Source organism: Euleptes europaea, chromosome 11, assembly GCF_029931775.1.
Source record: "Euleptes europaea isolate rEulEur1 chromosome 11, rEulEur1.hap1, whole genome shotgun sequence".
Lineage (NCBI taxonomy): Eukaryota > Metazoa > Chordata > Lepidosauria > Squamata > Sphaerodactylidae > Euleptes > Euleptes europaea.
In genome coordinates this window covers 74,029,477-74,173,655 of record NC_079322.1, presented here as the reverse complement: position 1 = coordinate 74,173,655, position 144,179 = coordinate 74,029,477, and the positions used below count along the sequence as shown (strand labels likewise).

At 46.3% G+C, this 144,179-nt stretch overlaps 1 protein-coding gene across 2 annotated transcripts; it reads left to right on the top strand.

Moving 5' to 3' along the window:
* Window positions 1–71,238: 71,238 nt before the first annotated feature.
* CTDSPL (CTD small phosphatase like) lies at window positions 71,239–142,102 on the top strand. Of its 2 annotated transcripts, XM_056857499.1 has the most exons (9): window positions 71,239–71,268; window positions 72,058–72,216; window positions 118,841–118,995; window positions 123,144–123,176; window positions 125,933–126,034; window positions 128,842–128,898; window positions 132,639–132,731; window positions 137,874–138,059; window positions 141,958–142,102. In XM_056857499.1, exons 2-9 carry the CDS (start codon window positions 72,141–72,143, stop codon window positions 142,081–142,083), a joined length of 828 nt encoding a protein of 275 aa, XP_056713477.1. In that variant the 5' UTR covers window positions 71,239–71,268; window positions 72,058–72,140; the 3' UTR covers window positions 142,084–142,102. The 2 variants fall into 2 exon arrangements, with proteins under 2 accessions (XP_056713477.1, XP_056713479.1); XM_056857501.1 differs by lacking the exon at window positions 123,144–123,176.
* The last annotated feature ends 2,077 nt before the right edge of the window (window positions 142,103–144,179 follow it).

The window sequence follows — 144,179 nt, the reverse complement described above, 5'->3', positions numbered from 1 at the left end:
AAGGAGAACAGAGCAGCACGCTCTTCTTGCAGTAAACAGTGAAAGCTGTTGAGCAGACAATGTTCTGGAACATTCTGCCACGGGGAAATGTATTTACGGATAAACAGGTGGAAATGCGCAAGAGGGTGTGCGCTGGTGTGCCTCTTTATCTAGCACATTTAAAAAACCCTGTCCTTCTGCCCGGAAACGGAGTGGAAATGGTTCTCCCTTCCCCACCAAATGCTCACAACAACCCTGTCAGGTAGCTTAGGCTGAGATCTTCCGGACACTGCAGCAATTTGAACCAGGTTTCCCAGATCTAAATAGGGTTGTCCGAGTCAACTCCAGGTTGAGAAATTGCTGGAGCTTTGAGAGTGGAGCCTAGGGAGAGCGAGTTTTGGAGGGGAGGGACCTCAAGAAGGGGTTGGTTTGTATATCCCAATTTTCTCTACCTTTTAGGAAGACTCAAAATGGCTTACAATTAGGGTTGCCAGGTCCCTCTTCGCCATTAGCAGGAGTTTTTTGGGGTGGAGCCTGAGGAGGGCAGGGTTTGGGAAGGGGAGGGACTTCAATGTCATAGAGTCCAATTGCCAAAGCAGCCATTTTCTCCAGGTGAACTGATGTGTGTTGCCTAGAGATCCGTGTAATAGCAGGAGATCTCCAGCTAGTACCTGGCAGTTGGCAACCCTACTTACAATTGCCTTCCCTTTCTCTCCCCACAACAGACACCCTGTGAGGTAGGTGGGGCTGAGAGAGTTCAGAGAGAACTGTGACTGGCCCAAGGTCACTCAGCTGGCTTCATGTGGAGGAGCGGGGAATCAAACCCGGTTCACTAGATTAGAGTTCATCACTCATGTGGAGGGGTGGGGAATCAAACCCGGTCCTCCAGATTAGCGTGCACCGCTCTTAACCACTACACCATGCTGGCTCATGGTTTACCTGTCTGTGGTTGCTAAATTGTATTGATGCATAGTCGTGCAAGAGTATATTTAATTTTTAAGAGCGTTTAGAAAAAGGAGAACGAGCAGAGATTGTATATAGTTGCCCCGGTCAAAGAAAAAAAGGACTGTGCAGATCAAACGAAGGGACGTAGATCCTGGACCGCACCTGACAATCTGTCACCCTACCTGGCCATCAAACAGCAGGGGGGGAACTACTTAACAGGGAAATTAGGGCTTCTCCATTCAGACTTCATTCCATCTTGTTTCGCACATGGATCCATTACTTTTTCTCCTGCTGCAAATTTTCACTTCCTGCGTGCTTACTTAGAGGAGAGGCAAATATTTCACACATATTTCACAAGGTCTGTCGTGCACATTGTGTGCCATAAAACTTTCCTTATCATCCGGCAGAATGGTACAGAGGGAACACCAAACAACGTTTGAGGTGAACATTGTCACTCCAAGAGACCTTGGTTGTCCATATCATCCTGCCAAAGGATTAGGAAGGTATCCCACAGACATCTCTTGCAGTAGGGTTGCCCAGTCCCAGCAGGAGGTTTTTGGGGCGGAGCCTGAGGAGGGTGGGGTTTGGGGAGGGATTTCAATGCCATAGAGTCCAATTGCCAAAGCAGCCATTTTCTCCAGGAGAACAGATCTCTATCGGCTGGAGATCAGTTGTAATAGCAGGAGATCTCCAGCTAATACCTGGAGGTAGGCAACCCTAGTATAATGCCTTAGAGTCCACCCTCCAAAGCAGCCATTTTCTCCAGGGGAACTGATCTCTGTCATCTGGAGACTATTTGTAATGGCGGGAGATCGCCAGGTGCCACCTGGAAGATGGCAACCCTAGTCACGCCACCATCCCCTCACATCACCACCCCACCTGGTCTCCCTCTGGTTTCCTGGCAACCCTGGACTCTCTCCCTCAATAGGGTAGTAATTTATTCAGTTGATGTTTATCCCATCCTTCCTTCAACGAACTCAAGGCAGCATATATAGTCTTTCCCCACCGTTTTAATCTTCACAACAACTGTGTGAGGTAGGCTAGGCTGAGAGGCAGGGACTAACCCAAGGTCACCCATCAAGCTCCATAGCAGAGTGGCGATTTGAACCTGAGTCATCCCAAATAACTGCTTTGAGTTGCCAATCTCCAGGTACTAGTAAAAAAATAGACACTTCTGTGTATATAACAGTTAAACCAAAATTCACACAGAAAACCAATATTCCACGCAATTTCAATAGAATTCCAATATTACCATCATAATGCAGAAGTCATATCAAAGCACAGGCCATAAATTACAAAGTCACATGTATTGTTCACAAGTAGATGCACACAAACAGGTAAGTGTATAGTCCTGGTTATAAATATAGGTAAGTAAACACATCACCATGTATATAATAATTCTAACAATATTTTGTCTTCTTCTTTAGCAACAATATATTCACCAGAAGTCAGACAGGTGAGGAAGACGGCCGTTTCGTTCTTGATCAGTTCCTCAACCTTAATCTTTTCACTTGGTATGTATTTCTTTTTTTATCTTATATGCATGAGTTTAAAATCCCCGTGGGTAGAAGACTGATCCTTCTGCCTAAGCAGGCTAGTATATTCAGTCCATTTCAGAGGTTCCCAGAAAGGATACCTAGATTCAACCTCCAGGTACTAGCTGGAGATCTCCCTCCGTTACAACTGATCTCCAGCCAATTGAGAGCAGGTCAATTTATTTATTTATTTATTTATTTATTTATTTATTTGATTTATAACTCGCCCTCCTCAGCAAGCCAACTCAGGGCGGGTAACATCATTTTAAAAACACAATAACACACACTATAAATAAACATTAAAATCCATAATAAAATCCATAACTGGAGAAAATGGCCACTTTGGCAATTGGACTCTATGGCATCGAAGTCCCTCCCCTCCCCAAACCCCGCCCTCCTCAGGCTCTGCCCCAAAACTCTCCAGGTATTTCCCAACCCGGAGCTGGCAACCCTATAACTGCTAGACAACACAGGCTATCTCTTTGTGGAAAGCATCGTTGTTTTCCTATGGAGGTTTACCACCTTTTAGGACTGGGATTAGGAAGCCATGGTTCCAGGTTCGAGACAGTGGCTGAGAAGTAGGGTTGTCAAAAATGCTGTCTTCCTTGCTTAGAGTAAACAGTATAACTTTAATTACTGGTTATCTCCTAAAGTGCTACAAAAATTTAGAAACCCTGGGAAGACATGGCTAATTAATGAAGGTGAGCCCACGTTGCCAACAATCTTCCTACAACAACATATTTAACAACAAAATAACACAGCTCTGTTTAAAATTCTTGCAGGGAATCAAAGAAAAGCATACAAACCACCTGATAAAGCTTGAGCGAAACGAGTACCAAAGCCCGGCGGCTGGTCACAGCTGTACTTTTTAAACACAAGCTTAAGTCAAGACTGTGTTTATTTACAACATTTTTTAGGTCATTTGTTTTGTTAAGATTCATACGACACTTTGCTATAGTTATTTTGAAATCTGACACAAAACGCTATTATTTGGAAACTTGGGATAAACTTGATTATGTACGATATACTCATAGGCCATTTATGCTTGGTACTTAGCAGAGCGTTCCAGGCTGAAGTGCCCCCCATACTTTTTGGGATTTCTTCACACTGAACCGTCATTCCAGCCATCACTGCGAAGCCGGCACATACCTGCTTCGCATTTCTTAAGAGCCCCTTTAACGCAACCTTTTATATTTGCTCCACCCCCACATCACAGCATTTACTGAAGGAACCATGAAAAATCCAAGCCACGTCTTAGCTATGCAAATGGCCATTGCCAATGGCTATGCAAACAAAGGAATGAAGGAGCAGGCGAGTGGGGGGTGGAATTTCTCCTCTTGGATAGGGACTGTGAATAGTCATTTTAAAGGATGGATTTAAAAAAGCAGCTTTGAGCAAGCATCAAAATCGACCCTGCATAAATGGCCATAGAAATAAGCTTGTTTAATTGGTAAGGCCAATTGGTCAAAGCGCTTTACTCCTCGGTGATTTTCACAGTCATTACTTTTGGATTTCGCTTACCGTGTACTCCCTTCCCTTTCCTCCAGGTGGTGGCTGGAGATCTCCTGGGATTACAAGTGATCTCCCAGAAACAGAGATCACATAACCTGGAGAAAATGGCCGCTTTGGAAGTTGGACTCTATGGCATTATGCCCCATTAAAGTCCTTCCCCTCCCCAAACCCTGCCCTCCCCAGGCTCTACCCCCCAAAACCTCCAGGTATTTCCCAACCCAGAGCTGGCAACCCTACTGAGAAGCCCCACCTCTCTTTTAGAAGTTAACCCCTCTGTTAGGGTTGCCAGGTCCCTCTTTGCCACTGACGGGAGATTTTTGGGGCGGAGCCTGAGGAGGGCGGGGTTTGGGGAGGGGCTTCAATACCATAGAGTCCAATTGCCAAAGTGGCCATTTTCTCCAGGTGAACTGATTTCTGTTGGCTGGAGATCAGTTGTAATAGCAGGAGATCTCCAGATAGTACCTCCAACTAATACACCCCCAACCTACAAGGGGCAACATCTGAACCACAAAGCTAAAGAGGCGGAGAGTACTGTGATCACGTGGGACGTTCCAACGCACTTAACCATAGGAACTATACTCAAGCGTCTAGGACACAATTGCTGTTGGATACTATGTTCCAACTAACTTTGTAGCTTGTGTTAGAAATTGTCATTTCATTGTTACATGATATGATTGTTAATATCATGACAACCTTTTGCCTTACATAAATTATAAGCATTGGTTTCAACACAACAATTGTTAATTTGATTGGACTTTAAAACTGCTGGTTTTGTTCCACAGTACCTGGAGATTGGCAACCCTACATCGGTGGGAGGTTTTTGGGGCGGAAACTGAGGAGGGAGGGGTTTGGGGAGGGAAGGGACTTCTGATAATTTCTGGAACTGTAATACTGCTACCATTTAGAGCAGTGGTTCCCAACCTTTTTTTGACCAGGGACCACTAGGACTTTTTTGTTCGGTGCAGGGACCCCAAGGTTCAAAATAAAAATTCCGATAATTTGAAAATAAACTTTAATCATAACTGTTAGTTAAACATTAAACTTAGAATAATATTTGAATATATATTTTTATAATAGAGAACTTTTAATTGGAAATATTAATTTATTATGGGTTTATAACTTTGTTTTGCGGACCTTAATTTAGTTCTCGCGGACCCCTGGGGGTCCATGGACCCCTGGTTGGGAACCAGTGATTTAGAGGGATAGGATCGTTGATCATGGCTTATTGTAAGTAAGATGAGTCACACACACGCACAAAAGACACGAAGTCGTCTGTCTACTTAATAACTTCACTGCCATAGAGTCCAGTTGCCAAAGCGGCCATTTTCTCCAGGTGGACTGATCTCTGTCGGCTGGAGATCAGTTGCAATAGCAGGAGATCTTCTTGGAGGTTGGCAACCCTACACTCTGTAGCAAAAGTAAAACAAAAGAGGCCCGTACAACCGAGGGAAATTCAGCGCAATGCTTTACTCATCAGGAGCTGGCGTGGGAGAGAGCCCGTGTGAGATGATTCATGAGACACTTCTCAAAATGAATGTTCTGGAAAAGAAATTATAAGGGATCGGCGGGGTTGGTTGCGTCAGGCTGCCTGGCTCAAGTGTTACTCCAGAACAGATGTATGTGTGTGTGTGTGTGTGTGTGTGTGTGTGTGTGTGTGTGTGTGTGTGTGTTTTGGGGGGGATCCATTTTTATTTTGGGCACTGCAGAAACAGACCGCATTACAAACGGCTACTGAGGAAGAATTTCCGACTTTGCCGACTGAAGGTGTCGTAACGATAAATCGGTCAAAACCAGCTAAATATTATTGTCTGGGAGCTCGGGGGGACCTTTTAGGATGACGAAGCCAAAAATTTACAATGGGATTGTTTTGAAAAGGAAATAAAGCAATAAGGGAACGACGGGAGGGAATTTGAAGAAACGTACCGGATGTGGCGCGATTTCAATCAGGAGCCATCAAACGGTTTGGGGAGAAGATCTGGGAATTTGGTTCCAGACCTCAGAAGAGAACTGATCTCTCTCATCCCCTGTCCACACACTTACACACACACAATGTTGGATTGCCAAATCTGGGTTGGGAAATTCCTGGAGATTTGTGGGTGGAGCCTGAGGAAGGCAGGGCTTGGGAAGTGGATGGACTTCAACGGGGAATAATGCCATACAGTCTACCCTCCAAGGCTGTTTTTTTCTCCTGGGGAACTGATCTCTGTAGCCTAGAGATTAGTTGTAATTCCAGCCCCCACCTGGAGATTTGCAACCATACACACAAGAGGCAGGGTTATGAAGACGCCACAATTATTCTGGTTTCAGGGGTGCCATTCCAGATTTCAGTTTTAGGGGGCAAGATTCACACCAACAGTCTAAGGCTCGCAATAGATGTATTTAAGATTAAATTGGGGGAAAGCGGCACCTTTTAAGAATAACTGCATGGTTCCTTTTTAATGCCTTATCTTAACTGCACCTTTATGATCAACAAAGAGATTATTATGTCCACCTTGGGGATGGTATATGGGTGGAAAGGCAGCGTATATATGTTTTAAATAAAGAAATATTTAGTATGTGTGGGCATATTTGGTAGTAGTGCCAATGTGGTATAGTGGTCAAGGGCGGTGGATGGTTTCCCCACTACCTACACACGAAGCCAGCTGGATGACCTTGGGCTAGTCACAGTTCTCTGAACTCTCTCAGCCTCACCTACCTGGTGTAGTGGTGAAGAACGGTGGTTTGGAGCGGTGGAGACTGATCTGGGGAACCGGCTTTGATTCCCCACTCCTCCACATGAGCTGCGGAGACTAATCTGGTGAACTGGATTTGTTTCCCCGCTCCTACACACAAAGGCAGCTGGGTGACCTTGGGCAAGTCATTCTCTCTCAGCCCCACCTACCTCACAAGGTGCCTGTTCTGGGGAGGGGAAGGGAAGGTGATTGCAAGCCAGTTTGATTCTCTCTTAAGTGGCAGAGAAAGTCGGCATATAAAAACCAACTCTTCTTCTTCTTCTACCTTACAAGGTGTCTGTTGTGGGGAGAGGAAGGGAAAGAGACTGTAAGTCAGTTTAATTCCCCTTAAAAGGTAGAGAATGTTGGCATATAAAAACCAACTCCAACTCCTCCTCCTCTTCTTCTTCTCAATCTTCTTCCTCTTCTAATGAAAAGTGCCATCCAGTCACACCCAGCTCAAAGTGACCCTGTAGTGTTTTCAAGGCCAGAGATGTTCATTTTTTAAAAAATTATTCAATTTATACCCCATCCTTTCCCATCGCAAGATGGGAGTTCATTTGCCATTGCCTGCCTATGTGTAGCAACCCTGGACCTCCTTGTTTGTCTCCTATCCAATTACAAACCAGGGCTGACTCTGCTTAGCTTCTGAAATCTGAAAAGATCGGGCTAGCATGGGCTATCCAGGTCAGGGTGTACACACATTTAATTGTTCATAATAATAAGTCACTCTTCTTCTTCTTCCTTAAAGGTAGAGAAAATCAGGGTATAAAACCCAACTGTTCTTATTTTTCTTCCAAAAAAAGCACTCCTTGGAGATATAAGAGGTGAAGTGAAGAGATGGTATCGCTTTACTCTGCTCTGGTTAGACCTCACCTAGAGTGTTGTGTTCAATTTTGGGAACCGCAATTTAAGAAAGATGTAGACAAGCTGGAACGTATCCAGAGAAGGGCAACAAAGATGGTGAGGGGTCTGGAGACCAAGTCCTATGAGGAAAGGTTGCAGGAGCTGGGTATGTTTAGCCTGAAGAGGAGAAGACAGAGAGAGGAATATGACAACCATCTTCAAGTACTTGAAGGGCTGTCATAGAGAGGAGGGTGCCAAGTTGTTTTCCTTTGCCCCAGAAGGTCGGACCAGAACCAACGGGTTGAAATTAAATCAAAAGAGTTTCCGTCTAGACATTAGGAAGAACTTTCTAACAGTTGGAGCGGTTCCTCAGTGGAACAGGCTTCCTCGGGAGGTAGTAAGCTCTCCTTCCCTGGAGGTTTTTAAGAAGAGGCTAGACGGCCATCTGTCAGCAATGCTGATTCTGTGACCTTAGGCAGATGATGAGAGGGAGGCCATCTTGGCCATCTTCTGGGCATGGGGTAGGGGTCACTGGGGGTGTGGGAGGGGGAGGTAGTTTGGAATGTCTTGCATTGTGCAGGGGGTTGGACTAGATGACCCTGGTGGTCCCTTCCAACTCTATGATTCTATGATATGAGGTCCTTGGGAACAGACATCCATGGCCTGCAACTCTATGGGAACGAGGGGCAGCTCTCACCTCATGGCACCCCAGAGTCTCCCCATTCCCAGTGCTTGAGGCCTGCTTGCTCTCTTCTCTGTTGTCACTAGCTGACCCTTTGCAGCAATCCCGCTGCACGGCTGGGCCCCGTTAAAATAGCTGCCCACGCTCAAAGTGAAAGGTTTCTTTCCTGTCTTGTCAAAACAGCTCTCGGCGAAGGAGCCAGTCCCTAAGGAAGCAAACCACAGCGCTGAGACTGATGCGCCAGACGCTGCCGCTGATGCAAGGGGACAATTACATGGTGATCCTGAGACAAAGAGTCCAATGTTTGCCATGGCAACAGAAGCTGTGGGATGTGAGCAGCATCCTGGATCCTTCTTTAGCCCTGTGCTAGCAAAGGAAAGGCCCTGGCCTGGATGACCCAGGCCAGCCCAATTGCACCAGATCTCGGAAGCTAAGCAGGGTCGGCCCTGGTTAATATTTGGATGGGGAACCAACAAGGACATCCAGCATAGCTACGTAGAGGCAGGCAATGGCAAACCACCTCAGTTCGTCTCTTGCCTTGAAAATCCTACAGGGTTGCCATAACTCAGCTGCGACCTGATGGCAAAAAAAGGAAAGGAAAATCCAGCTTCAGCACTCCAAACAGGTTCATGGTGGGGAGAGTTTGGACTGGTCACACCCAACTGAATTTATGCAAACAACGGTTTCATTATTTTTAAAAAGGTAAAGGTCCCCTGTGCAAGCACCGGGTCATTACTGACCCATGGGATGATATCACATCCCGACGTTTACTAGGCAGGCTATGTTTACGGGGTGGTTTGCCATTACCTTCTCCAGTCGTCTTACACTTTACCCCCAGCAAGCTGGGTACTCATTTTACCGACCTCAGAAGGATGGAAGGCTGAGTCAACCTGGAGCCGGCTACCTGAAACCAACTTCCGTCGGGATCGAACTCAGGTTGTGAGCAGAGCTTGGACTGCAGTACTGCAGCTTACCACTCTGAGCCATGGGGCTCACTTATCTCCACCTTTTAAAATACATTTATATCCTACTTTTCTTCTGTCACGGGCTCTGTAGGATGAGCAGTTCCTGGAGATTTGAGAGTGGAGCCTGGGGAGGGCAGGGTTTAGGAAGTGCAGGGACCTTAGCTGGGGATAATGCCAGACAGTCTACCCTTCAGAGCAGTCGTTTTCTCAAGTGGAACTGATCTCTGTCTAAAGAAGATCAGCTCAGCTGTAATTTCAGGAGACGCCATGCCCTGCCTGGAGGTTGGCAACCCCATCTCCCCTGTGCCACAATCCAGATCCAAGCTAGGGCCCCATTTAGCATCTCTTAGGTCGTTTATGCATAGGTACTTTCACTCACGTTCACCCCCCGTCTGTCTAGGTTGTTCCTTTGAGTTATGCATGAGTTTCTCCTCCATTAGAAATGACCTCACTGCCAGCCCTCACAAATCTCAGGACTTCCCATTCCACTGTTAACCCAATTCTTCCCTCTTCCCTGAGCTCAGCCTGGGTGAAATCCCCATGCATAAGGCAAAGCATGGGACACAGAAGCTTGGTTTCTCTCACAGCAAGCAAACAGCTAATTACAAATCAGCATGTCAAGGGGTGGAGATTCAAATACTTCCTGCTTCCTCTGAGTTGTTTCTGAGCAGAAGGCTTTTAAAAACTAGGCTTGGTTTCCCCCCCCCCCCCCCAGTTCCTTTCAAATAGCTGTTTTTTGTATATGTTCTTAAAATGCTTTTTTTATGCAGCAATTGGGTTTCAGGGGGGAACTTTTCTCTCACTACAGCCAATTACAAAGCAGCCTTTCAAGGGGCGGGGATTCAAATACTTCCTGATTTGAGCTTGGGGACTGCTGGTGCATAAACTCCCAACAGGAAAGTGTGGGTCCAGCGAGCAACGAACCTCAGGTATAACCCTCGTGCATAAACAACCTTACTCTTTTAAAAATGCTGGGAAGACTGGCGACCTTACCAGACACCTGGACAGGGCAGCAAGCCCCCATGTCAATTCGGCACTGATTTCCAGCATTAGCCATTAGTAAGAAACGCTTCTCTTAATGAGTCCTCCGGCGCAACCTCATCACATTAATGCCCAAAGCCAAAGAATGGCTACTTCAGATCAATGCGAAATTCAGCTTCCTCACACCTGCAGTGACTGACTATAAGAGACCACACAGTCAGAATTCCCTTGCAAGGATCTAGATGTAAGACTCCCCAGGGCCCCCCTGTCTTGCCAGTTTACATCTGTCTGCAGCTTGTACGTAGCCCTTCCGCCTCCTGTCTTTAGGCCTTATGCCTCATGCCAGCTTTTTCCTTTTCCCCAGGTTTTGTCAACTCCCTGTCTCTCTATGAACACGCATTAATAGGGTTGCCAACCTCCAGGTACTGCAGAAAACTTCAGCTGTGAAAGTCTATGGCAATATATATATATACAGCTCTTATGGCTAAATTGTAGTCAAACACAGCTTCTTAGATATTCATTTGAATATTGTATTTCTTTTCTTTGATTACGTCATTTTCTTTGATTATATACACAAAACGTGTGTATGAACAAAAACTTATACAGGATAGGAAATCACAACATAATGCGGCTTCAAATGCAATATAAAGCCCATCTCTGGTAAAAAGGGGCAGCTTCACTTCTGAGTAGGGTTGCCTGGCCCCTCCTGGCTAGGGTTGCCAACCTCCAGGTACTGAGAGAATAAAAATAGACACCACTGTACAAGTATCAAGAGATTTGGAAATCAGTACAGGAGCGAAGCCAATTTAAACAAAGTGCAAAATTCTTTACAAGCTACCACATATAGTTCAAAACAATACAAGACAAAATGTACAACAAAACCCACAAAATTCCATAAATACATATGTACAGAAGTTGTTTGACATAGTTGTCTCAATTGTGAGTACAAAATCTTCTTATTGAAGGCAAATATTAGGTGATAAGCCAGAGATCATCAGTTTGTGGGTACCCAGGTGTCCCCCCCCCCGGTCACCGGTGGGTAGGGTTGCCAACCTCCAGGTACTAGCTGGAGATCTCCCGCTATTACAACTGATCTCCAGCCAATAGAGATCTGTTCACCTGGAGAAAATGGCCGCTTTGGCAATTGGGCTCTATGGCATTGAACTCCCTCCCCTCCCCAAACCCCGCCCTCCTCAGACTCTGCCTCAAAAACCTCATGCTGGTGGCGAAGAGGGACCTGGCAACCCTATGCATCAAGTTGCCTTATACTGTGTCAGACCCTCGTCCATCAAGGTCAGTACTGTCAACTGAGACGAGCAGCAACTCTCCAGGGTATTTTTGGGAGGTCCAAATACTTGCCAGGGTCGAGACTGAGCGTGCGTGACTGGCCCAGGTCACTCAGCAAGTTTCCATGACAAAGTGGGGATTCGAACCTGGGTCTCCCAGATCCTAGTCCGACACCTTAACCACAACAGCACGCTGGCTCTCAATCCCCCTTTGTAGGACCTACTTTTGAAAGAATTTTAATCTGCCCTGTAGTCTCCCAGCCAAGCCAGGACACCTGCTCTCTTCCCTCACAGAAGTTGGACTGCAAGACACCTTGTCCCCCGAACATCTGAACCCTTCTGAGCAGCTGTTCTGAGTCAGCCAGTCCGCACCAGAGGTTTCACTGCCGCAAGCACAATAAATAGAGGTAACTAAGGGGTGAGTTTAGTATTTAGAACAAAATTGTCCCCGACGGTGAGCACAGCGTGATTGATCTTTGCAGAGGAGGAGGGATGGACCAACCCGTATCAGAGAAGTGCTCAGTGAGCTATTTCGGTACTGTTCCCATTCTTAACGCAAATTCAATAGTGTTGGTTTTTTTCCCCCTAAACCTGTCAGGAAATTACTAGGTACAGAATCTTTCAAAAGCATCTTTCGGGACATTGTGAGACCATCGTGTTTGTGTTGGCAATTGGGAAGCTGTGACTGAGCGGTTAGTTTGCGGGTTTGGGCATTTATTATTTACAAGAGTGGGGAATTTGGGATGTCTTGCGGGGAAGGGGAATCCTATTCCCCCCCCCTTCGTCCTCTCTTCCCCCCTGCTCTGTTCTACTTTTCCCTCTCACAGCTGGCCTGGTGTAGTGGTCAACAGCAGCGGACTCTAATCTGGAGAACCGGGTTGGTTTCCCCATTCCTCCACATGAAGCCTGCTGGGTGATCTTGGGCCAGTCACAGTTCTCTCCGAACTCTCTCGGCCCCACCTGCCTCACAAGGTGTCTGTATCTTTTCTAGGGTTCTGTCGTGAGTCAGCCTGAATTCTCCTCGGAAGAAGAGGAGGAAGGCGTGGCAGAGCAGGGTGATGCACCGGTGGAAGTCTTACCAGGGCGACTGGACCATAGGTCTGAACCAGCAAAGATGACAGATGCAGAAGAAGGTGGTACATATTGGGAAGGAGCAGAGGAACAGAGAAGGTTATCACCTCCAGACCCGCCCAGCCCAGTTAGCCGTCAAAGATCAAAGGTTCGGCTCAGTTTGCAGGAGAGGCGTCGCAGCGAGAGATTGCAGGCAATTGGTCGTAGGTGTTTGCAGGAGTCAACACCAGCGAGTGATGCAGAACAGCTGGCCCGGGAAGGGAGTGAGGAGGAACAGCCATAAATCTTAGGCTGGCCAGTCAGTCAGTGTGGGAACAACTTTGCTAATTGCTGCAAGCTCTGCTGCTCGTGCTGAGATCTCTGTGCTCAGTATTATCTCGCTTAGGTGCCAGCTACCAGCGCCTGCCCTTCTGGTATCCCTGCAGAACCTGGGAGGACCGAGCCTTGACCTTGATGCAAAGGAACTCGTACTGGTAAGTGAACCTGTTCCTTGTTTAGAGTGCTGCCTTGGTTACACACTCAGTCCACCCGCACTACCGGGAAGAGTAAACCGCGACAGGCTCTGCTCCCCCCAGTATTCTCCATCGCTGGGAGTGGAGTCAGAGGCCAAGCACCTCTGCCTGGTCCCTGCCTGTACGCAACACGTTCCCAGGCCTGGTGACTGGCGAGAGAGTCGTGGGTGGGGACGTGGTGGAGGCAGCAACATTGTCTGCACCACTATGCCAGTTCTGTTGAAATACCAGAAGGGGCATAGGGTACCTCTAGGAATTACTGGACGCTCTGTGGTAAAACCATAAGGTTTCTGGCGATTCCTAGAGCTACTCTTTATCACTTCCAGGTATTCTATATCACTCGATATGAACTCTACATCACTTCCAGGTTTTCCCTGAAAGTGACAAAGCAGGGCAGACCGCACCAACTTAAAAAAAAATTCACCTCCACCACTCAGAGGGGAGGGAGCCAGCATGTTATAGTGGTTAAGAGCGGTGGTTAGGAGCGATGGACTCTGATCTGGAGAACCGGGTTTGATTCTCCTCTCCACTCCTTCACATGAGTGGCGGAGGCTAATCTGGTGAGCTGGATTTGTTTCCCCACTCCTCCACAAGAAGCCAGCTGGGTGTCCTTGGGCTAGTCACACTCTCTCAGCCCCACCTACCTCACAGGGTGTCTGTTGTGGGGAGCAGAAGGTGACTGTAAGCCGGTTTGAAGTGGTAGAGAAAGTTGGCATATAAAAACCAACCCTCCTTCTTCAGGGTGTAATGTCTGAGTCCACTTTCCAAATCAGCCATTTTCTCCAGGAGAACTATAGTGAGGAGATCAGCACTAATGTTGGGAGGTCTCCAGGCTGTACCTGGAGGTTGGCAACCCTAGGTGCTCTGTGTGAGGGGACAGTGCCCACAATGGGGCAGTAGTTAGCTCCTCCCTTGCTCAGAATTTGCTGCCTCTCCTGCACTGTGGTAGGCCCAGCAGGATAGAGTCCAATTGCCAAAGTGGCCATTTTCTCCAGGGGAACTGATCTCTATCGGCTGGATAGTACCTGGAGGTTGGCAACCCTAGCCAGGAGGGACCTGGCAACCCTACTCAGAAGTGAAGCTGCCCCTTTTTTTTCAGGGCTGTTTTAACTTCCCAGTGGGTCCTTGGCTGTCTTTCAGACTTTCCCTTGTCCCAACTGACAACTGTGGTTGCCAGATCCGGGTTGGGAAATACCTGGAGATTTTGGGGGTGGAGCCTGAAGAAGGTAGGGTTTGGGGAGGGGAGGGACTTCAAGGGGGGTACAATGCCATAAAGTCCCCCTTACAAAGTGGCCACTTTCTCCAGGTGGACTGATCTTGGTTGTCTGGAGATCAGTTGTAATAGCGGGAGAACTCCAGCCACCACCTGGAGGTTTGGAAATTAGTACAGGAGCGAAACACTGCTTAAACAAAGTGCAAATACTTTATAAATAGCTATGTGCAATAACATACAATATAGGACAATATATACAATAGGACCTACAAAAATCTTTCATAAAAATTCATATTCTCAATTGTCCCAAAACTGAGTACAAAAATTCTTCTTTCACAGACAAATGTCATGTAGTATGATGGATGCCACTAGCAATGGAGGATACGGCCGTTTCAAATTCTTGGCTAATTAACAATCCTTCTTCAGTCCTTCAAAAGGCATCTTGCATAGATTTCTACACATTTTTCATTTCCAAATTGTAGGTTACATTATATATCTCATTATATATCTCATATATCTCTTATATATCTCATTATATATCTCATTAGCTATTTAGCAACCAGTGATATCCTACTAGTGATATTTCCACACTGAGCTTCCTTACCCTACGTGGGATCGGCATCAGAATTTTACCCTTGGTGGGATATATAATGTTATTGCACTAGCTATTTATAAAGTATTTGCACTTTGTTTAAGCAGTGTTTCGCTCCTGTACTAATTTCCAAATCTCTTGATATTTGTACAGTGGTGTCTTATTTCTCCCCCACCACCTGGAGGTTGGCAACCCTACTGACAGCCCCCACACCTCATTTAAAAACAGCAATCGTGTGTGTGTGTGTCCCCAGCTCCAGCTTGCCCCCCTGTGGCTTTTGTCACTGGAAGCTTGTCTGCCTTTGAAAAACAGCAACGAGGAAAAATATGTTGGAGATATGATAAATGGTCTCGTGGGGGCGGAGGGAGAGGAAGCAGAGAGACAGACGCAGAGAGCCAAGTGACAGAGGAGAGAGAGAGAGAAAGAGTGACAGGCAGAGAGACACAGCCGTTCCCACGGCTTTGTAAAGATAAGCAAAGATCTTTCCATTCTTTTTCCCATCGAGGTAGACGTGCGTTCGGCTGCGACTCGGACTTGGGAACGGAGCAATTCTGGAACGCAGATCTCCGGGAGCCCAATCCATCCATTAAGCATTTTGACAAGAGTCCACCCCTGCCCTCCAACCCTCGAGTGACTCAAGATGAGAATCAATGAGGAATCGGAGCTTTTTCAAGTTAATTGGCGTTTCCCTTATAGTGAGAACGCCTTTGGTTTCAGCTGGCCGGCCACCCTCTTGGAACAGGTGTGGCTTTCTTTGAGGTTGTCAGCCGATTAAAGATTGGAATTGATTAACTCTCTTGCGTGTATTGATTAATCAATTCAATTTAAATATATATTAAAAATTGCTAACTCCTCAGTGGAGGTGCCTTTGAGCGCCCTGGCGTGATGGATTGTAAGTGGGCAAACTTACAAGTTAATACAAAGGCTCTCAGCGTTGCAGAAGACACCCAAGTCCAAAACAGCTTCACGGTAAACAAGTTCAAGAACCATCAGCATCACTAGAAGCTTTGATGTTTTACAAGTTAGAGAAACTGCTGCTGTGCCAATCCCACATCATCGGGCATCCCCCAAACCCTGGCATTAGAATAATGCCATGAATAATAATACACAAGTAAGATCTGGTATATTTGAGCAAGGATGTTTGAGATAACAAGGGAGGTATAATTGAAGTGAACAAACAAACGAACAAACAAAAAACTGGTCTATAATGTTATTAACTAAACAGCATAAACTCTTACTACTGTCAAAATAATTTATTTCGTTAGGTCAAGAGCTCTTGAGGAACTGTTTGGGGACAGCACAGCTTGTATTTATTTGTTTGTTTGTTTAATTCATTGATATCCCACCTCTCTCCCCGATGGGGCCCCAAAGCAGCTTACATGATTCTCGTCTCCATTGTTTTATCCTCACAACAACCCTGTGAGGTAGGTTAGGCTGAGAGTGTGTGACTGGCTCAAGGTCACTCCGCAAGCTTCCATGACACAAGTAGGGATTTGAACCTGGGTCTTCCAGATACCAGTCTGTGGTGATGGTGGGGGAAAGTGCCATCAAGTCGCAGTTGACTTATGCAACCCCGTAGGGTTTTCAAGGCAGGAAACGGTTAGCCATTGCCTGCCTCTGCGTAGCAACCTTGGACTTCCTTGGTGGTCTACCATCCATTTACTAACCAGGGCTGACCCTGCTTAGCTTCTGAGATCTTACAAGATCGGGCTAGCCTGGGCCATCCAGGTCAGAGCTAATTAAATTAAGAACCCACTTATTTCTCTTTTTGGCAGTCCACCGTATCCGTACAACTCTCCTCCAGCACCACATTTCAAATGAGTCAATATTCTTCCTGTCAGCTTTCTTCACTGTCCAACTTTCGCATCTATTCATAGTAATGGGGAGTACCATAGTATGAATTATCGTGGTCGCTGGTGGCACTTCCTAACCCTTAAGGATCTTTTCTAGCTCCTTCATGGCTGCCCTTCCCAGTCTCAACTTCCTTCTGATTTCTTGGTTGCCGTCTTCCTTTTGGCTGACGATTGAGCCAACAAATAGAAAAAAGTCTTGAACAATTTAAATTTCTTCATTGACGTCAACCTTAAAGTTGTGTAATTCGTCAGTAGTCATTGCTTTTGTCTTCATGATGATCAACGGTAATCCTTCTTTAGCGCTCTCTGCTTTAACCTTCGCCAGGAGTCATTTCAAGTCTACACTGTTTTCTGCCAGTAAACTGGTGCCATCGGCATATCTCAAGTTGTTTATGTTCCTTCCACCAATTTTCACTCCACGGGTAGCAGCCCCGTTTCAACGAGGTGTTCTCCGTTGCTGCAAGGCCAGGGCATTGGACCAGAAGAACCAGTGGATTCCCCTCCAGTCTCATGATCCTTATTCTCTTCCACACACAAGAAAGCTCTGAACCAACAGGCCAGTGTTCATCAGGTCACTGTTGCCCCTTCTCCTTCCTTTCCGCCGCCATGCCGTCAAAGCCCGCACGCAGAAATCAGCAGCTCCAAAAAGCCTCTTAGCCGTTCCTCCATCCTGGATGAATCAGTGTGCTTTTTCCTCTGTGCCCTTTAAAATCCAAGTGTGTTGTGAACAAACAGCAGATGGCCAATTGAACTGTGGGATGCGTTCATGCTGGAGCTACGGTGGCATCTCACCCAGTCGGGCTGGCAGGGGTTCATGACTGGTGAACATTTGTGGGCTCGCTCACAATGCCGTGGTTCCCTTTGGGTGGACCTGTGAACATAAGAAGAGCCCTGCTGGATCTGACCAGTGGTCCCCCTAGTCCAGTATCTCACACAGTAGCCAGCCAGTTCCTTTGGAGGGCCAACAAAAGAGCATAGAAGCTGAGGCCTTCCCCTGATAAGACCACAAGAAGAGCCCCGCTGGATCAGACCAGCAGTCCATCTAGTCCAGCATCCTCTCTCACACAGCAGCCAATTAGTTCCTCTGGACAGTCAAGAACAGGGCACAGAGGCCGAGGGCTTCCCCTGATAAGACCACAAGAAGAGCCCTGCTGCATCAGACCAGTGAAGGTCCATCTAGACCTGTTTCATACAGGGGCCAACCAGATCCTCTGAAGGGCCAACAACAGTGCATAGAGGCCAAGGCCTTACCCTGATGTTGCCTCCTGGCACTGGTTTTCAGAGGTTGACTGCCTCCAAACGTGGAGGCTCTCCCCTTAATCACCATGGCTAGTAGCCACTGATAGGCCTCCATGAATGGGTTGGAAGCCTGAAATGTTTCCCAAAGGAATTCTCAAATCTTGGCCTTTTCATACTGATTTGTTCCTTTCACTGGTCTTAGAAAATACTATGATGAGGCCCAGGTTCGAATCCCCACTCTGTCTGGAAGTTTACTGGGTGACCTTAGGCTAGTCACACACTCTCAGCCCGACCTACCTTGCTGTCTTTGCTGCACTAAGGTAGGCCCAGCAGGATTAAAGGGGAAGCCCAAATGCGATGCATCATGGGACTTGTTCGGAAGTAGGGATGCCAGCCTCCAGGTAGGACCTGGGGATCCCCTAGAATTATAGCTCCTCTTCTGGGGGTTGGACTAGATGACCCTGGTGATCCCTTCCAACTCTATGATTCTATAATTCATACAGAGATTAGTTCCTCTGGAGAAAATGGATGCTTTGGAGGGTGGACTCTATGGCATTCTATCCTGCTGGGGTCCCTTTCCTCCCCAGGCCCCATCCCAAAATTTCCAGGAGTTTGCCAAACTCATTCCGGCAACCCTACTCCCCATACCCCACCGGTAGGGTTGCCAGGTCCCTCTTCACCATCAGCAGGAGGTTTTTGGGGCGGAGCCTGAGGAGGGTGGGGTTTGGGGAGGGGATGGACTTCAATGCCATAGAGTCCAATTGCCAAAGCGGCCATTTTCTCCAGGTGAACGGATCTCTGTCAGCTGGAGATCAATCGTAATAGCGGGAGATCTCCAGCTAGTACCTGGACGTTGGCAACCCTACAGATGGTGGATTCTCAATTGAAATGTGACCATTGCTTTCAGACTCATGGGCTAAAACGTTGGTGTGATTTACTCCCACCTACAGGCTAGGGTGTCCAGGTCCGGGTTGGGAAATACATGGAGATTTTGAGGGTGGAGCCTGAGGAGGGTGGAGTTTGGAGAGGGGAGGGACTTCAATGAGTCCAATTGCCAAAGCGGCCATTTCCTGCAGGGCAACTGATCTTTATTGGCTGGAGAACAGTTGTAATAGCAGGAGATCTCCAGCTAGTACCTGGAGGTTGGCAACCCTACCCACCGGTGACCGGGGGGGGGGACACCTGGGTACCCTAATGGGAGAACACCCAAAAAGTCCAGGGCTGCTAAGCAGAGGCGGGTGGCAGCAAGCCACCTGTTTGCTCTTGCCTTGTAAACCCTATAAGGGTGCAGTGTCTTGCCGGCTCTTTCCACCAACAGAGATGAACATGTGATTTATTTTACTGAAAAGTACGAAATTCAGCCACTTTCTGCCTTGAAGTGTTTTTCTTCCCCCCTGCAATTCCAGCCAACATTGTTCTGATTTTTTTTTTACATTACTAAATTGTCATTTTATAGTTTCGCTGGGAGATTGGGAATTGTTAAGTGTTACAGTTATTTCCATGTTTCACTGCCTGGCATTGTAGGGTTTTTTATGTACTTCATTATCCCAGTGATAAAAATGGCAAACGATTCTTTAATTTTTCTTTCCAAAAGGCAAACATACGGCACCGAGTGGCGGCGCGGAGCTCTGTTGTAAAAACGGCTCTCGGCTTTACGTTTCCCATAATTCACGCTGAACGTCTAAAAAACATTTTAATTAAGGAGTTCTTACATCCCTGCTGTAAAAATGTTATGACCTACATGTAACAAGGAGTGAAGCAGACAGGCAGAACGAGAGAATGGCTCTGTCTGTGTACATGTGTTAAACGTTCAACTTGGAAAAGTACAATTTTTTACTGTAGGTAGGATTTCCTTCTTTCCTCCCTCCCTCCCTTCTTTCCAACATTTATATGCCGCTTTTCTTCAGTGGTTCAATGCAGCTTACAATGGTCTGTTATGCATGGCTGGTTTGTTTCATGATTGTCCCGGTTCTCTGTCGGGGTTATGCATGATGGAGCCAGATGGACCACAGTAAGTGGTGGTAAAGCTAACAGATGGCTGCCTGATGCCCGTAGTTGGCACACTGAAACATCTGGAAGGAGACGGCCCTTCAAATATGTGGGTCCCAGGTTGTGAAGGGCATTAAAGGTTATAACCAGCACCTGGATCCAGACCATTAAGTTCTGGTTACGTCTGCACTTTCTAAATGAATATCCTGGTTATATTCCTGCACTGCTGGGAGATCCTTACATAAGCCAGAGGTCGAAATTAATTATCAGGAAAATCAAGTCTGCCGGTATCCCATTTGATTCTCTTTTGATGCTTGGGAAAGAGCAAGCATTTAGATCAGTGGTCCCCAACCTTTTTTTGACCAGGGACCACTAGGACTTTTTTGTTCAGTGCAGGGACCCCAAGGTTCAAAATAAAAATTCCGAGAATTTGAAAATAAACTTTAATCATAACTGTTAGTTAAACATTAAGCTTAGAATAATATTTGAATATATATATTTTATAATAGAGAACTTTTAATTGAAAATATTAATTTATTATGGGTTTATAACTTTGTTTCGCGGACCTTAATTTAGTTCTCGCGGACCCCTGGGGGTCCATGGACCCCTGGTTGGGAACCAGTGATTTAGATCGATACGTCAGCGCCTACTAGATATAGAAATGCAGACCCTAACCTCCCTAGCTAATAGACACGGTTCCCCCATGTTTCATGGTATTACTCCCGCTTATGGAGCTGCAGCTTCCTACTTGTCTTATTTGGAGTCACCGGACATTCGCAGAGCTTCCATGCTCGCTAGACTTAACATTCTTCCCTCGGCTATTCTACAAGGAAGATACAAAGGAATCCCTTTTATTGATAGGTATTGTCCATGTAAGACTGGGGATCCTGAACACTTAACCCACGTGCTGTTGTACTGCCAGCTTTACATGAGGCCGAGGAATACTTATATTAAACCCCTACTGCCTAATGATCAGAGTCTTTCAGATCAGCAGTCAGTGATGTACCTTATATCTGATAGAAACCCTTCTGTCACCCAATAAGTAGCTAGTTTTCTCCTGTCTGCACAAAGGATTCGCGAGCAGTTTGTATGTACTTCTAAGTAATGTCCTTTTAATGTAATCTGTTTTAACCGATTTCGTAATTCTGTTTATTGTATGCTGCTGTAAATGCCTAATAAAGGTAATGATGATGATATAACCAGCACCTAGATTTGCACTTGGAATCTAGGCTCGCCAGCCTCCAGGTGGCACTTGGAGATCTTCTGCAATAACAATTGGTCTCCGGACAATCAAGATCAGTTCCCCTGGAGAAAATGGCGGCTTTTGAGGGTGGGCTCTATGGCATTATAGCCCGCTGAGGTCCCTCCCCAGGCTCCACCCCCAAAATCTCCTGGTATTTCCCAACCCGGGCCTGGCAACCTTACTGGAAACAGACTGGCAGCCAATGTAGCTGTTACAACATGGGCAACATATCTTCCTGGCAACTAGCCCATGACAGCCATAACTGGGTCACAGATCCAGTAGGGCAAAAGCCTCAAGACCAATTTGAACATTGAAAGGGAAAGTTTTGCTTATTTTTTCCCCTAAGTCCTCAAGAAAGAAGCGGGTTGTGGATCAGGAATAGTTATTTACCATCCAAGTGAACTCTTAAGGATGGTATTATGAAGTGGTAGCCAAAAAAAGTGTACAAGCAGCAGTAGCTATGACCACAAAATGAGAGGGAGGTAGGATTGCCAGGTCCTTCTTTGCCACCGGCAGGAGGTTTTGGGGCGGAGCCTGAGGAGGGTGGGGTTTGGGGAGGGACTTCAATGCCATAGACTCCAATTACCAAAGCGGCCATTTTCTCCAGGTGAGCTGATCTCTATCAGCTGGAGATCAGTTGTAATAACGGGAGATCTCCAGCTACTATCTGGAGGGTGGCAACCCTAGAGTAAGGGCAGGAAGGGTTGTGTCAGTGCTTGGCTCTTGTTTCCCCTTCTTACATGCCTAGGGTAATGCCAATTGCCCGTTTGGGGTCGGGAAGCAATTTTCCTCCAGGCCAGATTGGCCAGGGTTCGAGGAGGGGTTTTGCTGCCATCTTCTGGGCATGGAGTAGGGGATCACTGGGGGTATGGGGGGAAGGTAGTTGTGAATTTCCTGCATTGTGTAGGGGGTTGGACTAGATGACCCTGGTGGTCATTTCCAACTCTATGATTCTAAGTTACTGAGGCAGATGTTGGCTTTGGACTGGAGACCCCCCCCCCCAAGAGGTCATATAAGAAAATAAGAAAGGCCATGTTGGATCCGAGCGAGACTCATCACGTCCAGCTGTCTGTTCACACAGTGGCCAACCAGGTGCCTCTAGGAAGCCCACAAACAGGGTGACTGCAGCAGCATTATCCTGCCTGCGTTCCACAGCACCTAATATAATAGGCCTGCTCCTCTGATCCTGGAGAGAATAGGTATGTATCATAACCAGTATCCATTTTTATTAGCAGCCATGAATACCCCTCTCATCCATGAACAGGTCCACTCCCCTCTTAAAGCCTTCTAAGTTGGCAACCATCCCCATATCATGGGGCAGGGAGTTCCACAATTTCACTATGCGTTGTGTGAAGAAAGACTTCCTTTTATCTGTTTCGAATCTGTCACCCTCCAGCTTCAGCAGATGACCCCGCGTTCTGGTATTATGAGAGATGGAGAAAAGCTTCTCCCTATCCAATCTCCCCATACCATGCATAATTTTATAGACTTCTATCATGTCTCCCCTTAACCGCCTTCTTTCCAAGCTAAAGAGGCTTAAGCGTTTTAACCACTCCTCGTAGGGCAGTTGCTCTAGTCCCCTGATCATTTTGGTTGCTCTTTTCTGCACCTTCTCAAGCTCTGCAATATCCTTTTTTAGGTGCGGTGACCAGAACTGTACACAGAATTCCAAGTGTGGTCTCACCATAGATTTGTACAAGGTTGACACAACCCTGAGGGATGTTGAGGGGGGGGGGCAACCATCGTGTATTTTTCTCCAGGAAATGACCCAAGACGATGGGAGGGCAAGAGGGATGATTATGGAATGTCTCATTCCTGCTCTTCGGACCCCAAAAGCCTGATTTTTATTGGTTTCTCCCTTGGGCACATCGAACGTATCCTTTTCTTTCCACAGCATCTTCTGCTTCTTTGTGTGGAATTTGTTCATGTAAAATGTACAGTCTTTTCATTCATACTTGTGCGTCAGTGAATCAGCGCTGGATGAAAAATTATTCATAGACATCATCTAAATTTAGGTCCTTGATATAAACAAAATAAAATATAAATGGCTTGCAAAAAAATGTACGACAGGCACATACAAAATAAACAAATGTAGAAAGCCAAGAGTGAAAAGTGGAGAACTGAAACCACAGACAAAAATTATATAAATGGATATTAACAATAATAAATGAAATTAAACTTCAAATGATATTAAACGTCAATGACATAGAGTCCAGTTGCCAAAGCGGCCATTTTCTCCAGGTGAACTAATATCTATCAGCTGGAGATCAGTTGTAATAATAGGAGATCTCCAGCTAGTACCTGGAGGTTGGCAACCCTACGCATGCCCCATAACCCTCCCACCTTCCTGTTCTCAGTAGGGTTGCCAACCTCCTGGTACTAACAGGAAATTTCTTGCTGTTACAATCTCCAGCAGATAGAAATCAGTTCACCTGGAGAAAATGGCCACTTTGGCAATTGGACTCTATGGCATTGAAGTCCCTTCCCAAACCCCACCCTCCTCAGCCTCCGCCCCCAAAATCACCCACTGGTGGCGAAAAGGGAGCTGGCAACCCTAGGTGCGCATGACACCAGCTATGGTGCTATGTCACTTCTGGTAAAAACCCAGAAGTGATATTGGGTTGCTGTAGGGATCACTAGACTCTATGGTTTCCAATGATTCCTAGAGCTAACCTATGTCACTTCTTTTAAAAAAAATGGAAGTGACGTAGTGGTGCATGCTACACTGCTGGTTTTAAAAAAAATTCTCTTGCAGCCACTCAGAGCAGCGGCAATGGGTTCTGGAGGAGGGAGATCCTTGGCACGGATCCATTCCATTAATGATGGTTCGTTTCTCCCCCACGAGGAGACTTTCACTGGTGCAAAAGTCAGTAAAACGCCCCATGATCTGCCGCCAGGAGTGGAATGGATCCGAGGTCATCCCACCCCGGGTACCAATTGCACCAAACCCCTGGAAGAAGGAAGAGCAGGATGCAAACCCAATGAAAGCAATTTCTGGCACGTATCCATTTTAGGCACATTTGAGAAATTGGTTCCTCTGTTCTGCAAATAGCCAAAAGTGAGTCAACCAGCGCCCGCGGGATCTTGGCCAACCTCCGGCAACGTTCCCCACGCTGAATTTTAACAGCGGCACAAATGAGCCCCGGACTACTTACTCGCTGGCGTGCTCCTGGGGGAAGCTTTATTTGAGCTCTGCCCAGGTTTAGCACTTCATGCATGGCTGGGGCATCTCTTGCTTCCTCGTGTGCCAAAAGGGACGAGGTTCCCATTTTGGGGCCTCAGCAGGAAAACAAGGTGACGGAGGGGAAAGAGAGAGACTGAAAACGTCCTGCGTGACTCATTCCTGTGACAACTCTTGAGGCACTTCAAAGAGCTCACATTTTCTTGAAGAAAATAGGACAAGAAGCCCCTCTGAAGTCGGATGAAGAAGAAGAGTTGGTTTGTATATGCCGACTCTCTCCACCACTTAAGGCAGAATCAAACCGGCTTACAATCACCTTCCCTTTCCCTCCCCACAACAGACACCCTGTGAAGTAGGTGGGGCTGAGAGAATGAGACTAGCCCAAGGTCACCCAGATGGCTTTGTGTGGAGGAGTGGGGAAACAAATCCAGTTCACCAGATTAGCCTCTGCCATTCATGTGGAAGAGTGGGGAATCAAACCCAGTTCTCCAGATCTGAGTCCACCGCTCCTAACCACCGCTCTTAACCACTACACCATGCTCTTCTTTCTCCAAAACCCCGCCCTCCTCAGGCTCCACCCCCAAAATCCCCAACCTGGAGCTGGCAACCCTACTCTGGCTAGTATTTTGGATGGGACACCTCCAAGGAATGCCAGGGTCGTGATGCGGAGGCAGGTAATGGCAAACCACCTCTGAATGTCTCTTGCCTTGAAAACCCCTTGAGGGGGTCACCATAAGTCATCTATGACTTGACGCTAAAAAAAGAAAAACAACAGCAGCTGGCTTGAATGGCCCAGGTTAGCCTGATCTTGTCAGATCTCGGCTGCTAAGCAGGGTCGGCCCTGGTTCATACTTGGATGGGAGGCCAACCAAGGAAGTCCAGGGTTGCTATGCAGAGGCAGGCAATGGCAAACCACCTCTGTTCATCTCTTGCCTTGAAACCCCTAAAGGTAGGCTTGCCAGGTCCCTCTTCACCACCAGCGGGAGGCTTTTGCGGCGGAGCCTGAAGAGGGCTGGGTTTGGGGAGGGGAGGGACTTCAATGCCATAGAGTCCAACGGCCAAAGCGGCCATTTTCTCCAGGGGAACTGATCTCTATCGGCTGGAGATCAGTTGTAATAGCAGGAGATCTCCAGCTAGTACCTGGAGGTTGGCAACCCTAGTGATGAGGTCGTGAATCATAAGACCCTGCTTACATTAAGAAGAGGCATTATCAATAATGGCAAGCTCTCGTTTGGCTAAAAGGTGCTTCCTAGGTCTTACTTGAGGGGCCAAGCATTGGCTGTTGACGTCGACAAAGAAGCCCAAGATCCTCGCTCAGGGAAGCTCCATGGCTGGCTCAGCGGCTGCCACATTCTCTCAGTCTAGCCCACCTCACAGGATTGTTGTGAGGCTAAAATATTACTGAGTTTCTCCGAAGAGAGGGCAGATACAAATGCGACTCATGGGGGCCGGCGGTCATTTGTGAGGCTGCTAGAGGGTAAGATTTAGGTCTGATTGAAATGTGATCCTGGCGAGGCACAAAAAGCTCTGCTGTGGGGTTTTGTGCTTGCCCGGTGCCTAGTTTAAAGCAGAATGCTACCCATGCTCAGCAGGCATGTGGTCTTTAATTTTTAAAAAAATATAAATCAAACCCCCAAACAGAAAAAAATTAAAAATAAGAAAATATAACAAAAATGGTGGCATGTCTACAGATAAGCCTCGGAGGAGGAGGAGGAGGAGTAGGAGTTGGTTTTTATGTGCCAACTTTCTCTACCTTTTAAGTAGAATCAAACCAGATCACAATCTCCTTCCCTTCCTCTCCCCACAACAGACACCTTGTGAGGTAGATGGGGCTGAGATAGTTCAGAGAGAAATGTGACTAGCCCAAGGTCCCCCAGCTGGCTTCCTGTGGAGGAGTGGGGAAACAAATCCGGTTCACCAGATTAGAGTCCGCCCCTCTTAACCACTACCCCATCTAAAATACCTAACAGCTATGTGTTTGAACGGTGTCCCTTCTCAAAGTTTCCCAGGTCTACGTCTAGGGGTGACTCTCTCGATTTCCTGCCAATTCAGAGACACGGAGTGCTCTCTTCTGACTGTATGTGAAAGAAGCGGAACAGGAATCCGGACCATGCCACCACCATGATTTCCTTCTGGGACAAATGAGGAAAATTGGTGGGTCTCCGGCTTGCACCAGCTAAGCACTCCACACAGATCTTGCCTGGCTCCGCTTTCCAAATCAGAGGTCTTTGAACGGGGACCTTTGGTTCCGGTCAGTACTGAATTCTCAATGACAAATACTGTTGCTCTCCGTTGCGACATTGCTAGGAACTCTGCCAGGCCACAAAACTGTTGCCAGGAACAAGCCAAAGAAGAATAGTTTAAGTGGGAGTTAGGAAGACAGCCAGCCAAGGGATGCGGAGAAACCGCCACGCTGTGATTAAAGAAGCCCCCGTGGAAGCTGGGCAGAGGTGTACCAGGTCTACCAGCTTCAAGAAATCTTTTTTTTTTCTGGGGGAGGGTCCATATTTGTGGGTTTTCCAGTAGCTTGGCAAGCCAGAAGAACTTCAGCCTTAAAAGCACAACCACACTTAATACTGCTAAGCTTCCAAACCAAATCCTTGTAACAACCAAAAAAGATTCAGGGCTGCCACATTTCATTGATCATCTCTGGGTTGGGAATTACCTGGAGATTTGGGGGAAGGAGCCTGGGGAGGGAGGGGTATGGGGAGGGGCAGGACCCCAGTGGGGTATAATGCCATAAAGTTCACTCTCCAAGTAAGCCATTTTTCACCGGGGGAACTGATCTGTGTTGCCTGGAGATGAGTTCTAATTCCGGGAGATCGCCAGGCCCCACCTGGAGGTTGGCAACCCTAGTGCCCATGAGTGCCATGGTACCCACCAACACCTTTCCTAGTGCCCATCAAGTGTTTTTAGAAAGCTGGCAGGGTCAAGTGGGGCTTTTGCCCATAGGGTTGCCAGGTTCCTCTTCACCGCTGCCGGGAGATTTTGGGGGCAGAGCCTGAGGAGGGCGGGCCTTGGAGAGAGGAGGGACTTCAATGCCATAGAGTCCAATTGCCAAAGCAGCCATTTTTCTCCAGGTGAACTGATCTCTATCGGCTGGAGATCAGTTGTAATAGCGGGAGATGTCCAGCTAGTACCTGGAGGTTGGCATCCCTATTTGCCCAGCATAGCTTCTGATTGACTACTGGAGAGTTGATTGGCTGTGCAGATTTTAAAAAATGTTGCTTTGATGGCAGCTGCCATCATAGTACAACAATCTTCACTGTGAGACTGAAGGTAATCTAAGGTAGCCATTTTATGGTAGCCATTTTGTGGCTATGCCCACCATTCCAAAGGTGCCCGCAGGCTGAAAAAGATTGGGGACCCATAATGTAGACATTGATCGATTTTTAAAAGGCTCATCCCCAATTCATCAATTGATCGATTTTTAAAAGGCTCGTCCCCAATTCATCAATCAGATTTTTTTAAAAGGCTGTTTACTTATTTTCAACACAAGTCCTTACGGAAATGGCAGGTGGGAGATGTAGGGTTGCCAGGTGCCTCTTCGTCACCGGGAGGTTTTTGGCGGGAGGTTTTCGGGGTAGGAGGTTTTCGGGGGCGGAGCCTGAGGAGGGCAGGGTTTGGGGAGGGGAGGGACTTCAATGCCATAGAGTCCAATGGCCAAAGTGGTCATTTTCTCCAGGTAGGGTTGCCAGGTCCTACCTCTCCTCCGGCGGGAGACTTTCAAGGCCCATCTCGGGATCATGCGGCAACACGTGGACGCGCCGATGCGCGTGCACATCACTTCCTGCTTACAACCGGAAGTCCCATTTCGCAAACTCTTTGAGTGGCATAAGGCCCCTCGCTGCTTTGTAGGGTGGGCTTAGGGTTGCCAACTTCCAGGAGGAGGAGGAAGGAGAAGAAGGAGTTGGTTTTTATATGGCGAGTTTCTCTACCACTTAAGGAAGAATCAAACCGGCTGGTTGGCCACTGTGTGAGACGGGATGTTGGACTAGATGGTCCGCTGGTCTGATCCAGCAGGACCCTTCTTATGTTCTAATGAAGTCCTCGGCCTCTGTGCCCTGGTGCCGGATCTCCAGAAGAACTGGCTGGCCACTGTGTAAAATGGGATATTAGACTAGATGGACCACTGGTCTGATCCAGCAGGGCTCTTCTTATGTTCTTATGTAATCCCCCTCACCTTGTTCTGAAGAAGTGACGGAAAAGCCAGATGTCTGGGAAAGAGGAGGCTGCTTTTTCCCTCTAAAGATTCCCCCAGAACCAAAGGGGGTATCAGAGTTCATATCTATGCAAAAACATTTGCCTAAAATGTGCTCGAAGGTGACTTCTAAATAAACATTTCCTTGAAATGGATTCATAAAGAGTAGCGCAATTCAACCGAGTATATATTTACCCTTAATAATGCAAGCTCCATTGACTCACCTTGTCACTCGGCGCAGAACGAAAGGACATCTCCACCTTCATCACGCTGTTGAAACGTTTTTTCTCCAAGCAGCCTAACCCTCTAGAAGAAGGAGGAGGAGGAGGAAGAGAAGGAGTTGGTTTTTTATATGCTGACTTCCTCTACAACTTGAGGAAGAATCAAACCGGCTAACAATCACCTTCCCTTTCTCGCCCCACAACAGACACCCTGTGAGGTTGGTGGGGCTGAGAGAGCTCTGAGAGAACTGTGACTAGCCTATGGTCACCCAGCAGGCTTCATGTGTAGGAGTGGGGAAACCAACCTGGTTCACCAGATTAACGTCCGCTGCTCAGGTGGAGGAATGGGAAATCAAACCACATTCTCCATATTAGAGTCCACCAAATCACCACTCTTAACCACTACACCATGCTGGCTCTCAACTCAAGTTGGGTGCAGAGACAGAAAGTGGCCCAGAGAGAGACCTAACTATTAGGCCCTAACAAAACCTGTAAAAAAAAGAAAAAGATAGAAAAATGGGAGAAACTACAGAGCCATACATCTGAGCAAAGGCGAATACCCAAACCTGAAAAAGGTGAATATTTATTCAGCTTTTTCGGGAAATTGCCTCTTTGGCTTTGAGGAGATGCCCAGGTTTTGGTGTTTGGTAAAACCAAAACCCGAATATTGCTGAAACGGCTAATTTCGGGTTTATTTTCGGTTCGGGTAAATCAATATGCCCCATGGGGCAGAGTGGTAAGCTGCAGTACTGCAGTCCTTCAAGCTCCTTCAAGCTCTGCTCACGACCTGAGTTCGATCCCAACGGAAGTCGGTTTCAGGTAGCCGGCTCAAGGTTGACTCAGCCTGCCATCCTTCCGAGGTCGGTAAAATGAGCACCCAGCTTGCTGGTGGTGAAGGGAAGATGACTGGGGAAGGCACTCGCAAACCAGGGGACCATTATCTTTTTATATCGATATGCACAACCCTACATTGTATGAAGCCACAGTTCATGGGCAACACCAAATACTTTAGGTGTAGGTTCCATCGTCAAACTATAGCATCTCTAGGTAGCAGGTGTTGGAGAAGACCTTTCTCTGCCCAAGAATCTGGAGAGGTGCAGCCAGTTGACAGTACTGAGCTAGGTGGAGGAATGTAGTTCATCATGGGAAACCACGGTTTATTTAGAAGAGAGCAGGGGCAAATAAAAAGTTAAGATTTAATTAATTTAATTTAATTTTGGTTGGTGTAACCGTTCGAACACCAGTTACATCAAACCAATATCTCAGACTGTGGTTTGGAATTTATTTATTACCTACCATTTATTTGCTACAGTGAGGCTTAATCCTGGCTTGGTCTCCATTGCTGTAATGCAAACTAAGAACCAGATGTGTTCCTGTGGGGGAGAGGGGGGTGATGAAACTAGCATTTGTTGAGACAAACCAGGATATGAACGATTATCTGTGCACCAAATCCTGGTTTCAGAAACTAATCTTAGGACTTTTTTGCATGTCTGTTTCCCTTCCGATCACTCCTCTGATAACTCTGGGTCTTTCTTTTGATTATGCATGCCATTTCCAACCGTCAGAGTTTGCATCACTCTCTCCCTGAGTTTCCCCGCATTTTGCCTGCGTTTTCAAATTCGAGATAAAACAGGTCCCTGAAAAACGGGAAAAATGCAAGGAAACGTAGAGGGAGAGTGAGGCGACCACTGACGGTCGGAAAGTCGTTGGAGGGGGGACCACGTGGGGAAACAGCCATGTGTAAAAGGCCTTTGTTAAAAGAAACTATGGTTTTGTGTTACATTTGAACCAGGCCAGTAGGGTTACCAGGTCTGGGTTGGGAAATCCCTGGAAATTTGGGGGCAGGGCCTGAAGAGGATGGGGTTTGAGAAGGAGAGGGAACTCAGCAGAGAATGATACCATCGAATCCACCCTCCAAAGTTGCCATTTTCTCCAGGGGAACTGATCTCTGCTATCTGGAGATGAGTTGGAATTCCAGGCCCCACCTGGAGGTTGGCATTGGCAACCCTACTGGCAATCCCTCAGACCTATTATTCTGCGATTCCAGCTTCCATATCAATGGCCTGTCACTCCTCCTACATTTTGCTGCCTAGTTGAGCTTTTAAGGGATAATCTTGCTGAGTGTGTCTCTCTCTCTCCCCCGCTTCCTTTTATGCCCGCGTCTTCGGCTGCTCCTCGACCTAAATATCAAGAAATGCCGAGTTCAAAGCCAATGTCACCTCAGTTGCCTTTCTTTTGTTAATCCAGAAATTTAAATCGGGTTGTTTATGAGACTGGGAGCCAGAGATCAAAAAGCATTTTCAAACCATCTTGCAAATCGACAACAGCTGTGTCCTGCTTCTTGCAGTCAGGTTGCCTTTGCAGAAGTACTAGACATAGGGTTGCCAACCGCCAGGTGGTGGCTGGAGATCTCCTGCTATTACAACTGATCTCCAGCCGATAGAGATCAGTTCCCCTGGAGCAAATGGCCGCTTTGACAATTGAACTCTATGGCACTGAAGTCCCTCCCCTCCCTAAAAGACACTGCTCCAGGCTCCACCCTCAAATCTCAAGGTAGTTCCAGTCCTGGAGTTAGCAACCCTAGCTCCTGTGTCCAGTTAGGGTTGCCAGGTCCCTCTTGACCACCAGCGGGAGGTTTTTGGGGTGGAGCCTGAGGAGGGCGGGGTTTGGGGAGGGGATGGACTTCAGTGCCATAGAGTCCAATTGCCAAAGCAGCCATTTTCTCCAGGTGAACTGATCCCTATTGGCTGGAGATCAGTTGTAATAGCAGGAGATCTCCAGCTAGTACCTGGAGGATGGCAACCCTACTGCTTAACCAAATACGAAGCCTTCCTCCATAGGGTTGCCAGCTCCAGGTTGGGAAATACCTGGAGATTTTTTGGGACAGAGCCTGAGGAGGGCGGGGTTTGGGGACGGGAGGGACTTTAATGCCATAGAGTCCAATTGCCAAAGTGGCCATTTTCTCCAGGTGAACTGACCTCTGTCGGCTGGAGATCAGTTGTAATAGCAGGAGATCTCTAGCTAGTACCTGGAGGTTGGCAGCCCTACCCTTACCCCTCAGGCTCTGAGCCACTGAGGACCAGATTGTCTAATCTACTTTTGTAAAGGATTTGTCCATCAGGATCGTAAACCAAAGGAAGAGAAAAGAGACGACATTCCCCCCCACCTTCCTTTGGTGTAAGGCAGAGTCGGAGCATGTTTCCTTCCACTCTCCATGATACGCATTACCCAGAAGGCCCAAATAAAAGAGAATTTACGAGCATTTGTCCACGGGCAGCGAGAGGTGCGATCGATTCCAGAGGAGTACTCTACACCGGCGTAATTCACGGCCCTCTTCCATTTCGAAGGCGCTCTCTAATTTCATATCATTATGTTTTCATGCCCCCACACATTCCAACTGTCTTATACGCTGAGGTTTTATTAGGCTCCGTATAATTTACAGCTGCAGGAGCCGCCTTCAACCCGACCTATTTTTAGCGCTTTTTCATTTTAGCATCTTTCCCCCCACTTCCTCCCAATGGAAAGAAGCAGGTTAAAAAAAATACCACACGGCCATGGCATCAGTAGGCTTGCCAACCTCCAGGTGGTGGCTGGAGATCTCCTGTTATTGCAACTGATCTCCAGCGCACAGAGACGAATTCGCCTAGGGGAAATGGCCATTTTGGAAGGTAGACTGTATGGCCTTATGCCCCATTGAAGTCCCTCCCCTCCCCAAACCCCGCCCTCCTCAGGATCCACCCCTAAAATCTCCAGGTATTTCCCAATCCAGAGCTCGCAATCCTAGGCATCAGGTGCAAAAAACTCCTAGACCAATGGAGGGGCCGTGGCTCAGTGGTAGAGCATCTGCTTGGCATGCAGAAGGTCCCAGATTCAACTTCAATCCCCAGCTTCTCCAGTTAAAGGGACCAGGCAAGTAGGTGATGTGAAAGACCCCTGCCTGAGACCCTGGAGAGCCGCTGCCGGACAGAGTAGACAATACTGACTGATGGACCGAGGGTCTGGTTCAGTTCAAGGCAGCTTCATGTGTTCATCTGCTTGGCATGCAGAAGGTCCCAGGTTCAATCCCCGGCATCTCCAGTTAAAGGGACTAGGCAGGTAGGTGATGTGAAAGACCTCTACCTGAGACCCAGGAGAGCCGCTGCCGGATGGAGTAAATATTGACTTTGATGGACCGAGGGTCTGATTCAGTACAAGGCAGCTTCATGTGTTCATGTGTGAGGATTGCGCCATGCGGAGCTGGGGTTGCACCCTGCAGCTGTCGATGCTGCTCTAGCTGCATTGGTCAAAGCCAGCCTCCAAGTCGGGACCTCCTGGAATTACATCTGACCTCCAGACCGCAGAGATCAGTACCCCTGGAGAAAATGGCCGCTTTGGAGGGTGGACTCAATGGAATCACATCCCCTCAGAGTGCTCACCAAGTGAGCCTTGAGGGCGGATGAGGTGCTGCCACAGAGAAGGCCCTGTCTTTGGTCACCACCAGCTTCGCCTCTGCAGGTGGGGGCACAGAGAGGAGGGGTTGGGAGGGGGATCTTAGCCCGGGGGCTGCACAGTACAGGAAGAGGTGGTCCTTCAGGTACAAACATTTAACAAGCATTGTAGGTTCACGTGACAGCGCATCACAAACCACTGTTTTTTGCCGGGCCACAGTTTAATAACCACAGGGTTAGATAACACAGCTTCCAATGGAGAAGAAGAAGAAGAAGAGAGGGTTTTATATGCCGACTTTCTCCACCACTTAAGGAAGAATCAAACCAGCTTACAATCACCTTCCCTTCCCCACAACAGACACCCTGTGAGGTAGGTGGGGCTGAGAGAGCTCTAAGAGCTGTGAGTAGCCCAAGGTCACCCAGCTGGCTTCATGTGGAGGAGTGGGGAATCCAACCCAGTTCACCAGATTAGCGTCTGCCGCTCATGTGGAGGAGTGGGGACCTGAACCCGGTCCTCCAGGTTTGAGTACACAGCTCTAAGCCACTGCTCTTAACCACTACAACAGAACACCTGGATTCATATTAAAACAATTTTGAAAACAATCTAAGCCTGATGCAGGAAAACCATCTGACTCAGCCGGTGCTATTTACTCTCCCTCTTTCCCGGTTCTGTAATAAGTTGGCGGCATTAGACCTCTGGCGAAATCTTTTAATGCCACTATATTAAGCAAAAGGAGAAAACCTACAACAAATAACTGTCAAAGAAGTAAAACCAATAAATTTCTTTAAACATATATGAAAAGATTACTGCAGAGGCTGGTTGCTGCTTCAAGTGTTCGTCAAGAAAGAAGAGGGTGAGGGAGAACTGCTTGAAGCGGGCATTACTTTCTGCTCAAAGTCTGAGCTTCATTACGCCTCTCCAAAAATAAAAAAACTGAAAAACCATTAAGGAAAAGTAGCGTGCCGTTTACTGCACATGTTTAAGATGCTGCTGAAGGCCTTCTCCATTACAGTCTCCGTGGATTCCACCTGCCACTCCTGAAAGCTAACAGTTCCAGCATGTTGGTGAAAGTATGTACGTAAGTGCCGTCAAGTCGCAACTGAGCAATGGTGACCCCAGCAAGGGGATTTCAAGGCAAGCGAGAAGCAGAAGTGTTTTGCCAATTGCCTTCCTCTGCAGAGTCTTCCTTGGAGATCTCCCATCGAAAACGTACGGTGACCCCAGCAAGGGTCTTTCAAGGCAAGTGGGAAGCAGAAGTGGTTGGCCATTGCCTTTCTCCGTAGAGCCTTCTTTGGTGGTCTCCCATCCAAGTACCGACCCTACTTAGCTTCCAACTTATGGCGACCCCAGCAAGGAAGGGGCTTTGAAGGCAAGGGAGAAACAGAGGCAGTTGGTGCCTGCAGGCTGAAAAAGATTGGGGACCCATAATGTAGACATTGATGAAGATCAATTGATTGTTTTTAAAAAGGCTGTCCCCAGTTCATCAATCAGATTTTTTTTAAGGCTGTTTACTTATTTTCAACACAAGTCTTACGGAAACGGCAGGTGTAAGGTTGCCAGGTCCCACTTCACCGCCAGCGGGAGGTTTTTGGGGCAGAGCCTGAGGAGGGCGGGGTTTGGGGAGGGGAGGAACTTCAATGCCATAGGGTCCAATTGCCAAAGTGGCCATTTTCTCCAGGGGGACTGATCTCTATCGGCTAGAGATCAGTTGTAACTGCAGGAGATCTCCAGCTAGTACCTGGAGGTTGGCAATCCTATCAGTACTGTCTACTAAGACGGGCAGCAGTTCTCCAGGATCTCAGGCAGAAGCTTTTCATATTACCTACTGCCTGATCCTTTTAACTGGAGGTGCCAGGGACTGAACCCAGGGCCTTTTGCACGCCAAGCAGATGCTCTTCCATTGAGCCATGGCCCCTCCCCAAAGTCAGATGCAACTTCCAGGCTGGCTTGACTCCCGGCAACCCTCCTTTTTAAAAACAAAAATTTGGACCGAGCCTAAACGTTTGGCTTTGCCTGTCCAGGCCCGGAGCCCAAATCTTGATCACAGTTTGCTTGCCGTCCAAGTTGGAAATAATGATTCATCCAGACTAAGCTGACCAATCGGAGCGCTGGAGAAATGAGACGCCCGCTTGCCAAAAAAGATATTTGAGGCCCTCGCTCTGAAGCTGAAGTGTTTCCAAGTTAAGAAAGTAGCCTGGTAAAGCAACCTCTCTTTCCAGAGATGCTGGCAGCGAACCGTTCAGGCTCCGTCTGCTGTGTTTGCTATTATATCGGGCACAAATAGTCATGTTGCTAAGCGAGGTTCGGGACACCGGTAACAGAAAGAGCTTTGTCGGAAAGGGGGCAAGGGCTTGTTCGGGGTGTGGATGCGTAGTGTGGTTTTCATTTGGTTCAGTCTTTAATCCCTCCTCTCCCCAAAGTCGGGTCCCATTCAAAACCAACTTGCTTAGCTGTGCTTGTGACATTACAAAAAAAAAAAAATAACAACACACTTGCCACTGAAAGACGAACCTGCTCATTCAAGACCCCTAAATTTTTGCCCAGGGTGGCCCAGGCTCAGCAGGTTAGTACTTGGATGGGAGACCACCAAGGAAGTCCAGGGTTGCTACGCAGAGGCAGGCGATGGCAAACCAACCTCTGCTCATCTCTTGTCTTGACCTGGATGGCCTCCATGGGGGATAATACCACAGAGTCCTCTCTCCAAAGCAGCCATTTTCTACAGGGGGGTGGATCTCTGCCATTTGGAGATCCGTTGTAACGCTGAGAGATCTCCAACCTGGAGGTTGACAACCCTAGGATTCTCCCAAAATCATTGTATTATCCCCCAGAAAAGTGCTTGTTTTTAATTTGGAGGGGGGAGAAATCATTGGAACTGAAATGTTTATTTTCCGAGGTGTTCGATTTGCATTGTAAGATAGCGCGTCATTACTTGTGTTTGCTGTGCACCCAGTGCATTTTGGATCACCGACCTGAGCCAATAAATGTTTCACTGCAGCAGGGATCTTGAGGGCTGCTTTGGAAAAGGCTTAAAAACTGCAGCGTGCCTGATTTGCATAAGACCTTGGCTAAGTAAATACTTGGAAGGCCGATGAATTATAAAACGGACGTGGCCCTCCTCTGCTGGCTCGAGCTGAGAAAACTGCAGGCGGAACAAATTATTCTGGAGTGGTCAAGGGAGAGACTTGACAGAAGATTCAGCACTTGGATCTAAATTGCTACTTGACAGCGGAGAACAGAATCTACTCCGGCGTCCTCTTCCTCCCCACTTCGCTGCAGCAAAAGGAAGTGCATTTGGTGACATCACCGCGGCTAACAATTTTAAACATACATGATAAAATCACATCATAAAGCCATTAAAATCAACTCCCCTCCCAAACATGCACCATTAAGACAATTGTCAAAGAGTTAAAAACAGCCATTCTGTGGCTGTGGCCAGCACGTTGGTTAGAAAGGAATAAGGTTGCTACCTCCAGGTGGTAGCTGGAGAGCTCCTGCTATTATAACTGATCTCCAGGCGATAGAGATCAGTCCATCTGGAGGAAATGGCCACTTTGGAAGGTGGACTCTAGGCGTTATACTGCACTGAAGTCCCTCCCCTCTCCAAACCACGCCCTCCTCAGGGTCCACCCCACAAATCTCCAGGTACCCTTGGAAGGTGGGAGCACTGAGGGAATGCCAAACAAAACAAAACAAAAAGGTCTTCACCCACAGGTGGAAGTAGGGTGGCCAGGTCCCTCTTTGCCACTGGTGGGAGGTTGCTGGGGCGGACCCTGAGTTTGGGGAGGGGAGGGACTTCAATGCCATAGAGTCCAATTGCCACAGTGGCCATTTTCTCCAGGAGAACCTGGAGGTTGGCAAGCCTAGAGATCTCCCAGCCCTACCTGGAGGTTGGCAAGCCCATGTGCAGCAGAGGTGAGAACGGGACTGAACTGATTGCAGGCCTAAATAACAGCTCTCCTTCCAGGCCGGTACGCTGCAGGATCTTTTCACTGGTCCATTTCTTACCAGATCTGTGTGTTCATACAAGAAATCCTTTCAAATTCATTGTGGATCTGCCAAGGCTCGGGTTTTGCCGGCGGCATTTCTGGAGATGAATACTCATGCAATCCCCACTTTGCTGTCAGCCGCGGTAGTGGATCCTTTCCCTCCTGATCTGTAGAGTTGCCAACTTCCAGGTACTAGCTGGAGATCTCCTGCTATTACAACTGATCTCCAGCCGATAGAGAGCAGTTCCCCTGGAGAAAATGACCACTTTGGCCATTGGACTCTATGGCATTGAAGTCCCTCCCCTTCCCAAACCCCGCCGTCCTCAGGCTCCATCCCCAAAAACCTCCCACTGGTGGCTTAGAAGGACCTGGCAACCCTACTGATTTGGCTTTTCTGGTAACTGAGATCAGTCCTGACCTTGGTCTTGGTGCGAGGAAGCATTCCCTCCACGGTCTCTTTCTCTCTCTCTCTCTCTCTCTCTCTCCTGTGGAGAAGAAACACCCTCGTCGTAATGAGGAACCCTGAAACCCTCCTGCTCCAGGGCCTGATTTGTGGCCTGAGCAGGTGTCCACTGAGGACTGGCCACTTGTAAATTTTAATGGATGGTCACAATTTACATCGGAACAGGGTTGCTGCCGAAGCATTTTCAGGGTCGTGGTGCAGGAACCAAGGGGCTTTACCTTTGCAACGCAGCTCGCTGGCAAATGATTGGCAATAAATAAGGAGCCCATCTGGGACTGGCCAAAAGGTCTGTTTGAGAAATGGGTCAGTTCATTAGAGGCGACTGCATAGCTGAAAGTGGTGAAGGAGGAAGAGTCTAGGATAGATTGGACAACTGAATGCTTGAACCTTTGCTCCCAAGTTCCTTTAGCAAGAGTGGAGCAAGAGTGGAGCAAGAGTGGAGCAGAAAAAAATGTGCACCCACACACACAAACCACCCTCCATAAAATCGTGAGTTGTTTTCTGTTGCTCCAGAAGGTCGGACCAGAACTAATGGGTTGCAATTAAATCAAAAGAGTTTCCGTCTAGACATTAGGAAGAATTTTCTAACAGAGCGGTTCCTCAGTGGAACAGGCTTCCTCGAGAGATAGTAAGCTCTCCTTCCCTGGAGGTTTATAAGCAGAGGCTAGATGGCCGTCTGTCAGCAATGCTGATTCTGTGACCTTAGGCAGATCATGAGAGGGAGGGCATCTTGGGCATCTTCTGGGCATGGAGTAGGGGTCACTGTGTGTGTTGGGCGGGGAAGATAGTTTGGAATTTCCTGCATTGTGCAGGGGGTTGGACTAGATGATCCTGGAGGTCACTTCGAACTCTATGATTCTTTGCCCTCTGCTTTATTGAACTTTGCAACACTGCCCCGACAGAAGACGGCAACCCAACGTCTGCCACAAGAGAGGTTGCCAGATATTTGCTAATGCTAAACCCGCCAGGGGCCGTTTCACACATTACCTCTTTAAGCGCCAGACTATTTCATATGACTTTTCTGTTTCCTGGCACATTTTTGTATGGTTGCTAGGGCTGCCAGCTCTGGGTTGGGAAATACCTGGAGATTTTGGGGGTGGAGCCTGGGGAGTGACTTCAGCGGGGTATAATGCCATACAGTCTACCCTCCAAAGCAGCCGTCTCCTCCAGTGGAGCCAGGGAGGTGTTTGGGGAGAAAGGCCACACCTAGGATTGTCAGGGTTGCCAACCTCCAGGTACTAGCTGGAGATCTCCTGCTATTACAACTGATCTCCCGCCGATAGAGATCAGTTCACCTGGAGAAAATGGCCGCTTTGGCCATTGGACTCTATGGCATTGAAGTCCCTCCCCTCCCCAACCCCCCCGCCTCAGGTTCTACCCCAAAAACCTCCTGCCGGTGGAGAAGAGGGATCCGGCAACCTTAGTGCGGAGCCTGGGGATTACTGGTTCTTGTAGGTTATCCAGCGTTGCTGTCCTTCAGTGTTACTCCTCTGAAGATGCCTGCCACAGCTGCTGGCGAAACGTCAGGAAAGAAAATACCAAGACCACGGTCACACAGCCCGGATAACCTACAAGAACCAATGAACTCTGACCGTGAAAGCCTTCGACAATATCTGGGGGTTACGTTTGCCAGGTTTCCATCCAGCAGTGGAAGAAAAATAAGTGGGAAAATGACTAATTTCCCCACTCCCCATACTATTCTTATGCTGGAGGCTGTATCTGCAAAACAACACAAAGTTGTTTAAAATAAACACCAAAGAGACCACACTGTATAGCTGAGCCCATCAGGAAGCTCAGTCTTGTTCAGACTATCGGCTATAAAAATATATCCCCTCTTCATTTCAAGAGCTCGAAGCAGCTTCCACGGGGCTCTGAACGGCTTCTCATCTAGGGTTGCCAGGTCCCTCTTCGCCACCAGTGGGAGGTTTTTGGGGCAGAGCCTGGGGAGAGCAGGGTTTGGGGAAGGGAGGGACTACAGTGTCATAGAGTCCAATGGCCAAAGCGGCCATTTTCTCCAGGTGAACTGATCTCTATCGGCTGGAGATCAGTTGTAATAGCAGGAGATCTCCAGCTAGCACCTGGAGGTTGGCAACCCTATCCTCATCTGGGCATGGATCGAGTGTACACCCATGCCCTTTCCACAAAGTTACGGCATCAAGAGTTCTCAGATTGGTTGCCGGACTCCGTCTGGAATTATGGGATTTAGAGGAGGCTGTCGACCACACCGTAAATCCTCTTTCGCTTCTCGCCAATTCCTCTGTTCCCTTTACTCTCCACTTCCCAAAGAGTCCCCATATGTCAGTGACTGGCGTGTCATCCGCCTGACATCTAAGGGCAGACAAATTGTGACTCTATCCATTCTTGGAACCGGGCTGCTGCCTTCAAGTTCTTGGAACTGAAGACGGTTAAAAAAAAATTCATAACAGATGCTCTGCACAAATGTGGGAATAAGGCTTCTCGTCTCAAAGCCACTCATCGTCTTCCTCAATGACTTGCCAGAAAAGAGGGGAGGGGAAACCAGCCAGTTTGAAATCAAAGAGGCATCCCCCGAGGGTGTAGGGCAGGGGTGTCGAACTCATTTGTTAGGAGGGCCGGATATGATATAAATGTCACTTGGTCAAGCCGGGCCAGGCCATGCCATGCCTCGCCAGCACAGATCGAGAGTGGAGGGCTGGCTGGCTTGCGGGCCGGAAGAGAGCTCTCAAGATAAAACCGGTCTCTGAAACAGGGTTGCCAACCTCCAGGTACTAGCTGGAGATCTCTTGCTATTACAACTGAACTCCAGCCAACAGAGATCAGTTCCCCTGGAGAAAATGGCCGCTTTGGCAATTGGACTCTATGGCATTGTAGTCCCTCCCCTCCCCAAATCCCACCCTCCTCTGGCTCCGCCCCAAAAACCTCCAGGTATTTCCCAACCTGGAGCTGGCAACCCTGTACATCGCTCTAAGTGTGTATGTGTTATTTTCTTGAATGGGATGCCCCTCTCTTTGTCTTAACCTGGGAGCTTCCTTCTGACCCCTCCTCTGTGTTCTTTGTTCTTCCCACTCTCTCTGGTCGTTTATACATGGGAGTTTTACCTGAGGTTCGTTGTTTGCTGGACCCGCACTTTCCTGTTGGGAATCTATGCACCAGCAGTCTCCAAGCTCAAATCAAGTCCCCGCCCCTTGAAATGCTGCTTTGAAATTGGCTTCCTTTGTAGAGCTTACTGTCAGAGAACATTCCCCCCCCAGAAACCCCAATTGCTGCATAAAAAAACATTTTAAGAACAAAAAACAACTATGGAGCAATCTGAAAAGGGGGGAGGGAGAAATCCAAGCCTCGATTTTAAAAAGCCTTTTTTCTGCCTAGAAAAAGCTCCCAGGATGCAGGAAGCATTTGAATCCCCACCTCTTTACATGCTGCTTTGCAATTGGCTGTAAGAGAAACCAAGCTTCCGTGTCCCGCACTTTGCCTTATGCACAGGGATTTCATCCAGGCTGATCTCAGGGGACAGGGAAGAATTGGGTTAACAGAGGGACAGGAAGGTCTGGGATTTGTGAGGGCTGGCCATGAGGTCATCTCTAATGGACGGAAAACTCATGCATAACTCCAAGGAACAACCAAGACAGACGGGGAAGCGAATGTGAGTGAAAGTATCCATGCATAAATGACCCATGTGGCTTTTCATGGTGTTACACGTTATCTACAGAGGTCTCCTGTAGAAACAATTGCCCTCATATGTTCCCTACACATGTTACAGATGGCCACAGGTGGTAGGGAAAGTACTCGTTAGATTAGGCTTCTCTCCTTTTGACTGCAAACCTGAATGTGAACAGCATCTACTGTTCTCAGTGGAACAGGCTTCCTTGGGAGGTGGTGAGCTCTCCTTCCCTGGAGGTTTTTAAGCAGAGGCCAAATGGCCATCTGTCAGCAATGCTGATTCTATGACCTTAGGCAGATCATGAGTGGGAGGGCCTCTTGGCCATCTTCTGGGCATGGAGTAGGGGTCACTGGGGGTGTGGGGGGGATGTAGTTGTGAATTTCCTGCATTGTGGAGGGGGTTGGACAAGATGACCCTGGTAGTCCTGTCCAACTCTATGATTCTATGATTCTACTTGAATAAATGTAAGTTTTATTTTTTGCAATATACTTCTTGGGAGATTTATTTCCTGCACTCAATATCCCAATACTCCCTGGCCTTGGAAGCCCCTTGCTGGGGTCCCTGTAAGGCAGCTGTGACTTGACAGCACTTTACGCATGCACCATGGCTCCCAAACAGATGGTGCTGATCATGGAGAAGCAGTGGGATCCGTGGCATACCTGCGCATCAGAGCGCCAGAGCATGGCGGGAGGTCTTGGATGACCATCCAAGTATGTCTCACTGGCATCTGATGTGAAAGGGTTACGTCAGCTCTGGCACAGATGACTGCCAGGATAAAAATACCCACAGCCCTGTCCACGCCTGGTTTGGAGAGGTGCGTGGCTTCTGGAACAGGCCTAGGAATTTGGGTCATGGGGTGAATGACCTCTCGGCTGGTTGCGGCTGGAGAGGGGAAACTTTGAGGTTGTGCCTAGTTTGAATTTCACTCGCTCGACGCTCAGGTCTTACAAGCAGATAGTGGAGGAACGCTGGGCTAACAGCTGTCACAAGCCAGAAGGATACTCGCCTCGAGAGTGCTAGCCAAGTTCATTCAGCGCAAAATGATCATTGGCATGTCATTTCAGGCAAGGCTCAGGCTGGAGAATGTTTCCAGGGAACACAGCTGACGCTGAGAACAGAGAACCAACAAGGAAGGAAAAGGAGGTGTGCGATAAGGAAGGAGAGTGCATGGCTTCATGTGTGGAAGATCCCCCCACTTGGCATCTCCAGTTACAAATGTCTCAAGGAGAAGGGCCTGGAATGATGTCAGCTGGAGGACATTTGAGAAGACAGGCTGGATGAGTGGTCTTTAACCTTACTTTTATTTTGGGAACTATAAAGGAGCTCCCTGGCCCGGATGGTTCAGGCTATCTCTATCTGGTCAGATCTCAGAAGTTGAGAGCCAGCATGGTGTAGTGGTTCAGAGCGGTGGACTCTAATCTGGAGAACTGGGTTCGAGTCCCCACTCCTCCAAATAAGTGACGAACTCTAATATAATGAGCCAGGTTTGTTTCCCCACTCCTCCACGTTAAGCTGGCTTGGTGACCTTGGGCCAGTCACGGTTCTCTCAGAATTCTCTCAGCCCCACCTACCTCACAAGGTGTCTGTTGTGGGGAGGGGAAGGGAAGGCAATGGTAAGCTGCTTTGAGACTCCTTAAAGGCAGAGAAAAGTGGGATATAAAAACCAACTCTTCTTCTCCTTCTCTGATTTCAGCTTGTTTTGGAGGCCTAGCTCCTCCTGTGCCCTTTACATGAAAACAGCAACTGGCTACAGCCAGGAGCAGTGTATACATTGCTGGCTCCCCAGGAAACAAAGCTATTATAAAGTGACCATCAAGCATACTGCCCCAAAAAAGGAGTAATGCACATCAGTGTAGATCCTCCCAACCTGGGACCAGAGCTGCCGGGTTGCAACTTGGAGTTTCTCCTTGCTCCTTTAAATGTCCCACTGAGTCAGGAGTTGCAACTTCCTCCTCCCTTGGCTGCAGTGAGCAGGAGTCAGGGGGTGCAGCAGAACAGGCAGGGAAGGGGATGCCGATGTACTGACCAGAGGAAAACATGCCGGCGGAGGTGTAGCTCTTTTGGGTCCCAACCGAGAGCAAAACAACAGAAGGAGGAGGAGGAGGAGGAGAAGGAGGAGTTGGTTTTTATATGCCAGCTTTCTTCACCACTTAAGGCAGAATCAAACTGGCTTACAATCACCTTCCATCCCCTCCCCACAACAGTCGCCCTGTGAGGTAGGTGAGGCTGAGAGAGCTCTAAGAGAGCTGTGACTAGCCCAAGGTCACCCAGCTGGCTTCATGTGTAGGAGTGGGGAAACCAACCCGGTTCACCAGATTAGCCTCCGCCGCTCATGTGGAGGAGTGGGGGAATCAAACCTGGTTCTCCAGATCAGATTCCACTGCTCCAAACCACTGCTCTTAAACACTACACCACGCTGGATCTCCATGGCATGCCTGACACGTGCTGGTCATTGTGCAATTGGACTTGCAGTCTGTCATGCGTCAGAGGAACTCACCTTAAACAGTGCTTGTTCGCTTGGCACTGAGGGAGCATTGCTGGGGGGATTGAGCTGACAGTTTCCCTCACACCCCACTTTCACCTGCCAAAAGAATGGAGGGGGCTCTTTGCCCCTTTTCTTTAGCTCCACATGTCCTAAGAATAGCCAACATCCAGGTGGGGTCTGGGCTTCTCAGTGGTAGAGCATCTGCTTGACATGCAGAAGGTCCCAGGTTCAGTCCTCGGCATCTCCAGTTAAAGGGACTAGGCAAGGAGGTGATGGGAAAGACCTTTTTCTGTCTGAGACCCTGGAGACCCGCTGCCGGTCTGAGTAGACAATACTGACTTGGAGGGACCCAGGGTCTGATTCAGTATAAGGCAGCTTCATGTGTTCATGACCTATGAACTGCCCTATGAGGAGCGGTTAAAACGCTTAGGGCTGTTTAGCTTGGAAAGAAGCTTTTCTCCCTCTCTCATAATACTAGAACGTGGGGCGCGGGGGGGGGGGGTCATTTGCTGAAGCTGAAGGGTGAGAGATTCAAGACAGACAAAAGGAAGTATTTCTTCACACAATGCAAAGATAAATGGTGGAACTCCCTGCCCCAGGATGTGGTGATGGCTGCCAGCTTGGAAGGCTTTAAGAGGGGAGTGGACATGATCATGGAGGAGAGGGCAATTCATAGCTACTAGTAGAAATGGACACTAGTTATGATGCATACCCATTCTCTCCAGGATCAGAGGAGCATGCCTACATATTATATTAGGTGTTGTGGTACGCAGGCAGGATAATTCTGTTGGAGTCGTCTTGTTTGGGGGCTTCCTAGAGGCACCTGGTTGGCCACTGGGTGAACAGACTGCTGGCCTTGATGGACCTTGGTCTGATCCAGCAGGGCTTTTCTTATGTTCTTTTGACCCAACTGCAGTTCAAGCTCCCCAGAAAAATTTCTGCCTCTCAGACCGGTTTCTGATAACTTCAGGCTGGGTGAATTCCCCCCGCCCCGGGTTGAAGTTCATGCATCTGAAAGCAGCTTATGAAATCTATGGTGATACGGTCGGCTGGTTTCAAAGTTATGCCGTCGCTGGGAGGAAAAACATAAATCCATTTCTCCCCAAAATGAATAATAAGAGGAAAAGCCATAAAGAAGATGGTGGGGAGAGAGCGAGGGGGGGGGGGAATTAACCTTACTAACTCTGGAGACGGTGGGCAGCAGTTCCTGCAGAGTAACCGTGTTATGAGAATGAATGGGACGCTTCGGACATAAAGGAGTAATGAAGCGGAGGGCCATAATTGCTGACCGAGCGCTGGGGAGCGATATTGGTGACGGACATAAATCTCTCGCAAGGTGAAATGCAGCGGCGACATTCAGGTGAAGGTGGAAATGATTTTCTTTAATATGCTGCTCAAAGGATGCTCCAGCGGCATGATGGATTGGGAAGGTAACAGCTCCGATCGAGAAAAGCGAGCGGCAAAGCAGGAAACTATGCATGGCATAGAGAGAGTGGACAGGGAGAAGCTTTTCTCCCTCTCTCGTAACACTAGAACGTGGGGATCATCTGCTGAAGCCGCCCTGAGCCTGGCTTGCTGGGGATGAGGGCGGGCTATACATTTGAAAATAAATAAAACAAATAAATAAATTCAAAACAGATAAAAGGAAGGATTTCTTCACACGATGCAGAGTTAAATCGTGGAACTCCCGGCCACAGGATGTGGTGATGGCTGCCAACTTGGAAGGCTTTAAGAGGGGAGTGGAAATGTTCGTGGAGGAGAGGGCTAGCCATGGCTACTGGTCAAAATGGATACTAGTCATGATTCACACCTATTATCTCCAGTCTCAGAGGAGCAGGCCTATTATATTAGGTGCTTTGGAACATAGGCAAGATAATGCTGCAGCCGTCTTGTTTGTGGGCTTCCTAGAGGCACCTGGTTGGCCACTGTGTGAACAGACTGCTGGACTTGATGGGCCTTGGTCTGATCCAGCAGGGCCTTTCTTAGGAAGCCCCCCTCCCAGTGCTTCCTTGGGAAGAACATATTAAAATAAAGTAAACTTTACAACTCATCCCAGTTCTCAGGACAAAGGAACCCAAGAACTTTTTCTCCCTCTCCCATAAAATTAGAGCCTAGGGATGTCCAATCAACAGGCAGTGGGTTCAGATTGGACAAAAGGAAGTCATTTTTTAGGAATAACCCAGTGGTGAAATTCACCGTCAGTGGAAATTAGGGTTGGCAACCTCCAGGTGGAGTCTGGCGGTCTCATGGAATTACAACTCCAGGCAACAGAGATCTGTTCCCCTAGAGGAAATGGCAGCTTTGGAGGGTGGACTGTATGGCATTGTACCCCGCTGAGGTCCCTACCGCCCCCAAATTCCACCTTCCCTGGGCCCCGCCCCCAAATCTCCAGGTTTGCCCCACTCAGAGCTGGCAACCTGAGCTGCCCCACAGTTTCCCCGTTACTATCGAGAAAGTTTGGTTGATGTCAAGTAAAGAAGTGGAAAACAGGAACCTGACCAGACTTGCCCAGATGTGGCATGATGCCGTCTACATACTTCCTGTTAAGTCAGCATAATGGCAGACGGCGTGCGAGGCGCGTCAGCTGGGGCGTGAAATGGTTCCCCAGCATGGCCAGTATGTCCTTTAATGGCGCCGTGATCACCTTGGTGGGGGCCATCAAGGACTGGGCTAGCTGGAAGGTCTTCAGCCCGCACATACTGAGAAAAACCGACCGCTGCTTGCCCTCGTTGGCGATGTCATTGGCGTCCATGAAGCACGCAACCTGGTCCGCGTAGCTCTCCCACTCGCTGCGGTTGGCGGAGTCAAACACTTCCAGCGATCCTCAGGTGGCCATCGTAGCAAAGTGTTGCGTCTCAGGTGTGTCGAGGGATTTCAGCAAGGCGAGCCGGACTGCCTAAGTCGCGGAGAATCAAGAGTGATTTCAGCGAGAGTGATTTCGGTACCAAGCCGGACTGCCTACCAGCCTTCATCGCCACTGTTAAGTCCGCATGGGGAGGACACACGAGGTCGAGACGGAGTTCCAGCAACAATGTGTTTATTGAAGAACAGAACAGAACTGGAGAACTCAGTGCAAACGGCCCTGCTTATATGCTCCCTTGGCCGGCCCATGCCACTCCCCCCCGATCCGTGATAGGGGGGAAACAATCCTGGGTTACCAATGGCGCGTGCCGGCCTAGGGCCAATGGCGCAAGCTGGTTTGGACCAATGGTGCATGCAGGACTTAGGATCCTTCGTCCAGGACTCAAGCTCCTAAGTTTCCCCCTGCATGTCGCCTAACTATATACATACATTACACTTCCCTTTACTGCGGGGACTTCCTGCTTAGCATGCAGGGAAAACTCTCCATATGAAAGCAGTCACTGGTCTTTTATGCATGGTTGTTTCGCTCGCCGTCATCCCTCTGACCACTTCGGGTCTTTGTTTCTGACCGCCAGACGCCGCCTCGCTCTCCCCTTGCCTTTTCCTGTGTTTTGCCTGCATTTTTAAATTCGAGATGAAACAGGTCTCTGAAAACACGGACAAAATGCGGGGAAATGCAGGGGGAGAGCGTGGCGACCTCTGATGGTCGGAAACGGCATGCATAACCCTAACAAACAAAGACCCAAAGTCGTCAGAGGGGTGACGCTGAGGGAAACAGCCATGCATAAAAGATCACTGATGTCTTTCACGTGACCACATGAACACATAAAGCTGCCTTATACTGAATCAGACCCTTGGTCCATTGAGGTCAGTATTGCCTACTCAGACTGGCAGCGGCTCTCCAGGGTCTCAGGCAGAGGTCTTTCACATCCTCTACTTGCCTGGTCCCTTTAACTGGAGATGCCGGGGACCTTCTGCTTGCCAAGCAGATGCTCTACCACTGAGCCACAGCCCCTCCCCTTTCGAAGGGGATTAGGCAGATGCTGACTTAAGTTGCCATTGAGCTAGTTGGTGTCCTCTTTCTCTCTCAGCCTAGCCTACCTCACAGGGTTGTTGTGCAGATATAATGGAGGAGGGGAGAATCATGTGCCTTGCTCTGAGCTCCTTGGAGGAAGGGCCAGATTAAAAAGGCGATAGCTGACTGGGAATCTGTGCATGCCTACCTAGAAGCAAGCCCCAGTGAATCCATATCCTTCTGAGTAAACACACATTAGATCAGGTGGGAAGAAGCATTTGAAAAGCAAACTTGCAAATGTGTCCGTTACCAGCACAATCCAGCTGTTCTATTGTGTTCGGGGAACATATAATCTCTTGCAGGCATAATTATATCGTACGTTCCATTTTTTTTTTCTAAAAAGGGTTTTTGCTTCTTCCCTTTTCCCCATTTTCAAATTATGGCAATTGCAGAAGTAGGCAGAGGCTGACAATTCTAGTCAACGCAAGAGAATTTGCCAGTGTTCTTCGGTGTGAGAGGGAGGTGCGTCTTCGGCCGCATTCACACAACCAGGATTCTCCGTTTCCCCTCTCATCGCAGCCACAAATACAGAAGCTTGGGTGCTGACAATGACGTATTTGCATGGAAGTTTTGAGTGCCCTTTCTGCAATCATTGGAGGGCTTGCAGAGGGCTTTCTTAGAAAATAGCAATTGCTATATCGCTATAGCGCAATGCAGGTATAACAATCTGTGGCCCTGATCTACTAGTACCCTGAATTCTTAGCTTTTTAAAAAAGTTATTTGTCATTTTCACTTATAGAAGTTTGCCATGAAAAGTTTTAGAGATCTGTTTTTTTAATTGAAAACAGATTATTTAAAAGAAGTCATACATCATCCCAATAGATCATTATAGCATTATTGCACGTAGCGCGACAGCAATTACCAATCTTTTAAAAAGGTTGGAAAAAGCCCTCTGGTGTGTGGCAGAGAAAATGGCGGCTGCGAGGAGCTGATGGAAGAAAGATGGAGTCTTTGAAAACTTACACTTTCCCAGCCAGATAACATAAGAACATAAGAAAAGCCCTGCTGGATCAGACCAAGGCCCATCAAGTCCAGCAGTCTGTTCACACAGTGGCCAACCAGGAACCTCTAGGAAGCCCACAAACAAGACGACTGCAACAGCACCATCCTGCCTGTGTTCCCCAGCACCTCATATAATAGGCATGCTCCTCTGATGCTGGAGAGAACAGGTATGCATCATGACACACACATGAAGCTGCCTTATACTGAATCAGACCCTCGGTCCATCAAAGTCAGTATTGTCTACTCAGACCGGCAGCGCTCTCCAGGGTCTCAGGCACAGGGTCTCACATCACCTACTTGCCTAGTCCCTTTAACTGGAGATGCCAGAGATTGAACCTGGGACCTTCTGCATGCCAAGCAGATGCTCTACCACTGACTAGTATCCATTTTTACTAGTTGTCAGATGGTTTGCCAACACACTTGTATTACATTCTTTCTGGAAAGATCACACCAAACTAGGTTGGAGAAAGATGGCATCACATGCCCCCTCCCCCCAAAATACAATTTGCAAGCCAAACCAGAGAAAAACCTCTGTGCAGATGCAGCCTACATCACAGATTTAAAATTGCTTACCAGACATTCCATATTCTTAGAGAATCCTGGGAACCAGGGTTTCCAGCCAATGGATGACCCCTGGCAGGAGATGGGGGTGGGGACATGGGAGGTACCATCAGTGAGACGGTGTGATGTAACTTCCTGGGAAAAGTCATACGTGATGTCATACCACTCTAGGAATTGCTGGAAACTCTATGGTAAACCATAGAGTTTCTGGCAATTCCTAGCAAGGCATAACATCACTTCTGGATTTCCCCTGAATGTGACATCACACCATCATGCCATTGTGCCAACAGTGCTTTTGAAATTAATTTTTCTCCCACCAGTCGATAGAGCTGTGGTGGGAAGTGGGGTCACTGGCAGAAGACCTGGTAACCCTACTGTGAATTGTAGTTCATGCAGTGGTGCCAGGAATTCCTAGAAGAGTGTTCTCAGCGTTTTCAACGAGGCACAATTGCCAGGATTCTTGGGGAAAAGGGGAGCCATAACAGTTACACTAGTATATATCCGATGTACAGGCATTCCCAAGAGCAAAGTCTGCTGTTGTAGAAGAAAAGTGCATGTTTTTCAATTACACTTTAAAAAATTGGTTCACAGTAAGTCGCTACAAAGCCTACAGACACACAACATGTAATAGTGCACCCAAAAGAGAATCAATGGACATTTTAGAAAGAAACATGGATTAACTTTAACTTTAATACATGCTGGTGTTACCTGAACACACATTTCATCAAACTGATGGAGTCATTAAAGTTTTTCACAAGGTTCCAATTATGCTTTAAATCTCAATTTGTACCCTCACAATACAAAGAGTCAATGCAGGAACCAATATTTTGAGCGAGCCAAACATACCCTTCAAGTTTACCTCTCTGCTTTCCTGGGTTCAAAGTCACAATTCTGGTGTCAAACTTTGAGCGATACAAATTCCCACAAGCGACGAAACTTGAAATGTTCATGTTTCAAATCTTCCCATTTGAAACAGCTGTGTGGATGTCTATCCTTATTTCAGCCCTGCCAAGAATGGGTGGGTTTGCGAAACAAACATTACAAGAGGAAACAAGATAGGGGCATGAACATCAAACGCCGAAAGAGACGCAGTTTAAACAAATCCACTAATTACCAAATTATTCCGGCAGATGATAATTCAGAACGGCATGTTACAAAAGCCATCTGCCGGCTTGCCTACCCTTTCATGTCGTAAGGGGTAATGATCTTTGTTAAACTGCCGTGAGAAAATAATTAAAAACTGTATAACAAGATATTTTATTAATGACACACTCCTAATGCGCTGCTTTCCGAACACGGGGGCATGCGGCTTGCAGGCTGTCTCCCGGGGGCCTGTGTTTGCCACTGTTTTAATAAAAACATGAGAAGCAGCTGTGTAAACTTGAGATAGGGCTTGCATGGGGATGGAACAAGAAATCCCAACACAGAATCGTATGCAGATGATACAATCTTTTATTTATCAAAGACTTCCAGCTGAGCGTCGCTTTCCATGAGGACATATTTTTAAAAAAGCGCTGAACAAGGGCTGCAGTAGGTGGAGGGTTCTATGGAAGAGCCATTTATGCATGGCTGCTTCCTCGCAATCACCCTGCCGACTACTTTGGAGCTCTGCCTTGATTATGCATGCATTTCCCGACCGTCAGAGGTCGCCTCGCTCTCCCCGCACGTTTCCGCGCATTTTGCCCGGGTTTTCTGTATGCTGGCTAAACACAATTCCAGAAAAAGCGGGCAATGCGCGGAAATGCGAGGGGAGAGCAAGGCGACTTCTGACGGTCGGAAAATGCATGCATAATCAAGGCAGAGCCCTGAAGGAGTCGGCAGGGTTACTGCGAGGAAACAGCCAGGCATAAATGGACAAGCATTCCGGTGTTGAGGCTGACTCTAACATAGGATGCCAAGCTCTACATGGTAATAAACCAAAGGCCCAAACCACCATACGGCTACACTGTGCATCAGTATACAGAGGCCATTTATGCATGGGAGTTTTACCTGAGGTTCGTTGCTCGCTGGACCCACACTTTCCAGTTAGGAATCTCTGCACCAGCAGTCTCCAAGCTCAAATCAAGTCCTGCCCCTTCAGTGCTACTTTGTAATTGGCTTACTTTGCAGTGCTTACTGTGAGAGAACCCCCCCCCAAAAAAACCCAATTGCCACATAAAAAATCACGCTAAGAACAGCAACATAAAAAATGGAACAATCTGAAAGGGGGGGGAGGGAGAAATCCAACACTCGGTTTTAAAAATATTTTCTTCTGCTCAGAAAGAGCTCAGAGGAAGCAGGAAGTATTTCAATCCCCACCTCTGGACATGCTGCTTTGTAATTGGCTGTGAGAGAACCAAGCTTGCATACCCCACACTTTGCTTTACACATGGGGATTTCACCCAGGCTTTGCTCAGGGAAGGTGGAAGAGACAGGTTAACAGAGGAATGGGAAGACCCAGACATTGTGAGGGCTGGCAGCGGGGTCATCGCTAATGGACGGAAAACGCATGCATAACTCCAAGGAACAACCAAAACAGACCAGTGGAAAACATGAGTGAAAGTACCCATGCATAAACGACCAGAGTGACTAGGGATGCTATATTCCCGCTTATGGTGGTTGTTCTCCCACCCCATCACTCAGCTCGGTGGTAAGAGGAAACTGGCCAGTGAGATGGGGGATCGTGATCGCATCCCCTGGTGTTCCCTTCTAACTCTTGAGATTAAATAATAACTGAATAATGGATAAAATAAAAATTTAATGCACTAGAGTTTATTGGACAGGTCTACGGTGCTTTGAAACACACCATACAGATAATACTTGAGATATTAGCAAGTGTTGCTAGTGCTTTATTTAGCTCTTTTAGGATTTCCTTTCCTGATTGAAGGAACGGCAGCTCAAGCAAAAGTCCACAGAGTGGAGAAATCATACACAAACACAGTGCAAGTTTCTTCTTTTTTTTAAAGTGAAAATGTACATTTTTAAAAATGGGGGTATGACAACAAGAAAGGCCGCATTCTTTCTCCTGCGTTGCGAAGCTTCATGCTCTCTGTGTCAGCCAATAACGAAATTTTGATCTTGTCATAATTGCCATGCCCAACATGCCTATTCGTTACCTTGATGGCCCACCTGTCTGAAAAGATGAAGTCATCGATGTCTGAAGTCATCTGGAAGCTGCCCTGCTGTTTAATTGTACAAGAGATGCAAATGATTTATGGCTGGAGTGATTACTTATTGAGTTGTGCGGTGGTGTGTGTGTGTGTGTGTGTGTGTGTGTGTGAAAACCAAACCAAACACGATTTACCAGAACTATAAATCTTAGGCTGCATTTCACCAAGGCCAACAAATTGGACAGACTAGATGGGAAATAGGGTTCACCAAGGGAGGGGGAGAAAATGGATGTTACTTTCAAGAAGAAGAAGAAGAAGAAGAGTTGGTTTTCATACCCTGCTTTTTCTCTACTTTTAAGGAGTCTCAAAGTGGCTTACAATCACCTTCCCTTCCCCTCCCCACAACAGACATCCTGTGAGGTGGGGCTGAGAGAGTTCGGAGAGAACTGTGACTAGCCCAAGGTCACCCAGTTGGCTTCTTGTGGAGGAGTGGGGAAACTAACCTGATTCACCAGATTAGAGTCCACCGTTCATGTGGAGGAGTGGGGAATCAAACCGGCTTCTCCAGATTCGAGTCGGCCGCTCTTAACTACCTCACCACGCTGGCTGACGTTTGTTTAATTCAGATCTTGCCATTCTGCTTTTCTGTTGCCCATTCGAAGGAATGGAGCGAGACTCCGGTTTGTTTTTGCGGCAGTCGCTTGCAGAGGCTACCCCTCTGGAACCGGGTGCCTGTTTCATGTCTCCTCGTGTGGAACGTTTGGCAAGGATAGGAAAGGAGTGACAGAAAGAAATGGGCTAGGGGCAGAATCCCCTGTCAACACCACGGGCTGGTGTTAGGCAGCCGACTTCCAGCCTTTCCAGAAATACAGCCCACCTTTGACCCCCCCCCCCCAGTAGCAGCGCGAGAGCACAGAAGTACAAGCAACCAAGAGGCAGATAAGCGACAGGAAGCAACCAGGTTTGGCCTCATCAGGGAGGAAAGGGGCGCTCCTCACCAGAAGTGCATGGCAAACATGGGAGGACTGCTGGAGAAACTCTGTGTTCCCAGTGGGGCAAACGGCAGCTTCCTGGGGCGATTTCAGATCAGGAGAACTGCATGGGGGGGGGGGTTTAGGATTTTTCTCCCCGATCACCACATTCCCATTCCAATTTCCCCCCTGCATGTAGGTTTGCCAGATCCATAGGGTTGCCAGGTCCCTCTTCACCACCGGCAGAAGGTTTTGGGGGCGGAGCCTGAAGAGGGCGGGGTTTGGGGAGGGCCGTGCCTTCAATGCCATAGAGTCCAATTGCCAAAGTGACCATTTTCTCCAGGTGAACTGATTCCTATTGGCTGGAGATCTGTTGTAATAGCCGGAGATCTCCAGCTAGTACCTTGAGGTTTTAAAGCAACAGGAGCAAAATCAGAAAGTCAAGATTTTCCCGTACAGCAGAACAGACTTCTGATGACGCTAATGCAATTAGCGAAACAAGGATGAGATTCACGAAACCTTGTAAACTTTGCATAGATTGTTTTGTTGCTTAACTTGAATTATTTGTTGGAAATCATATTTTCAAAATTCTACAAATGATCATATTTCGTGTATCAATGGTATTTTATGTATATGCAGGTACCTAGAGGTGGGCATCCCTTGAGGGCAAGGACCACAGTGGGATATAATGCCAATCCCTTCCAGCCCTTCCATGCCATACTGACCGCAGGGGGACCAAAGCTAAAGGACCGGTCCAGCGCCAGAGAAAGAAGAAGCACATCATTTTCAGTAACCAGGGAAAAAAAAACACATGAAAAATGCTCACAGAAAAAAACCCCACTGTCATAAATGCACACAAGAAAAAAGCCCACATGGAAAAAAGCCCACGTGAACATTGCTCACAGTCAGCTCTGTGTCGACTATGAAGCTGTTTGGTCACTTTCAGGAAGATGGTGGTACTAGGTGTGCCCTTGCAAGCCATCGCCGTTCAAGGGGGGGGGCACTTTCAACAGTCCACTTGCTGTCAGTTTCCTCCTTAGTAGATTACACAGAGGATTATGAGCTCTGGGGCACGATCACAACTGTTACAAGCTAGGGCTCTCATGAGAATCATAGAGTTGGAAAGGGACCACCAGGGTCATTTAGTCCAACCCCCTGAACAATGCTGGAAATTCACAACTACCTCCCCCCCCACACACACACCCAGTGACCCCTACTCCATGCCCAGAAGATGGCCAAGATGCCCTCCCTTTCATGATCTGCCTAAGGTCACAGAATCAGCACTGTTGACAGATGGCCATCTAGCCTCTGCTTAAAAACCTCCAGGGAAAGGGAGCTTACCACCTCCCGAGGAAGCCTGTTCCACTGGGGAACCGTTCTAACTGTTAGAAAATTCTTCCTAATGTCTAGATGGAAACTCTTTTGATTTAAGTTCAACCCGTTGGCACCATGTAATTGCAAAGCCAAAAAACAAAAACAAAAAAGATGTCAGAAACTGCTGGTAAGGATTTCTGCAGCAAAGGGGAGCCATGAATGAAAAATGGAGGTTTTCTCTTTTTGCTCACTGTCTGACTGCCAGGACTGATTGACTGAATTAATTAAATTCATCCATTTAGATTTATAGATACACCTCATCCCAAGAGATTAACGTGGGCAACAACAATATTTAAGGTGTGGATTCCCATCTTGTGTGACAGAGCTCTCTTATGCATGCAAAGAGAGCCAACATGGTGTGGTGGTTAAGAGCGGTGGTTTGGAGCGGTGGACTCTGATCTGGAGAACTGGGTTTGATTCCCCACTCCTCCACATGAGTGGCAGACGCTAATCTGGTGAACCGGATTTGTTTCCCCGCTCCTACACACGAAGCCAGCTGTGTGACCTTGGGCTAGTCACAGCTCTCCGAGCTCTCTCAGCCCCACCTACCTCACAGGATGTTTGTTGTGGGAAGGGGAAGGGAAGGCGAATGTAAGCCGGTTTGAGTCTCCCTTAAGTGGTAGAGAAAGTCAGCATATAAAAACCAACTCTTCTTATTCTTCAAAGAATGCATTCAAATAATTAAAGCACTTGTCCCCAGAAGATCTCACTAGATGTGTCTCTGTATTATTCACTGCAATAGTCCCACATCCTGGTCTGAGCAGCAGCTAGCCGGAGGACAGCGACCAGAGCTACACTCAGACCGTGGAAGAACAAGCTTTTAATTGACTTTGGAAATTGCAGCAGCTGCTGGGCCTGCACTCGACTTTCCCTGCTGGCACCGAAGAGAATTCCAGGTGAGAATTCCAATGCAGATTAAAGGTAGGCTGGGCGCAGCCTCCTCTTTGCTCCTTCCGTGCATCTGAGCGTGCTCGACGTAAGGCAGCGGTTTCTCACCCAGCTCAACAGTTGGGTGACTCTCGGAGGAAAAGATTCCGACTGTTCATCTTCTTGGGCCAAACAGACAAGGAGAGAGTAGCGGCTGCTGGGTGCTATTAGTTAATCATACATCTCCTTATCTCCAGAGGCATGGACAGGGTCGCCAACCTCCAGATGGTGGGTAATCTCCCGCTATTACAACTGATCTCCAGGTGACAGAGATCAGTTCACCTGGAGAAAATGGCCGCTTTGGAAGGTGAACTCTATGGCATTGTACCCCATTGAAGTCCCTCCCCATCCCAAATCCTGCCCTCCTCAGGCTGAACACCCAAATCTCCAGGTATTTCCCAACCCAGAGCTGATTCGGGGGTGGAGCCTGAGGAGGGCGAGGTTTGAGGGAGGGGTGGGACTTCAATGGAGTATAATGCCATAGAGTCCACCTTCCAAAGGGGCCATTTTCTCCAGGTGAACTGATCTCTGTCGCCTGGAGATCAGTTGTTAATTAGGGTTGCCAGGTCCCTCTTTGCCACCGGCAGGAGGTTTCTGGGGTGGAGCCTGAGGAAGGCGGGGTTTGGGGAGGGGAGCGACTTCAGTGCCATAGAGTTCAATTGGCAAAGTGGCAATTTTCTCCAGGTGAACTGATCTCTGTCGGCTGGAGATCAGCTTTAATAGCACGAGATCTCCAGCTAGCATCTGGAGGATGGCAACCCTAGCTGTAATCCTAGGCGATCTCCAGACACCACCTGGAGATAGGCAACCTTAACTCTGCCCTTTCCCAGTGTACTTTGGGCTCCGACATGCCATCCTCCCCGTTCAGGGCCTGGGTGGGCCCTGAGACAACAGGGGCTAAGCCTTACAGAGTTAAGAGCCAGGATGCTTGGAAGGTCAGTTGAAACAGCCAAGGTACCCCTTTACGGTGAGCCACGACGAAGAGGTTCGTCGCCTGTAGTCGCAGGCTCATCCGTTGCTCAGAAACAGCTCTATTTCAATTTCTTTCCCATCCTCCCCTTCCTTCACACAGTCTTTATCATCCTCAGCTGCCATCCTGTTCCTCCGACGGAGTTAATTATTCCCTCCCTGCATTAAGCCCCGCTCGGCTTCTGCATCCATAAACATGGCCAATATATCCATTTCCGGCTAGCGGAAATTTTTAATTAAGGCAATGTCCCTTCGAAAGGCATTTCATAACAACCAATTAAGTTTGAACAAAGAAGGTAACCTTGCAAAAACGGGGGCGACAATGAGGGGAAATGATTCAAATAAATGGATGCCGCACGGATTTCTGCTGTGATCAGTTGGCCAGATGTTCTCTATTTTGTCCACATGGAACAAGAAGGAGACCCAACTTAACACTGCTCTGTGTAGTGTACTAACATGGCCACTGACAATATATGAAGTTAAACTATATGCCTTCTAAGGCCAAAGACGAGGGGAGATTTTTGGCATACCTGATGAAAGTCAGAGGCATTTTTGGGCACAAGACGTTAAGGGAAGGGGCTGTGGCTCAGTGGCAGAGCATCTGCTTGGCATGCAGAAGGTCCCAGGTTCAATCCCCGGCATCTCCAGTTAAAGGGACTGGGCAAGTAGGTGATGTGAAAGACCTCTCTGCCTGAGATCGTGGAGAGCCGCTGCTGATCTGAGTAGACAATACTGACTTTGATGGACCAAGGGTCTGATTCAGTATAAGGCAGCTTCATGTGTTTAACTGACTCTGCCATTCTCTACTAGGGATTTGAACCAGGCTCTCCCAGGTTCTGGGCCAATGACTTAATGTTGCCAACTCTGGGTTGGTAATTCCTGGAGATTTGGGGGGTGGAACCTGAGGAGGGCAGGGTTTGGGGAGGGACCTCAGCAGAGTATACTGCCATAGAGTCCACCCTCCAAAGCAGCCATTTTCTCCAGGGGAACAGATCTGTGTTATCTGGAGATCATATAAAATTCTAGTATAAGAACATAAGGAAAGCCCTGCTGGATCAGACCAAGGCCCATCAAGTCCAGCAGTCTGTTCATACAGCGGCCAACCAGATGCCTCTAGGAAGCCCACAAACAAGACGACTGCAGCATCATAATCCTGCCTGAGTTCCACAACACCTAATATCATAGGTATGCTCCTCTGATCCTGGAGAGAATAGGTATGCATCATGACTAGTATCCATTTTGACTAGTAGCCATGGATAGCCCTCTCCTCCATGAATGGGTTCACTCCCCTCTTAGAGCCTTCCAAGTTGGACAGCCATCATCACATCCTGGGGCAGGGAGTTCCACAATTTAACTATGCATATCTGACAAAGGTAGCTTTGACTCTTGAAAGCTTATACTCCGAAGATCTTGTTGGACTCTAAGGTGCTTCTGGACTTGAAGCTGATAAAATTCCAAGACATCTGGAAGTTGGCAACCCTAACTACACCACACTGGCCCTCCATTCAGAGCCTCCTCCCTAGCTGAAGGTGGGATGTGTCAGGAATCTCACGCAATACCCAAGACCAGAAAGGCACTGCGAACAGAGGTTCTTCTTCTCTGTACTGTGTTTTCGTCTAACATGCCAAAGATAACTCCGTCCGAAAGCATTTGGAATATCTTGTGACACTGGAAATACAAAGGTCACATTCCAGCCTGGACAACTCAACAGCCTTCATATCTGAAAGTTAAATAAATGGAGTGCCATGCAAAAAAATTTTTGCAGGTGGAAGGGAAGGAAGGGAGTTGCAACACTCCTATTTAATTTTTTTAAGGCTGGAGAAAGGGGACAGAGGTTTTCTTTTTCTTTCAGAGAGCCTAAGGCAATTTGGCAAATGAAAGGCGGGATGACCAGGCTGTGTTCACTCATCCCATTTTTGCCTCTGGTTTGCAGGCTCTGAGTTCTTTCCAAAACCTGTGACTCCTGTTTGACCAGAGGTGACGACAAACAACGTTGGCTTTTTATACCATGCAACAGCTGAGGCTGCAATTTGAAGTAGGATAGTGGTGTGTGGAGAGAGTGGGACTTTTAAACTCTCCCCTCACATCATTAACCTACTTAAATTCTACCTCACTGAACTGTTTTTACTCATTTACAGAAAAAAAGCCAGTACAGTGTAGTGGTTAGAGTGTCGGACTAGGATCTGGGAGGCCCAGGTTTGCATCCCCACTTTGCCAGGAAAGCTTGCTTGGGCCAGTCCCACACTCTCAGCTTAACCTACTTCACAGGGTTGTTGTGAGCGTCAGGCAAAAGATGTAAGCTGCTTGGGGTTCCCATTGGAGAGACAGACAAGGTATAAATGAAGTAAAATAACAGCCCATTTCTGAGGGGGGGAGTGAATCCCCTCAGGAGGCGGTGTGAGCTCGCCGCCAGCGTAAGTACGTGTAATTGCGTGATTATACATACTTACACCAGCGGGGAGGCCAGGGCCACTGGCGGACGAGCGCCGCAGAGCCACGCCTCACCCCTCCGCTGGTGCGGCCTCTCTGTGGTGCCAGCCACGGCGTAGAGAGGCTGCGCTGGCACAGGGCGGTGTTCTGGGGGCATGACGGGGGGAGCAGAGTCCTCTCTCTGCAGAGTCTTCCTTGGTGGTCTCCCAATCAAAACTTACAGTGACCCCAGCAAGGGGTTTCAAGGCAAGCAAGAAACAGAGGTGGTTCGCCATTGCTTTTCTCTGCAGTTTCACACATAAACTCACATGAAGCTGCCTTCTACTGAATCAGACCCTTGGTCCATCAAAGTCAGTATTGTCTGCTCAGACCGGCAGTGGCTCTCCAGGGTCTCAGGCAGAGGTCTTTCACATCACCTACTTGCCTGGTTCCTTTAACTGCAGATACCAGGGATTGAACCTGGGACCTTCTGCATGCCAAGCAGATGCTCTACCACTGAACGACAGCCCCTCTTCCTTGGTGGTCTCCTATCCAAGACTTATGGTGACCCCAGCAAGGGGTTTTCGAGGCAAGTGAAAAGCAGAGGTAGTTCGCCATTGCCTTTCTCTGCAGAGTCTTCCTTGGTGGTCTCCCATCCAAGTACCCACCCTGCTTAGCTTCCGAGATCTGATGAGGCCGGGCTATACCATGCCGCCTTCCCTCCCTAGTCTCCCCCATACATAATGCCATTTCATAGCTGTCAGTTGGGTGGTTTATAGGAAGTTATATTTATGATGAACCGGACTCTTCCATCCACCCCCAACCCCCAACGTGCAAACGACAGCAGAGGAATGTGCTCAAAGCCATTGGTTGGTTCTGACACGTTGCCATGGTGCGATGAGCACAGCAGATAAGTCCCTGCCGATCAGCACACACTACCCAGTAATTTGCCGAGTACGTGCTGGAATACCTGTGGCCAGGTGGCCGTTATTTTTCTCTGCAGGAAGCACAGCACATGCCTTGATTGACGTGAGGCGAAGTACATTGCTCAACCTTGTGTCCCACCTGCTTGGAACAAGAGCACCGGGAAAATTAAGTGGCCCTGCTGGGAGAGAAGACACACTCCCGCTCAAAACGCTCTCCCAACCGCCCCCCCTTAATTTCCTTCCTACTGTCATGAACAAACACATAAAGCTGCCTTATATTGAATCAGACCATCAGTCCATCAAGGTCAGTATTGCCTACTCAGGCTGGCCGTGGCTCTCCAGGGTCCCAAGCAGAGATCTTTCACATCACCTACTGCCAGATTTTTTTAACTGGAGATGCCAGGGATGGAACCTGGGGCCTTCTCTGTGCCAAGAAGAGGCTCGTCCGCTAAGCCACAGTCATGATCTGCAGAAAGCGCTCGTGCAAGGCTCCAGGGGCCACAAATTAGGGACATCAGTACATTCAGCGCAGCTTGCTGGGGGAGGGAGGTGCTGGAATGCTCTGTACTGCTCTCCAGCGCCACCACGGAAGGTGGCTGGAGAGTGGTATTGCAGCTACCGACTAAGCAGGGATCAGATACCAAGATGATGAAGAAGAAGAGTTGGTTTTTATATGATGACTTCCTCTACCACTTAAGGAAGAATCAAACCAGCTTACAATCACCTTCCCTTCCCCACAACAGACATCCTGGGAGGTAGGTGGGGCTGAGAGAGCTGTGACTAGCCCAAGGTCACCCAGCTGGCTGCATGTGGAGGAGCAGGGAATCAAACCCGGCTCACCAGATTAGAGGCCAACGCTCCAAAACCACTGCTCTTAACCACTACACCACGCAGGAAGAGCCCTGTTGAATTAGGCTAAAGGCCTACCCAGCCCAGCATCCTGTTTCCAATGGCAACCACCCAGGTGCTTATGGAAGGTCTATAAGTAGGGCCAAAAGTCTATAAACAGGGCTGAGAGAGTGTGACTAGCCCAAGGTTACCAGCTGGCTTCATGTGAAGGAGTGAGGAAACCAGACTGGTTCACCAGATTAGCATCGGCCGCTCATGTGGAGGATTGGGGAATCAAACCCGGTTCTCCAGATCAGAGTCCACCTCTCCAAACCACCCTCTTAACCACTGCACCATGCTGGCTCTCACCTGGCCCTACCCACTTTTTAAAAACACTGGTTGGGCTCCAGAAAAGGTGTTGGTGGGTGCCACGGTGCCCACAGGCTCCATGTTTGGGGCCCCCAATCTAGGTGGACCTAATGGATGGGCGGGTCCTGGCCCCCCGTGTTCCTGATTGGCTCTGGGATGCTGGGGTTGAGGGACGCTGTAGAGCCCCTCTCCCGGTTCTGGATGATTTCTCTCCCGCCGAAACCTGCAGTAAGAATCCCTCGCCTCCGTCGCTGTGTGCAGTTTGTTGACTGCTGGGATGTAGTTTGCCTACACAAACAAGTACAAATTTCTCTCCGGCTCTGGAACAATGCCTCGCTGTGAACTGCCAATAGGTGCTTCGTTAAGCACTAAATCTTGTGATTTGCCTGCGCTGCAAAAACACGGCTACGGTATGATATACACCACAACAAGTTTTTGTGTCTGCTCAAAATCCTGGAAGGCGTCCAGTCCATTTTCATTCACGGTATTAATTCAGTCGTTTATATTTGTGGCTGGCAAACTGTGAACCTGTCGAGAAAGAACAGAAACGGCTTGCCTCGGATGCCTTTCCGGAGAACCCTGCAAGGACGGTGAGTCCATCCACAGGTTCAGAAAAAGGTGTCCATCAGTGGATAGAAGCCATAATGATTCAAGTAACCTCCATGTTTAGAGGCAGTTAACATAGGGTTGCCAGGTCCCTCTTTGCAACGGGTGGGAGGTTTTGGGGCGGAGCCTGAGGAGGGCGGGGTTGGGGAGGGGAGGGACTTCAATGCTATAGAGTCCAATTGCCAAAGCGGCCATTCTCGCCAGGTGAACTGATCTATATCGGCTGGAGATTAGTTGTAATAGCAGGACTTCTCCAGCTAGCACCTGGAGGTTGGCAACCCTAAGTAAACAGTTGCTAGGGGCTGCTATAGGGGAAGGCTTTGGCCCTGCTTATAGACCTTTCATAAGCACCTGGGTGGTTACTGTTGGAAACAGGATGCTGGGTTGGGTAGGGCTTTAGCCTAATTCATCAGGGTTCTTCCTGGTGGTGGAAACGGCTTTCAAGTCACATTATAGTGCCCCTGCAGGGTTCTCAAGACAACGGACAGAGAAGGGTTTGCCATTGCCCGCCTCTGCACAGTAACTAGGGTTGCCAGCCTCCAGGTGGGACATGGAGATCTCCTGGAATTATAAGTGATCTCCAGACTGCAGAGATCAGTTCCCCTGGAGAAAATGGATGTTTTGGAAGGGAGACTCTAGGGTATCACATCCCTGCTGAGTCCCTCCCCTCCTCAAACTCTATCTTACTCAAGCTCCACTCCAAAATCTCCAGGAATTTCCCAATCCAGAGTTGGCAACCCTAGATATGGTACCAAAAATGTACTTGTGATCTGCTTTCAGCAAGAAAGTTGCAAAGAGAAAGCTGAACTGAATCATAATATCCACAAATCAGTTCCCTCTAGCTTGGCCGGGCATTTATTGAATGATACATATTTAATTTAATTTATGTCCAATTTCTGGGTTCCTTTTCCCTCGTTTTGTTCTTAAGTCCAGGTTTTTAAAATCCTGTTCTTCTGGCTCCCCCACCCACATCTTTCTTCATGGGTCCCTCTCTTTTGTGGTTTTAAGTTTTACATGGAATGGTGTTCGTATTTTTCTTTTTTTGCAGAATGATATGTTTTATAAATAGCGTGAGCCACTTTGGGGGATTCTGGTCAAAAAGTAAGATCCAAATTAACAGACAGATGAATGTTTCTGGCTAAGGCCAAATTCTGGTCTGGTCTGTATAGCTCTCTGGGTGCTTTCCAAGTGCCCGCAGTTCCTGTGTCTCTGTCTGCCCTCTTGCTTTCTCAGCAGTGTGCAAGAATACTGCAACATCTTCCATAGGGTTCCCATCAGAGTTGGGCCCTATTCTGCTGGGATTGAAACCACTGAGCAAAAGGTAGGTAGGTTAAGCCTCATTTTCCCAACCTGAATCTGACCCACAAAGCCACTGTTTGCCTCACTGGAGAGCCAGCGTGGTGCAGTGGTTAAGAGCGGTGGCTTGGAGCGGTGGACTCTGACCTGGAGATCCGGGTTGGTTTCCCCACACCTACACACAAAGCCAGCTGGGTGACCTTGGGCTCGTCACAGCTCTCTCAGCCTCACCTACCTCACAGGGTGCTTGTTGTGGGGAGGGGAAGGGGAGGTGATTCTAAGCTGGTTTGATCCTTAAGTGGTAGAGAAAGTCAGCATATAAAAACCAACTCCTCCTCCTCCTCCTCTTCTCCTTCTCCTAACATACAAGATACCCATACTCTGGCACCTGATGGTGAAACAAATATGGTGGTGGTGGAAAGTGCCATTAAGTTGCAGCAGACTTATAGTGACCTCTCAAGGGGTTTTCCAGGCAAGAGACGACTGGAGGTGGTTTGTTGTTGCCTGCCCCTGCGTAGAGACTGTAGACTTCCCTGGTGGTTTCCCATCCAAGTACTAACCAGGGCCCCAAGGTCTGACAAAATCGGGCTACCCTGGGCCATCCAGATCAGAAAGCGAATATTCAGGTACCCCAAACTCACTCGGTCTATTTCCCCACGTTGCTCAGTCTTGCCTCAAGATCTTCCACAAGATCTCCACCAGAGCTCTGGTCCAACTCTGCTGGGATAGGGACCTCAAGATGGAGGAGGAGGAGTTGGAGTTGGTTTTTATACCCCAATTTCCTCTACCTTTAAGGAGTCTCAAAGCGGCTTACAATTGCTTTCCCTTCTTCTCCCCGCAACAGACACATTGTGAGGTAGGTGGTCCTGAGAGAGTTCAGAGAAAACTATGACCGGCCCAAGGTCACCCAGCTGGCTTCATGTGGAGGAGTGGGGAAACCAACCCGGTTCACCAGATTAGAGTCTGCCACTCACGTGGAGGAGTGGGGGAATTGAACTCAGTTCTCCAGATTAGAGTCCACCGCTCTTAACCACTACACCACTCTGGCTCTACATTGCTCCTGGGTGTCTAAACCTCAGCACTGGAACTCTATGATACGCACTGTTAGGAAGAGGCAGTGTAACATCACTGCCAGAAATCACAGAAGGCATGCAGCCTTCCTGGGCTCCTCTCCCCACTCAAGGAAACGAAGGGCCTGTGGCTCAGTGGTAGAGCATCTGCTCGACATGCAGAAGGTCCCAGGTTCAATCCCCGGCATCTCCAGTTAAAGGGACTGGGCAAGCAGGTGATGTGAAAGACCTCAGCCTGAGACCCTCCCTGCAACAGACACCCTGTGAGGTTGGTGGGGCTGAGAGAGCTCTAAGAGAAGTGTGACTAGCCCAAGGTCACCCAGCTGGCTTCATGTGGAGGAGTGGGGAAACCAACCTGGTTCTCTAGATTAGAGTCCACTGCTCCAAACCACCGCTCTCAACCACTACACCATGCTGGCTCTGATCCTTAAAAGGATCAGATAGTAGTAGTAGAAGAAGAAGAGTTGGCTTGGGGGGAGGGGGTGTGGCTCAGTGGTTGGCATGCAGAAGGTCCCAGGTTCAATCCCCAGCATCTCCCGTTAAAGGGACCAGGCAAGTAGGTGATGTAAAAGACCTCAGCCTGAGACCCTGGAGAGCCGCTGCTGGTCAGAGTAGACCATACTGACTTTGATGGACTGAGGGTCTAATTCAGTATAAGGCAGCTTCATGTGTTCAATATGTTCAAAGCGACCAACCTTGAGAAGTGTAATTTTATGAATCAGCCTTCCTTTTGAGAAAATTAAGATACCAACCGTCGGAGCCATTAAAGATAAAGGCTTGTTGGACTCACATCAATCACCGCTGTTAAAAGCAATCAAACGTACAGCTCCGGTTTGCCATTCTCTCTCGTTCATCCTCGCCTCTTAACGTTTCCACTCAAACGTTTGCCCTTTGATGCGGTCGGGCGAGGCCACCCGGCTGATGGGCATCTCAGATCTTTTCCCTCCCATATTATCTCCTCTGCATTTTCATAAAAGGTCCCCCCACAGATTACGCACCGAAATGACAACTGCGTCTCTGACAGCTCCCATTAGTGGCACAAACACCTCATTACAAAGAGGGACGCCATAAGCACGGCTGGTCTCCGAGCAACATTTCATTACTGAAATCCACCGCTGTAACGGGACCAGTTGGGAACCAATCAACGGGCTGCGAATGGGAAAATTAAGCGATCATCCCTACCACTTTGAAGTGTACAAAGCCATAAACAGCTTCCGAGACGCATGATTTAATAGCTGGGGCAAAGCTGGTAAGCTTAATCTATCAAGCCATTTACTGGAAAGGGAACAGCAATGTGCATCAGTAATAAAGCTTATGTGCTTTTAGAGGTGTGTTGTTGTTTTTTAAAAGGAACTATATTTTTCTTTTTGTCAACAAAAACCTTTTTGATTAACAGAAACCTCTCATTTCTGGGGAGGGGCCGTGGCTCAGTGGCAGAGCATCTGCTTGGCATGCAGAAGGTCCCGGGTTCAATCCCCGGCATCTCCAGTTAAAGGGACTAGGCAAGGAGGTGATGTGAAAGACCCCTGCCCGAGACCCTGGAGAGCTGCTGCAGGTCAGAGTAGACAATACTGACTTTGATGGGCCAAGGGTCTGATTCAGTATAAGGCAGCTTCATGTGTTCAAAGATGGCACGGATCTAGTCATCTGGCTTAGTATTTTTGCTGTTCATGAACACACAAAGCTGCCATTAGAGACAGACCACTGCCCCATCCCGTTTGATATTATTTGCTCTGATAGACAATGGCTTGCTAGGGTCTCAGGAAATGTCTTTCCCAGACTTGTTACCTGAGATCAGACCAGTATGCTGTGAACTTCGATGCAGCCAGATTAATTTACCTTTCTTGACTTCCTCAGTGACACACAAGGTGAGCTCCTGCTCAGATCGCCTCAATGGTTGCTGCTGAAGTCCACCTCAGACAGCCTGCGAGACAGCTGCTTGTTCTACAGGCCAGGTGGTTTCACCTTGTGGTTCCTTCTGCCCAGTCCAAGAACTAAATTTTCTCAACGGAGGCATGTATCCCTGAGTCATGGTTGGGTCGTTAAAGTTACCTATTCATATTGCAAAACAGAGAATCACTTGTAGTCTGTCCTGTCTTTGCACCTACATAGTCAGATTCATCTTTTTAAATGACCAATATTGGCTAGATTGCATCACCTCTTGTGCCTATTTGAGAAGCAATCATAAGGAATGTTCACAAGATTAGTTAGGTTCATGGGTAGACCCGGAAGGTACACAGAATCCCTGGTAGTAAGTCTCAATTCAAAAACCTTGAACTGGATTTCTGAAAAAAATAATATGCCTTTTAGAACTGGAGGCAAGGGGTTGGCTGCTACAAAAAAGTACTGCAATCGCAGAAGGAAGCAACATACTCATCATGGACATATTCAGCTTCATCCTGACACATCTGAACAGATAACTGAGCAAAGAGGCAGAAAGGTAAGTGATGGAGAGCGTGAAGGTCAAGCGGTTTCTAGTGGCTGCAGAAGGGGATGGGACACCAGCGCAAGGATTTGAGGGGTTCATAATGTAAAAGAGGGTGGAGGTGGGAATCTAGCTCGAGGATAATACAACACATGATATATACTGGATGTCTTGGGTTCAGTCCCTCGTTTCTCCAGTTTAAAAGGATCACAGGCATTATGGCTCGGAAGACCCCTGCTTGAGACCCTGGACTACTGCCAGTGTCCATCACAGTAGTTAAGGCTGGGCTAGACGGACCATTAGCTAGACTAAGTAGAAGCAGCTTCCTATGGCCTGAGCATTGGAAGAAATTTTGGAACATCAGCATGAGCCAAGGGTCGTGCAAACTGGCTGTAAATCAACAGGATTAAAAAAAAAAAAACTCAGGAGGAGGAGGAATTGGCCCACATTATGCCAACAGGCTCCTGTCAAGCCTGACCATATCTCATGGATCATCAGCACCTAATAGCTAATCTAAATGCTAAATAGTATTCAAATTCCTGGCTGCTGGCTAATAACGCCTGCCCATCACCTTATTCCCCTGTGCTTGGAATTCAGATTAAGAGGAACAGGGTGTGGGTCAAGTCATGTCGAGTCCTAACTTATCTATTGTGTTTCATGCCTTTTGTTTGGTTTCCCTAGTTCCTCCGGGGTTCACCCAGTTGAAATTACCCAACATTGTCTGGGGAAAGTACAATTAAATTACCCATAGCTTCCCATTTCTGCCTTCTCTCTTGGCAAGACTGCTCCATTTCCTTCTGACACCCTACACCAGGGATGCCAAGCATAAGACCCATGGGCGAGATCCGGCCCCTTGAGAGCTCTTTTCAGCCCGTGAGGCAGCCAACCCCCTCCCCCAGTCCCGATCTGGGCTAGCGAGACATGGCCCAGCCCGACCAAGTGACATTTATGTCATATCCGGCCCTTGAACAATTGTGTTGGACACCCGTGGCCTAGAGAGTGTGGCTCAGTGGTTAGAGTGTCCGACAAGGATCTGGGAGACCTCTGTCCAAAGGATCGCTCTGAACATGAGGATTGACTGGGACGCACACCCTCTCTTTGTCAGTCCAGCCTACTTCTCCAGTTCCCCTGGAGGAAATGGATGCATTGGAGGTTGGACTCTGTGGCATTGTACCCCACTGAGGTCCCTGCCCTCCCCAGGCTCCACCCCAAAATCTCCAGGAGTTTCCCATCCTGGAGCTGGCAACACTACTGCCCCTTGTCCCCTGCCAGTGGGCAGGGTGGACCTGGCAACCCTAAACAGATGGCCAAGGTGTGACATCTGTGTTGTGATTCCCATCCCAAATCGAGGATGCTTGCATGCTATGTTGATCTCTCTGTAATGGATTTTTGTGTGTTTGTGTGTGTGCTTCACTGCAACCAAAACAGGGCTGACCTGTGTTGTCCTAAAACACAGGGATCTTTTCATAACAGTTCTATTTGTAGACTGTAAACTGATCAGGGCAGAGACATTACAGTGAGGGGGAAAAGTATTTGATCCCCTGCTAAATTTGCCCGTTTGCCCTCTGACGAAGAAATGACCAGTCCATAATTTTAATGGTAGGTTTATTGTAGCTGTGAGAGACAGAATAACAACAGGAAAACCCCCAGAAACCCAGAAGACAAAAGTCAGAGATTGATGTGCATTATAATGAGTGCATTATATTTCACTCATTATAATGCACATCAATCTCTGACTTTTGTCTTCTGGGTTTCTGGGGTTTTTCCTGTTGTTATTGTCTCTCACAGCTACAATAGACCTACCATTAAAATTATGAACTGGTCATTTCTTCATCAGAGGGCAAACGGGCAAATTCAGCAGGGGATCAAATACTTTTTCCCCTCATTGTGCTTGTCAATGTTACTCTACAAAGTTAAAAAACCAGAGATGTGCTAATCCTGGATCGAGAGGATGTCGTTTTAACTGGTTTTTGTTTAAAAATAAGGTCTGCACACGCAAAAAAGGAAAGCTTTTCTTGGGTTACACCTGCTATATTTCAAAAAATGCAAAGAAGAAAACAAATCTCTTGCAAACAATTATTGTAAGGACGATCTTTTCTGAAGTCCTTTTGAGTGATAGGGACACTCTAATAATGGCTGCCAAATATCTCTGGACCCAGGAGGTCCCTCGAAAATCGCAAAGGAACTTCTTCCTCAGGCATATCACAAATGTTTTTGTCCTTCCATAAGATGTAAGAAATACATTTTTAGTGCAACAGTGGAGTGGCAGGATAGGGGTAAGATTAGGGGTGCCAGGTCTCCCATGGGCGAGCTGGGAAATTCCTGGAGATTTGGGGGTGAAGCCTGAGTAGGGTGGGGTTTGGGTAGGGGATGGACCTTGTGGAGTATAATGCCATAAATTCTACCCTCCAAAGGAGCCACTTTCTCCAAGGGAGCTGATCTCTGACATCTGGAGATCAGCTGAAATTCTGGGAGACTTCCAGGCCCTGCCTGGAGGTTGTTAACCACTCTTGGCCAAGAGGCAACATCTACAACGGTTCCCAAGCCTGGGTGGCCTGGCTACCTCAGGTGTTACCCTGCAAGAAGGGGCGGAGGCCAGAGTTAGAAGTTACCAAGACCTGGCAAAGGACCTCAGCTGGAAAAGCAGACCTAGAACCTGGGCGGGAGCTTGGGCTGCCAACCTCCAGGTGAGGGCTGAAAATTACCCAGAATTACAGCTGATCTTTAAACTATATAGGAAAGAGAGAACAGGAGAGGGGTTGAACACATGAAGCTGCCTTTTACTGAACCAGACCCTTGGTCCATCAAAGTCAGTATTGTCTACTCAGACCGGCAGCAGCTCTCCAGGGCCTCAGGTAAAGGTCTTTCACATCACCTACTCGCCTAGTCCCTTGAACTGGAGATGCCGGGGATTGAACCTGGGACCTTCTGCATGCCAAGCAGGTGCTCTACAAACTGAGCCACAGTCCCTCCCCACATATCGATTGCTTATTATTTATTTGAAACATTTCTTCCAGTTCTGGAGGAAATGGCTGATTCAGAAGGTGGACCATATGGCATTATAGCCTGCCGAGGTCCCTCTCCTCTCGAAACCCCACCACCCCTGGCTCCACCCTCAAATCTCCAGGCATTTCTGAACCCAGAGAGTTGGCAACCCTAGTGGGAGCAGATTCACAGTGGATAGCCGTGTTAGTCTGTCCGCAGTAGTAGAAAAGGGCAAGAGTCCAGTAGTACCTTAAAGACTAACAAAAATATTTTCTGGTAGGGTATGAGCTTTCGTGAGCCACAGCTCACTTCTTCTTCAGGTATCTGAAGAAGTGAGCTGTGGCTCACGAAAGCTCATACCCTACCAGAAAATATTTTTGTTAGTCTTTAAGGTACTACTGGACTCTTGCCCTTTTCTACTAGTGGGAGCAGGTGGGGGTATGGAGGAATAAACCAGCCATGCTGCAGGGTGACTGGAGATGCCGGGGATTGAACCTGGGACCTTATGCATGCCAAGCAGCAGCTCTACCGCCGAGCCAAGGCCCCTCCCCTAATTCTCGAGGGGGATGCACTTTGCACGTGCTCCGGCACGCTCCTACCTCCCAGGGGAGCGGCGCGCCTCCCTGCCACCCTCCAACCCCACCGCTCCTTCCCGGGAAGGCCACGCCCCTTTCCACGCCCCTCTTCTCCCTGCCTACAGCGAGCGCCTCCCCTGCGAGGCTTACTCCCGCCCCCTCTCCCCTCCGCGGCCCCGCCTCCTCTCTTGACTGACAGCGCGGCCGGGCGGCTTCTCCGGCGACGCCTCGCCCCTTTCCCCCCTCGCGGCCCTGCCCCTCGCTTGACTGACAGCCCGGCCGGGCGGCCTCTCCGGCGACGCCTCGCCCCGCCCCTTTTTCCCCTTCGCGGCCCCGCCTCCTCTCTTGACTGACAGCGCGGCCGGGCGGCCTCTCCGGCGACGCCTCGCCCCGCCCCTTTTTCCCCTTCGCGGCCCCGCCTCCTCTCTTGACTGACAGCGCGGCCGGGCGGCCTCTCCGGCGACGCCTCGCCCCGCCCCTCGCTTGACTGACAGCCCGGCCGGGCGGCCTCTCCGGAGACGCCTCGCCCCGCCCCTTTTCCCCCTTCGCGGCCCCGCCTCCTCTCTTGAGTGACAGCGCGGCCGGGCGGCCTCTCCGGCGACGCCTCGCCCCGCCCCTCGCTTGACTGACAGCCCGGCCGGGCGGCCTCTCCGGCGACGCCTCGCCCCGCCCCTTTCCCCCCTCGCTTGACTGACAGCGCGGCCGGGCGGCCTCTCCGGCGACGCCCCGCCCCTTTCCCCCTCGCGGCCCCGCCCCCTCGCTTGACTGACAGCCCGGCCGGGCGGCCCCGCCCCGTTGTTTACCGCTCGGGCGGCAGGCGCGGCCTTGCTTTCCCTCGCCCGCCTCCATGGTCTTGCCTGAGGAGGCGGTGGCGACGGCGGCCTTCCTCCTCCTCCTCCTCCTCGGGAGCGGCTGCGCGCGCGGGGCCGAGGCGGCGGGCGGAGCCGGAGCGCCGAGAGAGGCGGCGCCTGCCCGGGGCGCTGACAGGCGGGCGAGCGCGGGCTGCGAGCGGGCGGAGGGGAGGCTGCTGTGGCGCAGCACGGAGACGCCGCCGCCGGACGCCGCCGCCGCCGCCGCCGCAGGGGCCCCCCCTCGTCCTCCCACCCGCCTCGTTCTGCCTCCGACCCCCCCCTCAGGGCCGCCGCGGGGAAGGGGGGCAGGGGGGGCGGGCTGGGGGCGAGCGCGATGAGGTAATCCCCCGGGGAGCCGCCGCCGGCCAGCAGGGGGCGCTCGCATGGGGGGCAGGGCGGGAGCCCGGGGCTGAGGGGACCCCGGTTAGGACAGTCCGTTGGGGGGAGGGGTCCCAGTGGTGTAGTTTTGAGGGGGGGTCAGTTAAGGGGGGCAGGTAACTTTAGGGTAGATATTGGGGGGGTCCTTTAAGGGGGATGTTGTTGGGGGTCTTTTTTTTAGGGTGCAGCATGGAGGGTGCTTTGGGCTAGCCCCCTTTCTGTGGGGGGTAGGGGGGATGTTCAGGCTCTTCTAAAGGGTAGGGGTAGTTTAGGGTTGGTTTTAGGAACCTCGGGGTTAGGAGGGGGGAATAGAGGTTAGCAAGCAGTTCTCCTCTCCCCCCCCCCCACCCATTTTTGAAAATATTTTTGGTTGTCCTAAGGTGGTTGTTAAGGAGGGTTGTTATTTATTTTTTTCCCCTTTGAGTGGCTGGCATAAGGATTTTGGAGTTGTGCCAGGTTTATTTTTCTTCGGATTGGCACAGGGTTTTTGCTTTGGGTGGTGTAGTCATTTTTGGAATTGGGTTTGCCCCCCTCCACTTCCTCCCTGTTTTTTTTTTTTTTTTTTTTTTTAATCCCTCTGCTTTGGAAGAAGGAAAGAGGACGAGGAGCAACAGAAGGGGACCTGTATGCTTGCTGCCTTTTATTACGAATATATATATATATATATATTGGGGGGAGGGGGGGCTTGGCTTCACTCCTGGAGTGGTATTTTTTTTTCACGTATAAATCCACCTATTGATTTCCTGAAAGGAAAAATAAAAAGAGAACCTATAAACGCACACCGAACCTGCCTCTGGGAGGGAGATAGCCAGGTGAAAACGGACTCTGTTTCCATGGACAACCCGTCCATTATCACCCAGGTGACTAACCCCAAAGAGGAAGAAATCCTGTCTTGCACTCAGGATAAAGGTGAGAAGCTCTCGTGTATAGGTACATCGTGCTGCTCTAATGGTTGCCTGCAAATGTTTCCAAAATGACGTTCGGGCATGCTCCTGTCAGTGGTTGTGTGGCTTGAAGTTTCTGGATTAGCAGCTGCTTCTTGGATCCCTTTCAGTTGGAATTTACGTAACTTGTATCCCGCTGTAAATCAAGACGGTGGCTGCAGTTATTGAGGTGAAATGCATTGGTTGTCTCTGTCTACATTTGATTCAACTTCCAATTGGCGGCTCGTGTAAACCTCCAGGCTGTTCTGCCAGCTAGATCTTGGGCCAATTCCAGGCACTAGGGAGACAGATCTTTACTGAACTTATTTGGATGGCTTTGAAATCTCAGCATTTGGGCACTGAGGACCCCGTTTAGGGAAGAGTCCTGGTGTAAACATCCTTCCCAGATAAGGATAAAATGCTGGGGCTGGAGACATTTTGTTTTAAGGTTGGTAGGGAATCCAGAGTGTGCGTTTGGCATGGTTGGGCAATGCTGTTCTGTTTGGCTGTAAAGATTCTAAACCTGATTTGAAGTTGTCTTTCCGATTGAAAATCCCAAGACGAAGCGTTGATCTTTATTTTATTTTAGCAAGAGGGAAGGCTTGAGCTTGAGAATGAGGCTGGCAGAGCAAAACTTCAGAAATAAGGGGCAGCTTAAAGCTCAGAGATCTGAAAAAGCATGAATGTGTTTTGCCGATGTGTATGGAATACAGATAATCCTTGAAAATGAAGGGTATGAAACAGATCTGACCCTGGCACCCTCTTTGGCCATAATACACATTTACTCTCTTGAAAGGAAGAAAGGATTATAATTATTGATCTTTCTGGGGCCTGCAAGCATTCAGAGTTAAATTTCCTGGGTGTGGAATGTTTTTCGAACTCTTTGCTGTGCTGGAGTGCATGTTGTCTATTTATGGTACAGTTGAGCCTAGGTTCATGTGGGTTGACTGGTGACAGTGGGGATGGGGTATCATGCCATTGTGCTAGGGCTTTGGATTTCATGTCATTTTCTTCCGTATCTGCCTCACTGATTCTGTGACTGTTTTTCTTTTTGCATGCCAGTTGTGTGTGTGTGTGTGTGTGTGTGTTTTTAAAAAAGGACAACAAACCTGTTATTTTAATAAAAAATTAGGAATGTCTGTAATCCAGCAAGGCTTCTTTAAAATGTGTTTCTTTCACATTTTTTTCTTCCATGGGGCAAGAACATTTTACACTCTTCGTTGTTGATGCTTGTTAATTGTGCTGCCTCTTGTAATGTAAAAGAATATAGATTAGTAAAAAGAACGATCTTGGTCTTATAGCATTAGAAATGTGTGCGATTTTGTTGGTGTTTTTGGAGGCACCCATAAATACTAGTTGTGGAAAAGATCAGTGAGCTTATAATTGCTCAGATTTATTTCTTCTATTTCAGTACAAGGGTGTTCTTTTCTACAATATATATGAATAGTTTTTTATCACATAAGTCAATTTGTGAAATACAGGTGAAGCCTGATGGCAGTATGGGTTAATGCTAGAGTGGCCAGAACTGGAGAAAAATGTCCTGTCTTTTGCTGGATGTTTAATGTAAGGAGGGTATTTTTATAAAGTTAATAGGGCTAGATTATGAGGGAATAGTCCAAGAAGACTCTCGTATAAAGGGCACAGAACTATAGATTGTGCTGTTGTCTGTGTTATGTAGTATTCGTTTGGATTATCCTTTTTTTACTGCATTACTTTGGCCACAGACAATAAACTTTCACACCTTTGTGGTACAATTTTCTGCATTGTTTGACATACTGTAATACTTTTTGCTTTGTTCCAAATTTTTGTAGTCCTATTGCATTGCTTATTAGATGCTTTATTCTGTTGAATGTTCTGATTTACACTGTGTAATCCAATTTGTGTCTCAGTGAGAGACTCTGTTAAAGGGAAAGGAATCTTGTTTTCCCCTGCAGGCCTGTTGGCAACCCGAACTAGAAGAGGCATGTTTCTCAGCTCTCCTTATCCACAGTTATTGTGTAGCAGACTATTGGATAGTGTGTAGGCAGCCCAATCCTGAAAGGGGGGTAGATGCATGGCGGCTGGGAGCGCGCAGCCGGGGCGCCTTCATAGAGGCTTCCTGGCTGCCGTGGTGGAAATAAAACAATAAAAAATGTAAAATGGGGGAAATGCCCCTCATCGAAAACAGTGAGGCTACGCCACCAAAAAAGGTGGCATAGCAATGCCGCAACTCTAGGGGTCATTCCCAGGCCAAAAGGGGTTAGGATGCTGCCTAAAGGCAACTCAGCCCCTTGGAACGCCCCCGCCCCATGCTGGCACGGGCTCCCACTTCCGGGATTTTGCACCCGGCATGGTTGTGCAGGCAGTGGAGCCCCGCATGGCAGCATGGCTTGCCAGTGTGTGTACCCCCTGAGATGGCGTAAGTGCCCGTTGTACCGGGATAAATGGGCACTTGTGCCACCGCGGGGTCATGCCAGCTCCTATGCCTGTTCACCCCCACTTTCAGGATTGCACTCTTAGTGGCTTGCCAACATGGTCTTAACCGTGATGAAGGGCTTTGTTGGAACTAGCTTAAAAAATGACTAATGGTAAACATGGTTCCCTGCTCAGGAAACCCTGGTCTGTGTTATGGTTTGACACAGATAACTTAAGGTCAGTTTAGAGTGGGAAAATCATGGCCCTGTGATCCTGTGACCTGTGCCTGATCAGAACAAATAAAAGGAAGTATGTCTTCACACAAGGCATAGTTCAATTGTGGCGCTCCCTGCCCCAGGATGTGGCGATGGCTGCCAGCTTGGAAGGCTTGAAATGGGGAGTGGACATGTTCATGGAGGAGAGGGCTATTCATGGATACTAGTCAAAATGGATACTAGTCATGATGCATGCCTGTTCTCTCCAGGATCAGAGGAGCATGCCTATTGTATGAGGTGCTTTGGAACACAGGCAGGGTAATGCTGCTGCAGTCATCTTGTTTGTGGGTTTCCATGCACTTGATTGGCTACTGGGTGAACAGACTGCTGGCCTTGATGGACCTTGGTCTGATCCAGCAGGGCTTTTCTTATGTTCTTATGGTGCTGTATCAGAGGACCATGCCCATTATATTTGGTGCTGTGGAACGCAGGCAGGATAATGCTGCTGCAGTCATTTTGTTTGTGGGCTTCGTAGAGGCACCTGGTTGGCCACTGTGTGAACAGACTGCTGGACTTGATGGACCCTGGTCTGATCCAGCATGGCCTTTCTTATGTTCTTAGATGATGGGGGACAAATAGGGGACAGTTGCTGCCTTTGTGGCCCTCTTGTAAGCTTGACACACACCTGGTTGTCCATTGTAAGAAACAAAATGCCTAATTAAGTGAACCGTTAGTTTGATGGGGGCAAGGCTGGTTTTGCATCCTTGGGATTTGCCATTGGTGCCCACTCTGAAGTAGTAGTAAAACTACTACTTCATAGTAAGTAGATCTGCTTGCCTGTAGCATGCGCCTACGTCCTCCCATGAGCAGGATGCCTGGCAGCACATTCATCTTCTGCCTGGCACTCTTCTTAGAGCTGTGGTTTAGAGATGAGGAGAAATAGTTGCTGTTCCTAACCTTCTCCAAACCACCGCACAAATGAGAGAAAGCACCCCACCTCCCATTCCCTCTAAGCATGCCAGAGACTTGAGAAGGGAGTAGGGATTTGTAGGAACTGCAAATACTAGCCTCCCTGAGCCCAGCTTTTGCTGGGGAGGGCGGGGAATAATAAACGAATAAGCCTGGTTAACATTTGTGGTCCCCTAAACTTTACACTGAAGGTTTTCTTTATCTGTGCACAAGAATAGAGTATATATTGAGAAGTAGTACACATCCGCAGCAGTCAACTTCTACAGCTGGCTGGAAATAATTCATTTTTTCCCACTGATCAAATAAGATTGGCCATTATTTACTGACTTTGCCCTCTTTCAACACCAGGCTGTATTTGCTTTGCCCTGCACGATGACTGAAACTGCAGCATGAGAAAAACAAAAGCTAACTACTGGGAGCAGAGGCTGCACAAGCAGCATTGCTAATTAGCGTGCTGATCTTACTAGAATGCTGGATCTGAATGTGGGAAATCCAAGTTTAGCCATTAAACTCAGTAAGCACCCAGAAGCAAGTTGCTGTTTCTCAGCCTACCCTATTTTAAAGGCCAGCGGTAGTCCTCAGCTTCTCAGTTGCAAGACGTACGTGTAGCAAAAAGAGCAGCAGATATTGTTTAATGTGCAGCAGGATGCTTAGCCAGCATGATGTAGGTGCAGGGGTGTCCAATCTCTTGGCTTCCCTGGGCCACATTGGAAGAAGAAGAATTGTCTTGGGCCACACATAAAATACACTAACACTAACGATAGCTGATCTCATAATGTTTTAAGTAAGTTTAAGATTTTGGGTTGGGTTGGACAAGCCTGGTGTAGTGGTTTGGAGTGGTGGACTCTGATCTGGAGAACCTGGTTTGATTCCCCACTCCTCCACATGAACGGTGGACACTAATCTGGTGAAACAGGTTGGTTTCCCCACTCCTACACATGAAGCCTGTTGGGTGACTTTGGTCTAGTCATAGCTCTCTTAGCGCTCTCTCAGCCCCACCTACCTCACAGGGTGTCTGTTGTGGGGAGGGGAAGGTGATTGTAAGCTGGTTTGATTCCCCCTTAGGTGGTAGAGAAAGCTGACGTATAAAAACCAACTCTTCTTATGTGCACATATATTCAGTTGCTCAGTTAAAATATAACATGCTTCTGATAAGATACTTTTTAAATAACTTTAATTGATGTAATTAATTGGAGGCTTTTTGTTGGATTTTTCCAAAAATACAGATTTCTGCTAAAGTACTGTATATTAGAAAATAAGTTCAGAAGAAAGTTATTTTACCCTTGTATTTCTAACAACGATTAAAAAAACCTATTATGATTAGTAGATTAAAGTTAATTGTAGGTATGTAATGTGCTTGAAAATCAGGTGAATTTGGAGATATCGATTGGTACTGCCCCCCCCCCCCCCCATCGTTGAAATCCTAAAATATGTTGCCTGTTTACACTGGTACTTCTAAGAAATGGTGTCAGTGACCAACACTACAGTCTTAATACTTACTGCACTAGAGTGTAGGAACTTAGAATGGGGCATCTGCTGTGTCTGCATGGAAGATGAAGTTTGGGCATGGTACTCAGATGAGCACCTTTGGGACTACGGTATATTATCCATGCGCCAAGTTTGAACAGCCACGGTACAAGTCTTGGTTTTTGTCCTATGTATGTGGAACTCCCCCCCCAAAAAAGGACTGCCAAAGTCAGAACCTGAACAGTTTCCAGGAGTGTTGCAAACATTTCCTCTCTGGGCTGCTATTCAGCAGTCAGGGTTTAAAAAGTGTAGGGTACCTATATCATAATCGTTTTTTCTTTTCTTTTGTGTATATTAAATTGTCCTCTATCCCAAACACTTGGGAAGTGGCAGGAAGGCAACTGAGCTAGCTAAAGGAATGCATCTAGAATTTCCACTCTTTATAGGAAGATGTGTATTTAAATGAAACTGAAAGATCAAGTGATCTTCAAGTACAAAATTGGGTTTCTATTACATTTTTAAAAGCGATCTTATACACAGCTTTGTTACTCTAGGCCAGTGATGGCGAACCTTTTAGAGACCGAGTGCCCAAACTGCAACCAAAAACCCACTTATTTATTGCCGAGTGCCAATGCGGCAATTTAACCTGAATACCACCCCCAGAGGGGGCCCAGAGGGAGAGGCTAGGGTTGCCAAGTTCCTCTTCGCCATGAGTGGGAGGTTTTTGGGGTGGCGCCTGAGGAGGGCAGGGTTTGGGGAAGGACTTCAGTGCCATAGAGTCCAATTGCCAAAGTGGCAATTTTTTCCAGGGGAACTGATCTCTATTGAAATATTGTCGAAGGCTTTCACGGTCAGAGTTCATTGGTTCTTGTAGGTTATCCGGGCTGTGTAACCGTGGTCTTGGAATTTTCTTTCCTGACGTTTCGCCAGCAACTGTGGCAGGCATCTTCAGAGTAGTAACACTGAAGGACAGTGTCTCTCAGTGTCAAGGGTGTAGGAAGAGTAATATATAGTCAGAAAGGGGTTGGGTTTGAGCTGAGTATTGTCCTGCAAAAGTATTGTCCTGTAAGTATCAAGATAATGTGCTAATGAGGGTATGGTATGTTAATATGGAACCATTGTATCCTGAAGTGATCTGTTAATGTGTGTAATCCAAAACTAATCTGTATGGCTATTGTTGAATGTTGTCTTTGTCTGGAGGTTTTTCAGGGCAGGAAGCCAAGCCTTATTCATTCTTAAACTCTCCTCTTTTCTGTTAAAGTTGTGCTGATGTTTATGAATTTCAATGGCTTCTCTGTGCAATCTGACAAAATAGTTGGTAGAATTGTCCAGTCTTTCAGTGTCTTGGAATAAGACCCTGTGTCCTGTTTGTGTCAGTCCATGTTCAGCCACTGCTGATTTCTCAGGTTGGCCAAGTCTGCAGTATCTTTCATGTTCTTTTATCCTTGTTTGTATGCTGCGTTTTGTGGTCCCGATGTAAACTTCTCCACAGCTGCAAGGTATACGATATACTCCTGCAGAGGTGAGGGGGTCTCTTTTGTCTTTTGCTGATCGTAGCATTTGTTGTATTTTCTTGGTGGGTTTAAACACTGTTTGTAGGTTATGTTTTTTCAAAAGTTTCTCCATCCTATCAGTGACTCCTTTAATAAATGGCAAGAATACCTTTCCTATGGGGGACTGTTTTTCTTGAGTTTTCTGATTTTTGTTTGGTTCAATGGCTCTTCTGATTTCATTCTTGGAGTAGCCGTTTGCTAGCAGTGCGTGATTTAGATGGTTAGTTTCTTCCTTGAGAAACTGTGGTTCACAGATCCGTCTTGCACGGTCCATTAATGTTTTGATTATTCCTCTTTTCTGTCGGGGGTGGTGGTTGGAGTTTTTGTGTAAGTAGCGATCTGTGTGAGTTGGTTTCCGGTAGACCTTGTGACCTAACTGAAGGTTTGTTTTACGGATGACAAGGGTATCAAGAAATGGGAGTTTACCCTCAGTTTCCTTTTCTATGGTAAACTGAATGTTTGGATGGATATTATTAAGATGGTTTAGAAAGTCCATTAATTTTTCTTCACCATGGCTCCAAATGGTAAATGTATCATCTACGAACCTGAACCAGACTAGGTTTGTAAGGTGCTGATTCTAATGCTGTCTTTTCAAAATATTCCATGTAAAAGTTTGCTATTACTGGACTGAGTGGACTTCCCATAGCTACTCCATCAATCTGTTCATAAAATTCTTGATCCCATAGGAAATAACTTGTTGTCAAACAATGGTGAAATAAGGCTGGTACATTTACCATTTGGAGCCATGGTGAAGAAAAATTAATGGACTTTCTAAACCATCTTAATAATATCCATCCAAACATTCAGTTTACCATGGAAAAGGAAATTGAGGGTAAACTCCCATTTCTTGATACCCTTGTCATCCGTAAATCAAACCTTCAGTTAGGTCACAAGGTCTACCGGAAACCAACTCACACAGATCGCTACTTACACAAAAACTCCAACCACCACCCCCGACAGAAAAGAGGAATAATCAAAACATTAATGGACCGTGCAAGACGGATCTGTGAACCACAGTTTCTCAAGGAAGAAACTAACCATCTAAATCACGCACTGCTAGCAAACGGCTACTCCAAGAATGAAATCAGAAGAGCCATTGAACCAAACAAAAATCAGAAAACTCAAGAAAAACAGTCCCCCATAGGAAAGGTATTCTTGCCATTTATTAAAGGAGTCACTGATAGGATGGAGAAACTTTTGAAAAAACATAACCTACAAACAGTGTTTAAACCCACCAAGAAAATACAACAAATGCTACGATCAGCAAAAGACAAAAGAGACCCCCTCACCTCTGCAGGAGTATATCGTATACCTTGCAGCTGTGGAGAAGTTTACATCGGGACCACAAAACGCAGCATACAAACAAGGATAAAAGAACATGAAAGATACTGCAGACTTGGCCAACCTGAGAAATCAGCAGTGGCTGAACATGGACTGACACAAACAGGACACAGGGTCTTATTCCAAGACACTGAAAGACTGGACAATTCTACCAACTATTTTGTCAGATTGCACAGAGAAGCCATTGAAATTCATAAACATCAGCACAACTTTAACAGAAAAGAGGAGAGTTTAAGAATGAATAAGGCTTGGCTTCCTGCCCTGAAAAACCTCCAGACAAAGACAACATTCAACAATAGCCATACAGATTAGTTTTGGATTACACACATTAACAGATCACTTCAGGATACAATGGTTCCATATTAACATACCATACCCTCATTAGCACATTATCTTGATACTTACAGGACAATACTTTTGCAGGACAATACTCAGCTCAAACCCAACCCCTTTCTGACTATATATTACTCTTCCTACACCCTTGACACTGAGAGACACTGTCCTTCAGTGTTACTACTCTGAAGATGCCTGCCACAGTTGCTGGCGAAACGTCAGGAAAGAAAATTCCAAGACCACGGTTACACAGCCCGGATAACCTACAAGAACCAATGATCTCTATTGGTTGGAGATCACCTGTAATAGCAGATCTCCAGCTAGTACCTGGAGATTGGCAACTAGTTCCTTAGTGTTTTCTCTCTACATATCAAGACAAATGGAAAGGTGTTTGGAGGATAGCTTGTGGGCACTTCAAAGGTGGAATAGGACTGCACGCCCCTCCGCCCGCACAGACCCAGAGGGTGCTGGAGAAGCCACTGGAGGGAAAGAAGGAAGGAAGGAAAGAAGGGAAGGGAGGGGGAAAGGGAAGGAAGGGAGGGAGAGAGAGAAAGAAAGAAAAAGAGAGAGAAAGGGAGAAAGAAATGGAGCAAGGGAGAGAAAGAAAAGGACAGAGGGAGACAGAAAAAGAAAGAGGCCATTTATGCATGGGAGGTTTTGCCTTGGATTTGCCACTCGGTGGGGCGCGGCGGCAGGCTTGTGAGAGGCGAGCAGGGTGGGGCAGAGGGCGCCTCCTTCGCACCCACCGACCAGCCATGCCCCTCCACCCGCACAGGCCCAGAGGGCGCCGGAAAAGCCACCAGCCATGCCGAGTGTGGGCGCTCGGCTTCTGTTCCCCGCTCTCCCACCCGCCTGGCTGGCCGCGCACGCTCCAGCGGCAGCAATGGCGGCAGCTTCTGTGGGAGAGTCCGGGGGCCACCGCCAATGATGTCGGAGGTTCCCCACCCCTGGGCTACAGCCTCCCCCATCCGGGGTGGGGCAGAGCCGGAAAGGCCAGCGGATTGGAGGAACCGTGAGTGCCGGCAGAAAGGGCTACGCGTGCCGGAAGTGGCACCCGTGCCATAGGTTCGCCAACATGGCTCTAGGCCCTCTAATTCAGTAGATGTTAAGAAGGCACAACTTTGATTCCGTTAAGGAAGTACATAAGTGATAGCTTGTTCTGTGAGCATCTTGACTCACTGCCTCTTGATGAGCTTCTGCATTTATCTTGCTCTTAAAGTCAGGCTTGGCTGTTGGAATTGTCTTAACTTCTTTTGAAAGAAATCTTTCCAGAAACTGCTGTATATAAAGGAGTGTAATACTGTTCTTTAATTCTTTAATAGCATAATTTTTGGAAATGCAAGTTGTTTTTGCAAAATAAAAGTTCTTTCTAGAAACTGAAATGTTTATGCATAAATCATACAGAAAACATCAGAACTAGCCCCCTTTATGCATTTTTGATGTCACCTTTGTTCTACCTGAAGTGAGCAGTTAGCGCTCTCTATGACATTATAAGCACAGGGTTTTATAACATTCAGACTTAGCTATGTGTGGAGGGTGTCTTCTTTCTGGAACTTGCTGGAGAGGCTATTGGGCACTCAAAATGAGAGAATTCTTCCCCTGATTTGAGGTGCTGACTTTTGATATTTATCCAGTCTAAGGCATACAAAATATACTGCAATAACTGAGCTCAATCTCATCAGACCTCAAAAGCTAAGCAAGGTCGGCCTTGGTCATTATTTCGATGGGAGACTATCAAGGAAGACCAGGTTTTGCCATCCCTGTTCATCTCTTGCCTTGAGAACCCTGAAGGGTTGCCATAAGTTGGCTGCAACTTGACAGCGCTTCCTGCTACCACTAGGAGTCAAATTGATCCAGAAATAGTCAGAAGTGCTTTTCATTCTAGGCTACGCCTACCTTGCATTTCTGTTTATAATTAATGTAGAGTGCTCTTTAAATAGACATAATAGTTTAATAGACTGTTTTACAATATCCAAGAACTATAATCCAATAAATAAACCTTAACGTGATTGTAACTACCTAGATTTTTGAATAAGATGATTTACTTGTCTACATGTTGATACCATACGATTAACGTGTTAGAACATTAAGAATGCAAATGCTCTTTTGTGGAATGAGGGATCACATATATTAACCTAAAAATATAGTGTTGATGGATGAAACCTGTGAAAAGATGCAGAAAGGTCTCAAGATCATCTGAACAGTCTTTGGTGATTTTATATAATACACAGCTCAGTTTTGCACATTTCTCTGCTCCAGAAGGCACACAGAGAGCTGGGAATTCTGCCTGTTCAGTTCCCAGGAATCTGAACAAGTGGGAAGGACTTTGGCTCAGGAGTAGAGCTTCTGCTTGGCATGTAGAAGGTCCCAGGTTCAATCCCCGGGATCTCCAGTTAAAGGGACTAGGCAAGTAGGTGATGTGAAAGACCTGAGACCCTGGAGAACAGCTGCCAGTCTGAGCAGACAATGCTGACTTTGATGGACCAAAAGGGTCTGATTCAGTATAAGGCAGCTTCATGTGGTCAAGCCAGGGACTTTTCATCTTACCAAGCTTTTGGGAAAAGAAAGGGGGATACCACATTGCTTCTTCTCAGGGACTTGATCTGACAGATCAGGAGCCCCTGTGGCCTTCCCCTGTGTATCTTGTTGAGCAGAGGAGGAAGGAAAACCCCCAGGCATGTGTCTGGGGCCCTTTGAAGTTGAAAAATGGAGTTGTGTTTGGAAGATGGTGATAGTAAGATAAAACTGTTGTATTTACACTCCCTACATTTGTTAACATTTAAGAGGCTTCTGGATTGATACCACTAAAACAGTTAATCCAGGTTTTACGTGAATTTTGCATTCTTTTTCACATGGTATAGTGGATGCTTCTGAAAGTAGTCTTGTTTCCTTGCTAAACAGTCTTCAGCTAACTTCTTGCCTTTCAAAGTTTTTAACTGCTTTCCCAAATTTTTAAGCATACTCTTTTATAATTAACAGGTTTTTTTGCGAGGGGGGGGGGAGGTGTCTTTCAAAATGTCTGCCTCCTTTGAATGTTAAAAAGAAAGACGCAACACATTTCCATGATAAATAATATTTGTTTGGTGGGTTTCTTGTTGTATGCACTTAAGTCAGCCTTTAACTTAGAACTGTAATTTGCAAATCCTGAACTTCACATGTGGCATATGTTGCCACAGTGTGTCATGAACACATGAAACTGTCTTATACTGAATCAGTTAAAGTATTGTCTACTCTGACCAGCAGCCACTTTCCAGGGTCTTAGGAAGAGGTCTTTCATGTCACCTACTGCCAGATCCTTTAACTGGAGATGCCAGGGATTGATCCTGGGACCTTCTGCATTTTTATAAATTAACTGGATGAGGGTGTGGAAGGACTACTCTTTAAATTTGCAAATTAAAATTGGCAAATTATATATCTACCTCCCAGAAGATATATAATTCAACGAGATCTGAACACACTGGAAAAGTGGACGGATGTGAACAAGATTCAGTTCAAGAATAAGAGCAGAGTTCTATATCTGGGAGACCTTCAAGGAACACCTGGGTCATGACGAGGAAGCAAGCAATGGCAAACAGCCTCTGAACATCTCTTGCCTTGAAAACCCTATGGGTTCACCATGGGACAGCTGTGACTTGACGGCGCTTTACACACTCACACAAATTAACAGAATAACAGTGCTTAATTAAAGATATCTAACCCTGAAGTGGTTGTGTTGTTTTTTACATTTTTATCAGTTTCTTCTCCACAGTCTCACATGTTCCACACACTGCATTTGCTTTTGTAGCTCCTTGAATTTGTGTTAAGTGGATATTCAGCTATAGAATTGTTAATCTTCGTCTAAGAAAGCGATCAGTGTGGAGAAAATTTGCAGTACCTTCCCATTAAAGAGAGTAGTTAAATTTAGAACTTTCTAGGGAGATAGGAAATGGTGAGTATACGGATCATTGAACTAGTGTGGTCTTTATAACACTGTAAATTGATTTTTGGTTCTGAACTTAGCTGGGGGTAAACGTGTATTTATAGATGGACGTTTGGTTTGAAGGCCAACAGTACAATCCTAAAACAAAGTTACACCATTGACTTAAGTGGATTTAGAAAGGTGTAACCTGCCTTAGGCTTGTACTGTAAGCAGTGGAGGTGTCTGAACATCCTCCCAAATGGGTACGGCCAATTCTTGATTCTAATGTTCTAGCATGGAGTATAATATAGGAAACTGTTCCAGGTTTTCAGCTAAAATAATGGGGCAGTGTTCAAAAGTATTGATGCTGACCCACCTCAGTTGATTAGGGAGGGACTGTGGCTCATTAGTAGAGCATCTGCTTGGCATGCAGAAGGTCCCAGGTTCAATCCCTGGCATCTCCAGTTAAAGGGACTAGGCAAGTAGGTAATGTGAAAGACCTCTCTGCCTGAGACCCTGGAGAGCTGCTGCTGGTCTGATACTGACTTTGATGGACCAAGGGTGTGATTCAGTATAAGGCAGCTTCATGTGTTCATGATGCACCCTTCTAGGAGAGAGGCCATGGCTCAGTGGTAGAGCATCTGCTTGGCATGCAGAAAATCCCAGGTTGAATCCCCGGCATCTCTAGTTAAAGGGTTTAGGCAAGAAGGAGATGTGAAAGACCCCTGCCTGAAACCCTGAAGAGCCGCTGCCGGTCTGAGTAGACAATACTGACTTTGATGGACCAAGGGTCTGATTAAGTATAAGGCAGCTTCATGTATTCATACAGTTATATGTACTTAATTCCCACTAAGATTTAAGAATATATAGTTCTCTATAGCTGACTATACAGTAGCTGTAACTGTGAAATTGCACATTTTTTGCCATGTAGATAGATGTATTGCCTTTTTGGTGAAATTTGTGAACAATAATATGCCTGTCAGAGAACATGAACTGCTAGCATTTAGGTACATCACATCTCCCAAAGCCAGCAGTTACCATTTTGAACCCTCCCCCCAGCTATTATACTTGAATGGCCAGCAGAGTAACACAAACTATTATAGAAGATCTTGTATCATTTTAAAAACCATACAAATGATAATGGAGTGAAACCATCTTTATTGCATTGGATAAAGCAGCAGATCTCCTCATGGATTGTGGCAACTCTTGCTACAAATAGTATTACCAAGCCACTGTGTTATTTCTGTCCTACGTTAGGGAATATTATTTGTACTTCATCCTGAGTGAAGGTGGCCTTCCTTTTTGGTTCTCCCTTGTTATTTTCCAAAATGACATCAGATGTAAAATACAAACAAGTTGGGTCTGAGCAGGGTTTTTGGGGTTATTTCACTCCCTTCAGTAGTAACTCCTTCCTTAATCCAATGGCAGGGAGTCCCTGTATGTGCTCTATGGGCACTGATTCAGGACGGGAGGCTGATAGTTGGGTTGATAAGAAGAACCTCATTGGGCAATACCAGTGTTCCATTTAGACTTGGCATCCTGTTTCACACAGTGACAAACTGTTTCCCTTGAAGGGCCAGCAAACAGGGCACAGATGCCAGGGTTTTTTCTCATAAGAACATAAGAAAGGCTGTGTTGGTTCAGACCCAGGCCCATCAAGTCTAGCAGTCTGTTCACACAGTGGCCAACCAGGTGTCTCTGGGAAGCCTGCAAACAAGATGAGTGCAGCAGCATTGTCCTGCCTGTGTTCCAACGCACCTAATATAATAGGCATGCTCCTCCGATACTGTAAAGACAAGGTATGCATCATGACCAGTATCCATTTTTACTAGCAGCCATGAATACCCATCTCCTCCATGAACATGCCCACTCCCCTCTTAAAACCTTCCAAGTTGGCAGCCATCCCCATATCCTGGGGCAGGGAGTTCTGCAATTTAACTATGAATTGTGTGAAGAAATATTTCCTTTTATCTGTTTTGAATCTCTCACCCTCCAGCTTCAGCAGATGACTCCGCATTCTGGTATGAGAGAGGGAGAAAAGCTTCTCCCTGTCCACTATTTCCATACCAAGCATAATTTTTATAGACCTCTGTCATGTCTCCCCTTAACCACCTTCTTTCCGAGCTAAACAGCCTTAAGTGTTTTAACCGCTCCTCATAGGGCAGCTGCTCTAGTCCCCTGATCGTTTTGGCTGCTCTTTTCTGCACCTTCTCAAGCTCTGCAATATCCTTTTTTAGGCGTGGTGACCAGAACTGTACACAGTATTCCAAGTGTGGTCTCGCCATAGATTTGTACAAGGGCAGTATGAGAGCAGCAGTTTTATTCTCTATTCCTTGTCTAATTATGGCCAGCATGGAATTTGCCTTTTTCACAGCACTTGTATGAGTGCAAATGTAAAGTTGGCATCAAACAAATAGTTTGTCATGTGGGTAGCTCTCCCATGCAGCTATGCAAGCTGCATGCAGATTGTTTCATGCGGTTTGCATGTGTGACCCTACATGGCATAGCTGTTGGTACGTCGTATTCGTCATGTTTCCAAAATGCCCCAAGAGTGTAGGGGTATTTTTTGTAGAACTTGTTTTTGCGTTTAAGACTGTTAATGCCAATGAATTAAATCATTTGAGGCTGACCCCCCCTCCCCTTGTGAGTAAAGATAGTTAAACCCCAAGGAGAAAAACTGCTACACTTAACACTCAAAATATTAATCCATCTTGCCCTTGATAAGCTTGCATTTTGTTTGATAGTCGTTTGTTAGACCTTGTTATGACCCTTCTGCATACATATAAACATATTTGCACATAATTGCAGCAATTTTTCACCACGCGTTCAGTTCGGCTACTTTGGGGCATTTTAGCACTTCCTGTATTATCAGTGGTTCTCAACCTTTTTCGAGTTGCGACCCCCTTTTACAATTGCCAAGTAACCTGAGACCCCTGCCACATTTGCATAAAGCCATAAAATGACATTTCAGTTTCAGCTTATTTAGCTGGTCTAAATATGTCTGGACATAAGTCTGACATCAGAAACCACAACATTCAAAAGCCAGTGGGGGAACATTTTAACCTTCCAGGACACTGAATTGCTGATTTAAGAGTAACAGTTATCTTACAAAGGGATTTTAAAGGGAGATTAGGAAGACAGACTGCTGAATTACAACTAATAATGAAGCTTAAGACAATGCATTCTCCTGGACTGAATAGAGATCTAGGATTCCTGTCTCATTGCCAATGCTGATTTCTCCATGCCTACTTAACCTCTGCATACCACCCCTAAACCAATCATGCCTGCTAATATTATCCACCCCAAAATCTGGATGTGATGTAAGTGTGTTGGGCAATGTTCTGGCTACGTAGTCTAGAGCGCGGCAGGGGGAGAACGGGTTAAAAAAAAAGCCCGCCCCAAGGTAAGCGGCCGTGCGTCGCCGTTGCTTTAAGTCCTCCCAGCTGCCGCCATCATGCTGCCGCTGCTGCTGAGTACAACCTCCTCCCCCTCCCTCGTCCGATGGAAACCCCGTGGCTACAACCCTCCAGAAAACACTTCGCGACTCCCTTGGGGGTCGCGACCCACAGGTTGGGAACCACTGCTGTATATGATTGGTTTTTGAAAAAAACAGTATATATCAGACTGCACAGTTCTGAAGATTTTATGACAAATCTTTGGATGAGTGAGTCCTGCAGATTCCCTCCTCTCACTGCTGGCCCATGCTTTGTCCCCCATGCTGTTCCTGAAGGGCTACTGACTTCCAGGACCAAAATTTGGGGAGGGTGGTTTGGTGGGCTACAGCAGGAAGGGAGTAATACATCAGTGCATAAGAAGAGCCCTGCTGGATCAGAGCAGTGGTCCATCTAGTCCAGCATCCGTCTCACACAATAGCCAACTGGTTCCTCTGGAGATCCAGCACCAGGGCATAGAGGCCAAGGCCTTCATTAGAACATTGGAAGAGCCCTGCTGGATCAGAGCAGTGGTCCATCTAGTCCAACATCCCGTCTCATGCAATAGCCAACCGGCTCCTCTGGAGGTCCAGCACCAGGGCATAGAGGCCAAGGCCTTCATTAGAACATTGGAAGAGCCCTGCTGGATCAGAGCAGTGGTCCATCTAGTCCAACATCCCGTCTCACACAATAGCCAACCGGCTCCTCTGGAGGTCCAGCACCAGGGCATAGAGGCCAAGGCCTTCATTAGAACATTGGAAGAGCCCTGCTGGATCAGACCTGTGGTCCATCTAGTCCAGCAACTTGTCTCGCACTGTGGCCAACCAGTTGCTTGGGAGGTCCAACAACAGGGCATAAAAGTAAGTCCTCCTGTGCAAAGTGTGAGATGGTTGGATGCATGCCACCATGCTTAAGTTACCATGCTTAAGGTCAGTAGAGAAGCTTTCGTAACTTAACTAATCGAAGTAAAATTAAAATTTACCCAGGCAGCCTGAAGAACTTTGTCAGTTCCTATCTTGCATGTGTTCAGAGCATGGGGCTTAGAAGTATTATATGTGATATGAATTTGTTCAGGCCAGGCAGTGCAAATTATGTGCTGTTGTCAATAAGTGTGTCTAGACATCAGGAAGAATTTTCTAACAGACCTGTTCCTCAATGGAACAGGATTCCTTGTGAGGTGGGAAGCTTTCCTTCCCTGGAGGTTTTTAAGCAGAGGCTAGATGGCCATCTGTCAGCAATGCTGACTCTGACATTAGGCAGTTCATGAGGGGGAGGGCACCTTGGCCATCTTCTGGGCATGGGGGTGTGGGGGGTAGTTTGTAATTTCCTGCATTGTGCATGGGGGTTGGATTAAATGGCCCTGGTTGTCCCTTCCAACTCTATGACTCTGAGTATGTCAACTTCTCGGTTTGTAAATCCAAAGCTCAAGACCCAAACTACAGAGGATGGTGGCACCTGTGCCTTCAGATGTGGATACTTTCCAAAGGACATTTAAAACAGGCATCTAAAAGCACTGTGTGAGTGGAGGGGGGTGTCTTGAATCCTCTCGCTGTTACTCCCGCAGTTCTTTCCCTGAAGTATCTCCCGCAATCTAATCTTGAAAGCTAAGCTGATTATTTGGCGCAGGGGAGAAAAAAGTTGTACGGTGCAGGAAACGGAAAGCGGGAAAAGGTTTCTGCTCAGCCTGTCCACAACCCTTCGGCACTTCAAAATGCAAATGCAGTTCTCGGCTTGAGATTTAATTGGGTTAGAACTAGTTTTATAGGTAGAAGATGCTGCAGCAGGGTGTATTTTGGATCACCTGGCCTTAGTCACAGGGAAATTTGGTACTGACATAGTGGAAGGCTGCAGGCTTTTTATAAGGCAGAGTTAATAAGTTTAAAGCCATACTTCGAATGGGGGTTTGAGGAGGTGAGGGCAGTAGAATCAATAAACGTAGTGAAACTGGAGCTTATTCTGAACAAATGGTGCTACTTAGACAATAATCAGTGGTAGAAATGCAAGAATAACTGGTGACTGTATCTTGGAAGAGTCTTGAGCTGGAGATGCTTTATCACAATATAAAGAAATTAAACATGGTAATTCCAGATGGGGTGGCTGTGTTCATCCATATAGGCAAACACCCTAGACTCTAGAGCAGTGGTTCCCAACCTTTTTTTGACCAGGGATCACTAGGACTTTTTTGTTCGGTGCAGGGACCCCAAGGTTCAAAATAAAAATTCAGGGAATTTGAAAATAAACTTTAATCATAACTGTTAGTTAAACATTAAACTTAGAATTATATTTGAATATATATATATATATATATTATAATAGAGAACTTTTAATTGAAAATATTAATTTATTATGGGTTTATAACTTTGTTTCGCGGACCTTAATTTAGTTCTCGCGGACCCCTGGGGGTCCATGGACCCCTGGTTGGGAACCAGTGCTCTAGAGTCTGTCATCTTAAAAGCTAAGAAATGTATACCCGTACACTGTTATGACCTGTACTAACAAACAATGTTTAAAAGCTAAGAAATGTATTTCACTACTATGACCTATAACAAACAATGACCTATAACACTATTATGACCTATAACAACAAACAATGTTTACGTAACATTCTGTTCTGCTGTTTACAACTCCATAACCAACCTACTATTTAAGGAAACTTTATCTAGTCTATCCAACTTTTACAGTGGGATCATTGTGGATATTCCTTCCAACTCTTTGTCATCTTCTCCTGGACGTGGAGTTCTTCAGAACCTTTGAGCCTCCTACAGCTGGCGCTAGACCTTACTTGAATTTCCATGAATTGTTATTCTGTAGTATTCTAGTGGAATAAGCTGCCCAGTTGATTCGTTGTTGGTTCCAGAGCCGCTGCTATGTAATTTTCCTCCCCCTGTAGCCTTCTAAAACAGCTCTTCAGCTGTTCACCCCTTCTTTGTCAAACATCCCCAAATTCTCCTCCCCTCAGGATAACCCGATCTTGTCAGAACTCAGAAGCTAAGCAGAGTCAGCCTTGGTTAGCGTTTCGATAGGAGAGCACCAAGGAAGACCAGGGTTTCTGTGCAGTGGAAGGCCGCTTCGTGGCACACTTTACCTTTAGATTCCAGCCTGGCTCTCAGTTGGCTAGGCCTAAAGCTTAATGAAGGGGCGTTACAGCTATTACTGACAGCACACCCACCCCTCTCTAGGAAAAAAAAGGAACCCTAGTCAGTTTGCTCTGATTATCTTGGAACGTTCACAAATCACTGTGTGTTCCCTTGTATACAATTATAAGGGCCATTCTGCAGAATCTTATTATTGTACAATGAATACACAGTTGCTGCACATAATTTATGTAAATTGACTTGAGGTTTTGCTTGCGTTGCGGGAAATATTGCATCTTCCAAGAGCTCTATTACATACCTCGGGAAATTATAATTCTTTCCTCGGAGAGCTATCACAATTCTGTGGCACTGCACTATGTAGTGTTGCCTGTATGTTGCCGAGACATGAGTGAGCTGTATGACGCCTCTCTCTGCTCATGTACTCCGTTTTGTGGCTACTGTGTTGTAATGTTGTTTTGAATCCCGTATAATACAAGTTTACTTCCTGCCCCAAGCCAGTGCATGCGAATGGCGCATCACCATTGTCATTGGATCATAGAATCATAGAGCTGGAAGGGACCACCAGGGTCACCTCATCCAAGCAACTGCACAATGCAGGAAATTTACAACTACCTCCCCCTCCCACATCCCCAGTGACCCCTACTCCATGCCCAGAAGATGGCCAAGGTGCCCTCCCTCTCATGATCTGCCTAAGGTCATAGAATTAGCATTGCTGACAGATGGCCATTTAGCCTCTCTTAAAAACCACCAGGGAAGGAGAGCTTACTATCTCCCGAGGAAGCCTGTTCCACTGAGGAACCGCTCTAACTCTTAGAAAATTCTTCCTAATGTCTACACAGAAACTCTTTTGATTTAGTTTCATCCCGTTGGTTCTGGTCCAACCTTCTGGGGCAACTGAAAACAACTCCGCACCCTCCTCTATATGACAGTCCTTGAAGTACTTGAAGATGGTTATCATATCATGACTTCTAGGAGTACTGAGCAAAATGTGGAGCACATTCTGTCTCAGAACCCTTAAGGTCTGTCGTGGCTCCGTGTTTTGTCAGATCTCTGCTTCCCCTTTTTAAAGTAGTTGTATCACTGCTGCCCTGGGCATTGTGTGGTTCTGGCAGTTTGCCAGGAGGAAGTGGTTGACTATTTGTAAGGATCTTGGCAGGGACGCTTGGAGATTGCTGCAAGTGGTCAGAGTCCTTGTATGTTGTGGGAGTGTTCCTTTTAAAATGTCTGGAGAAAGGTGTCGTGTGTGTGCGTGTGTGTGTGTAAAGTGCTGTCAAGGCACAGCCAACCTATGGTGACCCCACAGGGTTTTCAAGGCAAGAGACTAACAGAGGTGGTTTTGCCATTGCCTTCCTCTGCAAAGCAACCCTGGACTTACTTGATGGTCTCCCATCCAGATGAAACAGAGGGAAGAAAAACCCACCCAATCTCTTTTGGTTGATTATGAGGAGCACTCTCTAAATGTAATGCCAGCCCTGACTAGAAAGAAATATTTTAACTACACTCCTTAGATGTGTGCTTATACATTTCTAAATGTAGTTTAGCAACACTCACTTGGATTACATCATACAGTACATACCCAGACTGACACTAAATGGTTATATTTGTATTTGAAATTTTATCTGTGCAAAATATGTTGTGTTAAACCACTGAAGAAGGCCTGAGGGCCGAAATGCGTTGGGCATGTGGTTTTAGATTCTCAACCCTATATTGGTTGTCATATGGGCTTGTTTTTAATATATGCATTAGTGCTTTATAATAAATATATTTCATTGTTTTATTTAGGTTTCGTTTCACCCAACCTTTTGGGTTTCCCATGAAAACACTAACTGGGGCTGACCTTGCTTAGCTTCCAAGATCTGATGAGATCAGGCTAGCCTGGGCCATCCAGGTCAGGGCCAAAGGAGTCTTAGTCTTTTGTGGAGGTTTTGCCCAAGAAAAACCTACCCGCCCCCCACTAGACTTTTGATTGCTTCTATTTTCCACTTGTTATGAACACACATGAACACATGAAGCTGCCTTATGCTGAATCAGTCCCTTGGTCCATCAAAGTCAGTATTGTCTACTCAGACCGGCAGCAGCTCTCCAGGGACTCAGGCAGAGGTCTTTCACATCACCTACTTGCCTAATCCCTTTTAACTGGAGATGCCGGGGATTGAACCTGGGACCTTCTGCATGCCAAGCAGACGCTCTACCACTGAGCTATGGCCCGTGGTTTGTGATCTACCATACCTGCTGTCATGTTTGGTTCCCATCTTGCAGAAAAGAAAAGGTCCTCAAGGAAACCTGTATAGCACCACTAACAACAAAAAGGACCCTAATGGATAACAATTATACAGAGTTATTGGAAAATCCACCATGATGCAAAATTGTATAATATCAGATAAAACAGATCTATTGTTGCTGATTTTGTTGTATTGGTTCATATCTTGAGAATGTGTGCCGCTGGCCTTCTAACATATGCCATTTGTCTCCTCCCCTTTAATGTATTTTTTTATGTTACTGCACAGCTCTGACCATAAAGAAACCTGACGTTCCTTAGCTTGCATCTTTCCGCTTCACTCTTCATTCTCTTTCTTGCTCTGGGTGCACAGGGAGATTTTTTTTTTTCATTGACAGAATCATTACAGCTCCATTAACATTGCTCTTCCTTTGACCCTCTCTGCAGGGAAACTAAGGTGTTAATAAGCACTGCTGACTCGCAGGTTATCACAAATATTAACTGTTGGAAAAATCCATCGAATGGATGTATAAATGCTGCTAAGTTTGATCTGGTTGTGGCAGGTGCTAGTACTGTGCGCTGCACCTGGCTAGCCAGGCTTTGGAAAGAGACTATGGCCATTTATGCATGGGAGGTTTTGCCTTGGATTTGCCGCTCTAGATGCACATTTTCCCCATCCAAATTCTCAAAACTCTGCATGGGGGCTTATTGTTGAGTTTTAAGAATTTGGATGGGGAGGGGCCGTGGCTCAGTGATAGAGCATCTGCTTGGCATGCAGGAGGTCCCAGGTTCAATTCCCAGCATCTCCAGTTAGAAGGACCAGGCAAGTAGGTGATGTGAAAGACCTCTACCTGAGACCCTGGAGAGCTGCTGCTGGTCTGAGTAGACAATACTGACTTCGATGTACCAAGAGTCTGATTCAGTATAAGGCAGCTTCATGTGTTCATGTGTCCAAAATGTGCATCTAAAGAGTGGCAAATCCAAGGCAAAACCTCCGTTGCATAAATGGCCTATGACTTACGTTGAATTAAAGCACCAAAAAGACAGGATATTACCATGCGCTCACAGCTACAGCAAGAACTACCCATCATTGACTGTCTCACAGCACAGGTTTAAATGTCTTTACCTGAATAATTTAGAGTGATACATTTTCGACATTTTTAAATGCATGAGTTCTGTATAGTAAGGGGAACTTATGAAGTATTCCCCCCGCCACCACTTCTTCCTTGTATCAGGGCCTAAAAGAGGTTCAGATAGCACCGAGGTCCCCAACCTTTTTGAGCCCATGGGCATCTTTGAAACTCCTGACATGGGGTGGGAGGAGAAACCACAAAATAGCTGATGCAGGAGGTGGAAACAACTATAAAATGGCTGCTGCAGGAGGTGGAGCCAACCACACACCCTGAGGGGAGGGGCCATGACTCAGTTGTAGAGCATCTGCTTGGCATGCAGAAGGTCCCAGGTTCAATCCCCGGCATCTCCAGTTAAAGGGACTAGGTTTGATTCCCCACTCCTCCGTATGAGCGGTGGACTCTAATCTGGTTAACTGGGTTGGTTTCCCCACTCCACATGAAGCTTGCAGGGTGACCTTGGGCCAGTCACAGTTCTCTTCAAACTCTCTCAGCCTCACCTACCTCACAAGGTGTCTGTTGTCGGGAGAGGAAGGGAAGGTGATTGTAAGCTTCTTTGAGTTTCCTTAAAGGTAGAGAAAAGCGGGGGGCGGGGAAACCAACTCTTCTTCTGTTGCTTGGTGCAAATCTGATGTAATTTCCCAGTCTCTTAAAATATTTTGTAAGGTGTTTGTATGTATCACAGCTATCTTTTTACAAACAGCATAGAATACTTCGGTGCCACATTCTTCTTTTTCAATAACATATGAAGTACTTTATTGTACCTTGTGTATTGACAAAGCAGCAATAATAAATGGAGTAGGTGAGTCTTTAAATGATTGGGGAATTTGTTTTTCCTCGTGTGTAACTTTATGTTTAGAAAACCTTTTGAATTGAAGTGTGTCGAACTTGTGTGTGCTTCCAACAACTTTTGCCATTCGATCTTTCCCAGGAAAATACTTTAGGGTGCCAAAACATGGGGAGGAAATCGCTTCAGGCACATACACTTCAGCAGCGATAACTGTATTCAATACATTGCTCTCCTTTCTTCCCTTTGTAATTGCTGAATAATTTTGTGTTTGCAGACAATCTGTTTTTCTGTGAGCTAATAGTAGTTAGAATTCTTTAAAAAAAAAAAAAAAAAGTTGGTAGCTCTAACCAAGAGGAGCTTTCAGTGTGCAGGATTAAATTTGAGGCCTCAACTTCCTGATCAGAGGAAGTTGAGTGTGTACAAGAGCAGACAGCCCAAAAGGAAAAAAGGGTAATTGGACATACGTAGAATATGCAGCTACTCTGGCATTGGCCTGCCGTTGCTGTGGGTACTTCCTGCCTTGGGAGGAGGCTGACATTTGGGGCTTGCTGTCTGTGAGAAGCGGTTGTTTAAATGACCGAGGCCAATTAATAAGCATATTCGGCAGCTTATCTTTTAAAAGCAGTCTGCTTTTATTCCTGAAAAAGAATGTGGATAGGAGTTTCACATACCGGAACTGGAGAACTCTTATTTGTCCAGAGATACCGTGTAAAGCAAATGTGGTTGATTAGGAAACAGAATACGTTTTGATCTAACGGCACAAGGATTAATACTTTTCGGCTTGAGAGCTTGGAGCCAAGTGACGCTTTTCTGTGTCGTCGAGTTTGATTTCTGCATTAAAATGGCAATTATAAATGCTTGATTCAAGAGTTCTTTAGGAAGGCATTCATATTAAAACTTGTTCAGGCATTTTCTCTGTTCTTTATGTCCTGAACGTTGCTCATAAGATTTTTCTCCTGGCATCTCAGCTATCTGCCACTTGTCTTTCTCATGTGCAAAAAGCTCAGGTACCCTTGCTCCTTCTGCTGTTTTCCATTTCACATCCAGGTCACCAACTCCTATCTTTTATACCTTGCCCAGAAGTGAATTTAAGGAGGGCGTGCAGGACCCAGAAGACCAAAGAACCCTGCTGTTTTGCCGTCCTTCTTAAAGCTGGATTTCCTGAGGGCGGAGAGGCGTTATAAAAAGTTGTCTGTTGTCATCTAACTCCTGTATACCACAGGTCATAGCACAGCTGCTTCCATCACCTGTTTTTCCCCCCAGCTGTTGGAAATATTTGTGTAGCTTTTCTCGAGATGATCCTAAAGATTTCTGTGTTTGGGTTTGTCACTTAGTGGCTGAAATCATCTCATGCCCATGCTCATCCCCGAACGACTGCCAGGAAGGCAGAAAGAAGGTCAATGTCAGGGGTGTCAAACCCCCGGCCCGCGGGCCGGATCTGGCCCCCGGAGGGCTGTTCACCAGCCCACAAGCCGAGGCAGCCAGCCCCCACTCCCCCTCCCTTTATGGGCCCCCCTTCTCCCCCCGTCCTTCTCAGGCGCAGCCAGGCCCTCCACAGGCCTGGCGCGCCCTCCCTTTCCCCCCTCCCATCCTTTCCCCTTCCTCCTTCCCCCTTCTTCTCTCCCCCCCCCCCCCGTCCTTCTCTGGCGCAGCCAGGCCCTCCGCAAACTGAGGATCGCCCCGTCTCCCAGCGGGAGGCGGCATGACCTTCAGTCCTCCCCGCCCCAGGCAAGGTCCACATGGAGCTTGCCTGGGGTGGGAACTGAGGATCGCCCTGTCTCCCGGCAGGAGGCAGCGCAATCTTCAGTCCCACCCATGTGGAGCTTGACGGGGGGGGGGGGGAGTGAAGTTGTGCACTCCTTCTCCTCTCCAGCCCAGAGGGACCTGTGTGTGTGCGCGTAAGAGAGTTAGTGTGTGAAGTGCCGTGAAGTCGCTTCCAACTCAAGGCGACCCTATGAATCAATGTCCCCCCAAACATCCTATCCTTAACAGTCCTGCTCAGGTCTTGCAAACTGAGGGCCCTTGCTTGCTTTGTAGAATCAGTCCTTCTCTTGCTGTAGAATCAATCCTCTTTTCCTGCTGCCTTCAACTTTTCCTAGCATGATTGTCTTTTCCTGGGACTCCTGTCTTCTCATAATGTGTCCAAAGTAGTACAGTCTCAGTTTAGTAATTTTAGCTTCTAGGGTCAGTTCTGGCTTGATTTGATCTATAGCCCACTGATTCGTTGTTGTGTTTTGGAGGTCCATTGTATTGGTGACACTCTCCTCCAACACCCTATATATGTATTTCCTTCCCTACATTGCACTGCTCAAATTATGCAGCAAGATGAGCAGCTTCCTGTTCTCCAAGTGTAAACCTCAGCAGCTGGAGCTCTGGGGCAACTTCTGAGGGTCAGGACTAATTGAGCAAGATGCTGATCTCCTATTCTCAAACCTCAGCAGTCTTGCACTGCTGCTCTATAGGCAGGAAGAACTTCCCAAATGTTAATTCTCCATGCAATTCCTAAAAGGGATGTACTAAAAGGAATGACAGGATTGCCCATCAGAAACAACGGGAGAGGCTTGGAGGCCCACTGGCAATAATGGGATCCAGGAATGCCAGTTGACTTGTATGAGCTCCATTGAAATACATTACAGCACAAAAAAGTTGCAAAAAAATGCAAAATGGATTTTCCATTAAAGTCTCTGGGCCAAAATAAGACTACTCAGGGGCTGGAATGACAGGTTGCAGAGTGGAATAACAACCTCTGGGTAGCAGAAGTGTTCTGGGACTGGAAAGACATCCCCCAAGTGGAATGACAGCAAATAGGAGTAGCAGAAGTGTTTGGGAATGGAGTGACAGCCCCTCGGAGTAACAGAAGTGTTCTGGGACTGGAAGGACACCCCCCAAGTGGAATGACAGCACCTAGGAGTAGCAGAAGTGATCTGAGGCTAGTATGACAGGTCAGGAGTGGAATGACGGCCACTGGGAGTAGCACAAGTGTTCAGGAATGGAATGACAGCCCCCAATTGGAATGACAGCCCCTCGGAGTAGCAGAAGTGTTCTGGGACTGGAATGACAGTCCCAGAATGCTTCTACTACTCCCAAGGGCTGTCATTCCACTCTGCAATATGTCATTCCAGTCTCAGAGCACAAATTCTGTTCTCAGGCTGCCACCCCCACCCCCAGTCCAGAACAAATTTAGTTCCAGGGACCAGAGATATAAACTGTACAGAAGACACAGGCAAAGCCAATTAATGATATTATTTTTTACTTAAAATACAAACACGCTTAAAACAATAAATAATATCATTATTTGACTTTGCCTGTGTCTTCTATAAAGTTTGTCTCTCTGGTACCTGGCACTACATTTTATGATATTTATTTATTTACCTGGTACACATGGCCCGGCCCAACCTATGGACATTTATGTCATATCTGGCCCTCATTACAAATGAATTCGACACCCCTGGTCTATGTGCTTATCGAGCAGTCAGGAGAGAACTTTCACACAGAAATCTGCAAAGGAAAGCCACAAGCAGATCTCCCTCCTTTTTTGGGATACCCCTTAGAAGTCGGTTTCAGGTAGCCGGCTCGAGGTTGACTCAGCCTTCCATCCTTCCAAGGTCGGTTGAATGAGTACCCAGCTTGCTGGGGATAAAGTGTAGATGACTGGGGAAGGCAATGGCAAACCACCCCGTAAATATAGTTTGCCTAGGAAAATATCGGGATGTGACATCACCCCATGGGTCAGGAATGAGCCAGTGCTTGCACAGGGGACTGACTACCTTTACCTTTTATTGATACACTTTGCAATCAGTGCTCTTCAGAAGATGAGTTCACATGAAGCCTGCTGGGTGACCGGGGGTTAGTCACAGTTCTCTCTGAACTCTTTCAGCCCTACCTACCTCACAAGGTGTCTGTCGTGGGGAGAGGAAGAGGAGATTATAAGCCGTTTTGATTCTCCTTAAAAGGTTGGGAGAGTTGGCATATAAGAACCAACTCTTATTCTCCTTCTTCCCCTTTTTCCTTCTCAAAACTTCAACAGCTCCTTCAGTTTCAGCAGCACCCATAGGTTCCATGAGGTTGAGGACCCTTGATTTTAGATCATGGTATAATGAAAGGCATCTTGTTGTATAAGCTACAAAAACATAACTTTTCTTTTGCATTTATACAGTTGGTCGTTGGTGTTGCCTTTCATTAATGCATGTAAAGCAGTTAATTATAGAATAGCACAGGAACACAGGGAGCAAATATCCTCATTGTAGCATTGTTCATTATTGAACCATTACCTAGCCCTGTAAAGACGTGAGAAGTTGAGGCTCAGTTAGGAATCCAGCTGGCTTGTGCGTGAATGGCATAGTTCTCAGAAAGTTTTCCTGTTAATAGTTTCCCAAAGCAGGAAAAGAGTCTGGGCAAAAGAGCCGACCTACATTTTGAAAGGTCAGCTTGTGTTCCTTGGTTTTTAAACAGTGGGTTGATTTTTTTGCAGCCTTCCCTGATTACGTTCTACGATGAATTGCACTTAGCGTTTCACATATATTTGGTACACGTCTTCAGTTTGACCGATACTCACAGCTGTTTAAAGTGGGGGTATTAAAATATGTCAGTGTAAGCCATTTGATTACTACTTAGTAATGTCTAAGTTGATGCGAGCCTGTCTGCAGCTCTAGAAACCAGGTGGTTGTTTAGTTTATGCTCCACCTGGTATTGCATCTGTAGAAGACTGGCTTCCCTCTTCAAGGGGGAATACTGTGTACAGTTCTGGTCACCACACCTAAAAAAGGATATTACAGAGCTTGAGAAGGTGCAGAAAAGAGCAACCAAAATGATTAAGGGACTAGAGCAACTGTCCAATGGGGAGCGGTTAGGACGCTTAGAGCTGTTTAGCTTCGAAAGAAGGCTGCTAAGGGGAGACATGATAGAGGTCTATAAAATTATGCATGGTTTGGAGAGAGTGGACAGGGAGAAGTTTTTATCCCTCTCCCATAATACTAGAACACGGGGTCATCTACTAAAGCTGGAGAGCGAGAGATTCAAAACAGATAAAAGGAAATATTTTTTCACACAACGCATAGTTAAATTGTGGAACTCCCTGCCTCCGGATGTGGTGATGGATGCCAGCTTGGAGGGCTTTAAGAGGGGAGTGGACATTTTCATGGAGGAGAGGGGTATTCATGGTTATTAGTTAGAATGGATACTGGTCATGCTGCATACCTATTCTCTCTAGTATCAGAGGAGCATGCCTATTATTTTGGGTGCGGTGGAACACAGGCAGGATGGTGCTGCTGCACTCGTCTTGTTTGTGGCTTCCTAAAGGCACCTGGTTGGCCACTGTGTGAACAGACTGCTGGACTTGATGGGCCTTGGTCTGATCCAGCAGGGCCTTTCTTATGTTCTTATGTTCTTATGATTGGCTTCTCTCTTCAAGGCCGTGTGTCAGCGGCAGTCTGTAGATACTGCTACTTGCCGGCTGTCCCCCCACTTAGGGTGGCCTGGCTGGTATCGACTGGGGCCCATGCTTTTTCCGTCATAGCTCCCACCTGGTGGAATGGGGTCACTGCAGAGGTGAGAAGGTGCACTCTCTGGAGGTACTGCAAGGTCTTTTCATGGCTGCAGGCAATTTTAAGGGGAAGAAAGGGGTTATGAGAGCCAGCATGGTGTAGTGGTTAAGAGCGGTGGATTGGAGCAGTAGACTCTAATCTGGAGAACCGGGTTTGATTCCCCACTCTTCCACATGAGCGGCGGAGGCTAATCTGGTGAACCGGGTTCGATTCCCCACGCCTACACATGAAGCCAGTTGGGTAACCTTGGGCTAATCCCAGTTCTCTCCAAACTCTCTCAGCCCCACCTACCTCACAGGGTGTCTGTTGTGGGGAGAGGAAGGAAAGGCAATTGTAAGTGTTTGATTCTTCCTTAAGTTGTAGACAAAGTCAGCATACAAAAACCAACTCTTCTTCTACTTCTGCGGGTTACTGTATATTTTAAATTTGAGTTTGTAGGCACCCTTGAGCTATGTGGAACAGTAGAATATAAATTCTAAGAAGAAGAGTTGGTTTTTATGTGCTGACTTTCTCTACCTTTTAAGGAGAATCAAACCGTCTTACAATCTCCTTCCCTTTCTCTCCCCACAACAGTCACCTTGTGAGGTAGGTGAGGCTGAGAGAGTGGGGAATCAAACCCGGTTCTCCAGATTAGAGTCCACCGCTCTTAACCACTACATCACGCTGGTTCTCAATATTTACATAAATATATCTTCAGTGTGTGGCAGTTCTGCCTTCACAGAGCTGCTTTGTGGGAAAACACACCACTATTCTCACCAAAAAACATCACTCTTCTCACACACACACACCTGAAATATTCTAACCTAAAAATTAAGGCTCTTCCAGGATGTATCTACATGAGCTGCTATTTGAGAGGCAAGTGTGTTACTTGTTTTGATTGTCGGCTGGCACTTCTGAGTTGGAGAAGTCATTGGGAGTCTTAGCAATTACTGTGATCGCAAAACCAAGTTTGAGTTCAGAACCTAGATTGCTTCCAGGAAGGTGTGTGATGAATTCTATAGAGTTGGCAAGTTCAAGCAGAAGTGTCAAAGGAATCCTGGCATCCTCGGGCTTGATGTCAAACCCTGAAGATTATCTTCCAAGGTGAAGTCAAGTCTGACGTTTGTTTGGAATCCAAAGCCAGATATTGCTGCTAGGGCAGGAAAGTTCATAACTGGAATGGGTAAAGGGTGGCGCTTTTGTCTGTGAAATGGAAGAACTTGCATTTTAGTGCCAGATTGGGTACATATTGGGTAAATACTTCTTTCTAGCCTTTCCCTTTCCTGCTTGTCTTCCTAAACTTGGACAGTCAGCCGTAAAGCGATCCCTCCGAAGAGTAAACCTGTAAGATATCCCTTCACCTGTGCAGAGAAGCCGTGTGAAAGGTTCGTAATGAAAGCATCAGTTGTTAGGAACAGTAGATCCCATGGTATTTTAGAGTCAAAAGGTGATCCAGGAACTCTAATTAGGTTTGCCCGTGATGTTTATAAAAGGTCAGAGCAGCTAGTGATGGATAGGTATCAAAACCAGTTGGGATCTGTGGAAGAAGGGACATGTTCTCAATCTGTGGATCACATCGGAGGGGCCGTGGCTCAGTGGTAGAGCCTCTGCTTGGCATGCAGAAGGTCCCAGGTTCAATCCCCGGCATCTCCAGTTAAAGGGGCTAGGCAAGTAGGTGATGTGAAAGACCCCTGCCTGAGACCCTGGAGAGCCCCTGCCGGTCAGAGTAGACAATACTGACTTTGATGGACCGAGGATCTGATTCAGTAGAAGGCAGCTTCGTGTGTTCATGTGTCACTGCTTGAGCTGTAACTTTTGCTTGTTCACCTCTCGATTTTATGTTAATTCCCTTATATGATCTTTTTCTCTCTTACTGTGCTCTGTTTTGTGTAATTCTGTTTAAAAGTTTTGAAGGATTTAAGAACCCCCTCCCTCGTCTTTCCCCATCTGTTCTCTTTCACCTTTTTTCCCAGTCATCCTCTAGGGAGGCCGTTGCAAAACTTATCCCAGCTTTTTTCACCGCAGCTGAACCTTTCGCTCCTCTTTCTGTTTGTTCGTGTCATCCTTTTCCATTCAAGCTTTGGGGTTGTTTGTGATGCCTTTGTTCATTTGCTGAAGCTGGAGAACATCTTTGGCACAACTCCCAACCACGTTCTGACTCTCTCAATATAAATATGCATATCTTCCTTTTCTTCTTCTCTTTCCTCTGGTAAGCATTTTTTTTTTTTGGCAGTTGATTCTTACTCTTCTCATTGTTCGCGTTGTTGTGGCTGTTCACTTGTTATTCCATTCTGTTCCTTTTCCTACAGCTCTTTTTGGGATTTTTGCTCATTTCTGTCATAATAAGTTATCTGCTGTTTGTTCTTCCAACCCCTGGAATTCTTGTTTTCCTTATCTTTTTAATTTCAGTTTTCAAGTTTCTATTAATGGCCTCATTTCTTCTTTTACACAACATGGTAGGGTTCTTCAGGATTCTGTATGGGGTTCTGAACGAGGGCCAGTGTGGTGTCGTGGTTAAGAGCGGTGATTTGGAGCAGTGGAGTCTGATCTGGAGAACCGGGTTTGATTCCCCACTCCTCCACATCAGCGGCAGAGGCTAATCTGGTGAACCAGGTTGGTTTCCCTACCCCTACACATGAAGCCAGCTGGGTGACCTTGGGCTACTCACAGCTCTCGTAGAGCTCTCTCAGCCTTCCTCACAGGGTATCTGTTGTGGAGAGGGGACGGGAAGGTGATTGTAAGCCAGTTTGTTTCTTCCTTAAGTGGTAGAGAAAGTCAGCATATAAATATAAAAACCAACTCTTCTTCCTCCTCTCTTTCTTCCTCTTCTTCCTCCTCCTCGTCTTCTTCCTCATCCTCCTGTTTCTGATCTCGTACTGGGCTCTCCTGTTCTTTTTTTTAAATTTTTTAATTTTTACTATTTCTTCAAGGTTGTCTGCTCATTCCCTTAAGTTAAATCTTTCTGAGACAGTTTCTTTCCCCTCTTCAGATTCTTCTTCCTGAATTTTCATGTTACAACTTCTCCCTAGTTTTTATCTGGAAGTGTTTCTTTTGATACTCTTCCCTCCCCCATGCATTCAGGCACCATGACAAGCTGTGCCTAAATTGAGATGGGGCATAAGCACAGTTGGTTGCCATGTTCACATGCTCCCCTCACTCCTCCCGCCTCTCTGTGCTTGCAGCACATGCACAAACATTTTCTGGTTTGATCAAGCTTCAGTTTGCCCAGGTGCCTGTATTCAAATGTCATGTCGAATTGGAGCTCGATCAGACTGTGGAATTTTTGCTCAAGTTTTGTACATGTGCCATCTGAATGCAGCTGTTCTCGCTTCATGTTTTGTTAATAGCTGTTATTTCACTGTCTGTAGTAAAACCACTAAATTAATTCCCTCCTCTCGTAGTTTCAGAGGGTAGCTGTGTTGGTCTGCAGTAGAATAGCTAGATTCAAGGTCAGTAGCACCTTAGAGACCAAGGTTTTCGGGGTATGAGCTTTTGAGTGTCAGTTTTGACTCAAAAGCTCATACCCCGAAAGTCTTTTTGGTCTCTAAGGTGCTACTGGACTCTCCTCTCCTATGAAGCCTCATTTGGAAGGGAGGGGGCTTGCATTCTCCTTCCCCCCTTTTTTTTGCATACAAACATGACTTCCGTTGCATGGTATAGTAGTTAAGAGCGGTGGTTTGGAGTGGTGGCCTCTAATTTGGCGAACCGGGTTTGATTCCCCACTCCTCCACATGAGCGGCAGAGGCTAATCTGGTGAGCTGGGTTTGTTTCTCCGCTCCTACACATGAAGCCAGCTGGGTGATCTTGGGCTAGTCACAGCTCTCTCAGCCCGACCTATCTCACAGGGTGTCTGTTGTGGGGAGGGGAAGGCAATTGTAAGCTCGTTTGATTCTTCCTTGAGTGGTAGAGAAAGTCGACAGATAAAAACCAACTCCTCTTCTCCTCCTCCTCCTCATATTCAGGATATGGCTTGCATTTAAACGTATCCATACTCTCTAGCTTTTGCTTGTTCCACTTATATTTTTACATTTTTACTTACTGTTGACTCTCTGCCGTTTATTAAGCCTTATGTTTTTCCTTCCATTTTGCATTTTTTTTGCTTAAGGAACTTGATGTGCAGTTAATCAGTTATTTCCTTCCTGTTTAATAATATCGTCAGACATCTGTATTTCAGCTACCCCAAGTTGCTGTGGTTGTAATTTTGGAATTTTCCTTTCCAACCTCTGTGGGGTGTGTGTGTCTGTATGAGATTGTAAGCCTTTTAGAGAAGGTCCTGTCTTCGGCATATTCCCTATTTTTGTTAGTAGGTACGATAAAACTCTTTATTGAATTTACCCTTTCATGTTCAATTGTCTTTAATATGGCCTAAATGAAGCATAAAGACAGCTGCCCTAAGCCTTCTGATCTGAGAATTATTCTTGAAACATGTATAGTAAGAATTTCAGAAATTATGCAGATCCTGCTACCCTCCTTGATAATGTTTCATTCAATCTGTCAAGCTAAATCCAAGTGCCAGTTTTTGGTTATTAAAATATCATCCCAGTGTTTAAAGCATTTAATTAGGTGCTGGAACTGTTTAAATTTGAAAATCTAGGGCAACCTGTCAAGTCTCAATATTGGCATTGTAGAAATGGACTTTGTGTATAATCCACTGAATGAGCTGGATGGAGGAAATTTAGATGGTCACGGGTTTGTTTTACTGCATTCCAGATTAAGGTATCCTTGAACTGGGATGGCTGAAAATGATTTATTATGGCAGGAAAGTGTCTTGTTACAGTCCCAGTGCTGGGTTGATTGATGGGATGGATGGGCCTTGGAATTCTTAACTGTACTCCCTGAAAACCAAACAGAATTGAATAGTTAGACTTGCATTCTCTGCATATTTGGAAATCCGTCTCTGATTGCAGACTACCTTTGGTATCTTAAATCTGTACTTCAGTTCTCTTATAGCATTCTCTACTACTTTACATTCTGTTCTTCTGTAGTCTTACACCATTCTCTAAAATACCAGCATTCCTATACATGTGAGGCAGCAGTTCTTAGACTGTGGTTCTAGAAACCTAGGGGCTTCTCCGAAGAGTTATAAGGGTTCCTCACTGAGTAGACTGGTAGTGGTTGTAGGTACATTTCCTAAAATGACATTTGTTTGCCAGTGTGCTGAGAGAATTGGACGCACTGTTGGTTCATATAGGGAGCCAGTGTCGTTGTTAACAGCGGTGGTTTGGAGCGGTGGACTCTGATCTGGAGAACCGGGTTTGATTCCCCACTTCTCCACATGAGCGGTGGACGCTAATCTGGTAAACTGGATTTGTTTCCCCACTCCTACACATGAACCCAGCTTGGTGACCTTGGGCTAGTCACGCTCTCTCAGTCCCACCTACCTCACAGGGTGTCTGTTGTGAGGAGGGGAAGGGAAGGTGATTGTAGAGCAGTGGATGTTTCTAGAAGAATAACAGTGAAATGTGGACTGGCTGGCCTCCTGTCCCCTTCCCCTCTCCTCCCCTTTCCCCCTCCCTTCTCTATTTTCTTGCCCTTCTTTCCTTTCTTGTTCCCTTCTCCATCCCCTTTGTCGTTGCCTGCCAGTTTTGGGCTTGTGGGCCCAGGGATGGTACTGGCCTTCTGTTTCTATCTTGGCCAGCCTCCTTTGTGAGGCATTTAATCATGGAAGTCATTGTTGAGTTGAGCTGGGTGCCATCCATATTAAGTACGGTAGATTAAAGTTTGAAATTTTCTATTCAGTGTTTTAATATAGGTGTATTTTAGGAATTATTGTATCTGTTGTGTTAGAGGCCGCCCTGAGCCTAGCAGTCCCAGGGAGGGTGGGGTATAAATTAAATAAATAAATGTAAATGGGGCATTTCCATTACCCATCATGGACTGCGATGGCTTAAGGCAGAATTAATAAGTAGTCCCTTGATAGCCTACTTCCTAGGGTTGCCGAGTCCCTCTTCACCACCGGCAGGAGGCTTTTGGGGTGGAGCCTGAGGAGGGTGAAGTTTGGGGAGGAGAGGGACTTCAGTGTCATAGAGTCCAATTGCCAAAGCAGCCATTTTCTCCAGGGGAACTGATCCCTATTGGCTGGAGATCAGTTGTAATAGCACGAGATCTCCAGCTAGTACCTGGAGGCTGGCAACCCTACTACTTACCCTACAAATTCATGAGCACTCAGCATAAGCTCATTTAAGACACACACCCCTCCTTAATTCCAGGGAAATCAGTTCTAAGATGGTTAATATTGGGAGGGAATATTCTCCATACCCCTAAAGTACTTCAGGCTGTCTCCTAGTCTCCTTACTTCTCCCCATAAAACCAATCTCGTGTATGCAGGTGCACATAGAGTTGATGGGGCATGGGGGGTGGAATAGGAGGATCTGTGGGGTTTTATGTTGGTTTTTGCTTTGTTAAATGTTGTGTGATTCCCTGCTTGGTCGAACATTATAGCACTTGTAATATAGCTTGTCCGTTGTCCAATTTGGATATACCTATCCTAAAACCAATTTTATATGTAACAGGAAATCACATTAACTTTAATGCAATTTAATTTTAGAAAGTCATAGTATCATACAGGAGCGGGAACAGCACATATCTCATATGTCGTGCTTGAATAAAAGGGTAATGGTGTTTGATATTGCAGCATAGGGGTTGTTCAGAAATGCACAGGCGAGGATTCAAAGGACTATTTAAGGTGTACCCAAGGGCTTTGAGATTGTCTTGGGAGGTTCCAACTTTCTTTTGTATTTTGAGTGGCCACATCACTGTCTTCTGTGCACGTCTTCTTGGTTTGAAAGCAGGGTCAGGGCTGATCATGCCAAGTCCAAACCTTTCTCAAGAGCATGGGATTGGTTGCACGATTATTTAAGTAATGCCCTACTAATGTGATCAACTACATACAGTGCTTGTATGTCATGTTTCATAGGTGCTGTTTCACTGTTGGTATGAGCTTTACTTTAATGATACCGCTAAATCAGCCTAAAGGCCATGAGCTAGATTGCAATGAAATCCCCTGAGATCAAATTAATCATTTATTTTCTATCCATCATTGCCCTGGAATTTTTTTTTTTTTTTGCAACTAATAAGGTTACAGTAGGATCTAGCCCCGTTGCGCAGAGTGGTAAGCTGCAGTACTGCAGTCAAAAGCCCTTCTCACGACCTGAGTTCGATCCCGACGGAAGTCGGTTTCAGGTAGCCAGCTGAAAGTTGACTCAGCCTTCCATCCTTCCGAGGTTGGTAAAATGAGTACCCAGCTTGCTGGGGATAAAGTGTAGATGGCTGGGGAAAGCAATGGCAAACCACCCCGTAAACACAGTCTGCCTAGTAAACTTCGGGATGTGATGTCACCCCACGGTAATGGCCCGGTGCTTGCACCAGGATCTGACCCAGCGAGCAAAAATTTCAATTTGTCACCGATAGGTGCATCAGTAACTCTTTACTGATGGGGAAATAAATTTCTTCCTTGTACGTGAGAATAGGCAACATTCTAAAAGACGGTGCTCCAATTTATCTATCTGCCCCGATTTACAAAGGCATATCCTATCAGAGTAAGGCCTAATGTTTTGAGCAGCGTTGTTGTTTAGTGGCAAGGGGGGGGGTGTCTGTCATTGCATTTACATTATTACTACTACTACTACTACTACTACTACTACACAATCGTTGTTTTTAGGATTGTAACATAAAATTTTTAAGCAGGCAGTGGTTTGTCCTGCATGTCACGTTTTTGTTGCACCTCGTTGCCTGTTAAATTTCATGCCATTTTGGAATTTGCATAATGAGGGGGGGGAAACCATTGCTCTAATATGTCTATGCAGCTTTTGGGGGGATTTACATAGTCTTGAAAGGCTTAGATGATCACGTCTGTGTTTATTTACAACCAGCCATTCCATGTAGATAATTTCTGTTCGTATACACACTATAAAATCAGAGCACCATTCCTTCGTTTTAGATCAAGCGTTTGGTTGTCCTGCCTGGATTTTTTCCGAGTACATTGGTTTGGAACGGGAGTGTAACAGGAAATACTGCAGAGTCTGTGCATGCATTACATTCCTTTCCCGCCCTGAGAGAGGGGCCAACAAACAAACCTTTCTTCTGGTAAAAAGAGGAGCTGCACAAAGTTCAGCAGCAGATGCAGCCACAGAATCCAAACATCCTTTTCTGCCGACGAAAAGAATTCAGCCTGCTATGTTTAAATCTGGGGGGAGGGGGGGAAATTAATGTCTTACCTTGTGGGAATTTGTTCGCTATGATCAAGCATCCAGGATATTGTAATAGAAGACAGTGTGTCCAGAATATAAAACAAATCAAATAAAGGAGGTATATGAGTTTTATTGTGCTCAGTTTTCAAATTTGGTGTGTTGGTGGCTGTATGGAATGCAGTTATCATATTTATATATTAAAAACAGTTTTGCCAGTTAAGGGTTTATGGCCTTGAGTGTATTTTGAATGTATTCTGTATGGGGTTATTGTTTTTTTGGCAGAGTATCCTGTTGTGCCTACATGGGGTACTTGCTTGAATATAAAATGGCTGTGAAGTTTAAGTTACATGATTTGCCTTTGAGGATTAAAGGAGTTAAGTCTACCTTCCTACAGAGCTGGCCTAGATCTTTGGCTTTTGTTGAGCATTGCTCAGTTAAGCTAGGTGAAGGCTACAGAATCCAGGCTGGGTTTCCACAGCATGGTGTAGTGGTTAGGAGCGGCGGACTGTAATCTGGTGAACTGGGTTGGTTTCCCCACCCCTACACATGAAGCCAGCTGGGGGACCTTGGGCTAGTCACAGTTCCCTCTGAACTCTCTCAACCCCACCTACCTCAAAAGGTATCTATTGTGGGGAGAGGAAGGGAAGGAGATTGTAAGCCGGTTTGATTCTCTTTAAAAAATATAGGAAGTTGGCATATAAAAACCAACTCTTCTTCTCCTTCTTCTTCTATTGTGTTAATATTCTACTGGCAGCAGCTGAAAATTAATTCAAAGTAAAGGTTTGGACTCTGTGCTGGTTTGGACTTTGGTAGTTTACTTTGACCTTCCCTGCCCTGGTTGGCCAAGGCTAGGTTGATCTCCTCAGATCTCAGAAGTTAAGCAGGGTCGACCTTGGTTATTCCTTGGATGGGAGACCACCAAGGAAGTCTAGGATTGCTATGCAGCGGTGGGCGTTGGCAAATCACTTCTGTTCACCTTGAAAACCCTATGGCAGGGATGTCAAACATACGGCCCAGGGGCCAGATCCGGCCCCTTGAGAGTTCTTATCCAGCTGCAAGGCAGCCACCTCCCCGCAATCCTGATCTGGGCAGGCAAGGCATGGCCTGGCCCAACCAAGTGACATTTATGTCACATCTGGCCCTCGTAACAAATGAGTTCAACACCACTGCCCTGCGGGGTTGTCATAAGTTGACGCTGACTTGATGGCACTTTCTGCCTTTCTGTGAAGAGTGGCTCTTGTGCAGCACTTTGTCAGAGTTCTAGCCTCCATAGTAGCCAAGAATTTTTAAAAAATATTTTATTGACCAGCGCTCAATTTGCAAGACCTGAACAAGGCTGTCAAAGATAGGACCTTTTCAAGGACATTGATTCATAGGGTCACCATGAGTCGGAAGTTACTTGACGGCACTTAACGCGCACACACACACACACACACACACACTTTATTGAAAATTTAACAAAACATATAAACAAATAACATACTCATACATTCCCATGCATACAGTATGTTCAATCTTCCAGGGGCTTCGTTTTAAAATTGGCTTTAAAAGAACAGTCTTTATATATCTGACAAGATACATCCATTGCCGATATTTCCATTACATCCTAACAAAACTATTTATCGCTACAATACTTGTGACAATTCATTTCTCTAGCTTATAAAAATAACCGATTCCTATATTATCTAGTTCTACCATTCCTTTTTTATCTATACTTTATTATTTATCCCCATGTACTACTCCAAACTAATCTATTTCCTGTTGCCATCTAGTCTACTGCATGTATATCGCTATTCTACAAGGCAATAATACAAGCCAAGAGGCAATTGTGTGGGGCAATAGTCTTCTGCAGCCTGTGACAATAGCACTTAATTGTTATCCATCTGGAAGGCTGGAGACATGAGCTTCTGTCCAGATGTTAGAACTTGCTTACCTTCAGGCACATTTGTTCACATTCCCAAATTTGACACTGCAGTAGGCTCCTCAAAAATAATATATACAGTAAGCATCTCACCCTCATAACAGTGGTAAAAGTTCTGTAAAAGTTTTGCAACTGCCCATAGTTCAAGATCTGCTTATGAAAAGGGCTAAGTACTTTCCTCTTTCCAAAGATGAAATGCAATTTTGGATCAAGCAAGACTCTTAAAATGTCTTTCCTGTCAGAGAAGCAATATTTGGAGTGTACTTGATATTCTTTAAAGTACAAACTGAATGGAAAACAGGAGGCGCAGACTCTGTTTCCTAGCTCTTTCAGTTTCTGCTAATCTGATTTATTTAGCCTTGAGAATATATTACATAACGTGCTAAGTGTTTGACAGAAAAGAGGAAACGGAAACAAATTGAACACGATAACAGAACAAAATTGGGCTTTTACACCCTGCCACCATGAACTGGAGTTACATAGCATTTTGCTAGTGGAACTAACAAAATACCGAGTATTTAAGTGGTCATGAAGCAGAATTAAGTGTCTTGATGGAAGTGTCTTGTATTATAGTTCTGATTGCAAATGAAAGGGTTTACTGCAGTCCAGGTGAAAACCAATTGTTTTATTAGCATTAGAGTGATATAAAGTCTTCAGCTGCACTATCTGCACCCAGCAAGCTTCCACGGCACGAGTGGGGATTTGAATCTGGGTTTCATAGGTCTTAGTCCAACACCTAAACCACTACACCACACTGGCTCTCTTGCAGTTGTTTATCCCAAGGAATTAACAATTTTTAGAATGAACATAAGAAAGGCCGTGCTGAATCAGACCAAGGCTCATCAAGTCCAGCAGTCTGTTCACACAGTGGCCAACCAGGGGCCTCTAGGAAGCCCACAAACAAGACGACTGCAGCAGCAGCATCCTGTCTGTGTTCCACAGCACCTAAGATAATAGGCATGCTTCTCTGACTCTGGAGAGAATAGGTATGCATCATGACTAGTATCCATTGTTACTAGTAGCCATGGATAGCCCTCTCCATGAACATGTCCACTCCCCTCTTAAAGCCTTCCAAGTTGGCAGTCATCACCACGTCCTGGGGCAGGGAGTTCCACAATTGAACTATGCGTTGTGTGAAGAAATTCTTCCTTTTATCTGTTTGGAATCTCTCACCCTCCAGCTTCAGCAGATGACCCCGAGTTCTGGTATTATGAAAGAGGGAGAAAAGCTTCTCCCTGCTCACTCTCTCCATACCATGCATAATCTTATAGACTTCTGTCTCCCCTTAACCGCCTTTTTTCATACTAAGCAGCCCTAAGCATTTTAACCGCTCCTCATAGGGCTGTGGCTCTAACCCCCTGATCATTTTGGTTGCTCTTTTCTGCACCTTCTCAAGCTTGGCAGTGGCTTTAGTTCTTAGGAAAGGTTCCAGTCAGCGCCCTGTTCATTTGCAGTTTAACTTCGTTCAGTCACTGTGAGATGGAGAGATCCTTGCGGAATTTGCGTTGAGTGCGAGTCCCAATACACGTTGACATGATTGGCTAAAGTGAGTTTTGGGAGAATTCAAAAACGAAGCGGAAAGGTCCCTGCTTTCGGAAGCCCCGGTACAAGGAATCCTTGCTTGATGTAGCTGTACCTCTTTGTTGGCTTCCTGGTGATTGGGTTTTTTTTTGCGGGGGGTGCTTTTTAGCTGTCAGGGTTCCTGTGGAAGTATTAAATAGGAATGCAAACAATCCCCAAGCATAAACGTGCAGGACTCCAGCATAGTGGGTGGTGGTGAGGTGATTTCCCCTTACTTGTTCGGGATCTAATCTTAGGCTGGGGCTCTAGGAATACTGGCTGGGCGACTCCAAGCTTATCATTAGCACCTCATTATGCTGGGTACTGCTAAGCAGCTATTCCTGTAAGTGCTGCCTGGGAAAGTGTGCCTGCTATGATGTGACTCCACAACCATGAACTCATGAGGTATTTGCTGAGCACTGAGTTTGGAGTGGATTTATGGCAGCATCCTGCACCAGCTGCTCTCATGGCATAATGGAAGCGTTAAGGGGAAAGTTCAGAAAGGTGTTCAGGAAGGAGCTTGTGAGTAATAAGGCAGTGTAGGTGTCACAGCACATTTTCAGTATAGAGCAGTGGTTGTAGGTTGAAGGAAGAGTCCCTTGATCTAAAGCAGTGGGTCCCAAAGTGGGCAGTACCAGCCCCTGGGGGGCGGTGGGATTACCTAGGGTGGCACTAAGAGACAAGAGGGCAGCAGGGGGGAACTAGAGGTGGGCCCCTTCAACTGTGTTGTTCACTAATTTACAGTAGATCAAGCTATGGCACCATGCTGGCAAATTTGGTGGAAACTATCAGAATTCTTTTTTTGCAGACTTTGAAGAGCTGGATCAAGCTCATCAGTTTTGTTGAATACATTTCAACTGAAAAGTTTTAATTTGATTTTGAATAGATGTGCAATTAATTGTTGCTGTTTGGAAATTTTATTGTTATTATCTTCTTTAGTGAGTCATGCAAACCTCTATTTTGAATAATGCTTTTTATAGGATATGGTAGGGGGGCGCTGGGGTTGAGTTTGTGGAACCAAGGGGGTGGTGGCCTGAAAAGTTTGGGAACCACTGGTCTAAAGTAATGTTGGACAATGAAGAAAGCTGACAGGAGGAAAGTAGATACCTTTGAAATGTGGTGTTGGAGGAGAGTGTTACGGATACCGTGGACTGCCAAAAAGACAAATCAGTGGGCTCTGGATCAAATCAAGCCTCAACTGTCCCTAGAAGCTAAAATGACTGAACTGAGACTATCATACTTTGGTCACATTATGAGGAGAATCTCATGAGTTACCGGAAAACACGGTAATGCTAGGAAAAGTCGAAGGCAGCAGGAAAAGAGGAAGACCCAACGTGAGATGGATTGACTCTGTAAAGGAAGCCACGGCCCTCAGTTTGCAAGACCTGAGCGAGGCTATTGACGATAGCCTTGGTCTTCCCATCTGCTGTGCTGGAGTCTGCAGTTATAGGGTTGTTGAAAGGATTACTGAAATAAAGTACATGCCGCAACAAACGCATTACTTGTTATTTGCTTCTACTGTTTTCTTTGTTGTGTTCCTTATCCCTCTGATCAATCATAACTCATCTTGTCATTGACACGACATACCAGCTCTTACTTCCGCATGTAGCTCTTCATTCATTGCTTTACAGTGGACTCCTGTTTTAATACTGGGTTTAAAGAATATGGATAGAATAAAAGACCTGTTGGGGAGTTCCAGAAAAAATGGAAATTATATTATTATTATGCATAATGTAATCTTAGTATTCAATGGTAGATTAGACAACAAGTAGATAACAAGTACACAAAAATAACGAAACGTGGGCGATATAAATGTGGTATTAGAAGCAATAAGTAACAATGCTTTATTCGATCAATTATAAATGTTGTATCTAATCAAGCTTATAATAGTGCTAAGAATGATAGCCAGCTATTTAAATAAACCGGCAGAGCAGAGGCTGAGGTGAAATAAGAAGGTTCAAATATATAAGTTATTAGGCAATACAAAGGGACCAAAATGTCGATTATAAGTGCACTTAGTGTGTTAGGCATTTTTAATTATTTCAGATGTCATTGATGGCAGCCACAAACGGCACATTAGGGAAGGTCTGATCTATTGTATGTATGATTGGTGTATGTATGATTTGTTGTCTGTTTTGCTTTTCTTATGTTAAAATAAAATTATTTAAAAAATAGAATATGGATAAAGTAGTTTGTCATTGGGACTTATAACTGCAGTACCTGCGCATACACACGAAACATACTTGACATTGTGCCTCTCCCTCTGCCTGGGTAACCACTGTGAAATATTTGGTGTTCCTTCCTGTATGTGTTGATGCAAAGCCATATGAATTTGAATCCAGGTTAGTTCCCCTGGGTTAGTCACAAGGTTCCCGTACTCTAATTGGCTTTTATTTAAAATCCTGTAAATATGTTTGGAAGAAATGTTGTTTTAGCCATATGGGTAAGTGGGGCTGTAATCAGCTTTAAAACTTGTATCTATCTATCTATCTATCTATCTATCTATCTATCTATCTATCTATCTATCTATCTATCTATCTATCTATCTATCTATCTATCCTTTTGTTTTGTTTTGTTTTGTTTTGTGTTTTTTTGGACTGTATAGTGTATGGAATAATGAGGGGGGGTTTCTCCCATTGTGCTGCTTTTTATTATAACATCAACCTGGGGCCTTGTAAATTAAATTACTGTGAACCTCAATCTTGCAGGCATGTACATAGGATAAGAAAAACAACACTCTGTGCCAGTGCAGACTAAATTAGCATTATGATTGGCACAGAAGTGCAAATCCTTGTGGAGTTTCAGCCTTCTTGTCTGCCTCAAGGCAAAGGTTAATGTGGTGGCTGTATGACAAATCTGGCCCCTTTATGGCCCCTGAAAGAAGCCATGGCTTCTTTCTTCCTGCACTGTATGTCAGTCGCATTGCATTCTCATTGGCTCCTTGATGGCTGTTAGAGAGTGGGGTCTAAGCACATCCATTCTAGCTGTTTGCAGCTGCATCAATAAATATTTATTTAAATCAAATTGGTACAATCGGCATGTTCAGTTTGGAGCTTCTGACGCCAAGGCAAACTGTTAAATGTTACCGCAAATCGGAGTTACCAGGACTATATGGAAGAGTTTCCCATGGTTTAGATACTGCTTTCATGGTTTTTTTTAAAAATGGCTTTTTCTTTAAGACCCCGAACACTACAACAGCCTGTGTTATGTGTACAATGAAAATGCAGTTGCTTGAAGCATAATCTTGTACAGGATGTGATATTGCCTAGATGATAACTGCACCATGAGTAATTTTTAACTGACATTTTCCAGGCTTTCAAAAGCCATGTTTAGTTGACTTGTGACCTGTCTAGAGCAGTGTTCCCCAGAGCATTAACCCTTTCAGCCCATGTGACCCTGGATGTGGACTGTGCTTCTTTCTTCATCCACCTTACCCACTCAGTGAAATGTTGTGGGTATGGAACTGGTAGCCCTTGTCTGATTCTTTCAGTGCCAGAGACAGACTGAGCTTAGGAGGACCGGATTGGCAACCTCTCTCTCCCGCGAGGTCCCTTCATGCAGCTTGCCCCCTCCTGCCCGAGCCGGCTCCCTGCCTCTCCGACTGCCCGTTCCCCTCGCTTCCTGCCTTCCTTCAGCCCCAGGCGGCAAACCAGGCTCCCATTAAGCTGGTAACCTGTGCTTTGGCCTAGCAAAAGGACAAACATAACCACTTGAGCAGTCCATCAGGTTTTTAAAATTTGCCAAGATTATTCTAAACAGAAATTGCTCATTACAACTGGCATCGTGGAGCGAATTTACATAATCCTCAGTTTGTATAATTGGTAGGTTAAGAATGTCTGAACCTACAATTGCTTTACGACGCTCTCAGATACAGATTGTTTTAGTATGTTGTGTAATGTAAAGGGTTGCCATATGTCAAAAAACATATTGCAGAGCTCAAAAAAGTACTGAAGAGGGCAACCCAAATGATTAAGCAAGTTGGAGCACTTTTTTTTAATAGAGAAGGGATACGTAATCTGAAGCTTTTAAGTTTTGAAAAAGACTTGGGGGGACATGATGATGGTTTATAAAATTATGCATGGGGTGGAGAGCATGGGTTAAGAGAACGTTTTCTCCCTTTCCTGTATCAATTGAACTCGGGCACCCTATCAAATTGATGTGCAGTAGAATCAGGCCAGACGAAAGGAATTACTTGTTTACTCAATGGGTAATTTAAATTGTGGAATTCACCACAGTGCACATAGTGATGGCCACTAACGTAAGTGAATACACGTACAATCTGTATAGTTTGTAGTTGTGACAACTCCCCCCCACCGCGGCAGCCATTTTTACAGTGGCCCCCACTACCTATTCTCATAATCCAAATGTTGCTACAGGCTCAGCAAGGTTAGAGACTCCTGATCTAAAGAGGGCATTAGGTGAGCATCAAGGGGTGGCGCATTCCAGAGGCGAGGTGCCAACACAGAAAACGCCCTGTCTGCAGTTGCCACCCACCTTGCCTCTGAAGGTGGGTGCACAGAGAGAGGGCCATATCTCAGTGGCAGAGCATCTGCTTGGCATGCAGAAGGTCCCAGGTTCAATCCCCGGCATCTCCAGTGAAAGGGACTAGGCAGGTAGGTGATGTTGAAAGACCCCTGCCTGAGATCCTGGAGAGCTGCTGCCGGTCTGAGTGGACAATACTGACTTTGATGGACCCAGGGTCTGATTCAGTATAAGGCAGCTTCATGTGTTGATCTAACTCATGATCCATTCTGAAATACTCCCTTTCCCCCCGAGGTAGACAAGAACAGTGTTTGATGGGGGAGTGTAATATAACTGCCTTGGAATTTGCTCTCTGGAAAAGTTGATCACAGGCCTTTAGTGAGTCAGCAAGTTGACTTTGTACATATTCATATCAATCAATGGCATCTGTTACTTTAGAAATAGTAAATCAGTTCCTTTATCTATATTCATCGCTTCCTCCCCATGGACTGTTTCAATCATAAACTGTTTGAGAATATTTAGGAGGTGGATACATCAGGTTGAATCCCCCGGTTGATTTAACCTGGTTTAGCTTCTGTGTGATTCCCTATGACACGTGTTACATCTGTGGCACTGGGAAACCATACCATGGTTGGTTTGTCTGAGTTGGTGTGTACCGAGAGTGTTTGAAATGTTTTAAGAGAACTTTGAGGTACTAGTTTTGGCAGATGTTTTTATGAAATTGTTTTTTGTTTTTGTTTTTAAGAAAACTTTGTCGTGGTCTGTGTTCTTGACTTGGGACAGGTTTGGTCATGGCTTTTTAGCAGGTGGGGTAGCAGACAGAATTGCTTGTCTCTGCCTTCATCATAAACAGGGTCCAAGGAAGTCCTTAGTCGAATATAAAGAGTATGCACCAATTGGAATTTTTGTCTTTGTATAACTGATCCTCATGCCATACCACAAACTGCTTTTAAATTTCTCATTACTGTTGAAGAAAAACTAATTTGAAGCCCTTTCCCTCTAGTCTTAAGGAACTTATTTCTCAGGTTTTTGGAGCCTGGCTGAAATATCGGAACTGCTCACACAAATTACACCTGTGAGCAAACCCATGTCCTGAAATAAATTCTTGATCCCATGCCTCTGAACCTTGAAATCTATGTCTTGGCAAAGAGGGTGCAGAGGTACAAGTGATTCTCATGTTTGTAACTCAGTACTGACAACATATCAATTCGCGTTGTCTGCTGTGACAGGCTGGTGGTTCCTGGTGTCTTTTATCCCCCATGTATGAAATACAAGGTCTATTTCACACTTCTGTTTTTGTTTACCATTATAAAGTAATGTATGGTGTTCATGTGCCTGATGTGATATAGTGCCTAATAGCTTGTATGAGTCCATTTGGCTTAGCAAGTTTAGTGATGTAAAGTCCTTTGGAGGGTACTTCACTGTTACCAAATTTGGTATTGTGGGCAATTTTACAGCTTCCAGGGAAAGGTGCAAAAACCACTCCCTGAGCTAACTTAAGACTAGTCCACTGGCCCACTGGTAAAACCACTAAATATATGCAGAAGTCCTAACTTGTGTTCCATCGGAATAAGTAGAATGTAGATCAGTGGTTCCCAAAGTTGGCAGTACCACCCCCTGGGGGGGCGGTGGGATTACCTAGGGGGGCACTAAGAGGCAAGGGGGCAGCAGGGGGGTGCTAGAGGTGGGCCCCTTCAACTGTGTTTTTGGATAGAATAGGGGGCGCTGGGGTTAACATAAGAACAACATAAGAAAAGCCATGCTGGATAAGACCCAGGCCCATCAAGTCCAGCAGTCTTCACACAGTGGCCAACCAGGTGCCTCTAGGAAGCCCACAAACAAGACAACTGCAGCAGCACCATCCTGCCTGTGTTTCACACCACCTAATATATTCAGCATGCTCCTCTGATCCTGGAGAGAATGGGTACGCATCATGAGTTTGTGGAACCAAGGGAGCGGTGGCCTGAAAGTTTTGGGAACCATTGATGTAGATTGTCAAAGTGTACATTGTGTTGAAGTTATCGGAATACAGGTGTGAAATAACTCGATCGTCAGACTAACGAGCACTCTCACCTAATCCGAACATTGCCTTTTCTTTCCAGTGTCTCAATGTAATCTCAGTTTGAAGAAGCAGAGGAGTCGAAGCATCTTTAGAACTTTCTTCTGCTGCTTCCGGGACTACAATGTCGAGTCACCGTCTCCCAACAGCATCAGCGTCCTTCCTCCATTGGTGGAAGAAAATGGCGGGCTTCAGAAGGTTAGTGTCTTGTTTGTTTCATTTCATTTTGGGGTTGAGAACAGATGCTCCCATTCAAGCTGTGTATGTCTGTTACAGGGGTCCCTAGTCTTTTCTGAGCCTGCGGACACCTTTGGAATTCTGGCACAGCGTGTTGGGTAGAGCCACAAAATGGGTGCCATAAAATGGCCGCAACAGGAGGTGGAGCCAGCCACAAAATGGCTGTCACTGCTTATCTTCAATCACACAGTGAAAATCTTTGTACTCTGTTGCCAAAGCAACATTTCTCACAGCAGCCTATTTGTATGAATGGCTAGCATCGCTTACAGAAGTTAAATGGCCCTTCTCCAAGCCTGTAAAATGTTTGCCAATTCAGAGGCAAGCTGCCAGAAGTCCTGGCCACTGGCCACACACCCCTGGTAATTCTGGTTAAGCAACAATAAACAGATTTGGTGAGCCTCTGATGGAGATCTGCTCAATTTGGGACCAGCCTTGAACTACATGGATAAAAATATGTTCTCATTATAAAAACTGGGAATTAACCATAGCCGCTATATTGGAATAATTTGGAAACGCATCTCATGGATTCCTTATTGGTAAATTAGTACCAATATAATCCCATGGCAGGTGAAAGAGAATTAGCAAACACAGAAGAGATTAACTTTTTCTGTAATTGAGGATAAAATAGACTCAACTGTGTTTAATTAGGATAAAGTCAAATTAAAGTTTAGGGTCATTACTGGAGAAATTTGGATTAAGGGTTCAGAGTAGAGATTAGGACATCTGATACCCAAATCCTCCGAGAGGCCCATGTCGCCCTTGTGCTTTAAGATTCAAGCAGGAAGTCTCTATGTATCCCTCTTCCCCAAGGAAATTTTTTTAAGTACTCTTGAAGTAATTAACACTAATCCTACATAATTAATATTGCTAAAGTAACACTTAGGGCGCAGTCTCCTAGGCTCTGTTGCAGAGTAAATTGCGTTGGTTCATGCCAGCCACATAACTGATAGCCAATTCTGTGCACCTCTTGGAGTAATTCCTTTGCTTTACTTTGCTTTAATGATACTGTTCATATGGCCAATTCGGCCCTGAACAATGTCACACTAAGATCAAAATTTTAAAAGGAACTCTCTCTGGCTCTCTCTCTGGCTCTCTCTCTCTCTTTCCCTATATATGCAGATATCTAGATCAACAATAAGAGATTTAGTATTTTTTTATCTTGATTGACTGAGACAAAAACTTGATAGCTGCCAATGTAGTATTAAAATCTACCCCTGCTAAAAGAACCCTCAACTTTTCCAAATCACAAGCAGAGTCCCAGATATAAGGCTTTATCTTTGTCTGTCTCTCGCTTCATTGAGCAGGTCGCAACTAAACAAGGAATGCTGAAGAGTGTCTATTTGGCCAGAACCACATTCATAGTCTCCCACAATATGGTACCCTATTTAGATGACCTGTTAACTCCCCTGATGGAATGGCTTTTAGCCTGTCCAATATAAATAGTTGTCTGTATCGTGGGATTGTCAGAAAATCAAAATATCCCAGGAGAGATTGTGGCAAGTTTAGACCTAGGTATAGAGGTGAGCATACTGTATGTGCTCTTATTGTAATACTTCCAAAATCCAGTTTTTGCAAGCAGCTCAGGACTGAAGAAAGAGCTGCTGATGACCCGCTATCCTTTAGGTCAGAAAGAGACATTCCTAAAGACTGGATACGACGTTCAACCAGTTTACTCCACGAGGTCTGGTAGGAATCAGTTTGAAGTAATTCCTTTGCACGTACAAGTGGGTTTCCATAGCGGGTTTATAGCCAAGCACCTGCAGTGGTCTGATGAACTAAAGGTGGAAATTATCCAAGAGTCTGCCCTTTTTGTTGTAGATCAGAAATGTTCAGAGACGATCCGTTCCAACAAAGCATCCTCTTCCCATGTGTGAACCTGTGGTAGTCGTGCCAAGACCCATGGCGCAGGCCTCACACTGGAAGGCTCTGCAGTGTATCCAGGACCGTGTTCCTCTGAATTCCCCTCCCTGAAGCAGGGAAATGCAGTTCAGTGGCGTGGCAGCTGCACTTGTGGGTACCAGCCTTCTGTATATTAGAAGAGGAGGAGTTTTATTTATTTATTTATCAAAATTTATAGCCCGCCCTCATTCTCAGTCAAACTGGGCTCAGAGCGGGTAACAACCTCTAAAATCACATAAAACCATAAATCATTGGAAGTTAAAATACAGCATCAAAAACTATAGAACAGGATGGCATTTAAGGACCCAGTAGCCTCCATAAGACCAGATTTCAAGCTGATCAACCACCACAGATAGCAAGAGTGGGGAGGAGGAGATGGGGGGTTGGTCTTTATACCCCGTTTTTCTCTGCCTTTAAGGAGTCTCAAACCGGCTTACAATCTCCTTCCCCTCCCCACAACAGACACCCTGTGCGGTAGGCGGGCCTGAGAGAGCTCTAAGAGAGCTGTGACTAGCCCAAGGTCACCCACAGCAGGCTTTACGTGGAGAAGTAGGGAAACATCTGGTTCACCAGATCAGAGTCCGCTGCTTATGTGGAGGAGTGGGGAATCAAACCCAGTTCTCCAGATCAGAGTCCGCCACTCTTAACCACTACACCACGCTGGCTCTCTTAACCTTTACAGAGTACGTGGGGCAGGCTAGTGGTGGTCTCTTGTTTGATGGAAGTTGTTGCTCTTTGTGGACAAAGTGTGACATGGGTGTAGACCGTTAACTGGTTTCCATGTAACAAAGCTGTCAAACTGGGACATCCCTAAGAAGTCAGTATGGATCATTGTGGAATTTTAGTAAAGCATAAAAGCATGTTTTGCCTTGTGTCTTCTGAGTTGCTTTAAGGATGGCAGGAATAAAGATGGGAAAGCAATTAAGGGAAACTGAAGCGGGTACACTGAGGTTCTGATTTTTTTTCTAGCGGTAGATTCAGTCGCTCCAAAAAATCATCAACTCATTCAAGCTGACACAACTGGGTTTACTTTCATAGGTTGCAGGGGATTAAGATAACTGTTCAAACAAGAATTTGGAGTCGGCAGATGGTTGTTAAATAGATTTTATGACGAGTGAAGGAGCCACAGTTTACTAAAGCTAAGCCTTGGGACAAATGAAGCAGTAGTGGTGATTGAGCTTGTGTAGCTTGTCATTTCCTTCCTTCTGAATAACCACGGCGTTCCACACTGTACCTCTGGAATTAGAGTCACAGGCTGACACAGAGGCTGGCTTGAAGCTCTTGCACCTCTCGTTTGACAAGGTCTAAAAATAGTTTGAATTCTCCAGCGTTCCCATGTCAAACAATACTATAGTGTGATGTGTGTAGGCCCAGTCTACCAGGCGTGACTTTGGACTACTAGACAGACTCAACAATACATTCTAGCTGTATCTGAAGAAGTGAGCCATGGCTCACGAAAGCGCTATACCCTGCCAGAAATGTTGTTAGTCTTTAAGGTGCTACTGGACTCTTGCTTTTTTTCTACTGCTAGTGACAGACTAACATGGCTACCCGTAATGATCTGTCAGCAATACTTGTCTGGTTATTTCCACAATGTATGCTGTTGTTGTTTTTCCCAGGTTGTACTGTAGGCATGTCGAGTTTGCATTTCACTGGGTGTCTGCAGCATTTATTAGGTCATGTACAAAAGGTGATGCTGAGATAATCTTGCAGATGGAACGCTGGCTGGCAGTGTTTTAACAACTGAGAGTGTAATCTTGCACATGTGAGAAGCTAGGGTATTGTTGGGAAATGACTGCATATAAGCCTGCCAATTACTTTGAACGCTAATTTTAATCATTAGACCCAGGGATTTTGTGAACGGCATTTGCTAAGCACCTGTGCGGCGGCAGCGTCTCCCGTTCTCTTTTTCTTTCCTTACATAGCACAGTTGCTTTCAAGCAAATGCCATTGAGAATATAGGCATTACCAGCAAGGGATCAGCCCGCTCATTGTTGTTTCAAAAGCTTTTGTATGGTTTTATGGGACTAACTGATGATTTTAGTTGCCATAGTGCCGAGTCCTCTCTTTGCTTAACCGGTTTCTTATCTTTTTGATTTTCCGTTGGAATGGTTTGAGTACCAAATCTGACAATTGAATCCCTTTTGTGTTCTGTTCTTTCAAAATATATTATTCTTACAGATAACTTTTTTTCTCCCCCCCCCCCACAGGGTGACCAGATGCACGTCATTCCCATTCCAAGTGTAGGTATTTTTTTTAATTTATGCTTGCTGTTTTTTGGTGTTGAGTCTAGAGAATATACTGCCTGCTTGCTGAAAGCTGTTGTTCACTTCTGTTAACCAATAGTTTCCCTTTCTGAAAGATGCAGGGCACGGTTGTGTGGTCGGTCATACCAATAAACCCTATTTACGTGTCCCCTTTGATTGCGTTTTCAGTTGATGTGTCTTAAACCAGTTGCTTAATGACACTACCAACTCTCCAAAAAATGTTGTAGAAATGCAAGCAGCCGCATTTATTTCCCCTGGGGAGAATAAATTTTAAAAAAAAAAACATTTTTAGGCCCCTTTCTACCTTGAGGAACTCAAGATAGTTTGCAATGTAAATAACCGATTATTTTAAAAAAACACATAAAAGACCACAATTTTAAAATCTCAATTTAAAATCTCAATCTCAAAAAGATAAGTGCTGTCAAGTCACTTCCAATTTACGGCGCCCCTATGAATTAACGTTCCCCAAAACATCCTATCATTAACAGCCTTGCTCGGCAGGGTTGCCAGGTCCCTCCGTGCAATCAGCGGGAGGTTTAGGGAGGTAGGGTTTGGGCGGATATCAGCGTCATCTGCATGATGATGTCACCTCCGGTTTGTCAGGGCAGCCCCAACTGGACCGCCGGAGATAAAACTGGCTGAGAGCAGCGCCCCATCCTCCTGTCTTGCTCCAAACAGCTGATTTTGAAAAACAGCTGATTAGCGGCGAGGCTCTGGGAGGACGGGGCACTGCTTGCAGCCTGTTTTACCTTCGTTGCTTCCCTCCTTTGAGTGGCCGTCTGGGGCTGCTTTTTTTCTCCGGCGCCCCAGTTGGACTCATGACATTATCACGCCAGATGGCTCCCCTCCCTTCCCCTGCCTGCTTCCGCTCGCCGACACCCAAGAGTCGGTGGGCAACAGGAACAATGGGCGGTAGATTGCCCACCGTAAGCAGGCAACTGGGAACTCCTATTGCTCGGGTCTTGCAAACTGAGGGCCGTGGTTTCCTTTATTGAGACCAAAAATCTCAGTGAGGACTGTAAATTAATAAAAAACTAAATTAGTCCAATGCCGTCCTAAATAAAAGTGCCAGGCTCATCTTCGTGGGGAGGTTGTTCCATAATCGCGGGGCTGCCTCCCAAAAGGCCCTCTGTCACGTGTCCACCAGATGAGCTTCTTTGGTTGGCAGAACAGTCAGGAGGGCCTCTCCCTGCAATCTTAATTCCTGGGCAGGAACGTATATAGTTTAAAAGACAAGCACGCATAAATATTCATCTTCCTGTTCCTGTATACACCATTTCGGGCCGTGATTAAGGGGATTAATCTGTCATGAACGTGCATACCAAGCTTCATTGCTTTACCTTGAAGTTTATAAGGGAGATCCTATTTCAGATTAATGTAAAATAGTAGTCAGGTGAGAGAAGCCAGGCGCCTCATTTTGTTTGGACAAGTTCTAAATATTGAAATAAATTCTGCCATAATTCAACTAAGTAGCTGATTTTTTTGACAGCTAGTCTGAAGGCGTATAGCTAGGTGAGAGGTCCAACAGAATGGGTCGTGTGTGTGCCCCCCCCTTGTGAAGAAGAGATATGTTCGAGAATTCTTGGTTCCCCAACAGGAAGACATGCTCAGTTAACACTTTGTACTAGGTAGGGTTTGGGTTCCCTAATGGCAAAGCCTGAAATAATGTTTTTCTTGTTTTCTTTTTAATTTTGGTCTTCATACTTTCATTGCTTAGGCTGATAAGCAGCAGGACTTATTTTGTTTGGTATCATTTTTTTCATCTCTTTTTTGCCGTACCCCCCACCATGTGCTCAAATGTACACATTAAAAAAAAACTAACTAAAACTTATTTATTGATCTATTCATTTTTTCGATTTGTATCCCACCCTCTGTCCGAGGCTGGGCTCAGGGCAGCTAACGTCATCAGACAACATACGATATGATAAAACCATAATAATAAACTTAAATTTTTTTTAAAGCCGGTTTCCAATTACTAATCAATTGAATAATTAAAACGAGGGGTGCTCCTCACAAGGGCGTAAGGCCATAGTGGGCCTGGAGGAGCAGTCAAGGCCCCCCAAATGTAAATTGATGACAGCATAGAGGGGGGGCAGCTCTGATGATAAACTGTTGCTGCTCCAACTATAGGCCTTGTGGAATATCTCCGTTTTACAGGCCCTGCGGAAATCTTTAAGGAAATCTTTAAGGTGGTATCTCTGACCACCTCTTTCTGAGATTTGGGGGTTTCTGCAGAAGATCGTTCACCATAGAGAGACTGCATGTGATCGAACAATTTGATGCATGTAGTCACTTAGGAAGCTTCCAGTTTTGTGCTACCTAAACCGCTCGTGGTACAGAGTGGTAAGCTGCAGCACTGCAGTCAAAACTCTGCTCATGACTGTTTGATCCCGATGGAAGTCGCTTTCAGGTAGCCGGCTCAAGGTTGACTCAGCCTTCCATCCTTCCGAGGTCGGTAAAATGAGTACCCAGCTTTCCCGGGGTAAAGTGTAGAAGACTGGCGAAGGCAGTGGCAAACCACCACATTAAAACAGTCTGCCTAGTAAATGTTGTGATGTGACTTCACCCCATGGGTCAGTAATGACCTAGTGCTTGCACAGGGGACTACCTTTACCTAAACTACCCATAGCTAGTTCAAGCATATTTTTCTGTTGCTGTATGTTGCTGATTACTACTGCTGCAGCCCAAGTGGGGAGATGCCTCTCATAGTGTTCCTGTGTTTTCTGTTTAAGCCACCAGCTAAATACCTCCTACCAGAAATGACAATATCAGATTATGGAAAGAAATGTGTAGTCATTGATCTAGACGAAACACTAGTGCACAGTTCATTTAAGGTATGTATACTACTCAGTAAGCTTTGTGATCGGCTGATAAAACTTCCAGAATGTATGTATGGGGTATAATTGTCAAGGGTGGTATAGTATCCTTTGACGGATGTTTTGCCTGCTAAGACCTGGATCTCATACGCATACTAGTTACCTGATAACGGCAACATCAAGTGACGAATTACACATTGTGAATAATCATCACAGAGAACTTCTCAGCTCCCACAAACAGTACTTTTCAATAGAGCCAATTTGTACATTAAGCCGTCGAGTGTTGGATAATTTGATTGATGAAGTGATGGGAATTCAAGGAACGTACATGCATCTGTGAACGGGAAGGTCCAGGGTTTGTGAGGGCTGGCAGCGAGGTCATCTCTAAACCACATGCATAACTCCAAGGAACAACCAAGACAGACCAGGGGTGGGGGACATGAGTGAAAGTACCCATGCATTAAACGACCATGGTGAATTGTCTGACTTCTGTTGGCATTCCTTAAAAACAGATTCACTTGAGCTTTGACTGTGGAATGAAGATGTAGTGGTAAAGCTTGATTTAAAGATGCTCGTGAAAAAATGAGTACAGATAGAAATTCACATCACTGGTTAATGCAGCATAGAATAGATACTTGGGAGTGTGATATCTTGGCTAAGACTCTTTATAGCACTCTTCTTGAAACAGGAATTTCTTCTAAGAAATGTATTTTGTAAGCCACCCTCAGGGAGGTTCCTGGAGAGGCGGCATACATTTGTTAAAAAAATAAATACATGCTACGGCTTTGAGCCACAGATTATCTGTATGATCAACAGCGAAATCTGTGGGGTGGATTGTGAATGATTCTACCCATCCAGAGGATGGAGGAATAAAATGTAATGTAACTTTGGCAGTTCCTGTGAAGACTGAGATGAGGTTTTCCCATAGAGCGGTTTGTGCTTATCTCCTTTGAACTGTTCCTTTATCTAGGCTTTTGTAGGAGGTTGTTTTTTTTTTTATTTAGCACACTTTGTATGATCCAAAACACTGAGTGGTTGTTAGTTTCTAAAACAAAAACCTATGTTAAGCCCTGTGTGTATGGACCCTGTGTGTGGTTTTGACTTCTTGGGTGTTGTGGTTCTGCCATTCAGGGAAGTGTGAGTGTTTTCCAGGGCTGTTCTGCTCAACCTAAAAACAAAACAAAACCCCACCCCAAAATCTACATAGCTGTCATACCATTGCTCTCTAAGGCCTTTTGTTCCATACATACAGAATTAGAATTGTGAGACTTCTGGGAAAAGTCAGTCTTCCTCTTTTCCTATTTAAAAAGAGAACTTCTGGAATTACTGGCCATTTGTTCAGAGCCTTTTGGAAAGGAAGAGCAGCAAGTGTGTTTTGTTCTGGACTGTTTGCTGCTTTGACTGACTTGGGGGCAGAACAACACCATACAAACAAGTCAAAAAATGCATCTTTGCTTATTGGTTTTGCCAAAAAACCTAAATGCCCCAGGAGCAGGTGGTACAGTCTGTATCTCCTCCTGGGAGCATGCTTTGTTTGGGCTACCCTGTTTGAAAAAGTCGCTTCACAGTTAACGAGAGACTCCCATTTTTCTGCAAGATTAATATCAGCCGCAAGCAAATCCTCTCGGAAGTGTCAAGACAACTGGGTGGAGTCACCCTGATGAAGAAGGGCTTCACACATGGCGTGCTGATAGGGTTGCAGCCTTATTCCGAGGAAGGGACCGTCTCCCCCCTGCTAACCCAGGCAGCAGGCTGAAGCCGGCCTTCGACAGCAGCTCTGCTACAGAGGAAGAGGAGCTGTGGCTCGCTCCGTCTAGCGCAGGGGTGTCGAACTCATTTGTTACGAGGGTCTGATATGACATAAATGTAACTTGGTCGGGCCGGGCCATGCCTTGTGAGCCCAGATCAGGAGTGGGGGGGGGTGGCTGCCTCTGCTAGCTCGCAGGCTGGATATGAGCTCCCAGGGGGTTGGATCCAGGTCCCAGGCCATATGTTTGACACCCCTGGCTTAGCAGGTGTAGGTGGCAGCCCTTCCTTGTTACTGCAAACTCATGAAGGGGGGGGGGTTGAAAGCTGCTGTTTCCATGCCATAAAGCTCAAGGCTCCTATGTGTTTGCACAATAAACTGGGGGGTATGGATTGAAGGATTGTCTCCTTCCATATGTCCCTGTGTGCCCACTACAGTTGTCAGGTAGCCATCTGCTGGCTATTCTATCACTTAAGGTGGCCCGTCTGGCATTGACCAGATCCGGGGCCTTTTCCTTTGTGGCTCCAGCTCTGTGGAATGGACTCCCTGAATAGGTGAGGGGACCTCCCCCTTCCTTGGAGATCTTCTGGAGGCGCTGCAAAATCTACCTGTTTGCAGGGCTTCTGAGGGGGTTTGAACAGCGTCTTTTGAGAGGGGGGAGATTTGGGGTTGGCTACTTTATTTTTGGTTTTAACAGAAAATGTTTTTGAATATTATTGTAAGCCTCCTTGAACCATAAGGGAAGGTGGGATAGAAATGTTTTAATAAATAAATAAGTTGGGAAGGAGGTAGTCTTTGAGCAGGATAATTTTCCAGTTCTTTGGTTAGGAAAGATCGGCTCTTTGATTATCTTGAAAGAGTTTTTCTGTGCCAGCATATTTATATTTATTTAAAATCTTCATTTGCTGCTTTTCCTTGATACTGAAAGTGGCGGTTGTTAACCTCACAGTTTTGCAGGCTTCGGGTTGGGGGGTGTTGACCTCAGTGTTTTCCTTTGGTTCATGTCTTGTGCTTGTAATTGTATGAATTGTGCTTGTTTTCTAAAGAAGGTCTCGTTTTTTTCTCCCCCCTCCCCCAGCCAATCAGCAACGCTGACTTCATTGTTCCCGTTGAAATCGATGGAACTATACATCAGGTGAGCATGGTTGCCCTATTTGTCGTCTGTTCTCCACGCGAAACAATTTGCCAAAAAGTGGTTGTCCTACCTACGCCATGAGGCCCGAAGCCAGGGGGGATCCACCAAATGCAGTCCAGAGTGCAGTAGGGAAGTAATTTTTATGCGACCATGTTCACTGTGGTGACTGGTTGATTCTCACCTCTGGAAAGGTTGGACACCTCAAGATCTGTGTGGATTTTTAAACCGATACTGGCTTGTATCAGTCTGCTCAGCGAAACTCCTTAGGTGGAGGAAGGCTTCAATCAGTGCTGAGCAAAATGGTAGGGTACCAGCCAATTCAATTTATTACGGTCGTTGGACCAAACATATAAATTTAGAAAAATTGCATTACCTTACCCATTTCAACAATATAAAAACCGATACATTTTGGTTAAACACTATACAAAATATTGATATATCTTCAAAATAATTAAAACTAATGAAGAGTGTAAATTTAGGCAGCCAAAATGGCCAACAACTTTTCATTGCTGTTTAAATTTCCAGAAATCATATATTATTTTACAAAATTTGGCCACCAGCTTTGTTACCTGTGGAAAATCATCCTTAAAGAGGATAATGACTCTATAGGATTCAGGATATCCAGTACTGTTTCTCAACAAAGGGCCTAGAAACTTCACCCAGTCCTCATTATAATAACTACACCTGAGAAGGACATGTTCCAGTGTTTCCAGTTCTTCACTACTACAGGGACAGAGCCTTTGCGAATGTGGAATCTTTTTAAATTTCTCTTTAAAAAGAACAACGTTTTAGCTGGGGTGGGTGGGAAATAGCATCCAGTAGCTCCAAAGACCAGTTGACTTGCTACATCACATGTAATTGTGTGATTTCATTAAGACTTTCAGCGTGTGCAGTCTTGTGTGAGAAACTGATTCGTGCAACTTTGTTTTCTAAAACCTCTGTCTTGGCCGTGCGTGGCAGACAAAAAGCCAGATCTTCTGAAGGACTCTAGGGTATGAGCGTGTGTCAAAACAGTTTTTGTCGCAACAACAAATGCTTACGAATTAATTTAATTCCTTTTTCGGTCAACCTGTTTTCCTTTGCGCTCTCTTCATCAAATGCTTTTCTAATTCTGATTTCGTGGCGACCGTCCTTTCAAGGAGCATGTTAGTGCTTGAAGCAGTGCAGCGTAACAGAATCTGAATTTGAGCCAATGAATATATTTATTTCTGCCATTCAAAAAAGAAAAGCTCAGTCATGCAGTTAGGTTGCATTCCTGTGTTGCAGTTTGGCGTGACACTCACCTTAATTTCACGTCGCTTGTTTTTGAGATCATATCTATCTTTTTTTTTTTTTTTGCACAGTTGATTAATGCATTTTACTTGTCAGAATCTTAAAGGCAAATGTCTGTGTTCAAGCTCTCCCTGTAAGATATTGCATCACCTTCTTAAGTTCTTTAGTTCTACACGGTATCATATTCTTTGGAAATCAGTCTCAGTTGTTCTGTCCTAGGGAATCACTGGAATTACACTTGTAAGGAGTTGGCAAGGAATCTGTAATTCTTAAATATTTCGCTGAAGTATAACTCCCAGAATTCTGTGAGGGAAGCCGTAACGGATAAAATGTATAAAAAATTTGTTTCTCTAACAGATTGGACTTGAGAATAATAATAATAATAATGTGCCATCAAGTTGCAACCAACTTACGGTGATCCTTCATGATTCTGTTTAAATAAATAGGTGTTCAGTACTGTCCAAGGATCTTCTTACAACGCCTAGTTAAATTGTGGAACTCCCTGCCCCAGGATGGCTGCCAACTTGGAAGGCTTTAAGAGGGGAGTGCGCATGTTCATGGAGGAGAGGGGTATTCATGGCTACTAGTAAAAATGGATACTAGTCATGATGCATACCTATTCTCTCCAGTATCAGAGGAGCATACCTATTATATTAGGTGTTGTGAACACAGGCAGGAGAATGCTGCTGCAGTAGTCTTGTTTGTGGGCTTTCTAGAGGCGCCTGGTTGGCCACTGTGAACAGACTGCTGGACTTGATGGGCCTTGGTGTGATCCAACATGGCTCTTCTTATGTTGTTATGTAATACTTGATTTAAAAGTTGTGTGCATTACTGTAGTGTGTCGTAACATTTGGCATATATTCTTTTGAAGGGCCATTACTCGAACAGCACTTCTGGAAGGGGCTGTGACCTAGTTCAAGTAATCCAGGATAGGCTGTGTGCATTCGTAATGGCCTATCCTTAATTACTTGTGCTGGGAGGGAGCCACAACACAGTGAACAGGACTCCAGAAGACTTGAAAGGCTGCACATTTTCTCCTTACAGCAAGAGGACTTGTAACAAGTGCTAAGAATGCATTTATCTACTCTTTAAATCGTTTTTCAGAAGGAATTAACGTTTTGCGACGAAGATTAGGCACAAGAATAGATGTTACACTGGTATATGCATTGTAATAAAAAGGAGACAGTGTGGTGTAGTGATTAAGAGTGGTGGTTTGGAGTGGTAGACTCTGATCTGGAGAACTGGGTTCAATTCCCCACTCCTCCACATGAGCGGTGGATGCTAATCTGGTGAACTGGATTTGTTTCCCCACTCCTCCACACGAAGCCAGCTGGGTGACTTTGGGCTAGTCACAGCTCTCTTAGAGCTGTCTCAGCCTCACCTACCTCACAGGGTATCTGTTGTGGGGAGGGGAAGGGAAGGTGATCGTAAGCCAGTTTGATTCTGCTTTAAGTGGTAGAGAAAGTCAGCATGTAAAAACCAACTCTTCTTCCTCCTCTTCCTCCGGATTTGAATTTTCAGCTGTAACACCATCTTAAATATTATTGTATTGGAGTAATTGGGCAAGTTAATACTAACATGTATTTTTTCCCAGCATCCATTGGGACAAAACTTGATATGAAGTGTCAGGATCCTGCAGTTCTTATATCAGAAGCCAGGAAGATGCTCGAAAGGGCAATTTTGCCATATTAGAGGGTTAGGTTAGATGAAGTGAGATCTCATTAATCTTAAACCCCCATGCTGTCTGATCTGAAAATGTATTCTGAAAATGATGGACATGTTCATAGTTGTGGTGCGCACAGGGATCATTGCCTCGTTCGTTTTCCCTAGTGACCACTGCTGAAGAATTTTCCGCCCTTGGTGCGTGCCACGGGCTCACCAGTAGATGGGGAGAAGAGGGGTGGTTCTGCTAGACTGGGCTTGTCAAGCGTAAGGCCCGCGGGCCAGATCCGGCCCCTTGAGAGCCCTTACCCAGAAGCCAACAATCTTGGATTGTTGATTTTAATTATTTGTGTGTGTGTGTGTGTGTCTGTGTGTGTGTGTGTGTGTGTTAAGTGCCGTCAAGTCACTTCCGAGTCATGGTGACCCTATGACTGAAAGTCCTCCAAAATGTCCTATCTTTGACAGCCTTGCTCAGATCTTGCAAATTGAGAGCTGTAGCTTCCTTGAGTCAATCCATCTCTTGTTGGGTCTTCCTCTTTTCCTGCTGCCCTCAACTTTTCCTAGCATGACTGTCTTTTCCAGTGTCTTCTCTTGTCCTTGTATGTATCGATGTTTTATTATGTTGTAATACATTATGTTGTTACCCACCCTGAGCCCGACCTTGGCCGATATAGAGGGCAGATACAAATCTAATAAATTATTATTGTTATTGCCACATTCTCCAGTTATAATGATTCCTCAGTGCTGATTGCTTAGCTGTTGCTCACACTCACCTGCGTCTCTTTTCCACCCTCCGCTTCTTCCAGGTTTATGTATTAAAACGACCGCATGTGGATGAGTTCCTCCAGCGGATGGGAGAGATCTATGAATGTGTTCTATTCACAGCCAGTCTAGCAAAGGTAAGGTTGCTGAGTGTCTCTCTTTGTCTTGGTAGGTTTGCTTCCCTTTAGGTGCCCCAAGGCAGACTAGAGCAAGCTTAGGCTTTCAGGGCTTTAGAATGGCTGGTTCTGACATGAAGGGGGAAAATCTTTGTTACTTAGCAGGATGGAGATGCAGGCTCAGCTGAGAGCAACTGTGCTGTATGAACTGGCCAGGGAGATCTTTGAGCTTCCTTCCTCCTCCCTGCCTTTATATCTGAACAAGCAAAAATGTGTAGTTTGCACTCCCACTGTAAACCCAGATTCCAAACCACGGTTTATTCTCGTTTTGGAATCCGAGTTTGCAGGGAAAGTATAAACGGTGGGGTTGGATCCCATGTATTCATTCTAATAGTGGAGGCACTTTCCACCAGCGAACACATGAAGCTGCCTTATACTGAATCAGACTCTTGGTCCAACAAAGTCAGTATTGCCTATACAGACCGGCATCGGCTCTCAGGGGTCTCAGGCAGAGGTCTTTCCCATCACCTAATTGCCTAGTAGCGTGGTGTAGTGGTTAAGAGTGGTGGACTCTAATCTGGAGAACCGGGTTTGATTCCCCACTCCTCCACATGAGCAGTGGATGTTAATCTAGTGAACCAGGTTGGTTGCCCCACTCCTCCACATGCAGCCAGCTGGGTAACCTGGGTAACAGTTCTCTTAGAGCTCTCTCAGCCCCACCTACCTCACAGGGTGTCTGTTGTGGGCAGGGGTAAGAAAGGCGATTGTAAGCCGGTTTGATTCTCCCTTAAGTGGTAGAGAAAGTCGGCATATAAAATCAACTCTTTTTCTTCTTCTTTAACTGGAGATGTCGGGGATTGAACCTGGGACCTTCTGCATGCCAAGCAGATGCTCTATCACTGAGCTTACCCCTCTCCCACCCTTTGTGGAATAGGGGAAGACTACTTCTGTCAGAGGAAAGCGCCTCTACTAGTAGACTGGATCTGTGGAATCCAGCCTCCTTAGTTTGCTGGTCCAGAGGTCACAGCAACGTATGGGCCTCTGCACTGGAACTCTGTGATTGGATAACTGTACACAAGGATAGGGGAAGGACTGAGCACATTAATCTGAGGACACACACACACCCAGGCTCGTTCATGTAGAGGTGAACCATGGTTTCCCATTGTGTCTGAACCAAGCCAAGATTGTGTTGCAGAATCAGTCATCAGAATTGGGGAGCAAACTCCTAGAGCATCAGAAGATTCATAGACCTAGGAACGAATGGGCCTCGGAACAGCTCTGTGCATCGAAATCGTGTCTCTCTGACATAGGTAGTCTTTTTTTTTTTTTTGCATTGCCTGAAGTGTCGTTCAAGGACCTCTTAGTCAGGCTTTCTTTACAGGAAGAATCAAAGACGGAGAAAATAATTATCTTAATCTCCTCCTCCCCCCCCCCTTCTTCTGCTTCTTTATCTGGCAGTGTGTACTTTTGTCTGCTAGTGTGTGGGTAAGTGTTTCCATGGTAACAATATCACATATGGGCCCATCTCCTGATGTAGCCTCCATGTTTTTGCTTGTGATTCCAATACTGAAAGGCTTTGGTTACCATGGTTTAGAGGGGCAGGAAAGAATGGGAATAAATAGCTTATTACATAAGGCAGTCTATAAAAGCTGGTAAAATACATTCATTGCCTTGCAATGGCAGCATCTCTTATTAATACTACTTGATCGAACTTTTAAAAGTATGCGGAGCATCCTTAAACAAAAGACATTTTATTATTTATGTTTAGTGTTTGTAATGAACCCTGTAGCACAGAGTGGTAAGCTGCAGTACTGCAGTCCAAGCTCTGCTCACGACCAGAGTTCGATCCCAACGGGAGTCAGTTTCAGGTAGCCGGGTCAAGGTTGACTCAGCCTTCCATCCTTCCGAGGTTGGTAAAATGAGTATCCAGCTTGCTGGGGGTAAAGGGAAGATGGCTAGGGAAGGCACTGGCAAACTACCCCATAAACAAAGTCTGCCTAGTAAACGTCGGGATGTGACGTCACCCCAGAGGTCAGGAATGACCCAGTGCTTGCACAGGGGACCTTTACCTTTATAGTGTTTGTAAAGCTTGATGACGGTACCAACATATGTGATATTTGGAGGGGAGGCGGGGGTCGATATTTTTGTGCCCTGTGAGCTGTCGTAGACCTAGCGCTGCTGCTAGCAAGTTCCACAGTAGATGTAGCCGTCTTAGTCTTGTGATGTTTTCAGTGGTGATTGTAGTGCTGACTTTAGACATGCAAGACAGCAGCAGAAATGAATCTGAATGTTTTCTTTGGTAGAGAACGAAGTCACAGTTTTTGCTAACGTTGGAGGAAATCAGGGCTCGGAAAAAGCCTGTCTCTCTTAGCAGATGGAGAGCTCAAGCAGGCTATCTGCAGCTAGACAATGTACCTCCTGAGTCATTAGAGAAGAGAGTGTCTTGCTTACAACAGGCACGGGGCGCACATAAACAGCGCTTCTGCAAAGCAGACGTTCCATTTCCTGTCTTCAGGTAATCCAGTTCCACTGGGCCAAGTTTACGGGGTGGGGCGCTGGCTGGCAGGGAGGCAAGCGTAAACTTTGAGTCTTGTGTTTGATAACCACTTTTTCCAGCTCCGCACCCACAGCAGTTTACAATTCGAAACATTGTCATTAAAGCGGTTTACAGTTCGAAACATTGTCATTCAAGCCATTTACAATTCGAAACATTGTCATTCAAGCCGTTTACAGTTCGAAACATTGTCATTGAAGCAGTTTACAGCTCTAAACATTGTCATTGAAGCAGTTTGCAGTTCAAAACATTGTCACTAAAGAATATATTTTTTATTGATGTGGGCTGTGGTTAAGACTGATCCAAGTACCTTTTGTTTCTAGGCAAATACTCTGGGGCCCCCTTGTAATAACTGTACAGTGCATTTATGGGGGCTGCATCCACTCCCAACATTTGGGATGAGGAAGATAGGATTAGTTCATTCCTCCCTCTTCCTCCAGTAGTGTTACAATGATGCCCGAAGAGTGGTCACCACAATTCCCTCTCATGCTGCCTGCCAAGCCCCCTTCTGACATGGTGGGGGCTTCAGTGATTCAGGAGACTTGAGGGCGGGGCTTTCCACTTTACAGAGAAGTGCTTTCGTGAGCTAGTGGATGACCTTTCTACCGAGGGAAACCAGTATTCTTCTTTACACGTAGCCCAAAATTATAGCTTTCCATATCCTTGACTTATTTTAATCTAAACCCATGAAAGCATATGTCATGATTTGCTCTATCTTAAGACAATCCCATTTATTTGATTTTGTTTTACAAAATTTATATCACGCTTTTCTGCCCTTACAAGGGCCACCAAGGCGGCTAATGTGTGTGGTGAAAATCACATTTTAAAACCACCCCCCAAAAGCACGCATCATTCAAACAATTAAAAAGGAGCTAAAATACACACAAAGACCAAAAAAAACCACAATTAAAACATTGGTCAGGATGGAGAGATTGGTCAAGATGGAAGGGTTCACCTTCAGCAGAAGTGAAGATCTGTTTGTCATTTCCTCTTCAGGAAGATCTTTGGTACCCAGGCTGCTAACTGTCTGCCTTGCGACATTGTCGAATTTGTAACATGACTGTAGAGTGTGTCGCAGTTTTATGGTTTTTTTAATGCGACTGACCACTTTGAGAGCCTAGGGTTAGCTTCACCAAGAGGGACATAAATATTTAAATTCCCCTCCAAAGATTATTCAGGACTTGTTTAGAAAGCCCAGGGCAACAGACACATGTCTGTATCAGACATTCTTTTGCTCCTGGTAGTGTGCCAATAGTCATTATAAAGTGCCTCATCATCTGCTTCTTGCGTGAAGGACCAACAATGTTGGCATGTTCGTCTGACATCCTCACTTAGACTAGAAGTGGCATCAGAGCCTGTTTGAAATGGTCATTCCTCAGAGATGGAGTGAGATCAGAAGGGCGTCTCATTTCTGCTCCTAAGATTATACAAGGGGCATCGCGCTACAACTCATGCAAGAGAATGCAGTGTAAAACCAGAATGGGCCTCACATTGTAGCATCTCCCACCCCCACCCCTCTGTTATTCTAACTCTATAAATTTAGCTGCTTGGGATGGACTCTACACATCCACTGAAGCAAGCTCAGACATTCAAGAGATTATGCTGGAATACATTCTGTTAGTCTTTAAAGTGCTACTGGACTCAGAAAAATTCATTCTCCTTTTCAGTTCCAGTGTGATTACTTCCCTTTCATACTCCTCCATTCAGTTAAACATCGTACCATAAAGGGTGACTGAGTCAGAAGGTTCCTTTTCCAACTTCAACCCTCCTTCATAAACCTGGCCATTAAATATCAGGGAATCTACATACGTGCTTACTACTCAACTTGTGCTGACCCCATGGTACCTTCACTTGTTCGCTAACCGTGGTGACTCATGAACGTCTTCTAAATGACCAAGTTGTAGTGTGTGGTGGTAATGTTGTTTTTTTAAAAAAACATGTTCATTATGGCCGTTGCGCATATCTGCATTCCAGTCACTGCCTCTGCCAGCATAGTGTAGTGGTGGTTTGGAGCGGTGGACTCTGATCTGGAGAACCAGGTTCGATTCCCCACTCCTTCGCATGAGCGGTGGAGGCTAATCTGGTGAACTGGATTTGTTTCCCCCCTCCTCTACATGAAGCCAGCTGGGTGACCTTGGGCTAGTTACAGCTCTGATAGAGCTCTCTCAGCCCCACCTACCTGACAGGGTGTCTGTTGTGGGGAGGGGAAGGGAAGGTGATTGTAAGCCGGTTTGATTCTCCCTTAAATGGTAGAGAAAGTCGGCACATAAAAACCAACTCTTCTTCTTCTTCTTCTTCTTCTTCTTCTAGGAGGTTTCGTAGCATCTCACAAAAGCGAATTGCAGACTTGTTACTTACCACTTGTTTTAGGTCTTTAGAGCTTCGAAAAGCTTCTTCACAGAGACGGGAGGGAAGCAGGGTGCCTCCCATCCCTCTCAAACCTGTGGAAGGTCCTGTGTTCAGCCTGTGCAGGAGCTTAACAAAACTATCGCTGTACTTTTGTCTGTAATTGGGGGGGGAATAATGCCTACACTGCAAAGGTGTTCTGATTTCTGGGGCAAAATCGAAGTTGTACGCTGTGTCTTAACCACTTACCTTCTTTATCGAAGTACGCAGACCCAGTGGCAGACTTGCTGGATCGCTGGGGCGTGTTCAGGGCCCGACTCTTCAGAGAATCCTGTGTTTTCCACCGAGGAAATTACGTGAAGGACCTCAGCCGCCTGGGGCGAGAGCTGAGCAAAGTTATTATAGTTGACAACTCCCCTGCGTCTTACATCTTCCATCCTGAAAATGCAGTGAGTAACAGCAATTTCAGCACATAGAGTAATTCTGTGGGGGGGTTTTCTGGGATTGCGTGTTCAGGTGCTTACTGAAAGTGCTCACACCTGTCAGTGTAAGATGCAGTGTATTAATATCCACATTGAGAAGTGGTAGGTAATACTCAAAGGCAAAGGTAGGACACATCCTCTGTGGCGTCAGCGTTTCCCTTCTGCTCCTAAGGAGGCGAGGGTGATGAACAGGTTCGTTCTGGATTTTCAGTGCTGACCGAGCCTGATTTAAATGTGGTGCTGGCGAGGCAAAAGAGAGCTTCCCTGTGTGACTTTTCGCAGTCTCAGGGTATTTTTAAAACTGTGCCACAACCTGCACAGAGCAGTTGAGTTGGCACACCAGAGAGCCGTAGCCTTTGTGGATGTAATGCTGCTGCGCTAACTGACCACAGGCGAAATGAGACGTTGAGCCTGTGAAAAGTCCTGTGGGAAAACTCTTGGAACTGACCAGCATCATGTTTTAAATCAGACCTCGGTCAGTACTCGTGAAAAGGTTTTTTTGCTGGATGTGAACACATGATGCTGCCTTATACTGAATCAGACCCTTGGTCCGTCAAAATTAGTATTGTCTAAGACTGGGAGCAGCTCTTCAGGGTCTCAGCCAGACGTCTTTCACATCACCTACTTGCCTCGTTCCTTTAACGAGATGCTGGGGGTTGAACCTGCGACCTTCTGCATGACAAGCAGGTGCTCTACCATTGAGCCACGGCCCCTCCCCGAACACATGAAGCTGCCTGATACTGAGTCAGGCCCTTGGTCCGTCAAAGTCAGTATTGTCTACTTAGACCAGTAGTGTCTCTTCAGGTTCTCTGGCAGAGGTCTTTCACATCACCTACTTTCCTAGTCCCTTTAACTGGAGATGCCAGGTATTGAACCTGGGACCTTCTGCATGCCAAGCAGATGCTCTACCACTGAGCCACGGCCCCTCCCTAATGTGCATTGATGTCGAGAATTCCGCACCCTTTTATGTGCACACTGTCCCCCAAATCGTGAAGATATTTGAACAATAAATCGTTGCTGTTAAAACGGAGTCTTCCCCTTGGGGATAACCACATCCTGTTAACTATAGATAACCCAGAACTATTATCCATATGAGTTGGTAGGGATTTAAAAGCAGAGATGTTTGCAGAATGCAGAAAGACTGGGGAGAGAGAAGGAGGCCTGCGTGTGCCCATGGGAGGAGACATCCTGCTCGCAGTGGGGTAGTCTGCTCTCCTCCTCACGCCTGCCATTCCTCACAGCCAGGCTTAGAGTTGGAAGGGGCCATACAGGCCATCTAGTTCAACCCTCCTTCTTAACGCAGGATCAGCCTAGAGCATCCCTGACAAGCTCTTGTCTAGCCTCTGTTTAAAGACTGCCAGTGAGGGGGAGGTCACCACCTCCCTGGGTAGCTGATTCCATTGTCAAACAACTCTTACTGTAAAAACGTTTTCCTACTATCCAGGCAGTACCTTTCCTCCTGTAATTTCGACCCATTATTGCAAGTCTTATCCTCTGCTGCCAACAGGAACAGCTCCTTGCCCTCCTCTAAGTAACAGCCCTTCAGATACTTAATGAGAGCAATCCTTTCCCCCCTCAACCTCCCCTTCTCCAAACTAAACATTCCCAACTCCCTCAGCCTTTCCTCATAGGGCTTGATCTCCAGGCCCTGGCCTGAGCAATGCAGTGTTCAGTGGAACTATGACATCTTGTGATTTGGATGTTATGCCTCTTATGATGCCTCCCAAGATCACATTAGCTTTTTTTGTCACTGCATCTTCTTTATTGCTGTCATGTGTCTTCCAAAGCTGAGCTGTAGCATTGACGAAGGTTCAAGAGCTTCGCCCTGCCAGGCTGTTTATCAAATTGAGGAAGAGGGTGGGGTAAAAGGGATGCATCCAGAGTCTTATGCACAGTACAGGTAGAGTATCCCTTATCTGGACATTCCATATCCGGACTGATGCGAAAACCAGACCCTTCGAGCCGGTGTGCAGGCAGGCAGATCCCTGCTGCCTGCTTTCAGTGTCTCCTCTCACCTAAAAAAATAACATACAGTGTACACTGCATCATAGGTGGAGATTGAAAGCCTGCCGTGGTTAGTTTATTTGTTGTTGCTCTTGTTCAACAGTTGATTCAGGTATTCTGGTGAGATGGTTACACCTTTGCTTTCTGATGGTTCAATGTACACAAAATTATTAAAAAGTATTGTTTTAAATTACATTCAGGCCATGTGTATAAAGTGTATATAAAACATAAATGAGTTTGGGTCCCATCCCCAAGATATCTCATTGTGTATATGCAAAAATTCCAAAATATTCCAATATAGGAAAAGATCCGAAATACGGACCACTTCTGGTGGATACTCAACCTGTGTCACACTTAGAAGAAAGAGAATCCTGCTTCTTACTTTCTCCAACAACCTGGGTGCTAAACGCTAGGCCTGACTTTTCTCATTGTCTGTGGCCTGGACTTTTTTTTTCTTTTTTTTTGCATGCGCCCAATTAGAATACCCTTAAAACATTAAAGCATGAGGATTGAAGGGGGGTGAAGAAAATTCATTTCTCGCATTTATAGGTATTTGGTTTTTTAAAACATGCTGCCCTGAAGAGTTAGAATTTTTTTTTTCTTGAATGGAAGCTGGAATTCTATAGAAACTGCTGAAATTGTGGAGCATCTGGCCTGTCTTATGTAACGTACCAACTGTTCAACAGAAACCATAGAGACCATCCCAAATAGTTAGTTCTTAAACCAGTGAATGAAATCTACTTGAGGGGCGGGGGTGGGGGAGGGAGGATGGGTACAAAAACTGTAAGGATATTACACTGAGGCTATTGTCCTTGGGTCACATCGGTCACAGACAAGAGTCACTGGAAAAGACAAGAATGCTAGGAAAAGTCAAAGGTGGAGGAAAAAGAGCAAGACCAAATATGAGATGGATTGACTCAATCAAGGAACCCACGGCCCTCGGTTTGCCAGACCTGAGCAAGGCTGTTAATTATAGGATGTTTTGGAGGTCATTCACTCATAGGGTCCCCATAGGTCAGAAGTGACTTGAGGGCACTTAACACACATACACGTAAGACATTGGCCATTTATACAGGGGTATTTAGCTTACAATCCCTGCTGGACCTCTTCGAGGCTTCCTTTGCATTATTATAAGGTTTTACCACCCTTTAGAAGTCACTTCATTCCCGCCTTGTTTACCAACCTTTAGAAGTCCCTTTGCTCCCGCCTCGTTCTTTCTCCACAGGTCTAGGATGCTGTTTTATAACAAATTTAAATTCTACTTCAAGGCAAGAGCGAGGCAAATCCCCGCCTTTTCCATGTATAGTCCTAACTTTGGATTTCTCTCCCCACACCCATTCTGGCTTCTCCCTTCCACATGTCTGTCCCTCCCGTCCAATCCTTTCCCTCAAAGCGAAGCACAAAAGAGGGAGTGAAACTTTCATGAAATGCGCTGGAAGACACCAACCGAAGAGAGGCTGGCAGGGAGCTGTTGATGAAAGGAGGGGAGGAATACCCAGCTTTGCAAAAGCACATGCACAGACAGGGAGCAGTCCCTTTAAGAGCTGACCCACCCCTTCCAAGTAAACTGCAACAAGGTTGCGTTTTCAGGGGGAGGGACTCAGAAGCTCCCTGATTCACTAGGGATGCATAAAAGGTACTCCTGGAATTTCTTTGGGGGGGAGCCCTCATGCATATGATGTTTAAGAATTCGGATCAGAAAACTGATCAGAGTGTGAATTAACAGGCCTGACGGTGGACCATTACCCACCAACTGAAGCGCTAGAGATAAGATCAATTGTAGCAACCATGTACAGATACTTCCTATTAAAGACATTTCTTGTCATCAAGGCATTTCCCTGTATTTCTGTTTTGATTTCAGGTGCCTGTGCAGTCCTGGTTTGATGACATGACAGACACAGAATTGTTAGATCTTATTCCCTTCTTTGAAGGACTAAGCAAAGAGGAGGAAGTCTATACGATGCTTCATAAACTTTGCAACAGGTAGCCGACCCAGCTGGACTCGCAGCTCCTCCGCAGCCACCCCAGGGACACGCGGTCTCACGCAGCGGCGAGGAGGCCACTCCCACCAAGAGTCGTGCTACTCTCGATCTTCCTCTTACCTGCTGTACGTGAAGGACAATCATGGGTTGACGCTACCCCATCTTGGGAATATTGATGCCGTGAGGTGATAGAACTACTTTTTTATTAAAAAAGAAAAAAAACAATTAAAGAAGCTATTTTGAATGGGACTGTTTTAACGAATTTCATAAACGGACACGTTTTACAGGATCAGCTTTTTTTCTTAAAACATGCCAAAAAAATTTAAAAGCTTGATGTTATTTCAGCGAGTCGACTTAACCCCTTTCCTACTCACCCCGCCCTGCTATGCAGACCATTTTGACACCCTCCCGTTCTCCCCCCCCCCCCGGCTTGTGGAGCAGTTGACCTGACTCTGAACTTTCTTTCTTCCATAATGAAGTGCCTTTTTGAATGTTGTTTTAAGATTTTAAAAGGAAAAAAATCATTTTTGTATAAGGCATATTTCCAGACATCTTTTAGTCTTGTATTGTTTAAATGCTTTAAGAAGACAAAGAAAAGTTGGAAATCTTTTATAGAGCACTGTAATATATGGAAACAAGGAAAAGGTTGACTGAGGTGGTGGGTTTTTTTTTTTTCTGTCTCCATGATGACACTTGAGTTTGTATTGGCTACCCTTTTTGTCATGTTGGGAAATTCCCTGATTGTATGAGGAGGAAATCATCTGGGCTGTATACAGGTTGGTGGTACCACTGTTGTACAAGTTGAGGTGATGTTTTGCACATGGTTTAGACGGTTTTTTGACTGAACATGGAGAGATGGAATTGGGTACACACAGTGGCAAGTACTTCCTCCGCACTTTCAGGGTGGGGGAATTACTGTCTTCGCTAACGCACAACTCCAGGTATATTTATGATGAGGCTGGTGGTGAAATAAGAGCTTGAAGAAAATGGGTTTATCGTTTGTTAATTCCTTCCTTTCAAAAGGAGAAGTATCCAGGTATTCAGGTTACACGTTGAGCTTTCAGAAGCTTGGGCGTGAGCCCCCCTGAACAGAGTGTAGGAAATCACTCGAAAGGTAAAGTTTTGAAGCCATGGGAAAATGAAATATTGGGGGGGAAATCGAAATTATATATATGCAATACTGCTCAAACTTGGATTTTGCTTTTCTAAATGAGTACCTTAGCACTGAAAAAAATGTATTTTGGTATACTCATAAAATTTCAAGGCCTTTGTTTTATTAAGTAATAATTTCAAACGTATCCAGCAGTTGGAGATGAAGCTGCAGTCCCGGAGTACTTCAAGTTGAAAATTGAAAAATTCAATATTATAATAAAGGAAGACTTTATAATCGAGGGCAGGTAGACCTCAGTGTTATCATGCAGAAACTGAAGAAACTCTTTATTTTGAGAGATCACAAACTGAACTTACTCTGAAATTAAGGACTGGCAGTACTGTTGGATATTACTAGTATGCACAGGCTGCAGTCTGATGCACCATTCAGAGTGTACCCTGTTGAGGTCACTCCTAAGGACAAACACCTGGTGCTACATAACCCTGGTTGCGGGGGAGGCACACTTTGGAGAGGAGGGGGCCCTTCCTCAGCCATTATGGAACCCTTAAAGAGCAAGAGAACTGGGGAGAGAGTGTTTTCTGCCATTGGCTGCCCCCCTTGCCTTCATAAGTCACTATTGCGGGGGGCAACCATCATTATATTTATTGAGAGAGGCCTTGGAAGCCCATGTTCAGGCGGAAAGGTGGCAGAGGCAGTGAGACTTGTTTGCGAGTAAACACGCCTAGAAGCAGGCCACGAGTCTCACATCTGCAGAGAATGAAGGGGTCTGAGGCAACCTAGGACCAAGAGGAGTTGGGGTGGTGTCACACCAGTTCCGTCCCCTGTATTGCCCCAAGCAAGATGTTTTTGGCTGGCACTCATCTCCACCAAACAAACGCCGTGCGTTCTGCAGTTTTTGAAAGTTCTTTTCCATCATTTAAGTCCCAAGGGGTTGCTCGCTGCTTTAGCGCCTTTCGAAACTTGGCATGGGGAGGTTTGCAATAGATGCAG

What these genes read in the sequence shown, in the direction of transcription:
- CTDSPL (XM_056857499.1), top strand. Translation starts at nt 72,141, where the DNA reads ATGGACAACCCGTCCATTATCACCCAGGTGACTAACCCCAAAGAGGAA. An exon ending in TCGATGGAACTATACATCAG is followed by an intron (nt 128,899 to 132,638) that starts GTGAGCATGGTT and finishes CGCTTCTTCCAG; the next exon opens with GTTTATGTATTAAAACGACC. An exon ending in TCACAGCCAGTCTAGCAAAG is followed by an intron (nt 132,732 to 137,873) that starts GTAAGGTTGCTG and finishes TCTTTATCGAAG; the next exon opens with TACGCAGACCCAGTGGCAGA.